Genomic DNA, 144179 nt, shown 5'->3' on the forward strand with positions numbered 1-144179 from the left:
ATACAAAGAGCTGCAGAACAGGTGACTGTATATGCAACAAAATAAAACAAACACTGGAGCAGTCATGATGACAAATCAAAAACTGTTTTTATTTAAGAAGATAATCATGTCTGCCTTCTCAGGCTGAGGAGGTCTGTACACTAGTGACGCGCGGTGCGGGTCGAGAAATGTTTACTTTATTTGCGGTGCGGGGCGCGGTGGGGCGGGTCATTAAAAACACTGATGATGAAGTCCAGAGTGTGTTATCAGGAGCGCGCTGATGTTGACGGGAAAGCCGGCGGAGGTGTGAAGGAACCGGTGAGACGGCGGCTGGGCGCATCAGCAGAGCGGGTTGGTTTCACTGAGAGCAGAGAGCAGAGCGGGGGGTCTGCTCTCTGCTCTCTCCCTCTCGCAGACCGGGGAGAGAGAGATGCGGCGGCCGCCGCGGCTGCTGCACTCGCTGCTCTGTGACTCTCCTCCTCACGAGCTCCACACTGTCAAGCTACCGGCAGCACAGCGCCTGTCTGCCCTTTCAAAGTAAAAAGCCGCTGTCTGACGTTTAATAGCGGCGGGGATGGTTGTGAAAATAGATGCGGTGGTGCGGGGCGGGTCAAATTACTTCAAACTAGTGGGAGCGGAGTAAAACAAACAAACTAGTTGTGGACATTTAGGAACCGATAAAAAGGATCGAAATGCAAACGGCTTCTTAACGATTCCGGAACCGGACGTTAGGAACCGGTTCCTATTTGGAACCGTTTTTCGGTGCCCAACCCTAGTTGCAGTAGACCGTTTTTTTTTTTTTTTATACATACAGTACATGTAAATAAGAGAGGCTTAAAATTTAAATAAAAGTAACAGCAAAAAACAAAGCATTGACACATAAGCTTGAGGCTACAGACAGGGTTTACTCTAAAGAAGTTTAGTTTTACTTTTGTTCAGAAAATTTTAATCAGTGACCATTCACCATCTTTTTAAAGCTAAAGTAACAGATGGGCTCATCAATAAGAAAAAAAACAATCAATAAATTGCAGCAGCCATAGCACAGTTATCCTTCTGTCTATGAAAAACTTCCCCTATCCTCCCCCCTCCCTCTTATTCTGGTTGATTAGAGCTGAAGCTGGGAGGAGTCAGACAGGGAAATAACGACGTGGTCCCGCCCTAACAGGTGCAGCAGAGCGAACAGGGAGTGAGCAGAATGAGAGCGAGAGGCCTAATCAGGCAGAACAAGTGTAAACACTCGAGTAGGTGTATACCGAGCAGCACGCGGGGCTTTTAATTACGCTGGAAATGGGATCATTGAAATGTTGTGACGGTGACATTAAAAAAACCTTTGCTGAGTGATTGTTATCTGAAAGTGCTTGCCAGTTAATTTATTCCTGGGACATCTTTTCCAACTGCAAGTCGTCCAAATAATGTTTCCTGGGGGAACCGGCGTCGCCCTCTAACACCGTCGACGGAGCCGTGGTGTAGTGTCACTGCAGTGGATCCTGCCATTACCCTTATCACGGCTGCCTTAAGTCAACTGCCGTTTGTCATTGCCGTGACAAATCTTTTGGTCGTAATGTAGCGTAGCACGTGACTCCCCCCACCCTCCTTCCTCCTTCCTCCTTCCTCCTGCTGCTGCTGCTGCTGCTGCTGATTTGACAACTCTGAGAAGAAAGACAGGAGGGAAGAGGCTGATGGAGACGGAGAGGTCTGCAGTCCCCTGAGACGTCGCTGTGCTTCACACGAGCTTTCAGAGAGCAGACGGAGATAAAGAGGAAGAGGGGAAAGATCGAGATGGGGACTGATAGAGGGAGAGTTCGGGGGTACGAGAGGAGGAGAGGTTGATTAAAAGAGGAGAAAAGGAAGCAGCGTGGAAGAGATTAATTTGAAGAAGAAGGAGAAGAAGAAGAAGAAGAAAGCAAAGTGCCCTCAAAACATTTGAGGGCACTCCTCTTTCTTCTTCTTTAATTTACCAGCAGCTCTCTCTGTCACTGACCTAGGGGTGTAAAATAATGGTGCTTTGTCTCTTTCATTCTCTCTCTCTCTCCCTTCTTCTTTGCTCCTCTAATAGACCCCTGAACAGACCTGAAAACAGTGTGTTTCAGATGACCAGGAGCAGGGACAGAAATAAATCCTTAACAAAAGAAAAACCCCTATAACCTCTTCTCCACCTCCACCTCCACCTCCTGCTCCTGCTCCTGCTCCTGCTCCAGCGCCTGCACATGGCTCTCATCATTGCATCACATGCAGTGCGATTATGGTGAAATCTGAACATCGGTGTGCGTCAGTGATGGAGCGTGAACACTTTCGTGTGATGTTTTACAGATGAAGCCGCGGTTCTGTAAATGTTTAACTGTTTGCAGCCAGCGACACAATAGAAACACAGTTGGGAGCTATGAGAAATAGTCTCAGAAGGTGAAATCTGAATTTAAACACCAAAACAAACCAATAAACAATGTGATTATCATCAGTTATGACCCCTGGTGGGTTTAAGACTGATCTGGTTCCAGACCTCTAAATAACCATCTCCAGTTTGTAGGAGTAGAAAGAAGAAGAAAACGGGAAATGTCAATTTCCTGTTGCAGAGCCAGGAAAAACAGCAACAGAAAAAAATGCTGCAAAAATGGTGATAAGCTCAGACACATGTACAAGATGTATATTCACAGAAATAAGAGCTCGTAAATCGACCCATTTCTTTAACTATAATGTAGAATATTAACAACCTAATGGCTACTACTACTACTACTACATCTACCTGACTGACAAAATATGGCATTGCAAGCATTGGAAGAATATAATTTAAAATAACTTCACACTATCAAGCATTAGTCAATACTTCTAATTCATCATTGATGAAGCATTCTTCCTGCTCTGATACATGTGGTTCATAACACAGAAATGATTAATTATCCATTAATAAGATAACCTATAATACAATCTATCATCATACTCACTATTTAGCCACATAATTATTTATTTACTTTAAAAAGGACATAATGAACCACTGACATCTTCTAAATAACATACTAATATATATACACACTACACTTATATATACACCGTTGCATATGCTTAATACATACTTTATAAATTATGAAAATATGATCAAACACATGATAGATTGGCTAATTAATCAAAACTTAAACATTTGTAGCTATGTTTGTAAATTGTATACTGATTAGTATCAATGACTGCTTTATAAATGATGAATTATGACTAATGCTTAATAGTGTGTAGTTATTACACTGTTACAAATAACCAGTACACAGTCCATGATGATAACCTACTAATGGTTTATTCACTCCACAGTGTAGCACACTAACCTGGACCTTTACAGCCAATAAATCAAAGCTCAGTATTTCGACGTTTACATTTAAACCTATATGGCAGAGGTATCAGGTTTTATAGGCAGACGTAAAGTAAGCACATGAATAATGGGGGAGCGCCAGGGACAGTCTGTCTGTGAACTCTGCACCAGCGTTCACACCTGTGTGCACACAGGGAGGCATCCACGCTGGAGCAGAGCAATTTGTTTTTTTGTGATGCGTGACCTGTCACAACATGACACAAGCATTAAAAGCCTTGGGCTAAAGTTGCAATGCAGCCATTTTTATCCCATTCTCACAGTGGCCTCGGGTCTCTAATTTCAACAAAAATTATTCCATGGTGCTTATAAATCTTATATGCACTGGCTTTGTGGTGCGGCGGCGGTGGCAGCGGTGTGTTTTCTGTTGCTGGCTGGAGGCACAGAGGGGAGCCTGGGCTCCCTCTGTGGCCCTCCAGCTTCTGTTATTTACACCCTGCTGTGGCTTTTTTCACTGGCTCGGTTCACGTGATGTGTTTACCAGTGACTGATGATCAACCTGAATACCAACACCACCAAAATACAGTGCGATGCTGCGGCCCATCCCGAATATACACGTATGTGAGCACAGTGACCTTTAGCACACTGGTCTTTTACTTTGAGAAGCTCTGTAAAATGATGCAAAAGATGCTTTAAAAAAAGCCATCTAAGGTTCAACGAACGCTCTCAGTCCTTTAGGTGTACTTCTGAAGTCGTCAAATGTGAACTCTGAATGAAGTTTAGTCTGAATATTGACTCAATTATACTCGTAACTTATATTACAGCCTACTTCTGTGTATGTATTCAAGCAGTTCCTGACATTTCCAAAAACTTTGCTACACATGACTTAAACTTTTACTATCAATATGCAGTGTATAATTGAGTATATGCATCGTAAAATATTAAGAATCATAGTTTCTGATTTAATTCATTATATTGGGTTCCTTGCTATATTCCCTGCATACACTCTTATCTTGTTTTTCTGTGGCGTTTTCTGAGTTCAATGCAAATATTTATAGTGCATATGTATGTTGTCATATGGTTGATGTTTTCTGAATTTATCTGTGTTTTGTGTTGAGTTTTAGGTGGTTTCTTAAAGAGATAGTTCAACATTTTGGCAAATTGGCCTATTGCCATAATAGCAGTAGGTTCGTTACCTTTACTTGTCAGTGCAAGCTATTTTTAGAAAGGCGGAGCAGAGACATGAGCTGTTCAGAGCTACACCTCTAAAACACATAGCGTGGTGAATGTGCAGGTCACAACTTGTCCACAAGAGCGTTTTGGAGTTGTTGGATTGTGTATTTGATGAGTTTGATGAGGGAAACCAAATCCCATTAGCTTCCGTAGCGTAGCTCTGGGCAGCTCATGGCTCTGCTCCGCCGTTCTAAAAATAGCTTGCACCAACAATTAAAGGTAACAAACCTACTGCTAAAACTATAGGGATTATGGCAATGGGCCAATTTGCCAAAATGTTAAACTATCCCTTTAAGTTGTGGTCAAAGTGGGTGAAGGTGTGTGAATGAGAAATGGGGCTGGGCCTTCGTCACTGACAAACATTCACCTGTGAGTTAGGGTTTAGGGTTATAGTTAGGAGCAATAGTAGCCTCTGTTTGTAAAACTGGGTGGACACAGATCTGCAGCTGTGAGACAGAGCTTAAAAATTCAGGTGTGATTCATGTCCTTCAATGCCATGACTAACAAGAACCTTTATTTCCATTGTGTCTCTGCCTCTGTCTCCCCAGAAGAGAGAGCTTTTTTCCCCATTCAGTAAAAAAAAAAAAGTATTAACAAAATGACAATGTCTCGGGCAGTTCAATGCCATGAATGCAAATGCTAGCACTTTGTATTCTGTTCTACCTTTTCTTATCTCTCCTCCCAACATTTCTATTTTTCAGTCGCCTCTCCCCCTCTCTCTCCCTCTCTCACACCATCTTTCTCTCTTTTCTCTTGGTCTGTGCAAACTTGGCAATGGGTCGGCAAATCTTATAGAGGAGAGGGAAACTATTCCTCTGAGCCTCTCCCTCCCTGTCTCTTTGTTTTAGTAAAGGCTAATTGGCTCTCTCATTAACAGTATAGCAACCTCCATCCTTCCTAATGATGTGGAACTTTTTGATTTGGCCACAGGCTGCACAGAGAAGCTGGAAAAGTTTGTCTACGACGTCAGTATCAAATTAGGGAGATATGGACACAGTACTGGGGTGGAGGGGTGGGAGGGGGGGAGACACTTCCCTCCTCATTTGTTGTGTTTGCTGTTTGTTGCCATTAAACTGTCCCCAAAGGAATTGCACTGGGATGCATTATGCAGGTTGCCCTTTAACGGAGACACTTTTCAATTCCTCCACACTGGTCAAACGAAGGTTAAATTTGTTCAAACAGAACTGAGCTCTGGCTTTTAGTGTCAGTGACGGTTTCAAACTATGTGACCAACTTATACAATTTATACCAGTTTACCAAAAACTTGGGTTTTAACATCTGCATAGATATCTTTTATTCTCTCAGAGTGACTTTGGACCCTCCTTGAAATGTCCATGAAAACAGTTCTGTCAGGAATACAATGAGCCACTTAAGGACACGTTGACACCCATCAATTTTTGATTCAAGATGCTTCTCTTTTCCTATGTTGACTTATGGCTCCAAAAACGTAGAAATAAAAAGACATTTGGAAACACTGACTGTGTTTTAGTTTGAAAGCTCTGGGGTTGTATTGTAGTCTGGACAGGAAAACTGGAAACCTGTGGTAACAATGGTCCAGACATGGCCGCCCAGTGGTAAATGGGCACTTAAATTTGGCATTTTTACACCACAGCTGTCTTTGCTGTTCTTCATTCGTAGTATTTTCTGCAAAAAATCAACTGTAGCATGCTTGGTTATGGTATGGAGCGATAACAGTTGTCTGGACAAAGACATTTTTTTTTGAAAATGCTGCTTTAAATTAAAATTCTGCTTGTTTACTGTCTACAGATCTCCAAGACATCCTCCTGCAGCATGATTTATTTTTGATTACATCTTCTTCGTATGAAGTATTAGTATATGACACAGTAAGTGCTCTTGCCTAATAATTTGGACTTGTTTGTTATGATCTACAGGGAGAAACACGGGTTTGTTTTAATCCAACTCAGGAAATAAAAAGAACAACAAGACAGTTTTACTGTACTTTCTTATCACAGGCTTTTAGATTTATCCTTTAATCTCTTCCTCTGTCGTGCTAAAAAAACAGATCCTGCTCAAATCCAACCAGAGAAGAAGAACAAAAAGAAAAAAAAACTCTCAACATCTTTCTACTGTATTTGGTCATATTGATGCTGAACGGCTCTTGAACTCTCCGCAGCCGCCTCGGGTCCAGCTGCCCCGCATCATCATCGTCATCATCATCATCATTACCCTGATCAGTCCCAGCTGCAGGGCGAAGGCCTTTTTCACAGATGACATTTTGACCCGGCTTTTTGCCCTTGTTGGTGCTACTGCACAGTCGTGTTTTGGTCCGTGCCACAGTTAATCTTCACACAGCCTTGACAAACTCCACTTTGTTGGAAAGTTCCAAGTTTCTTGATTTTATCTGTGCAAAAGCATTTCAGGATCCTCACAGCACAGCAACAGCTGTCGACACCGAATAGATTCAAACTTGTGACTGTGGCTCCGAAGCCTTTTCCACACAAAAGGTGCCAGGAACCTTCGATTTTTACTGTTTGTGTCTTTGAAACTTTGCTTCAGTGTCTCTTACTCTATGCACTCTGACCTTTGTGGTTATAAAAATTAAAGTGCTGCCTTTCGAAGGAGACCCGGGTTATGACTGTAATCAAAAGACATGAAGAACAGTGACCTTTTCAATTTGGGCAAATTATTTTCGGGCGTGCGTCTCTTACAGGTTTAGGGCAGTACTTCATGGTCAGTTTGTTCTTCTTGTTCTTGTTCTTGTTCTTGTTCTTGTTCTTGTTCTTGTTCACTCCCAGTGTGTTATTCTGTGCTGGCCCTCACCACTGACCTGCTTCCCCATTCAATCACATTTAAGGTCATTCTGCCTCAGCGTTGTGCCTCTGGATTTGGGTCTGTTCCTTAATTGACGTACAGAATTTGATCACCGAGGAGCTTCTTAATGTTGCAGCTGTAAAGACGTAAGTCTAACTATGTCTGTGCAGGTTGACAGCGAAACATTAGCATTCCTGAGAGAGCTGTCCGTTTGAATTAGCAGACGCACAATGTCCACAGACCTCAAAGCAAAAGAGACTGTCCTCCTGTACGAAAAGACAGTTACATTTTGTTCTTAGGCGACATCTAGTGGCCTTAGAGATGAACGAACAGCAGAATCAGGTCCTGATCGATTCAGATTCAATGCCGTAGTGGAAACCGTGGCCGTTGACTGGGAGTGTTTGCAGGTAGCATTCTTTGAAAACTTTAAAATTGGTGCTGCTGCTATAGCGCCAACTTTTTTTTTATCCTACTCAGGTCAAACATAAAAGTCTCCTTGTTTGAACAGTATTTAGATTTGTGTAGATATATATTTTTTTACTGCTCTGATATTACAGTAACGACATACACTGCTCTCAGTAAAGTAGCATGTTTATTATAGTATACAACATAATCCAGGTGCAGTACATGTGCTGTTGTGGTTGAGCTATTTCAATACACGTTCCAAATGTTTTTAGAGGACTGAAATAACGTAAATGTTTTAGGTTTTGAGGACTTGATGGTGTGGATTCAATACTATTCATAGTCCTCAATCCAAAACAACTCTGTTCCCTCTCGTGAAAACCTCCAGCAGAGTCTGTTGTGTTACCCCGACATCCATCTGTTTGTACAGCACGGCCGACGGTAGGAAGTCTGTTAACAGCCATCATACACTTGAGTGTGAGCACCCTTCAGTAAATGACTGGCTGACCTTCTGCACACTCAGACTCTCAGCTGTAATGACATTTAACCATCCAGCTGAATGGAGCAATGTGTGACTGTCTCCATGCAGGTGTGTGTGTGTGTGTGTGTGTATTAGTGTGTGTGTGTTGCAATACAGTGACTGTGTTTTCAAATATTAATACATGTAAGTTATTCTGACATCCAGGAACATACATTAAGTGGTTCTTGACCTTTCAGGTCGGTAGAAAAGAAACCAGCCGCCCATTCATGTCCATTTTTATTGTGTGGGGCATATTGTATCCTCCTCCTTTTATTGTTACTTGACATTTGGCTGATTCACTCAGAGGAGGTCAGGTCATGAGTGGCCTCAGTGTTCGCTGTGAATGTCTGAGCCGCTGAAAAGATTTTTTTATTCTTATCGTCCCCTATTCAACTCTTTTCAAAATTGTGTTCAGTTACGCTACCAAATACACCCAGAGATGCTGAGGCTGCTTTTAATTTCAATGTTAACGTATCTATTGTAGTCTCTAAAGAGACAGTGGTTCGTCTGCTCTGCTAAAATCTGAAAAGACGCTACTGCAGGATGTTACATGTATATTGGACATGTATATTTAATAATGTTAAATATTCACAGCTTCACATCAATATTTACTACAACCTGGTACATTTTGATTTGTCGATAACATACTGAAGAGAAATGTTATAAACTTTACTGTAAAACTGTGCAATGTCCTAGTGATGAACTTGGAAACATTTGGCTATGGCCACAGTATATAGTGATTTGCAAAAACAGCTAAACAAATATTTTGTATTTTGTATAAACAATATACTGATGACTTTATCGCACAACTGTCAATCCACTGAGTCCGACTTGAGTCCAACTTGAAGCTGCTCAGAGCTACACTACAGAGGCTAATGGGATTTCTTGGTTTCTCTCATCAAACTCATCAAATACACAATCCAACAACTCCAAAACGCTCTGGTGGACAAGTTGTGACCTGCACATTCACCACGCTATGAGATAATAACGGAACGTAATGAGACAGAGTTGTTTTCGAGATAAATTTGTGCAAAACCGCTGATGCGCGTTCCCATTGGGGGCAGTTTTTCAGCAAGCAGTCTCTGTATTTGCCTCTAAAACAACTCCGTCTTGTAACGTTCTGTTATTATCTCATAGTGTGGTGAATGTGCAGGTCACAACTTGTCCACCAGAGCGTTTTGGAGTTGTTGGATTGTCTATTTGATGAGTTTGATGAGGGAAACCAAGAAATCCCATTAGCCTCCGTAGCGTAGCTCTGAGCAGCTCACCGCTCTGCTCCGCCGTTCTAAAAATAGCTTGCACCGACAATTAAAGGTAATGAACTTACTCCTAAAACTATAGGGATTATGGCAATGGGCCGATTTGCCAAAATGTTGAACTGTCCCTTTAAAAGTGTTAAAGATCCTTGTATAGAAAGCTGGTAACCTTCAGGATAAGGTCAATGACTTTCCAGCAATCACCTCTAGTGAATGCACTTGATGAAGTCTAAGTTCAAGGAGTCGCACTCATGATGATGAAGGTTGTTGAAGTTGCTGTGGATGACACCTGCAGCGCTGTGTATTCTTTTATGACAACATTAGCATAATGCTAGTCATTAATATGCGAGACTCTAAGATGCATGTAACAAGCAATAAATCAAGAGGCAACCTTGCCGGTTGAGCCGTTAAGACTGTTTCCTTCGATGCACTTCAATAACACTTCACACAGTCTGAGCTGGCTACCTGCAGCTTCTCTACCTTTTATGTTTCGTCTTAATAAACACGGTTCCTCTGAGGCTGTGATTATTTGGTTTGCTGTTTAGCGGCCTGTAAAGGAGCTACTTAAATTCGAACTAAAAGTACAACAAATTACTTCATTAAACCCTGTGCAGTTCACTGAAACTCCTAAAACTTCAAATGTGAAGCTGAGCCACAACAGCCAGCCAGCTGGAAATCAGCTGTGTGACTTGAAATATAAATCCTCTGACATTAAATATTTCTGACACATGGACAAACACTTAGAGCCCCCGTTGATATTTGTTTTCCATTGATCTAAACACATAAATGCTGCTTTACATGGCAACATTCCTCTACATGAGGCCTGATAGTTGGCTCTCTCTTTCTCTTTTTAACTTTGTGACTTTATAAAAACTTTTTTGTGCGTCAGATTATCCAGTTCATGCTTTTGATAAAGTAATGAGAGCTTGGAAAATAGTTGAAAACGCCACAAAACCAACATCAACAGTTTAACAGAAGAAGTTAGAGCTTTACAAACACTTTTTTCCCCCAAAACCACTATCATTGCCGTTTCTCATTCCCTTTAGATTTCTAACATTTTCCCTTGACCTTTACAGAATGACCAGCAAATGGGAGGTGTATTCATTTCCCTTCTCCTCATTGTTGCTTCTTCCTCCAAATTATCATTTGACCTTCACTGCTGTCCGACTTCCTCTCACAGGTTTAGAGAAGGATGCAGTCAACACTCGTAAAAAGAAAGACTGGACTCCTGCCGTTTACTGCAGAAATATGAACACCTAGCATGAGCATGATAGGCTATGACAAAATGCTCAGATATGATGTCATTATTTCAGTATGCATATTTCAACTCCTGATATTCCACAGCTCAGCTCATATGACAACTATTTTTATGTAAATAAAGCTAATTTGTCTTGTTTCTCTGATAATCTTTGATAATACCATTGGGATTATGTATTTCAACAACATGTTCATTCAACATCACATACACCACCTTGCCTGTTGGTGTGAAAAGGAAATCAACGGATCTTTGTTTGCACCTTTGGTGTGGTCAGGTGTGGTCTTTTGTTTAAGTAACGGCCTTCGGTTATGATGTAGCCAATGAAATAGCAGGGCGAGCATTGGTCACCTGCCTGAGTGTGGTTACAGTTTAAATCCAAATCGAATCCCTAAACAAACACAAATAATGACAACGTCCACTATGGAAATGTACAGTGCTGGTGGTGTTGTATTACAGTAGGCTACATCCCCAATGAAGATAAAACACCTGAGTCATCACTGACGGTTGTGAATAAAAACAACACACGCACATGACCGAGTACACAGGGCACGTTCACGTAGATGTCCGCTTAAGAAATCAGATCAAATCACATTTATCTTCCATTTGCCGTCACTACTTTGCAAACGCTGCATAACGGCTGCACTTCATCAATTACAGCAGCACGGACGTCATACACAGATAGAATTTCAAGTTGATTTACTTTAAACATGACTCAGACGCCAATAAAATTGAATAACACCTCATTGACATCAAAGGTAAACAGATCCTGTTCAATGCATCCTGTGCAAAGGAGGGGAACGACTGATATCCTACCTTAGTGTCTTTGATTTTAACTGCACAGGCATTGAGATGTAAAATCAGCCGTGTTGGCTGGTTGTTTAATATTTTTTATTGAAAATACCTTATTTTTTGTTCAACTGAAGGCACTTGCTATGGCAATTTTATAATAACAAAGTTTGCTAAGGGTGGGGGGAAGAATTGATACATCAATGTTTTGTGATATTTTGTGTGGCAATACTATTCATGGAAGCCAAGTATCTAAGTACCAACCAAATACCAGCCAAGTAGCAATCTATTAGTATTAATTGCAAATATGAATTGAATTTTCTGGCATTGGAATACTAGATTACTTCTTCAATGACTGTGTTGTCCAGTGTGTTTGCTTGACAATACCATTTTAATAAATACAAATGAACAGACTAAGCTTTGTCTTGTTAGATAAAACTGATGTTGATAAAGTTTTCCCTTCGAGACAATTTGCAGTAACAAAAGGTGCAATGCATCACAATACGTTATTGCAATACTCAAGTGATTAAAATCGCAATAATATTGTACAGTGACAGCGTGATTCCCTGTTACCCATTAATGTTGGGTTGATTGTTGTTTTTGTGAAATTGGATGTAGGGTTATTGGGTTTTCTTTGCACCCTAATTGGGTAATAGTTCCTGTTTAGACGGAGCTGCCATGTAGACTTGTTTTATTTGGTGTATTTTTTTCTTTCTCCACAACATGTCCAGTGCACAAGGTCACGGCCGGCTGCTGTTCTGAGTTGTGATCTGAATTTATCTCCGTGGATGTTTTGATGCCCTCTGCGACCAACCCCCCCCCTTACATACATGATCATCAGTATGACCCAGGCAGCACGGCTCATATTCAGGTGAGCGGTAAAGAAACACCACAGGCATTATTACGCTCCCCTGTGGATATATACACACAAACACCCATCAGCAGCAGCACCCACAAACGCACGCATGCAGGCAGCGTGCACATCCACATGCACACATCTCCCCGGCAACTGTCTAGGGCCACTCTCCTCTTCTCTTGTTCTGCCTCCTCTAATATCTTTTCAGGCTGTTGTCTCTGCACCCACAGGAATCATGTAATAACAGCTTGTCAAGGCTTTTTGTGCCGGGAAACATTTGCATATTCAAATGTGTTGAGGAGTGAGGCTTCCAATGGCTGCTGCTCTAATGCGCGTATTCACATGGAGGGTTTGTGTGCATGTTCTGCACGGCTAATGGACACATCAAGCTCATTGTTTTCAGCTTTTTTTTCCCTCCCCCTTGATTCGCACAAATAAAATTGAGAGCTGTGCTGCACTGTGCTCATGGTTCTCACCTGCATATTTAGATTTCTGTTTGTGGATGCCTGGATTCCTTTATGCCCATGCACAAACATTTCTGATTTGCAACCCGTTTGTTTGCTGCCAAGAGACACTATCAGACTACAAATAAAAGATAATGGAGGCCAAGTAAACACTGAGTGGACTGAGACTATTCCAAGTCGGCAGCTTTATCACATCCACACACAAACACACGGGCAGATGTAGAGATTTCCTTTAAGGGCTTTTCGAATCACACCAAGAACATATTTTTCCACTTAGCCTTTGTGGCATCCAGCGCTGCAGATACTTTCACTTCTAAGTCAAACAAACGTCTCTGAGATTTCTTCCAAAAACAACAGACCTAAATGGGAAATCATATTTGCAGCAAAAAAATGACATTTGAAAAGTCGAGAGCAACGTCTCTTTTCAGAGGAAGTGTTATTCAGAAAGATCCACACACCTCACAAAGGACTTTATCAGAATAAACTCACATTATTTGCTGAAATCACATGCTGCCGTTGAGTTTTTCAGATTGAACCACACGCTGGGCTCCACTCACTCCACTCTGCTCAGATGGAAGCAGAAATAACAGCAACAGATACTTTGGCAAATAAATCCAAGACATCTACTGTACGTGGCAATAAATGGATAATTTGGAACATTGTGTTAGCTGATCTACATTATATCCATCCAACAAGTGCTTAACTTAAGCTAAACAACGAGTAGGTTGTTTACCGCATCTTTATAAACCAATGCAACCAGACCACCCTGCAGTGATAACTGATCCCTTTGGCCAAGCCAAACAAATGTGTTAAATTTAGGTTGAGAAAGGAGAAACCAGTGCTTTCAGACTATATATTGGAAAACAATCATCTAATTTTCAGGGTTATCATAAGAGTTTTGATTAAGTTGAGACATTTTAAATTTCATGAGCGAATCTGTCTGTTTCCTCTGGTCGCCGCTAAAACTCCCTTCACTTTTAACACAAACAAACCTTTACTGGTTGTGCACCCGTTTCACAAAAATCACATTCATTCTGCCTGACTGCTGCCTACCTGGTCGGTATTAACACAAATGCAGCAAGTCACCTAACAGAGAAGATATGAGCCTGAACAAATAGGTAACGCAAATTTTCTTCTGCTGTCGAGTCGACATACATATTGTTTTTCATGGTATGTGTCAATTAACCACATTGAAGAAATATTTTTAATTCTATATCATAAAGTCACATTTTGCACAATAATACGAGTAAAGAGCACAAGTCAAAATTGTCAGCTCTAACAGGCGTGTGGTCATGGCAATGTACACTAACAAACAAAATCCCACCCATCACAGATCGATTATCTACGAAAACAGCAGATACAACAACTTACACAAACAGGTGAGGTCTAGACATCTGTGAAACGTGTTTGTTTTTGTTCCACTAATCGTGTTTCCATGTTGTTGCAACAGTTCAGTAAAGGCTGTTTTCTTTTTCATCACTACCTGCACAAAGCACAGGTACATCAAGAAATGGCTTAGCTGGCCTTATCGCCCCGAGATCAGCGGTCAACCTTCCTCCTGCTCGTGCGGCTAAATGGGATCACATCCCTGCAGCCCGGCTCTAAAGTCCCCTGGAAGAGTCTGAAACCGGAGAGTCGGTGGAGGCTTTCATAGCAACAGCTTGTTCGCAAAACCTTTGGCCTTGTATGTGTATCAAGGATAGATGATGTACTGTATCTATTCTAGACAAAAGGAAACTATTGGACCATTATATGAGGAGCCCAGAGTGTCACTGTAACCCTGGTGGGCCGGCGGCTTCAGAGAATTAGTTATGGCCTGTCAGGTCCCTGGAAGCTGCTTTAAATGGACTTGTCAATGGGAAAACACATAAACATTTATATTGCTTAGGGCTGAAATATGGAAAGCAATGAGCCTTTCATAAACCCAATTGCTCTCCTAGTGTTGAGTCATCACACACATTAATGACAATTTCAATACCTTCATTAGCACACACACACACACACACACACACACACACACACACACACACACACACACACACACACACACTGACAGTGAGTGCAATAGCAGCAGCTCTTATATTTCCAACCCTAATTGTAATGGGTGATGTGACTCGTGGCTGTTTAGCGTTATTGACCACAGCTAAAGACACACTGTTTGTTTAAGTCATCATTAACAAAGCCTTCAATAAGGGCCAGTGGCGGCAAGTGTAACAGTGATTAGTGTGTGTGTGTGTGAGTGTGTGTGTGCCTGAATAACAGCATGAAAGAGAGTGTGTTTCTGCATGCGAGTCAGTACTTAAAGCACACACACACACACACACACACACACACACACACACAGGTCTGTCTCTATGGCTGTTTAAAGGAGCGTCTGGTTGTCTGAGCGAAGAAGAAGAGGAGACATGTCAATCATCTGCGATACAGACAATTAGTGTTAAGGTAGGAACTTAACATGCACGGGACATATTCTGTATTAGAAATGGATAACGTCAAGTTGGATATGACAGATGGGACCCAGTGTATTGGATTACATACACGGGCCTCAGTAAAAACTGATCAATACCTGAGTGGTTTTATATGGAGGATCTTGAGCTGAATTGATCCAGTGACATTGGACACGCGATGCATTAAAGTTTTAGCATTATTATTATTATGGAAAATATGGAGACAACGCTAGTGGCCACATTGTCAGGATTTTATGGTGTAAAAAATGTTTATGGCAAAAAGATCAGACATGCTTTTTAAATCAAAAATAATCATACACAGTACACAAATACAGCCAATGTGTCAACAAAAACTACTTCCCTCCTTTAAACCAGGCTCTATAACACACAGCCGACACTGTTGCCAGGTTTGGCACTTCTCCACTAACTTGTATTTAGCTCTGCAGGGCTGTGATCATGTGTGCTACGGTCTCTATCATTTGCATGGTTTACAACAACAAAAAGGTTTGGGCTCTATTCCAACACGTCCGTCCGACATCCGTCCGTCCTGTCAGGCGAGGGGTATGATTGAGTTTGGCGCAGGGCTCAGAGTTCAGTAGCTCAGTTTGACACGCATTGACTCAGAAGTGATGACTCAAAACCTAAATGTCCTTTCACCTCATTACAACCACGTTGTTCAGACTTATTTTTCTAATTCCAATTATCATTCTGTCATGGCTCTGTAATAAAAAGACATCTGTCCACAGTGAAACCTTTTAACTTTTAATTTAAGGTTATTTAAAATACTTTAATTTATTTAATAACGATTATCAAATTTTCATCATTATAACTGCGGTTTTGAGTTTGACCAATTCAACTGATAAAAGAAATGACGGGGGTGAATAATTTTCCTGGCACTCTGATTGGACAGAATTTAGTCATTTCAACCGATAATATATGTACATGGCAGATATGTACATATAAAATACTTATACTCAAAGTTTGTCAGTCTGTGTTGATATCATATACCTATCAGTCAAACACCAGGGTGTAAAGACAGCTCAAAATTAATGAGTTATTAAAATGATATAAAGTATAAGCATATAGATTTTTTTTTACATCTTGTTTTAATTAACTTGCATAATATATATCTAATCTAACACATTATATACTTTTTTTTATATATACCTATGTACAGTACATGCTATAAACTCATGTCTTCAATTATCCACAGGATGATGATAATAATATAATTGATGTATATGGAAGACAACATCACTCTTGATATAGACACAGTATGTCATATATTACAGCTACAAAAACAGTCCAATCAGAGTTCTATTGTCAAGATTAACATCATGGACATGATTGTTTCACAGCTGCTCGGCTACATCCATGACAAACAGAAACAGAATCGGGAACAGTGAGATCTATGCAGATGTACAGGTGGCTGTATGTTGCCCAATATCAACATTTTATTCAATGGTTCTTGCACTTAGCAACCACATTCACTGCTATCATAGGTTAAAAAGGGGGGGTAGGGTTTCAGCAGCTGTTTGCACTTAGTATGGCAACCATTAACCCTGACATTGTTATGCAGATGACACCACTGTTTGACTGAGTGAGCTGCTTCGTCATTCGGTAAATAGGAACAAAAGAGACAGAATATATAAAGTAAACTACTATGACATTAGCGGTTCACACAGAGAAAACACTGAGCTCTTCTGATCGACTGTTTCCCACCAACACCCTCAGGTTCAGGTGTTCGATTTGTCTTCGTACCTTTGACTTTTTATTATTTTCTAACTCAGCCGTTCATCTCTCGGTTGTGATGATTCAGCAGCAGAGGATCGGGTTCACCTGAGCCCTGGAAGTGCTCCAACTCTCCGCCAAGTAGTGTTGTCTTAACGGAAAACGAACAGGACTTCAACTTCGAGATCAATGGATGCCTGAAATAGCTCCTCCTCCCTTCCCCCTTCCTCCTCCTCCTCCTCCTCCTCTGCCACCACACAGTTAAGTTACATCATAAAAAAAACTCCCCATCTCTGCTGTGTCCTCACTCACACCGTGTTTTTTTTTGCCCCATGAACTCCTCCACCCTGATCATTCTTTCAGCCTCTTCGCTTCCTCCATCATTATTCTTCTTCTCCCTCTCCATGTCCCAGTTCTCTCTCCATTGCTGCGCTCTCCTTTCCCTCCCTCCTTCCTTCCCTCCCTCCCTCTCTCCGTCTCCCTCCTTCCCTCTGTCGCCTCAGGAAGAATTCAGCACCAACTGACAGTCTGATTTAGTTCCAATACCAACCTCCCATCTCTCTTTCTCTCCCTCTGTCTCTCCCCCCTCCACTTCTCTCTAGAGAGAGGGTGTCACACATAAATCTCTGCTGTAGCCATCTATTACCTTCTACATTCGAGCCCTGACCTAATTCCTCCCCGTCTCCAATGTGTCAGTAGGTGCAGGATATAGTGGCCCCGATGTAGTCCATCTCCCTCTCTCTAATCCCAACTAAGTCTCTTCAGTGTTTTATGGTTAATAATTTTACTAACACTATCTCATATTACCTCACACCACTAATGTAATAAGATAAATTGCCCATATATAGTTCACTTTATTTCCCCAATCACCTTTTTTTCCCCCCCCTCCCTCTCTCCCTCCCCCTCTGGAGGTATTCAGAAGCAAGTGTCTGAGTATGTGTGTGTGTGTGTGTGTGTGAGATGATGACTATTTCAAGTATCTCCTTCACTCTTATTGAAATTTATTGCATAAGTACTTTAGTTTAGCAGCGTGATAGAAGGGACAACTTCACCCATTTTTCACAGGTCTTTATCAGTTCCTCAGGAGATCCAGATTTATTCAACTTTTCCCGCCCTCCATTGGGCCTGAAGCCAAATTTACCTCTGGTATTAGTCACTGATAAGAATCTATTTCCACCGCAGGATTGCCAGCGCAGTCATAGTCACCGATGTGCTGACACGGGGGCGTTGTTAGCGCCCCTGGTTTCCCTGAGAAAACGGCTCATTTGGGGCCCCTCAAGCACAAAACAAATATTGTCAGGTCTGGAAACCCTGAGCGGGATATTTTGGCCCCATGCTGCTCAGAGAGGTGCCTGATGAAGCTGAGCTGATAACAGCTGTGTTCTCTAGTGCTGACTTTTATTGTACTTCAGAGACTGGATATACACAGACTACTACAATTCTAGTTAATTAGGCAATTCATTTTAATTAACAACTAATCATCCGTTAATCAGAGGAGTGTGGTGGCTCAGCGGTTCACACTGTCCCGTCACAGAGTAAAGACCGCTATCTTAGTGTTTTTATTATTATTGTTAAAGGGATAGTTCAACATTGTGGCAAATCGGCCCATTGCCATAATCCCTAGTCATGGCAGTTTGTTACCTTTAATTGTCGCTACAAGCTATTTTTAGAATGGCGGAACAGAGCCGCGAGCTGCTCAGAGCTACTGTATGCTACGGAGGATCATGGGATTTCTTGGTTTCTCTCATCAAACTCATCAAATACACAATCCAACAACTCCAAAACGCTCTCGTGGACAAGTTGTGACCTGCACATTCACCACGCTATGAGATAATAACAGAACGTAATGAGACCGAGTTGTTTTAGAGGTAAATTCATGCAAAACAGCTGATGCGCGTTGCCTTCAGGTGCAGTTTTCCGACAAGGAGTCTCTGCATTTGCCTCGAAACAACTCGGTCTCATTACGTTCTGTTATTATCTCATAGCGTGGTGAATGTGCAGGTCACAACTTGTCCACGAGAGCGTTTTGGAGTTGTTGGATTGTGTATTTGATGAGTTTGATGAGAGAAACCAAGAAATCCCATGAGCCTCCGTAGCGTAGCTCTGAGAAGCTTGCCGCTCTTGCACCGACAATTAAAGGTAACAAACCTACTGCTGTGACTATAGGGATAGAGGCATTGGGCCAATTTGCCAAAATGTTGAACTATCCCTTTAATGTTTGTTTTTTTTGTTTGTTTGTTTGTTTTTTTAGGGATTTTGTTTTTGCGTTTGTTCTGGAGAGACACACTAAAGTCAGAGAGAGAGAGTTGTGTTATGTTTACCACAGTGCATTACAATGTGTCCCCACATTAATGCCACTAACTCATCATTGTGTTCTCCGCTCCAGAGTTGTGGGGTCATCTCTGTCCAGATTTCCATCATATCTCACCAAACTTGTCTCACTGCTGCTCATCTTTAGTCATTATCTCACATCACAATATCCTCTGCAGGGCAGAGTTGAAAAACAAAGCCTCCATGTTTTGTTTTGTTTTTCTGCTCCAGCCCTATGGAAGTCTGCAGACTGAATGACTCCTTTGTCAACTGTCTCTTTGTATTATTTATGTTCATAATTTCCTCTGCTCTTTCCTTATTATAGCCTTCATAATACTTGTTTTTTCTCATTCCAGTAATCTTTTTTTGTGAGCCTGAAGTCGTATTGGTTGTGTGGCCCTGAGAGCTTCCATGCAAACAGACAAACACAAGCAATTCAAGAAAACATCTTTATCAATGTGCTCACAATGCGCAGCCTTGAGAACAAAAAGCTAAAAACTGAGAGTACACAACCAAATATTTATGTACTAAATCTGCCTGTGTGTTAGCTATGAAATGGATGGATAGACAGACGGCTGGTTTTTCCCATTAATGTGATGATTTGGTGACAGTTGTTCGACATTTGCCTGTATTTTTTTGTTTGTTTGTTTGTTTGTGTGTGTGTGAGCTCTTGTCTACTGTACTCCAAGGGTTTAGTTTAATACACTCAATGATCCAACAAGGGGGTTGTTGCAGTCTGTCCATCACGATGTGGATAAAATGACACGTAACGTCAACAACAAACATATAAAAGCTTTAAAGCCAGGATTTGTTGCATGAATACTGCACTAAATTGAACTATTGCTGTGTCGATCTCATGTACAGTGTAAATGGTTTAGCTCACAAAAAACTGAGCTAGAGCCCAATGTGTGGATAGACATGTTTATATAGCTTGGTGGATCTTTAGGGGTGAGGAGGGCTGCATTTATCCTCTCCAAATTTCTCTTTTCAGATGGGCAATTATTTCTTAAGTGCCCTACAAAGGGATCCCATCAGAGGCAGGAGCCAGAGGGGACCACGCTGAAATGAAATGATCAGTCTCCGTCTACAGTCTCTGCACCGTGTTGGTTTTTGGTAGATGGCAAACTGGACTCACAGTGTCCTCAGCAATAAAAAAAAAAAAGTTGACCTGAAGGTGATTTGAAACATGTGGGCCAATAAACGGGACTGAAGGGATTCAGTTACTGTCCTGAATCGTTTTTCTTGTTGTCGTTAACTTCTGCTTTTTCTTTCCTTTATCCACACAGCAGTAGCCTAGCTATTCACTGTTTGCACTCAGAGAGCAACAAGCATTGAAAACTGCAGGGATGGGCTGCCTGCTGTGCCCTAAAATGCAACAGTGAATGAAGTTTTACCAACCATCATCTGAAAATGCATTTATTTTCCTTTTTTTCCTCCCATTTTTCCCCGACTGAATATTTAATGCCTTTCAGTGTTCCTTTTCCATGTTAAACAGCCAACTATATATTGTCATTTTATTTATTTGAGTTTTCTGCTGGGGTCAATTACAATAATGGATTATTAACTCTTGACTTTGAATTAATGGATATGCAACATGTTAGATGTTTGTATGTTTTGTATTTGAAACTGTGGAGTATGAAGCATGAAACACAAACCACTATACTCACAAGTAGCTAATAGTTTACATTGAGTAGGCCCATTGTGTTTACATGAAGTTACACTTCTCTGGGTATTGTTCTAATGTTTTTTCTGCCACATAATGCATCTCCTCAAGATTATTTTTTGCTGAGAGTGTTGTTGTTTTCCTTTTACAAGTTGTTATGAAACATCCTCTGAGCAGTTTGGAAGCTGCAGTGAGCTGCTAATGGAAACTGATGGGCTGCAGTTAACTTGTAAGCATGCTAACTTCTTATTACATCTGGAGAATATATGTGATAGAAACCAGAGTTAACATTGGTGTGGGTTTCCACTGCCACAGCTCTCCACAGGAATAAAATCTGATGCATAACAGAGTCTACCATGTTAGCTGAGCAGAAATAGCAAAACCTTGAATAACCACGAACCGCTTGCTGGTTCACTGAAGGTGCCTAAAGTGTGAAATATTATGTTCATTTTTCCCAAATCAAAGAAGACTTACTGAAAAACATGAAGTAGGCTACCAGCAGAACCAGAACAACCATGGTGATCCATACCTGTCAGAAGATCTCAGTGTTGATCCTCTCTTGAGTCATCCATTTTTCATATTCCTTTAGTCCAAATGGGTCCATGGAAGCAAAAATCAAAAGGATATTTCCCCCCCAAAAAAGTAATCCAACGAGTGTCATGAGTCCACCATCAACTTCTGAGCCAGCTCTCCCTCACTTTCCAATCACTTTTCTCTTCCCTGCTGCACCTGTATCAGGTGTAGCTTCAAAATGGCGGGTCCCTCGTAAACATCCAATTAGATTTCCCTCTCGGAGCGTCGGGGGATGACGGCGAGCGTCACGACGTCATAACACGGTCTCTTCTCTTTTTTTCCGCGTTTCTGCGAAAATTCGATTCTGTGATTGACGTCTCTGCTGACCAATCAGAGCGACGTAAAGGGGGCGGGCACTTCAGAACAACAGCCAATCACTGTTTTTCCACCTCTCAGCCTGAGCTGAGGGACACAAACAAGACTCAGCTCTGTTTTAAATGGTCTCATAAGGTTTTTGTTATAAGGCATCAAAATCAAAATCCTCCAGTAGGCTATGTGTTCTGTTGTTTCATATTTAACACAGCACATTTCTCAAAATGTTCCTTTTAGAGAGGTTTATAAACATCTGTCAACAATGAACTATAAAGGACTGTTATACTAGGCTACACTACTAAGCCAAGAGGCCTTGAAGCTGCACAGAGGAGGTTTTGACAACATGTAGAAGTGTTTTTGAGCTTTTTACTGTGCTTGTATAACCTTGAATATTTTATTCATAGTTACAGGCAACTGAATACCAAACAACCACCACAAAAAAGTTTATGCTGTGGTCACATGTGGCCTAAAAACAAGCCCATTTTCAGAAACCATATATGCATTTTGACCTTAGACATCATCTGTTGTAAACATTATGCAAATTATTGCAAATTAACAACTGATTCTAAGTGGGTAAAACATATTTTTGCAATTATTGCAGAATTAGCGTACAGTATGTTCATCAAATGAATTCAACAGGATTACATGCAACACAGGCAACTGTTGCGTTGTACTGCTCACCACCTGCTATGATGAAATACATGATTTCTCTTTCTTCTTCTTTTTCAGATGAATGAAGGTGTCTCTTGTGTTTATCAGTTGCTATTCAGCTCAAAATGGGGATGTACACTACTATACTACTGACACTTGTTCTTTTTAGTTTTCATTCTCTGGCTTTCAGGTTGGTGAGCGTGGAGACATCTCACTGTCACTGGCAGCCTGACATGAATACTTTATCTACAGTAAGAAGAAGAAGCAGAGGCAGATACCTCGAGGGAAGAATCGTTATCACGTCTTTTCTGATCTTAGCCAACACAAAAAAAAATCATTTTTCCAGCATTTTCTCAAACGTCTGGTATTTCTCATCAAGTTTTTTCATTCTTGAAATAAGAATATGCACAAAACATGTGAACAACAACACTGACTTACATGACTTTTCTGGCATGGATTGCAGGTATGGGTAATACCGGTGGTGACAGGTGATATTTCAGTGGGTGGAGGAGAACAGAGGGTATTTCTGCACTTTCTGGTAGAGGTGGTTTGAAGGTTGGAGGATTAGAGGAGAAGGAAATAGGTTGACAGGGGCAGTGGGATAGGTGGATAGGAAAAAGGAGGGAGGGGGGAGATTTAGTTTAGGTGAAAGACGAAGAGAAGAGGATTTGAGGTGAAATGGGGAGGAGGAATCAACTCAGTAAGGAGCGTAATGACGAGGAGGAGGGTTAAAAAAAAACATGATCTATAACTTTAGTCACTTTATTCATTCCTCTACATATTTTCTTTTGATTGGGAGCAACAGTCTTTTCACATCCTCTCCTTGTTCCTTCTCTCCCTTTCATGTTATCTCTTCCCTCTTTATTTTTCTCACATTTCTTTTAATTTTCCCTGCATGTTTCTCTCTTTCTCACCTGTTTTAATGAACATTTTGAGGACAAAAACAGAAGCATGTGACCTTAAAGTTCAGTGGAAAAGATTTTAAAATACAGATAAGAACAGCCGATCTGCATGGAGCAACATTTTGTTCTTGTACTCTCCACTTCTGCAACGATTTAATGGCTTCAATTTGTGCCTCCACCTGTTTGTCTCCACAAACTCTTACTGAACACCCAGAGGATAGAAACACCAATTACTTGTGTTTTCTTCTGCAGAGTTTCTCTAAATATTTCTTAAATTTAATGCTGCATTTGTATAGAAACACACTTTTCCTTCATCTCATCTATTTTATCCTCAGTCTTTATCTCATTGCTTCCGCTCTTCTCTGAGTCTCTTCTGTTTTCTCCTCAGCCTTGTTTTGGATTTTCTCTCCATTTTGTGCCCTCTTCTCTCCATTTCCCTCTCCTCTCCTCTCCTCGCCTCTCCTCTCCTCTCACCTCCTCTCCTCTCACCTCGGTTATTGATGGCCTCCTATTCTCTGTGGCCGGGTGGATGGGAAACACAGACCCCTGCAAAGAGTGAAGAGCATCACAACCCCTGGGGCAAATGACCAGGTGAGTGACTCTATGTGTGTGTGTGTGTGTGTGTTTGTGTGTGATTTGTGTTCAGGTTGGAGTTATGGTTGCGCTGACAGAGGCAAAAAGGTAAAAGGGGGGAAAAAGAGGAAAAGGAGCAAAAGAATTCATTTTCTCCAGTAGGATGAGAGGTTTTGTGTGTGTGCGCGCGTGTGTGTGTGTGTGTGTGTGCGTGTGTGTGTGTGTGTGTGTAGAGTAACAGTGGACTCCTGCTACTTCCAGTCCCGCAGGCCTCTCAGAATAAATGGATTTTCTTTTTCTATTCTAGGACGCACTGGACCTTATTTCCTTCTCATTCTCCTCTCTCTTTCAATCTCTGTCTCCATCTCTGTTCTCCCCGAGCTACAAGAACATGCTCGCAGATGTTTGAACCCCTCACTCTCAGCCCCATTATCTCGCAGAGCGCCATTAATAGTCTTTAATTGAATCTAATACTGCTTGGTTACTGTAGACAGTAAAAAAAAAAAAAGAGAGAGAGAGAGAGAGAGACTGTAACAAAAGCATTAGTATCCCACTAACCCTATAACCCTAAAGATAAGGGACGTACACAAAATAATAGCACTTGCACAATCATAGAAAAATCCATCATCAATGAATTCATTATCATATATTCTAGCTCACATCAGAGAGTCTCTACCTGATACCGTGGCCACTTCAGGAAAGAAAGGAAGCTGCGTTCATAACTCTCTTCCACCACGTTCTGTAACTTTTACCAGTCAGTTAACTGGTAATACTGTGATGATAAGCATCAATACTGTTGCTATGGTTACCAGCAGATTATTCTATCTTCACTCAGCACTGCGTGAAAGTGAAGTCTGAGGCTTTTTCTTTTTTTGTTTCAGATTTTAATGTGATTCGTGTGTCATTGTTTGATGTGTCAGTGACCAAAGTGACCAAACTAAAGACGTGTTAAGAGCAGTTAAGTGGACATCGCTTCACTGACATTGTCTTCCCAAGAAGAGACAAGAGCAATCAGTCATTTCAGAAAATCCTCCAAAACAACCTGTGTGGACAAAGCCCCTTTACCAGCTGTTTGAACTGTCAGACTGGACAAATGGATGTCTGACTCTTCCTCCCTTCCTCTAACAAGAGTCAGCATCAGTTTCTTGTAACAGTGACCGTTGTCTTGCCCCTAACTTCAACCACACATTTATATTAACCCTAATGTCCTCTAAACTCAATGAAGTCTGCTTAAAGGGAAACTATGGAAGTCTGGTCACTTTTTCTCCATTGAGCTCCTCCTATCAGAGTGGCTATATTTTCATACTGTCGTAAAAGCATCACAATTACTCCAAAGCTGTTTAATTAAGGTAAATACCTGGCATAGTTTCTCTTTAACCTTAGCAGTGATGCTTGTAATTGTGCCTAAACTTTACTAAAGCATTGTCGAAAAATAACAGTTTGGAAGAAGTGGAAATACAGTCCTGTCTATCAGGACTCAACATTAAAGGGTAATTACAATATTTTGTTATTTAAACTGGAAAACTTGGACTTGGATCCAAGCTTCTCAGTTTACTCCAGTTTTTTCCCCATAGCACCTGAATGGTACGTCCTCTGACAGCACAGAAACCACATCCTGACACCGCTCTGAGATAGAAAGAGCAATTTAAGTGTGTGTGATTTTTGAAGCTGTGTCTTTAAATTTGGGTGTGTGCACAGGAAAATCTTTGTTCACCTTCATTATTCATTCATTCATATTAAAGAGCAACAGACCAGTGTTCTTTTGTGTGTTGTAGCGAGCTAACCACTTAGTTATCATCAGTAACCAGCTAATACGCACACCTGCTACAAACAGTGCAGATATAACAATACAAGCAAGCTGCTGAACTTCTTAAAAGTGAGCACTCAGCACTCTGTGGTGTTAGGACAGTTTGTTGTTAGTCCACAGGTTTCCCTCTCAGATCTTATTATCAGCTAATGAACCGCTGAGTCCCTTAAGCTAATTAAAATATGATGGCACAGTCCATCGAAGCCGGCAGGATTCAAACAAATGCAATTTTTTGCTGAAGCTGCATCAATAGATTTATAGAGAAACATCCCAAAGCTTCAATTCATGTGTCTGTTCTTACACCACCATCTCTTCATACATATAAAGCACTTCTTTAGTAGCTATATCAACGTTCACAGTGTTTCTTACGCAGTGTTATCGAGCTTGCATTAACAAAACAGGAATAGCTTTACTGTGTTGTTCCTCTTTGGTTTGTGCCTTTATGCGTACACTGAGTGGATGTGTCCACGTTGATAAGCTGTAGCTTTTCTGTTTAATTAATTTGAAAAGGCTGAATGTTGCAGCTTTATTGTGCACGCTGCTCTTTGTGGGTTTTAAATACTGCTGCTCTATCAAAGGTCTTATTGGTAACACAAAAGCTGCTGAGCTTGAATTTGCGTTTAAAAAAAAAGAAAAAAGCTCTGTCGTTTAACATTCACACATTTCTTCTAAGGCATACTGTTGAAAATCTTGCCCCTGGATTTGACTTCTGAAATTCTAGTGTAGGCGTTTTAGGAGTCGTCCATCTGCTCTGGCTCTCAGCAAGCTCTCAAGCCTGGAATCAAATCTACAGCCAGAGAGAGGAGAGAGAGAGGGCGGCTGAGAGTCTTGACATTGTCCAGAGAGAGTCCATCTCCGAGAGATCTCCATGGTGATAACTGCATCATGTTACATCTTACAGCAGCGAAGAAAGCTGTGAAAGGAAAGAGGACGAGGTGGAGGGAAGAGGAGGAAGAGATTCAGTTTCATGATAACATGCACATTAAGACACAAGACCCAAAAAACCATCTACACTCCTACTACATACCTGTATGTAAAGTATGCACTTTCACAGCTGTTAGAGTGAGATTTTATAAAATTGCCAATCTTGCAGTGTTGTCTTTTGAAAACTGGAGCTAATTAAAAAACAAACAAACCTAGAGCTTCTTTTTCTAACACTAACCAAGTACCGTTACTGCCCTAAACTAACAAAGTACTTTTAATGCCTCAACCTATAGAAAGCAACAACCACTCTTTTAGTGACTGTTGCAACAATTGGTAGTTTTGTACAGTTACTATAGTGTAAATGACAACCCAGGTCCAGTAAGTGCAGTATTTCAGGAAATTGGAGGGTAACAAAACTTTAGCTGGTTGTCCATTCAGGGGCTGCATCCTTCAGAGGACGCATTTGAAGGTTGATTACGCGACAAGGCCTGTCCCAATGCGAAGGCTCTGACAAATGCGGCTGTCTCTTGTCTGTTCAAGGAGGACACACTGCACCTCTCCCTTCGTATTCTTTGCACACCGTATTATTAGCCATACGTGCTCCACACTGTAGCCATGGTAGCTGTGTCCTCCGAACGATCCAGCTCCCGAACTGGGACAAAGCTAACCTACACACATCTCTTTGGTTGTTTAGGTTGGAGGACTTGATGGATGGGAAACAGACCATGTGTCCAATAGTTATCTCCAGAACCAGGCAAACTGAAGAAAACAATTTAAATCCCATTTTGTAACAATAGAACTTAGTCTTCATTTATATTTGATCAGTAACACAAAAAATGACTGTAATTATCATAGGAGACTGTAGAGTTTCAGTTTGGGAATTGGTGACAGCATACAGGAAGAGAGTCGTGATTTTGGATGGAAAATTAATCACTTTTCTGAGCTTATGAGAGAAAAAAGGAAAACATTAAACCGGCATCCAGACTCTCTTTTCATGATCCTGTGTGGATGATCAGTAATACTGATTAAACCCTTGTATTGACACAGTTTGTCAGGATTGAAGCTCTGCCTGTTTACACTGTGGAGTGACTGAGTTTTGTATTTGTCAATTTGTATCTGTGATTGTGTTTTGTATTCATGTGACACACATGGTTTATAGCCAGTGTCTGATAACTGTGAGAGCAGGACTTTCTTCCTAATATTACAAGTATAGTAGGCTAATGGACACATGTTACAAAACGGTGTGCTAACTATGCTAAGCTAAAGTGCGTGAGGGTACTTGTACTTGTGGAGCTAACTTTTATATTAACATTATCATTGCTTGCATGTGTAACATATGTCATGTTGATAAATGAATATGTCTAGTATGTGCAATTCATTGATGTGTGTTGAGTATAAATTCATATCAAAACAGTCGTTTCGCAGCAGCTACTTTATCCGATATGTACGTTTCCTCCATCTTGTAGCCTGTTAGCTTAGCGATGCAGAGATCACTTTGGAGTTGCAATTTTGATAAAGTTAAAACAACAAAAAAAAGATAAAAACAGGTTGGACAGTGGGTCTTGGTGGGCATTGGCTGTATAGTTATGACATCACAAAGGTATGGATGTCCGGATGGCTTGTTTTAACGCTCAGTCCCTCAATCTACAAGATGTGTGCACTTCCTTATGAATTGAGCATTTTGATACATTTACTGTATTTACAGAAAACTTAGGTGTAATTTATAATGATGTATAATTTATAATCAATTACTAAGATGTGGGGCCTTTAAAGTTACCCTTAGGTTACATTCACATTGAACACTGATTCCTGTTTGACATGTTTTGGGTGAATTTGACAGCTGCTGCATACAGACAATATCCAATAATTGTTTGACATTAGCTGTAGCTGTTAGATAGCCATGTACACATTAAATGTCTCTCTGTGTGACAGCTTCTTTCTATTAGTTTCCTGCAGTTTTTCCCTCTCGTCTATGTTCGTTTATGAGGCAGATTAATATAATGTGTCTAGAAAAGCTTCAACTTTCACTTGAGATTAAAAATAAGAGCGAATACATGTCTGCCCTTGAATCTTAACACAGACTTCATGTGCTTCTAAAATTTGCTTTGCATCCAGTCTGAACACACATTTCCTTCTGCTCAGGCCATCATTTAATATTTGTCTCTCACTGTACCTGACTGTCTGTCTGTGCTGCCATCTGGGAGCTGTTTCTCTCCCTGGTTTGTCAAAGAGCAAACGGATTAAACCGGAGAAACTAAATTAAAATACAAGTATGACGAGTGGTGGGGGATTCAACTCACAGGCTCAGACAGGAGTGTAGGAGTATTTGAATCTCAGTCAAGGTGAGACATCTGATTTATTCAGCTCTCTCTGGCTGAAGCGCCGCCGTTCTCCTGAAATCATCCAGGCCTCCGTGGCTCGTGGTTTCACAGGTTTCACAAACAATCGTGTTCAGTTTGATTGTTTGCTTTAAATCTGCCAAGAGCAGCAGATGGATAGGGATAACCCATGTCAGGGTAGAGCGCTTTACTTTCATGTTGCCTTGGGAAAATTCAGACAATCCAAGAAAAGGAACCGAGAAAATGTTATCTACACGCTGTGCATGTGGATAAAGTGAGTGTCTCGACGGGGTCGGAGTCCCGGCAGCACAGTCAGTGAAGTTAAATCATCAGTCTACACTCAACACGAGTGCAGGGTGACTGGGATATAATCCACAGTGAAGGGTTATATTCTCTCATCCTGTGTCGGAGGATGGAAAGTGATGGTTTCTTTGTTTAACAAAGCAAGGACTGACTTTTACTTTAAAGAAAAGAAACAGTTGACAAAAAAGCATGTAGGCTAAATGTGGATACATTCATTCCTTATTGTGTCCCTGCCAATCACACAGCAGCTTGTCTTTGTTTGCCACACATTAACGCTAATTATAGATACAGGTTCAAATGAGGGTTATGGCAATACATTGACTCTGGGTGGTCTAAGTGCTATTTTGACTGTTTTTCTTATTATACCACAATTAAAACTGTTTACTCCGATAATGTTTGGCATCTCTTTTTTTCAACACATTATCACTTACATGAACAAACATTTCATTTTTTCTTATGATTTTGACATGCTTTATCAACATTGGACTAAGAAATATACACATAATTTATATCAGCATCGATCTGTTTAGACTTAAACCATCAACATCAAACAAAAAGTGACAGAAAGTCTGAAGTCAGCACAAAGTCAACAGCAATGCTGCCATGTCTGCAATCAGTCATGGGATATGATAGCTACACCCGATCAGATCTGTAATGACATTCAAGTCTCTGCACTAATGATAATTTAATTTCAACAATGAATCAAACGACGACATGCGATGTAAAACATGTTTCTTTATAAAGCATTTTGCAGTAAATTTGGGCAATTTAGTCCAAAGATCATGTTGTGACATGATCTAAATCACAATCTGTTCCTGTTTCTGAGGTGCTTTTATTGTGAAAGTCCTGACTGGGACTTGCAATATCACAAAAAATAATTGAATGCAGCTCTGAATATGAGTATTTACTTAATGATTGGATGGAGGTCGATCAGTTACCACATTAGATATGTAGCCTTGTAAGTGAGAGGAGCTTTGACGGCATGAGAAAGCAACTATGATGATGAAATTATTAAATGACCATAAATGATGATGATGATGATGATGATGATGATGATGATGATGATGATGATGATGATGATGATGATGATGATGATGATGATGATGATGATGATGATGAGGGAAATTTATGAATGAACATTGATAACAGAGCGAGAAGAAAAAAGACCACAGAAACTCAGCAGGATGAACGAGGAAGCAAATGATCCTTAAAGCCAAATTAGTGCATATCATTAGTCTCCTGCCAGGCTGGTGTATGAAGCTATTTCATGAATTTTAATGAGATTGTTTTTAATTATAGAAGTAACTAAGTTTTAAGTAGATTTCAGAGGTGTATAGGTGAATAGTTAGGTATACAGGTTAAATGTTAGGTACAGTATTATACAAGGTGCATTACAGGTTGCATATAGTATCACACCCACTCCTTGTAATCATTTGACTTCAAGTGTTCGGCAACCAATCAGATCTCACCATGATCACAACCAGCCAATCACATTGTCCCTGTCATATTATTATTATTCTCCAGTCTTTACATCCAGTCAGGCCAAAGACTCTCATATCTCTTTACTGCTCTCTTGTTCACACAGACAAGTCCCTTCTGATTGAAATGATACTTACTCATGGTGTATTAAGTCATCAGTATTCATATCATAAATACATTAAGGGTAAAAAGCAGCTTTAATATTTGCAATGCTGTGGCTCATAAATTGTCAAATTTTGGGGATATTTGCAATGTCATTTGAATGCTTAATCACAATTAATGGCATGAATGTCCATAGTTAATCATGATTAATCACAAAGTTATATGCAAATTTAACTTTATATACATTCAACAAAACAATGACAATTATCTCTTTCAGAGTCTGTTTGAATGCTTCACTGCATTTTCCATGAGAACATGTGCTAAAATAATAATATGGCGGCTTCATTCGAGAGGTAACTGTTCGTAGACATGATTTACCTGGTGACTGCAGCTGATTTCTACCAACTCATTCAAACTATGGGTTGAGCCAAAGGACGATACAACCTGTGTTAATCATGTGTCAAAAACTAATTGTGGCATTACAATAAATTGGGTTTAACTTGTGATAATCGCATTAACTTTGACGGAAAAAGAAATACTTTTCCTGTAATTTATGATTCAGTGTGGTTACTCTGTTTATGATCATGTGAAACTATAAACTATTAGTCTGTAGCTACTGAAACAAAGTAGCTTCTTCTTTCTTCTACTTGTTGTTTTCAGCTCTGTCAGTACAAAACCTGTTCATCTGCACAGAATCAGATTCATTTCATGTTGCTATCACACATACGGCTGCATCTGACAACGTGCTGGAGAAAAAAAAGAACATCATATATACATCGACGATGGCATTTTCTCCACAGGAGTGCCTGTTGTTGTTGTGTGTGAGGGGGAAGAAGAACTAAAGGTCACCATCAGAACAAAGCAGGGCTGGGTTGTTGTTTGTTGTTTTCTCTGGCTAATTGGTTGCATTTTTATGACACGTAAATTGGGTGGAAAATTTTTCTAATTGCTGACAAAAGACTGGAAGGTCACTGAGCTCCGGTCTCTCTCTGTGTGTGGGAGCGGATTTCAGAAGCAGTCATTTTGTATTTGTGTATAATATACTATATGTGTGTATATATAATATACGCCTGGACAGACCTCCTGCATATATGTGGTGTCTGTATGGCAGCTTTGTCAATATTCCCCTGAGAAATAAAAGGGTAAGAAAAAAAAGAAAACATTGCTCTCCTCGGGGGAGCAGACAGGTGATCATCGCCTGCTGCCATTTTTCACTGACCTGCAAACCAGACGCACCTCGGGCCTTATGACAGAGAGTTTTTTTTTTCTGTAGAGTCAATTTTCTTTTTCTGAGGAGAAATTAATCACTTCTTGACCCAGTGTGTGTGTGTGTGTGTGTGTGTGTGTGTTTGTGTGAGAGAGAGTGTGTGTGTGAGTGTGTGCATTGGATGAGTTAATATTCAGGTTGTGGAACAAATGCTAATTTAATCAATATGCTGTAAATCTGACTGGTTGCTGGACTGAGAATCCCAGAGGGGGAAAAAAGTGAGGCAGTGAGTTCACCATAGCACATACACATCTACGCACACACAAAGTTCATCCACTATCAGATCTATATATAGGTCTTCCCATCTTCGATATCTGTTGTCTCTCTGGCCCAGGTTGGTGCTGCTGTGTGTGTAGATCTGAGAGGCTTTCCTGGCAGCAACTCACCTCAGACTCAGACAGACTAAAGCCTCGTTCAGACGGGATTTAATTCCTCCGGGGGAGTTTGTGATTTTTAATATTTCCATGTGCTGATCACAGTGATTTCAGTCCTGTTCAGAGTCACACATGGGGTGTGATTTTTACTTTCTCGCCTTGTTCCGGTAGCGATTAGAGTCAGAAAACATTTGAAATAAAAATTTGTCTCCACAGATTTAAAGAGCCAGACAAGTTTGTTGTTTTTCCCCCCACTGATCGGAAACTGCAGCTACATTACTGTGTGTTACTTCACTAAAGAAAAAAACAGTTCTTGGTAATTATGGCACCTTAACCTGCAGAGGGTCATTGGCCACGAGACGTTGATGTGTCTTAATATCTGACACTGACGTCCGACGCTCATTAAAATCATATCTGTGTAAAAAATGAATGTGAATGCCTTGAACTGTCCCGGTGTGACACGGTGAGGTTTTAATTAAAAACTCCAACTACCACAGCCCCTCCCACTGTGAGCGCTCACATGCACACACACCTGGACACACACACAGATGCAGGCTGAAGGGGTCAGGGGTAATGGTGTCACCTCTGTCCGCTGTGTGTGTGTGTGTGTGTCTATGTGTGTGTGTTGAGGCGCGGTGTTAAAATGTGTGTTGGTGGAACCTGCTGTCACCTCATTACAGGACACCGCCGGCCACAACTCACGCTGACATCCAGGGGCCGTATTCACAGAGTATTTTATTTTACCACCAGGAGTTCTTCTAAATGGCACTGAAAAAGTTTGGAGCCGAGAGTTTTTCCTCTTAAGACTCATTCACAAAGCTGCTGGGGGCAACTTTTACTGAGGAATGGAGAAAACTATTAAAGATAGTGCAATAAAAAAAAAAAATCTCTTTCTTATCCTGTGATCCCGTTCAACTGTGTTGGTGCAACAAATACACAACATGTCACACTCATTACACTCAGGAGAATATACACTGACCACCCACAGTATATTAAATTACCAGATATAATGTTGTCAGTCCTTTATAGTATATGCACACACACACACACACACACACACACACACACACACACACACACACACACACACACACACACACACACACACACACACACACACACACACACACACACACACACACACACACACACACACACACACACACACACACACACACACACACACACAACCCATAACAGTGGATACCCATTGGGAAAGTGTTGCTCAACTTCTGGACACCACTGCACATGTTGGATTTATACACATGACACAGGGCCATTGCATTAAAGGGATAGTTCAACATTTTGGCAAATTGGCCCATTGCCATAACCCCTAGAGTTTTAGCAGTAGGTTCGTTACCTTTAATTGTCGATGCAAGCTATTTTTAGAACAGTGGAGCAGAGCCGCAAGCTGCTCAGAGCTACGCTACGGAGGCTAATGGGATTTCTTGGTTTCCCTCATCAAACTCATCAAATACACAATCCAACAACTCCAAAAGGCTCTGGTGGACAAGTTGTGACCTGCACATTCACCACGCTTTGAGATAATAACAGAACGTTACTAATAACGTGTTGTAACCAACACAGATTTAATCTGATCTGATCTGATCAGCATACATTTATTTATTATACATTCAAATGTGATTTTGGATAAGTCATAATAACTCTTCTTCACTGTTAGCATGAATCCACCATAAATGTATAAACTACTTTCCAATGAGGTGACTCCATGACATTAATGCATATTGTACTAATATACCTATCCAACAATGATGGAGATGTGGTTGGAAACTGTTTTGAGAAATCACTGATCCTGAACCAGTTTGATCAAAACCTGCTCACAACAACATCCTGCTGCCTGTGTTTTCCATTTTCCTCGGAGATCAGAGGTCACACTGCAGAAAATAAACACGCTGCGACTAAAAGACTAAAACAAAAAGAAAGAAAAAACAACGCTTTCAAACCTGTGACTTCCCACACAAAGCCATCAATATCACTACCACTGTAAACTTATACTGCTGCACTTCAACAAATCTATTACCTTGAAGCTCGAAGCACATTTTGGGCAGGAAAAATTATCGGACACTAATGTATCTTTGTGACTCAATCAGGAAGACTGTGTCCATGTGCATGTGCCTCGTAGGTATCTGAACTCCACCAGCTCGTTTCCTGTCTTTCATCCAATCATTACCTGACGCACCGACCTTTAAAGGTTTCTCTCTTTTTATTGTCATTCAGTAATAACTGTGAAGATTTTGTAACCCACCTCCACCCTCCATCCCTTCACCACCTCAGCCACCTACAATCAGAAGTCCCCCCATGAAGATGCCCCATGCGCCATCAGTGTCTTGGCTCTGGGGGAAGTTTCCTTTAATTGGAAGGACCTTAAACCTATGAACTGCTTCCCATGGTGATCCATTTCCTGTCTCTAAGTGCCAAAGTCTTCACAATAAAGTCAATTTTATCTATTATTTCCCACCCTGTTCTTCCTCTTCCTAATCTCAAATGATTGAATTATCCCCTAAAGTTATCGTGTTAACAGTCTAACAGAGAAACATAATTCTTTATTTGATCTGCTTTATCTATTTTAAGTCGTAAGCTCTTTTTCCACTGTTTTCTAAAAATAAATAAATAAATAAAACCTGCCAACATCCAGCTTTAATCATAACATGGTACAATTGGATTTCACACAAGGATCAATTGACTCTGCAGTAGACGTCGGTATCTATCGGCTCTGGTGGCGATCCGCATTGATGTAAACACAAGATCGAGGTGAACGCGCTAATTGTCCACCCCCTCCATCGCGCTGTGATGTCTTTCAGAGCGAAGACACTACAAACACACCTGTCCAGTATGGCGCTACTTAAATAGAGTGGGTAATACTGCACTTAGGGATAAAAGAGTGAGCTTCAGCCCCGAAATAAGTTTTAAGAACACTCGATCATTGATCGCATGGAGGCTTCAAGGCTGATGGGAGCACGGACCTGAGGATGAAATGTGATGCCTGCATCTGCATCTGTGTAGTAGTGTATAAAGAGAAATCAGGTGGCAGTGTAAAACAAGTCAATCGCCTCTTTTTTTAATCAGCATTATTATCCACATCTAAAAAAAACACAAAAAAAAACCCTTATACCAGCTATTTCTAGTAATTTCTAATCAGCTCCCTGAGATTTGCAGCAAATAAACGTGACCTAAAATCAAAACTTTGAGTTAAAAGAGGCTAAAATGCTCTGTAGACCTGCAGAGTTGGGAATAATTTTTCTCATTAGTTGATTAAACAGTGAAAAACTGCATTTGTGGGGCTTTAAACATCATGAATCAACCCCCACCTCCCCCTCCTCTACCTGATCTTGTGGGGATTTTCATGGCACGGTGACAACATTATCTACTGTGTAACATCTGGTTGAGTGCTGCTGTTGACTGTACATTCATGCTCCGACATGCAAACATGTGTACGTGCGCGGCCCAAAGTGTAGGTTAGCATGTTAATGACGCACTGGCTTGTGTCACGAGGCACCAAACACAGTGATTCCATTACCATTGATTAGGTGACAGTGTGTGTGTGTGTGTGTGTGTGTGTGTGCGCGTGTGCCAAATGTGTGTCAGTGTGACACACACTGTAAAAGGATTAGGAACGCAGAAGCCAAGAAGTCTGTCTGCCTCTGTGAGTGTGTGTGTGAGTGTGTGTGCTGACAGAACATTAGTCAGAGCACTTGTCGTATCAGACGGTATATTATAGTCCTCACTGTGGAGGTCAATGGAACGATGAGTGTGTGTGTGTGTGTGTGTGTGTGTGTGCGTGTGTGCGTGTGTGTGTGTTTGAGCGAGAATGAGTGCTTCACTGTCATCTTTGCTGCTCCTCTGATCGTCTGCTCATATTAAAGCTGCTTACTGGAGGATGTGGTGACATCATAGTCGCAGCTGTAGGAGGCTGCAACACCTTTTACACAGCAAAATATTCTGTTATTGGCGTTTTGGGATTTGATCAATTCTAATGTTGCCACTCATTAGGTAACTAATGAATTATCTCAGCAATAACCACCTGAGACTCCATTTAATAACAGTTTTAAGTCTGTCTTCCCAGGAAAATAAGACATTAGTGCTTATTGTGAATATTGTTTGCTGTTTAAATCAGCAGTGTGTCTTCTCTCTCTTTTGTTTTTGGTGTATTTTCTGTGAGTTTTTAAATGTGACCAGACTATAGACTCACCGGCCACTTAGTACAGGTTGGCTGTGGTGTTTAAATCATGCTTAGTTGGTGCTAAGAGGCCTGAAGTATGATGCGATGATGGATCTATGGTTTTTTATTGCTGTTTATGCCAAATACAACATCCAAATATACTGTTTCAAATGTGCCCATTCTCCTTTGACCATAAGGCATCTCGGTCCAGATGCTCATTTTTTTTCTCTTTTTCTTTTTCAGACTGTTGTCTGTTAAATCCTAGAGATGGTTGTGTGCATCCAATCCAATCCACTTTTATTTATATAGCACGTTTTAAAAACAACAAGGTTATCAAAGTGCTGCACAACAGATACACAAACAGTAAAACAAATAAAGTTAAAGTTAATATATAGTAAATTAAAAGCATATAAAAACACTAAGAAGATCAGATAAAGTAAAAAATTAGTAGCTCATTCCATAGTTTAGGAGCTACCACTGAAAACGCACGGTCAAAAACCGGGGGGGGATGGGGGGGGGGGATTGTGTATGTGCATGTGTGTGTGTGTGTGTGTGTGTGTAAATCCCAGTGGATCTGCAGTTTCTGAAACACTCATACCAGCCCATCTGGCACCAACAACCAGACCATGTTCAAAGTCACTTAAATCACCTCTCTCTTCCCCGTTCTTCTGATAATCAATTCTAACTTCAGCAGCATCTCGGCTGTAGCCTACCATGTAATGCTGCTTCCATGTGATTGGCTCATTGGATGTTTGCATTAACAAGAGGGCTGAGAGATGTACCTAATAAAGTGGCCAGTGAGTGTATATTGAAATGTTAAAAGGTTATGTTTTGTTATGACTTGTTACTTTTACATCGAAGGCTCCATCTGTACTTTTAGTTTTTGCACAAATAAATGGATAAAGTGAATAAAGTGATAAAAGTGTTTCTACTTAGTCTGAATATTAAACAGGTTCAAATCCTGTTTTCATGCTTCATTAGAACCAATAATAGCTAGGTTCGACTGTGTTTTGAGTTTTTAACTAATAAAACAAAAACAAGTTCCTTTGAGCCTGACACACACACACAGACACACACACTCACACACTTAAATCCTCGCTAAGATTCACTGCTGATGGTCTCTGCAGTGGTCAGCTCAGCACCTACCCATTGCTAACCAGCTACCTCATGCTGAGAGTATTCACACACACACACACACACACACACACACACACACACACACACACACACACACACACACACACACACGAAACCAGTGGGCTCTGGACTTTGAGCTGAGGCCACAGTGCCCCCTGCTGGTTGCGATGAGAATAAGAAAGAACATTTCCTCAGATCCTTTTACTGAAAATAAAAGCAACTCAACTTCATCCTCTGTTCTGCCACATCCACCAGTCAAGAACAATTTTACAAGCATTTGAATATGAAAATGTATTTAAGACCTAGTGTCATTTTTTTTTTTTTTTTTTTACAATATTACAATATTCTTGCTCGGAGGTAATGTAAAAATAAAATCCTAGACACATGTAATTATTAATTAAAAAAACTGCATGTTGAGTAAATGTTTCTGTTCACTGTCATTTACAGGTTGTTTTTTTTCATATTAAATGCCATGTTATACTTCAACCTCGTTATTTTGCTCTTATTAAAAAAATAAAACACATCCTGTTCAGAGGGATGAATCACTATAGTTAGTTTCTGTCTGTCACTTTCTCCATCAAGCTGTGCAGGGATGGACTCTACATGTAGAGGGTTGTTCTTCTAATGTTATTATGATTTTTATATATAAGAGTTTGTGTTCATGATCACATGAAAGGTCCAACATTCAGCAACAAATGCAAACAACAATAGAAGGTTTGAATTTTGACCTCACACAATGAATGTTTTTTAGGCTAATAAAAGCCAAAGTAATTGCCCGAAAGATTAAGAATCAGACCCAGAAACATGTAGTCAAACACTCACACTGAATGATAAAGGCTTGAAGTCAAGGTCGGTCAGTTTCAAGCTGTTTTCTCAAAGATACAACTGTACGCGTTAGCATTAACTGGACAAGGAGAGAGGGACTGGAGACAGAAAGACAGCGAGAAGGGCGGGGGGGAGGAAGCCACATGATGTGAGGATGGCTGAGTCATTCCGGCTCTAAAGGCCTCATCTGAACTGGTATTGATTATTCATTTCTCATTGACTGCGCTCATTTGGGAGGAGAGGGAGAGACAAAGCCAAGCTATTATCTGCTGTGTCAGATATCATCTGCTCTGTGGTCGTGGCACCGGTCAGTGAACCGCAGAAACAGCAGAAATTCAACAGAAACTCTGCAAATGTGAATGTAATTAGTGCCACGGGGCCAACGCTCCTCCAAAGCACTGACCTCTTTATCCATGAAGTTGTTGAATTGTTATCCTGCGTGGTTTCTTCTTTTTATTATTCGTCTTCTGTGTCAAATTTCGGTTCACTACTCCTGTTGACCCTTACAACATACTACAACATATGTGGACATGACTGGGATTCAAACCTCAGCCTCCCCATCTAAAGTCAAAGGCATTATCAACTGACCTATACAGTTGGATGTGCTGAGCCCTCCGCCGGTGTGCCTCCTTCAGTAACGGGAGGTGGTGGCAGGTTCCCCGTCTACCAGCTTGGCTGCTGTCTCTTTATCCAGGTCCTTAACATGTAGAGCAGTGTTTTTCAACCTTGGGGTCGGGACCCCACATGGGGTCGCCTGGAATTCAAATGGGGTCGCCTGAAATATCTAGTAGGCCTAATAGATAAAAAAAACTAATCGTTATTTTATCTTTTTAAATTATGATTAAAAACACCACACACAATCTTAAACAACTATGCAATACTTACACTTTCTCAAATATAAATCGAGTTCAAACAAAATGCAGCATATAAAAATATCTGAGCTTGTGCATCTTGATTGACGGCTGTCGGGGTCGCCAGAAATTTGTGATGTCAAAATGGGGTCATGAACCAAAAAAGGGTTGGGAACCACTGATGTAGAGCCATGTTGCAACAGAGAAGAGACTTTACACATTCCTGTTGTGTCTATTTGCCTGTATTTGCCTGTGCCATGTGTTTCTTTCATAATTGAGACCAAACCAAAGGAAACCAGAGCGACAGCTGCCGAGCCAGACATTAGGCTAAGATACGACAGCCACCGGTCTCCCATCTACAAAGACAGACAGAGGCCAGGCCCAATAATAAACTCTTTTTGACCCAGGCAACATAATAACCAAACGGCCATACAGCCTCCCAATCCTAAATCCGTGCCAATGGCCCACGCCTCCCTCAGTCGGCTGTTGTGTTTTTAATTTACAGTGTTGCTACTTTGCACCACTAGGGGGCACTGTTTGAGTCAGAGAATCGAGATAAGTAGTCTACATGCCACAAAGTTATAGAAACAGTAGGTACTGTTATCGTATATTTTCCGATCAAGTAAATGGCTCTTTAAAGGCTCCGGTGTTCGTCCATTCTTCCGCCTACACTACAGCGGCGTTTAACTGGGCTCCTGCATGGCCATTAAGAGTGAGAAAATTGGAGCTAATTAAAAAATGCAAACAAGCCTTGAGCCTGTTTGCAGCTAATCAACATGCAGGACACCATCTCAATATGTGTGATGTGGGACGAGGGATGAAAATGTTGGGGCACCTGGTCAATGGGAAATTGTTAGTGTTCGCATTTAATTTAAAGTCCCCCTCCCGCGACCCTTTTTGGTCATTTCAAAACCAGCTCATTAGCAATGCACCTCTGGAGGGTGGGCGGAGACTGCGCTGCTCTGCACCTGCCCAGCCACCCCCTCGCACCCCACGCGTCTGCCATTGGTTCACAGCAACTTGAAGGCAGAAAAACTCAGAAATGGAATTTTGCACTTCCTTTTCTGCTGATATGTGCTCTAACACAAGAAAAATGCCACAGGAACATGTGAAAAGCACGAAAAACACGATTTTCATGGGAGGGGGTCTTTAAATTGAACATTTGAGGAAAATCTTAAAGGGATAGTTAAGCATTTTGGCAAATTGGCCCATTGCCATAATCCCTATAGTCATAGCAGTAGGTTTGTTACCTTTAATTGTTGGTGCAAGCTATTTTTACAACAGCGGAGCAGAGCCGTGCTGCTCAGAGCTACGCTATGGAGGCTAACGGGATTTCTTGGTTTCCCTCATCAAACTCATCAAATACACAATCCAACAACTCCAAAACGCTCTGGTGGACAAGTTGTGGCCTGCACATTCACCACGCTATGAGATAATAACAGAACATTACGAGATGGAGTTGTTTAGAGGTAAATTCATGCAAAACCGCTGATGCGCGTTCTCGTCGGGGGCAGTTTTTCAGCAAGCAGTCTCTGCATTTGCCTTGAAAACAACTCTGTGGTGGTGAATGGTGTTTTACGAAGTTTTATGAATGCTGTATGAGAAGAACATCCCATAATGATCTCACCACCTGGGAAATAAAGACACAGATTTGTGGGAACCTTTAAAATAAAAAAAAAACTTGCTGCGACATGTTTTTCCATTCAACATTACCTTGGACCCACAGGGGAACGTTCAGTGAGCCAAAAAACAAACCAAACTCTGCTCGCTGCCGGGTCTCTCCCTCTCTGTGTCTTCACACCCCAAAACTCCCTCGCTAATTACTACAACCTGTCAGCCTCCTCCTGGTTGCTGTGGCGACCAGCCGTCGCCACGGCAACCCCAGTGGTCTGGTCTGGCTCGGAGAGGAAGAGGGAGAGGGAGAGGGAGGGGGAGAGGCATGTTGGGGGGTGGGAGTGTTATCATGCAGGAAGGTGAGATAAGAGAGTTCATTTCTTATGAAGCAGATAAAAGAGGAGCTGGTCTCTGTCAGAGAAACATTTAAATCACAGGGAAACTGAGGTGAAGCTGAAAGAGACTCAACTTTGTTCTAGTCAAGGTTTCCGTTTTACTGAAGCCAAGGTTTGTTTTAACCTTTATATAAATATCCACAAATGAAGAAAATAGAGCAGCAAATTGTGTGCTGCTCTGTTGTAAAGACAATATATTGTTATTTTAAATAAGCATCTACAATGTGAGTTTTGCCTTCAGGCTGCAATAAAGAATTGAAGAGCTGATTAATTAATGAGTCATCTGACAGAAAATTAGTCATTTATTGAAGCTGAACACTCTCCGCCTTTAGCTTCCCAGATGGGACGATTCATTGATTTTTATTAGGCTACAAATTTTTATATCTTTGTGTTTTTGACTCTTTTATAACACAGAGAATTAAATGACTAATAAAAACAAAATGATAAAGACTAATTATTTATGATGATTACGACTTCTGAGTAAAACAATGTAGCTATCCTCAGTATTGCGATGCACTGGGGCTAGCCAGCACCTCTGGATATGACAAAGGGGAAAATGAATTAACTCTAAAAGTAAACAGCTATAGATGCCAACATTATCTATGTAGCAATAGCAAAACCTCAATGGGCAAACGACTGACAGCTGCTGAAAAATACACCAACCCTCCAGTGTGTTTTGTCATTTTTATTAACAAAAATCTATCAAAACTTCCCTGAGAACAAACTCATTAATCTTAGATTCTTTAAAACCACGGACGACAAAGACTTGACTTGACATTGAAAACATAATGTAACTTATTCTTCAAACTGCAGTGACAGTGAAGTGACAGAAAAACCACAACAAGTTAATGAGTTGATGAGAAAAGTCAAATTTCATCGACAGCCGCACTCGTCCACCACCATGTCCTGGTAATGTCGCAGCACCACGTTGTCGTTGTTGTCGTAGTAGAGCATGGAGATGGGCGAGAGGCGGATGGGGACGCAGCAGGGCTGGGGCGTCCCGTGCGGGTCCAGGGAGTGGACCAGGGTCTGCAGGATGGCGTGGTTGGTGCCGTTCAGGCTTTCGCTGAGGGGGAAGGGGCACTCGCCGTGGCAGTAGTTGGCCATGTAGCCCTGCGGGTAGGGACGTCACCATTATAGATTTTCTTTGTACGATTATTGTCAAGAGAAATAATCACTATATATAATGCATTAATTAATTTCACAACATAAGAAAGTGTAAAATCAAATACAGTCAAAATATAATTACATTAACCGTAATTATTTACACTAAATATTTGAAGTAGCTACTGTTACTGTTAATATATAACCAATTATTAATCCTCCAGGGGAAGTGTTTAAATATTCAATCATTAATTGTCATCTATACCAAATGTTTAAGTTTATTTTAATTGTTTGTTGATGTTTTTTTAATCACAAATGACACACTAACATTCAAATTCCTACCACTTGTATGTTACGTTGTAAATGGACCAGTATTTCTCAGGGCCGTTGCTAGGAATTCTGGGCCCCCTGAAAGAATACTAAAGTGGGCCCCTACCCCTTGACTTTTCCACTTATTTTTAATTTCTAATAATATTTAATATTCTTAGACTATACATATGTAATATCATTTTTTATTTAGCCTACTTTGTTTTTATGCTAATGCAGCATTACTGTGAGTATTAGTCAGGGTCTTATGCAGAAACAAAGATTAGACTACTGGGGTTTTTTGTGGGCCCTACTGGGTGCTGGGCCCCTAGAATTATCATCACCTTTCTCCCCTACACAATGGCCTCGGTATTTCTTACATTTACTTTGGTGCACATCTGCCTTCATGTTTCCAACATAATCTATTTTGGAAAGTGACGGTATTGAGGAATCTTTACGATTAATTAATTGTGGCGTTGAATACCGCGATTAATTGTGAAAATAAGTAATCGTGACATCCATACCTGCGGGGCGATGATCCAGTCCTGCCAGCCCACGTCTTTGAAGTCGATGTAGAGGCGCCGGGCCTTGCACACGTTGGAGGGCGTGACGGGGAGGTGGACGGCGCTCCTCCTCTGTCTGGAGCGACACTGGTGCGGGTTGAGGGACACGGCCACCAGCGAGGCCTGGATCAGCGGCAGGGCGAAGGCCGGCTCCAGCGGGAGCGAGTTCCCCGGGTGGAAGGGAAGAAGCTCCTCCGGTTCTGCGCTGAGAGGAAGCAGCTCCATCACCAAACCGTAGTTACGCCCCGGTTTGCGCCAGTTCTCCGCCAGCTGCGTGAGGTCCAGGGTGAGCAAGGCGGGCTCGGGCTGCATCTGCACCGACTGGGACAGCAGGAGCCGGCGGTTGGCCTCGGGGTCGGCTCCTCTCAGCGTGGCTCGGATCACTCTGTACAGAGACACGCTGAGGGCCCGGGGCCCCTGCAGCAGCTCCGAGGACCTGAACGGTTTCCAGTGGAGCTTGACTTCCAGCTGAGCCAGAGACAGCAGCTCCACAGGCTGCAGGACGGACATGTTGAAGAACAGCTGCTTCTCCAGACAGATGTGGCAGCTGCTGCTCCACCCAGACAGCAGCCGGCCTGCAGCACAGCGTCAGCAACACAGATCAGACTTTAGGAACAGGGATGGCAGTGTTTCGAGAGGTTTAGGTTTTATTCTAAACAAGTGGGAGACTGACCTGAACCTGAATGATGAAGAATTATAACCATTTAACTCTCTGTGGTTGCACTTGCATAAGAGTTTCATTGATTTCTTATCACTATTTGATATTTTCACTCTAAAAAACAAAACAAAACTGCACTGTTGCTGCATAATAGTGGACAGTCTCTCAGACGTACATAAAGATTTTTTCACAACTTTTTAAAAACAAATTATTCTCATAGTTAAACCTGCTTTTTTCCTAAACTTGTCTATATTGTACTATAGACAATGAGTCTATAGTACAAATCCACAACCAGGACAGGGCCGGTCACAGTTTCAGTTCATAATTGTTAAACCTAAAGTTATAGAAATTTGCTATTTGCACTGAAAATGCAATTGGAAATAAATATCAATGCAATACAAGTCAACTGTCTGAGGAGGTCAACTAAAAACGTATCCACTTACTTACACTACTTACTTACTTCTAAATTGTTAATGTAAAACATAATCTTACACAAATCATGTTATATTGTAGAAAATGAATGAAAATTATTATCAATCACTGTTTTCTTCAAGTTCAGTTCAGTAGCCTATTTCAGGTCCAAACACAACTTTTCAAAATAAAACACATCATTATATTTCACCTGAACATATCTAATTGCTGAGCTAAAGAGAACATTGGCTCTTTAAATCAATTACCATCATTATCACGAACTGACTGACTGGCAGGACCGTTGTATAGGGGAGAAAGGTGATGATAATTCTAGGTTCCCAGTGCCCAGTAGGGCCCACAAAGGACCCTGACTAATACTCATGCTGCTTTAGCATCAAAACAAAGTAGGCTAAATAAAAAATGATAATACATACATAGTCTAAGAAAAAAAGTGGAAAAGTCAGGGGGCAGGGGCCCACTTTAGTATAATTACAGGGGCCCCAGAATTCCTAGCAACGGCTCTGCTGACTGGTACCTTGGTCTTGCACATATCTGATGATGTTGCCGCGGACTCCGTACTCTGCCACCGTGCAGGGGTCGCTCTCCTTGGCCTGCATGTGCTCCGACCTGCGGAACATCCTCCAGAGCGCGGAGGGGACCTGGCGTCGCTGCTGCTGCTGCTGCGGGCGGCCGCTCCCCCCTGCGGGCCGCGGCGGCCCCGAGAGGCCGAGCGAGCCGAGGAAGAGCCGCTCCTGGGTCTTCATCTCCTCCACGTGTGAAGAGAGATCACACACACCCAGAAGACACAACAGCAGCAGCAGCAGCGGCAGCAGCGGCACCAGAGGAGTCGTGCTCGGCCTCATCATGTTCGCGCCTCACCCGGCTCTGCTGGTTCCTCACCTGAGCTCTCTGGCTCCCAGGAGGCGCGTCGTGTTTGTCTTCACCTCCCGGGGAGCAGCTGCATAATTATGTTAATGAGGAGCGGGGAGACAGGCCGGAGATAAGGGTGAGAGGGGGGCGGGGGGGCGGGGACACCTGGAGACTGATCACAGGTCAGGTCCTCAGGAGGTTCCTGGATCAAACAACTCACATGGATGTAACCCGAGTTAATGAGGCTGTATATAATGTCTGATGACGTCACCTGAGCGCTCCGTATAATAAACCAAATTCAACACTGTAAGGCACAAAAAAAACACATCCTGTGAGGACTACTGTCTCATTTTAAAAGTTGATTTTAAATCTGAAGAGTTCATTTGCAAAAGCAGATAAATGCCATTTTGAAAAAGATGAGCTGATGCTTTTGAATTATTCTTTGCATAGTGTTGTTTTCAATAAAGCTTTATTTTTTTGAGCTACGTCTGTTTTGTTACGTCTCATCTGCTTGGTCAAAGCCACTCAACTTTGGTTTGACTGATTTCACCTGGTGTAAATAATAATTAAAAATTGTTTTGAATTTTAATTTTAGTTATCTGCTTTTGCAAATGAACTCTTCAACCTGGAGATTTTACAACATTTTTTTCCTTTTTTCTTTTCTTATGTGTGTATTTGGATGGTTACTTTTCCTGGGGTCAGTTCAACATTACATCTCAGTTCAAAGCTAAAATATAAATTTAAAAATCCACAACAAAAGGTCACAAGAAAATAACAGTTTTAAAATATTTGCCACTGGTCCCAATCTACAGACACAATTAGATATTCTGTCTTTTATATTAAAACAGAAAAGTTAATTGAAAAATAATCATAATATATCAAACTGATATTGCAATCATAGCATATTATTCAGCCCCTATTTTACATGTTAAAAATAATAATAACTTGTCTGCTTGGACCAGGGGGACAGTGGTTTTCTGTGGCTCCGGGTTCGAACCCTGTGCAGTTTAAAAAAACAAACCTGAGTCAGTTCCAATGATTTTTTTTAATATAGTTGGCAATCAAAGATGATTTTGATTTGAATCATTATTTACAGATCAGTATGTACAGTGGTCAAACAGGAGCAGGAGGCCGTAGTTACACTGTGTGTGTGCGCCGAGGGGGAGGAGGTAGGGGGAGGGGAGGGGCATAAGTAGCTGACATTCATCCTTTGAAATAAACGAGCCAATAAATCCAATAACGACTTATTTCACTCATCTATTCAATTCAACACCTAACGGTGTGTGTGCATAGCTCGGACACGGATTTGGCGACACACACGCACACACACCCCACACACACCCAGAATAAATACACACACACACACACACACTGTATATGAACAATCCACTGGTAGGTAAAGACAATAGATAGACAATAATGTGCACTGGCTGATCCTTATTTAAAAGTCTCACCTGATCAAACACACACATACACCCATACACACACACCCGCACACTTTCACACATACACAGAACTACAGTTGAACAGATACACACGACACACCGCTAGATCGAGCCCGGCCTCTCCCGTCACCGCCGCCGTTACATCTGAGAGGATAGGTTAAGTGCTGATGTTTGCATTGGACTGAGAGAAAACGAGCTGCTGCTTCTGTTAAAGATCAATAGAAACAAAGTTATTCAATAAATCTCACTGTGCTCTTGAAAAAACATCCAGAACCAAAGACTCCTCAGTCATGCCAGAAAAAAAAAACATGTCTTCTTTGCTGTAAACTGGCAGTAAATATCATATAGTGAAATTTCAAATTCAATTTCACTATAATAAATAATTTTATTTCTGCCCTTAAATCAAGAAAAAAAAAACCTGTGGTGGTATTTTAACACGATTTATCAACTAACAACCACCACAGTCTGAAAAATTCACCAGATTTTCAATTTGTATCCATTTGTAACTGGTTTTACACAGTATAAGTGCTGGGATTGCTGTCGACTGTCATAGTGATAGTCACAGACATCCTACAGGAACCAAAGAGGTCACCTTTAGTGTAAACAAAAGTCAAATTTTGGGGTTTTTGTTGCGGTTTGCTTCTGTTTATGTCGCCAAAACATGACGACAGCACCCAAACATGAGAGCTGCTCACTGGTTTCGGAGAATTAAAATCTGATTCCAGGAGATTTTCAGTCACTGTGTCAGATTTAGGCCTCAACATGATGATCAGAGAATCAATAATCTACTCCAGCGTGGGAATGTTTTCTTAAATCGGCACGACGGAGGAGCCCCGTGGGGACACACGGACGCGTCTCCAAAGACACGCTGACGCCTGGTTTCGACTTGCATCGTGTTTTCAACAGCAACTGGAAAAGAGGGTGTCAGATATTGGAGGCAATGGCGGGCGGAGAGGCGCGGGACCAGCACTTACAGCAGGAACACTCAGTCAAAGTTACAGTACTTGAGTAGCTGATCGAGGGCATACACACATCTAGGGCTTTGGTGCATCATGGGACAATCAGGAGTGTTTTTTTTTCTTCAAAGTTCGAAGGAGCACGACAGGCGCCGATCGGATCGATCGGTCCATATATATATTTATATATTTATAACTATAAATCCATCCAATGAGCTATGTACAAAGTATGGCAAAGAATTTATTATTTCAATTTATCAGCAGATGTCATTGGCTCTTCACTGTCCAGTCCGTAATGTCTCCAGTGATGTGAACGTTTCATGCTTAAGGGGGGAGGAGGAAGAGGAGGAGGAGGAGGAGGAGGAGGAGGAGGAGGGGGAGGGGGAGGAGTCCACACCGGCAACCTGCAGCAGGCAGGGTGTTGGACATGGACTCATGGACCCAATCTGCCCCAGAGCAAAAGCTCAGCAGAGTCCATCCGGGGCGTGGGGTCAGTCCTGTGAGAGGAGGACGGGAGGCGCGGCCACCAGGGTCATGTGGCGTTGACCTCCATGATGTGGTCGTCGGTGGAGGGCAGCACCAGCACCTGCCGCGCGTGGCTGTGGTTGAACACCTGGCCGGGGCAGAAGGGCTCCAGACGGGGCATGGCCACGCCCTTCTGCTGCTGGTCGCCGCCGCTGCCCACCGAGTGGATGCTGCCCCGGCTGCGGATGCTCGCCGTGTCGGCCTGGTCGTCCAGCGCCTTGTCCAGCAGGGACAGACTGTCGTTCTCCACGCAGCTGTCTGAGGACGGCAAAGAAGCACAAAGTTACGCTCTGGAAATCTCTGGAAATCTATCGTATCGTTTTTACATCGTGGGTGGCCTCAAAGTTTACCAAGTCACGGTTTCAAAACCACTAAAATTTTCCGTCATACCGACATCCTGCGGTGTGAGCTGTTGTTTTTATGATTGTCAAAGTTGAATCTTCAAACATAATTGACTAAATGTTGAATGGCCTGGCCAAATATGCCGATCGATGCCGATTTAACAGATGTGTTTCAGGTGCAGTATCCAAGGGACCCGACAGGAGTCAGTCTTTGTTGTCATTACATTACGTCTAGCAGTGTGGCTCAGGTCAGAGAGGTGATGCTGTGACAACGCCGTTTAACAAAAGATCCTTTTTGGGGTGTCTGAACAAAAAACTCTGGGGAGGCGTTTTGAGATTTAGCCACTCTGGGACCCGTTTCCAAAAAACAGCCTCCAAGATTTTCTTTTCTTTTCTTTATTTTTTGTTTTCTATTGACTTATTGGCATTGACTTTTTATTTGTCACTTGTGTTTTCTGTCTTTAGTGCAAATCAATTTCCTCTGGGACATAATAAAAACTGAATTGAACTAAAGGACTGCATTTATTTTAATTAGAAGAATACAATTATTTATTTAAACTTAATACACATTTACTAATGATCCCAATATTCTATACGTTATTTAAAAATAAAAGACTTTGTTCAATGGAAAAGTTGTATTTTTCTTTTTTAACCCAGACATTTCAAAACAACATGTTTTAGAGCTGCAATCGCAATAAAGCCAAACTGTGAAACCATGATATTATAGGTTATCATACCGTCAGAATCTCATACCGGCCCATGGCTAATTGTGGGTCACTCCTTTGTGTTACAATAACAATTTGAGGATGATGTATGTATTGTATGAGCGAACCGATGACTGTCAGGTTGTTAAACTAAATGGACAACACATGTTTGACAGAGAAAATGAAAAATTCTAATCAAAATGTTCAATCATATTAAAATCTTAAACATCCAATACACTGCTGTGTGATTTTCCCTGTTAATTTAAACTTGTCTTGTGTTTGTTTGCAGCTTGTCTCAGTGCAGCTCCTCCTCAATAAGTAGCACAGCTCCCTCTGCCTCTCTCAGCTGCTGCTGCACCACCTGCTGCTGTTTGTCCGGCAGCTGCCACAGCATCAGCGTCGTACCTGCTGTTTTACCACGTGAGCGACTTTCACTGCTTTTCCTGACAGTAAATTGGAAAGAAGTGCCTCTGCTGCTTCACGGTGAGTTCAAGTCTCTTTTCTCTCAACAAACTTCTACAAAGCTGTGTGGGTTTGTTATTTTTTTGTTCTTACGTTCCGGGGTGCAGGTCTTACCGGGGTCGGGCTGGATGGCCACCGCTGCAGTGTGAGGAAGGTACTTGAGCACTTTGATTTTAGGGAAGGGCAGGTGTCCAGCGAACAGGGGCATCACCTCGATCTGGACCTTGTGGGTGGCGTTGGCCGTCATCGGCATCGACACCATCCCCGAACTCTTCCCACACACTGCCCAGTTACTGCTGCTGTCAGCCACTGTGGACAGACACACACACAAGTTGAAGTCACAAAGAACTGGTATAACATGTACATTTACACGCCAACATCAAAACTCACACTGACATAACCACTGAGATAATTTCACTTCCAATTTTTCCTGCAACTTAAATCTTAAAAATCAGTCAACTGATTATTTACTTCATTTATTTGCACCTTTTCAGTCCACTTTTACTCTTTCTTTTGTAATTTCATGGTCAATAGAGCTCATTTACACACAATATATACTTTTTGAGTCAGAAATCAATCAAGTTACTGTTCTGAAACTATTACAGTTGCGTGAATCTTTTCATCATTGGTCAGATTTTACCAATATAAAATAAGATTTTATTTTAATGAATAAAACACACAAAAATGAAATAAGAAATAGTGATCAGTGTTGTGAGGAATCGTCAATGTTATTATTATAAGGCCTGAAAAGAAACTATATATTTGATATGAAAACATGTGACAATGGGTCAAATTTGACCTAAAGCCAACAAGATGGTCAATTAAGTCATTACAATAAAGGTCTACATAATAATTTAAATAAATTAAATTAAGATACAATAACAACTGAAGTTAGAACAGAGGCTTTCGGACAAAGGCAAGCTACAACTAAACGCACAACCAAAGCTGAAACCTACGGCCTACGGCGGCGACGACGGCGACAACGACCGGAGGAGAACCGTAAGTTTCGCTTTTACCCACCACGTCTCTCCCTCGACGCAGAGGGGAGGGGGGGGGGCGGTGATTCGTATCCGTGCAGGGAAGTTACATAGTGCAGTTTCAGCCGACGCGACCCCGCTCAGGCTGCAGCGGCAGCACCATTCATCCTATTAACCATTTTTCTACCATTGCAATGAGTCTGGAAACATTATTTTAAGGCCGAAAAACTCCGCAATGTTGCTTTAAGTGTTGTTCTTGGTGTATTGGAGGATTTATTTCTGTAATATTTTTTTAGATAAGGTAGCTAAATATTTTACTGTAGTTGCAAATAGTGACTATTTCTTATGTATTAATAATCATATAATCATTTAGGGTCCATCTTAAATTATCTTATTTAAAATCATGTTTTGCAGATTAACAATGTTTCTGTTCCATTATAATCTGACTTTGTAACATTTATATTTACACAGAACTGCAGAGAAAACTCAGAGAAACCCCCCGGTGGTCTCACGTGGATCCTCCAGACGTACCTTCATACATGAGCTTGGTGGTTTTGAGACCATCAGTGTCAGTCTTGCTCTCCTCGGCCATCTCCCCCTCCGCAGGCTCAGTCAGTCGTGTTATACACACCTCCAGTCCGCAGAGGAAACCAGAGCGACAGTGCTTTTCACCAGCAGGAGGCAGGATCTCAGCTCTCACGCTGTACAACGTCTGACAGCATCAAACACACACACACACACAGAGTGGTTAATTCAGGTGGGAGAGGCAGAAAAGTCTGAACATGTTTGGTTTTTGTCTGTCCACATGTTGTAAAAGATCGTCAGCTCAGAGCTGAAGTGAAGCTGAAGGTGTTGAGGACTTACAGTGACTCTCTCCAGCTGGAACTGGTAGTGGAAGGGTTTGAAGGCAGAGACGTCTTGGTTGAGTGGAGAGAAGTTGGCAGAGAAGACACACTGGAGACAGGAAGGCAGGTCGTCCTTCCACCTCACCTCCCACAAGCAGAACACACTGTGCTTACTGCACAAAAGCTGCACATGAACACACAAAACACACATAAGATATGAAACGGATGAATGTTTGATGTTTGCTTTGACATTTCTTACAAATGAAACTGATGTGAGTGAAGAGACATGTATGTTGACTGTCAGGAAGTGTCTGCTCAGATGTCAAAACTGCTGTTTGTGCGACACGCTAACACTCAAATTTTAACAAGGACAACAAAAGCTAAACTCTAAAATCTGGCACATTAAAACTTTTCTTCTGTCAGATTCACACAGACACATCCCTCAGCTCAGATGTCTGAACCTCCTTTCCTCCACATATCTGAGCTCATCGTCGCCCTTCCCATCCTGCTCAGCCCCGCGGAGGAAACTCATTCTGGCTGCTTTGTAAACATAATCGTTTGTTTCTGTCACTGTGCAGAGTTCATGACCACGGATCTGGGGAGGGGGACACTGGGAACAAAGGTTGTCGGCAAAATTCAAAGCTTCACCCTCAGGCTCAGCTCCCTCTAGATGGAAGCTGAAACTACGGAGGAAAAATATGTCTTTTTATATCTATCCTCACCTGTGTGAACATGAGGTTAGAAACTGTTTTTCACATTCCTAATATTTCCTCATAAACACCACCTGTTACACCGTATTCGCCCAAATATAAGACGACTCTGGTTACAGGACGACCGCCACTTTTCACGACACATCTTTTTGGAAAAGACTTTGTAAACCAAATCTTGTATTAAAGGGGAACTACGCAAGTCCAGTCGCTTTTCCGCTGTTCTGCCAACCCTCCTCCCAGCCATGTGCATTTATTTTCAACGAAGCCGGCGAGGAAGCAATCCATGGGGCGGTGGATAACGTTACATATCATATACGATGTTACGACTTGTATATGTGTGTAGTCTTATCTGTCATAAACAAGAGGTTACCGGTTATGGAGTTTTCGACCAAGAGTTAAAGGGACAACGAGGAGTTTGTATTTGGTTATAAAAAAGACTCATATTAAGGTCATGGGAATAACGCTTTCGTCCGTCTTGCGCCGGTCCAAGAATTTCACTGTGCATGGAGGCTCATGGGAAAAGTAGTGTGAAAACACTTTGCTTTCCAAAACTCCTCGTTGTCCCTTTAAGGTGAAAATCTTGCATAGTTCCTCTTTGATAAAGAAAATAATTGTATTTGAAAATAATTCAAACTGTCCTCAACATCTTCACATGTTTCATCGTGTAACGCCGTATTTCTTTGCTGCTTGACAGTTGTTTGCTGACTCTGCAGAGTTTATCTTCATTATCTTAAAGTTAGCACCAAAACTTCTTCATAGTTTGTTAACTTGTTTTGAGATGCCTTGGTCACAGTCTTTCTGTGAGTCTTGAACGACAGCTCTGATCATGAGGGGAACACTCGTAGTTTTAGGTGCCACCTGCTGTTGTGGATGTATATTGTTGTTTTAAAGTGAGTATTGGACGACCTTTCTTTTTCAGATATATAATATTATGAGGTCAGTTTGGTAATAAAATCCATATATTTCACAAGCACTAAACTACTTTCCCTCCTGCTTGAACCTTTGCACTGATCCTTCCAGTTGTTGTTTTGCTTCCTGCTCACCTGCTGTGCTTTAGTGTTGAGAGACTGTAGCTCCAGTGCTGCATGCTGCTTCTCCGTCAGCTTCACTTCAGCCAGCGTGAAGCTCACATCCGACACGTTCTGCAGACACACCTGGATGTACTTCCTGTCGGGTCACGGATCGGTCACAGATCAGACATGCATGGTAGATGATGCTGTGTTCACTCTGTGTGTTAACGTGATTTCTCTTTGGGGGCGCACACAGGGGATCCTGTGAGACCGGAGACTCACCTGTTACCAGCAGAAAGCAGCGAGTGTTTGGTCTTGAAGGGGATGTAGAAGGTGAGAGCTAGCAGTGTGGAGTAGATCGACCACGGACAGTCGATAGACATCTGTGGACAGACACGGTCAAACTTTACTACCGAGTCTCTTTACTTATAAGGAAATATTACATTAATTATGTAATTTTAGGTCTGCAACTAATGTTTATTTAAATTACTGATTAATATGCTCATGATTTTGTTAATTAATCATTTTAAAAACATAAGAAAACTGAAAAATCTTTGTTTTAATCTCTTATCCCTCCACATATGTGTGTGCGCTGCTCACCCTCTGGTCGATGGCGGTCATGGGCGTATCAGGATGACTGTAGCTGCGTGGTCGATGGCGGACCTCGCCGTTGGTCAGCCTCTCGTTGGCGGGCCGCTCCGACCCGGACGGGATGATGCACAAAACCTCCAGCTGGAACACCAGAGTGTGGTAGGGAGGCGTCGGGGGCAGGCTGATGCTGGTCACCTTCTCAGACGACTGGATGGAGAGGACGCTTTCACCCACCAGCTCTGGACAACAGGAAGGAGGGAGGAGGAGGAAGAAATGAGAACTTTAAAGCTTCGTATGTTTAAGTTAGTGGGTTTGCAGACAGTTTTTTTTGTAGGAACTTAGTTTTCCAAACATAACTTATGCAGGAAACATGGCTACATTGGGGCGATTTAGAGAAACGGTAAATTGACATTGAGGAAAACCTGCATAATCAAACTTCAAACATGGCTCTGTCCTGTAATCATGTACACAAGACACAGGCTGGCAGCTGTGAGATAAGATCAAAACTTCACTTTATGTCAGTTTTGATTCTAGTTGAAAGACTACGTGAGCGTCTAATCAATTAGCCGATTCAGATAAAGCCTTTGGTGAGACGTGAACCAACCAGCAGCGGGGTTGCTGATGCAGGCGGTGCAGCTGGCGGAGGGCAGGATGGGCATGGTGTCGGTGTTGCTGAGCTGCAGAGCGTCTCCTTTCTTCACCGAGTAGTGACCCGTCAACAGAGTGAACTTCACTATCTGAGGCAGACCGGCTAACAGCGGCTCTGCAAACACAAACACGATCACAGTCAGCAAAGCCCAAACACACACTCATACACACACTCACACACTTCAAAGTGGTTTATATCCACAGTACATTCACAAACATGGTGGTAATCAGCGCAGCAGAAATGTCTGATGTAAGCTGCAGCTAGGATGAAACTAAACATTAATCAAGCTCAGAAACATCTAAAAGGGCAACTGAGTTTGTTATTAAAACAAAAAAGTATTTTAAAGTTATTTTTAAATTTAAAAGATGGAAATATTGAACTTGAACTTCCTCCATCAGCAACTTTAACGCACAGCTGATGAGAGAAGTAGGAACCCCAATCAAATGTTGATGCTCTCCTCAGTCACAAAACAAAATGATCATGCAGAGATGCAGATGATTTCAGAGATTTCAAAATGCACAAGCCATGTGTGGAAACTGCAAAAAATATATACTTCATTATTTCAGCGCCACCTATTGGACAAATGTTGACTTTTTTTTTTTGGTGCTTGAGTAGTGAGTGGAATTTGCAAGTTTTTCTCCAGTGCTTTTTACTTCATAAACATTTTAAGATAATAAATAAAATATATATATATTAAAAAATGATAAGAATAATTAGAGCAAACACAACAGAGACACATTAGCGTTCGCTGCTTGGACCCCTGAAAATGTAGGTCAGGAATCATTAACACTTGACATGACGAGTTTTTGTTTGCAAGCTGCATTTTTAGTTTGTTCAATGAGAGAGACCTGGGAGTGCAGTGCAGCCCCATTTTTAACACTGCAGGGGGGTATTAAAGGGGTAGTTGTCTAGAGGAATTCATGTCCACAGGTAAAAAAGTAAAAACAAACCCGAAAGCAGTGACCAAAACCCACAACATTAGATTTTAAGAATTCAACATCACATAAAAGATTCAGACCTGAGAGCGGCTCCACCGTGAGCTGAGGCTCCTGAGAATACACCTCATACTGGACCGACGGGTAGATATGAGGCAGCACAAACTGCACCTGACCCACTGTGGCACAGAGCTGACGCAGTGTGTAAGTACCTGGCTGCCCACTCTACGAAGAACAACGGAGAAAAGTAATGACAGTGAGAAAACAGGAGAGAAGGTTTTATGACACGGATCAAAGCAAATGTTGAGAAAGAGAGAAAGAGAAATCAACAGATACATTCAGTATCTGCTTATACAGTAAATGTCAAATGGTTGAACATCTTTTAAAAAGGTCACACTTTTATCTTGTCATGTAGGCGTCTCTTACTGGTGCTGTGAAGATGATGCTGTTATTCCCAGGCTCCAGTTTTACATCCTGCACCTTCAGCATCTGCGCTCCTTCCTTCATGGCAACGGTGGGCGGGCTGACGCAGTTGGGCGTGTCTGGCGGTGAGTTGCTGTCGTGCCGACGCATTACCAGGTGCGTGTTTTTACACACCACTCCCGTAGAGTTGAGAGAATTGTCCGACGGACTCCTGTCGTGAATCTCATCCAGCTCTAAAGGAGGACGCGAGGTCGACGAGGAGGAGGAGGAGGAGGAGGAAGAGGGCCCCGCTGACGAGCTCCCCTGGTTAAACTCTATTGTCCCTGGGTTAGTTTGTCTCTGAGCTCCTTTGGATCTCCCGTGAGTCCCTCCATGGTCCACGTCGAAGTGAATGCTAGCAGCTACTTGTTGTATGTGCACCGACACGGGCATCAGACATCTCAGAGTGAGCTCCACCTGCAGGACGGCTCCAGAGTGCACAGAGGCCGTCCCGGGGTGGAACTGTAGCCGTGTGAGCTGGGCGAACACACCCATGCTCAGAGTCACTTTGTGGGCTGTGGAGGAAGCAAATCAAATAGATAATTAATAGTTAAATAATAACACATTTTAGACAATTGTGAAACTGATGACACAGTGTTGAACCTGGTTGCTCACCGTGATCTCCAGACTTTCCAGCAAAGGTCAGAATTTCCTGACAAAAGTGCTTCCTCTCCTCCGTGGTCAGATTAACGTCACCGGCCAACAAGGCACTGGTCTGCAGGTAGCTGTGGTGGGTTGTAAAGGAAACCAAACACTATGGTGGCACAGGTACAAGAACTAAGAATAAGTCTCCAACATTGCCAGGTTTTGTTTCCACAGATATATAACAACAGGGGAAAGGACTAAGTCAGGGGTCATTTTTTTTCTTCAGTTATTTTCTGAAGTGCAATAAAAAAAAAAGATTATATAATTAATAACTTCATCTGGCACAAACTGTATTGTTAAAGGGATAGTTCAACATTTTGGCAAATTGGCCCATTGCCATAATCCCTATAGTCATAGCAGTAGGTTCGTTACCTTTAATTGTTGGTGCAAGCTATTTTTAGAACGGCGGAGCAGAGCCGGATTGTGTATTTGATGAGTCTGATGAGGGAAACCAAGAAATCCCATTAGCCGTAGCGTAGCTCTGAGCAGCTCGCGGCTGTGCTCCGCCGTTCTAAAAATAGCTTGCACCGACAATTAAAGGTAACGAACCTACCTACTCCTAAAACTATAGGGATTATGGCAATGGGCCAATTTGCCAAAATGTTGAACTATCCCTTTAAAATAAAAATTAATTGGTCTTAAATCAAGAGTAGGGATGTCACAATTACTTGTTTTCACAATTTATCGTGGTATTAAACGCCACAATTATTTGATCGTAAAGATTCCTAAATAACGTCACTTCCCAAATAAGATTATGTTGGAACCATATCGGCTGATGTGCGCAAAAATGAAGGTGAATTCTCAGATACTGGTCCATTTAACTAACCTAACATTGAATCGGTAGGAATTTAAATGTTAGCGTGTCATTTGTATTGAAAAAAACACAAAATAAAACAAAAAATGATTAAAATTAACGTAAACATTTGGTATAGATGACAATTTATGACCTGAATATTTCAAACATTTCCCCTGGGGATTAATACTTGGTCCTATATTAATAGATACTTGAAATATTTTGTGTAAACAATGAGTAATGTAATTATATTTTGACTACATTTGATTTTACACATTCATAGTGTTGTGAAATTAATTAATGCATAATAATTGTGATAATCGTAATACCGTGATTATAATTTATTTCTCTGACAATAATCGTACCAAGAAAATTTGTAATCGTGACATCCCTAATTAAGAGTAAAATGTTGAGGGTGTATGATCAAATTATTTAAAAGAAAACTACTGATACTGCACATGTGCAAGTGTTTATCAAAGAGCCCCTTAACCTTAATAAAAGCAAAATGCACACAGAATGATTCTGGCTCCTGGATGGTGGTCATTTCCTCTGTGCACCACAGGAAAGCTGACGTGTTTTGACTGTTCAGTAGCCACATGTGACACGGTGTGACACTGTGTGAAGGATACTCTTCAGTTCTGCCCAGCAGCTTCTGACACTCAGCGATCTGTTTCCTGGTGTGAGTGACAGGGAGGCTCCATCCCTCCGATACGTACGACTTCAGAGCTTCCTGTAAGAAGGTTTCTGCCCGCTCAGGGTCTCCCTTCCTCCTAATAAACACAAACACACAGAAATGTAATCAAAAATAAGGCAGGAAAGAACAATTATGTGCTTATAGACTTATTCTTAAAGCTTTTTAGAGTGAAATCAATTTAAAAGGCTAAAGTAAACACAAAAGATAGACTGACAGAGATTGGAGCCGGTGATAATAAGTGATGATAAATGTCCATGAGCTGCTGTGACTCAGCTTCAATGAATCTTAAGCAGTTTTTTCTCCCCCTCGTTAGTAAAGGTGTTGTTTTCAGACCGAAATACATGTCAGTGCTGACGAGCCGTCTGCTATTGGCTGGTGTTCGACATCAGGTGATGCTGTGATCTGTATTTAAAGATGATGACGCCATTTCCCATCAGGGATGAGCAGCAATAAAAGCAGAGGGACTGATGCATATAAAATGTATTCATTTCATCCTTTGTCTGTTTAATTAGTTTTATTTATGAGCATATTTATATTTATACATGTATGAACTTGTCGATATTCAGCTCTCTGCCATTGTTTTCTTGTTTCATTAGTTGACTCTGGCTTTGTTTGCATATTGTGTTAAATGAAGTTAATTTAAATAAATAGAAAATAAAAGCAGAGGGCCTGTTTAATTCTTTACACTCATATTCTGTCGCTGCTATAAGAAATTCACATCATGTCTTCACATTTATTGTACAGCGCTGTCACATCCCTCATACCACTTGAGTGCTTTCATTAATTCTGCCTAATTAGACCTCATTAGGACTGTATGGCTGTTTACAAGTAGTGATTGATTCACATGGCTCTTTAATGATTTCAGGAAGACACTGACAACCGAACCACTTACATGTAAAACTCAGCCAGGCTCTTCCCCACCAGTCTGGCGGACCTCAGCCGACCGATGGCCCTGTACATCTCCATAGCAGCATGAGAGAGTTCCTGTTGTGGCCGTCAAGGCGGTGGTGACGGAGGCAAGAGGGAGAGAAACATATTATCAGTTTTTCCAGGAGATGAGGTGTTAAAAAACATATTGATTTAAAAGAACTGGTACTGGGAGGAATTCAGAGAATGTGTCGACTTCCTGCTTTGAAATACAACACCAAACTGCGGCAGGGCTTCTGTTTTTTGTTTTTTTTTACTTACGAGATAGTGTCTTTCAAAAGCTTCCACAGACGACAACGCTTCTTTTAGCTTTTTGTAAGGGCTCTGCAAACTGTTGACTGTAGAGGAGGAGGAGGAGGACAACAGAGGAACACAGTTAATTATTGCCTTTCAATTATAACTTAGGATTCTTTCATTACACCTTCATCGGCACGCTCCACAGAACAAACTCACTGAATTCAAACCCTACAGGCCCTGAGGCATTAAACTGGATTTGTGCCGAAATAAACAGAATAAAAGCTGAATCTGAGCACACGGCAACATGTGGATATGTTGCTCGCCTGCATTACATGATAACCAGTAAATAAATCTTCTTTAGGGCTCTAAATCACCCGCCCACGTGTTCATGCCATCAGTGGGAGGGGTTGGCATGAGGTTGTAAATCACAACCCAGCAGGAAAGAAATCACACTGTGAGGAACACCGTAGGAGAGTCTGGACGACTCACCGGTCTCAGGCCGCTCATCTCCCAGTCCGGCCAGCAGGTCTACAGTCCGGTTCAGGTCCTCAGACGTGGGGCCCTTCTCTGACACCAGGCCACAGAGCTCTCCCAGGGACTTCAGCTGGAGAAATGTAATAGAAAAACACTGGTTATTTGGAGAAAATGATTCTATTTAAATGAAAAAGCCCATTTGTTTAAAGAGATTTACTCGAATACTTGGTGGAAAAAATATTGACAAGTAACATTAGTGGTTTAATATAATGATGTGATGATACCACTGATTTTTATTCCAATCCATTACGTAGTAAGTAAGTAAAACCAACGGTGGCACAGATACCGATACATTTTACTAAAGCTTCGTAACCCTGTCCAAATTTGCCAATTGAGAACAAAGTCTTCAGGACCAAATTGACCATTTGAATTCACATTTAAAGGAATAGTCTGCAACTTCTCTGAGATAGCAGCGAATATATTACAGATTATCTTTCTTATTCTTTGATTGGTAAAAACCACTTATTTTTCAAAAATAACATCCAAACTTTAATCCTCCTGCTCTCATTAGGTCTATGACTTCAGATGAGTGTGTGTGTGAAAGGAGTGCATTGATTTACACAAGCAGATGTACAGTAGTCTCTTCCAACTGGTGGGGAATATGTGCTGTGAAATAACTGTCTTACTGTCTTGTTCACCCTAAATTAGTGCAAACTGGTGATAGTATCTATACTTTATTATGAGTATTGATTCCAAAATGGACACATCTACTGTAGTATCAGAAGCATTGATACTTAAGTATCTATCTGTACATCACTAGTGCAACAGCACAGCAGCAAATAATAAATACATGACACCTTATTGATGGTAAAAATGCACAAAGGTATCATGACACATTGTGGAAGTTACATAGGGGATCAAAGTCAAAGCTACATCATCTCATCGGTCCGTTACCTTGTCAGTGGCGTACGCCCACAGCCCCACCGTGTGGGAGCAGTTTGCTGCTAACTGGGCAGCGTCGCAGCAACCCTCAATCCTGTGCAAAACCTCCAGGCAGCTGAGGAACACCCAGCAGTCCAACGCTCCCTCCAACACCGACACCTGCATTAAACACAGAAACATTTAACTCAGTCTGTTCTTAGGTTTGTTGTCTGTCGATTTAAGTATGGATAATGATGACTCCTAATTAGCTGGCTTGACCGTTAGTGTTGTATGGAAACAAGCCTTTTGGCTTTATTGTGTTTTAATCCTTTTGAACACTTGTTTAACGTTGTTCAATAAAGTTTTCAATTCAATTCAATTCAATTCAACATATGAATGAAATATGGTGATACAGCACCACTTCACCAACATCACTCGCTCAGACTGGAAACTCTTTAAACACTGTTGACATGACATTAACATGTAGATTGTGGGAATAAATTGGTATTTATGGGCTTAACATTTAGAAGTGACAGAAGTGATGTGTTTCCAGTATTTATCCATTTTTTACAGTTTCACCTGTTATCTGGTTTTCACACACTTAATTACAACACTTCACTTTATTTATGCTTCTAAATGTAATTTCCATTGACCACATTTGACTTAGCATGTGGAACAGTCCATTTTTTTTTTTTTTTTAAATGACCTAATTTCACTATTTTTCTGTTTGGCCACAGACAGAAACACTTGAAGATTTATTTTTTGAATACTCTGAATGAGACACACCACTTTGTATGGTATTTTTGTGCTTCCATTATTTTTATTTGAATATTTTTAATAGCTTCCAAGTCTTGTGACCTACTGAGCCCAAACCAATGCAGACTGGTCTTAATACTCTGAATGAATAAGACAGACCATTTTGTATGGTATTTTGGAGCTTATTCTATTTTCCATTAATATTTTTAGGAGAAAAAAGTTTAAAGTTTGGTTTCCCCCCCCCCAATAGTTTCCTAGTCATGTGACCTACTGACCCCAAACCAATGCAGAATGGTCTTACTACTTTAGATGAATAAGAAACATCACTTTGTATGGTAGTTTTGTGCTCTCTCTATTTTATATGAATATTTTTAGGGAAGAAAAATAGCCTTTTTATCCAATAGCTTTCAAGTCATGTGACCTACTGACCCCAAACCAATGCAGAATGGTTATAGTAAGGTTATGATGTCCAAAGCCAGAGTGACAGCAGCTGTAGTGTATATTGACTGAGTGGGTTTACCTCCAGCAGGCGCAGCTCCTGGACACAGTTGTGTAGCAGCTCCAGGGCTCTCTGCGTGACCTCCCAGGGCCTCTGGAGGAAGATAAGTAAGGTGCATTGGCGGGAGAAGAGGTAGCTCCTCAGATCCAACAGGCTGGCCTCTCCCCGCTGGATCCCGTCTCTCTTCTCCATGTCGATGGGCCGGCGAAGCAGCAGGCCGCTCCAGCTGCGCACCGGGGCGCGGAAGGAGCCGAGCCAGTTCGCTGTGTCTGCAGAGAGAAGGAGACGATCAGAAGCCAAAACTACTAAAAACTGAAAAACAGAAACTGCACGAATAAATAAATTACTCCACGTACCTCCAGCTCCAAAGTTAAGGACATATTGGGTAAAAAGGGCATCTAGTTCATCGTACTGGACCAAGGCATCCTCAAACTGCTGCAGCATCTCAAACACAAAGGCAAGCTCCTCCTGCACAATCACACAATCACACATACGTGAGAAAAAACAGCACCTTTCCTGCCATGGGAGTCAGTTTCGGTCACAGAACAACCTCTCCTTCTCCTTCTCTGCCTAAAACCAATTATATTATATTCCTTCTTTGTCCTGCATACCTGAACCATGAAGTATTCGCAGAAGCTCCAGCCGGGCTGGGTGCGTTTCTCTCTGAGCGTGCGCATGTCATCTTCAAAACGTCCGAGGTTCTTGGTGAAGGACATGAGGAGGAGGGTTCGCAGCTTCAGTAATAAGGAATTCCAGGATTCCTGAGAGCGAGACGAGTCCTTGAGAGGATCCGACAGCACCACACACCTGCAGGACGAAAAGGTTCATCAACACGGTTTCTTGCCTGACAACATACGTATAATAAACTGTTATTTTTGTCTTTATCTTGCTAACATTTTAAAGGTAGTTGTTTTGATATTTAGTCTGACCCACACTCTCAAAACCAAAGATTTAATCTGGTTCAATTCAGGAATGACAGATAAGAAGGAAACTATTACAACTGAGAAGCTGAATCCAAACAAGAAGAAAACAGTCACAGTCACCAAACTCATCAACTAATCGTTTCAACACCACATCACATTTCCTCTTCAACCAAATCAATCAAACTTTGTTTACAGAGCACTTTTCATACAGAAGGAAGCAGCCCGAGGTGCTTTACATAAACAACAGACACCAAACAATCCTTCAATGTTCACACGCACTCATGTAGAATTAAAAACACTGAGGAACTAAAAACACTGATGAAACGCTATTTTACACTCAACATTTTGAAACGAGAAAACATGAGAGAATAAATCAAAAGAAGATAAGAAATATAAAAGGTACGGAAAATAAAAAAATGGTATAAAACTGTTCAGGTCATAAAAAGATAGAAAAATGTCACTTCTGCCAGTTTCCTCACCTGTCGTTCTGTTTGTTGCAAAAATCGCTGCGGATCTTGTCGACGATGGACGACCGCGGCAGGATGTTGGTCTTGTTCTTCTTCTTGGTATCGTTGGTCTCCACGACGATGATGACCCAGTCTGGTGAGCTGTGGGTCCGCAAGCTGTTCTGCCAGCGCAACATGTCCTCCTTCACCACCGTCTTGTACATCTCTGTGTCCTGAAACAAAAACACAATCCATGTTTTAATGACACATTCAGAGACGTTTACACTTTTCTTATGCACATATGAAGGAATATAGCAAATAAAAACAATGCTGCCAATAACATTCATGTTAAAAGGAGGCAGGATCTCATTAGATTTCAAAAACATTCCTCACAGTGAACTTATTTGAGGATTTTTTGGAACTAAAAAACCATCACAGGTGTATTAAATATTAACAGGGTCATGTAAAAAATATTATGAAGGAAAAAGGAGGATATTCCTGTCCTTTACACGACCTGCACTCAGTCAGGATGTTTTCACACCAGTGGACAGAAGAATGCTGACCAGCGAGTTTACATGATAACTAAACCTACAGCTGCTGCTTGATTTACAGTGTTGTGTGCTGCTGTATATTTGCTGGAGCTGATTAGAAGTGGGATACTTTTACTTAATGGGCCAGTTATTATGCAACAGTCCGCTGGCAGGGAGAGGAACTGAAGCTCTAGTTGTTGTTTTTTTTACGCAACGTTCCTGAGGAGAACTTGTAGTTACAGGATCATTTTTGGATTATGATCAGATCACACAAGTTGCTTCGAAGCGTTCATCTAACTGTAGCATTTGAGGTTTATAGTGATTTTTTTTGGTGCAGCTTATCACGTGTTTGTTTAAGACTGTGCACACACCCATGGAAAAACTCACAGCTGCTTTTCAGTTGCACCGGCTGATAATTTCTGTCTGACTGTTCTCGATAAGAGTGTCACTGCCTCGCACAGTCGGCCGATTGTGGATGGATCCATCATCGTCTTTAACGCTCACTTCCTTGATCGCTGCAGTTGAGTTTACATTACGATGCTAAACAGGTCGGGGCAGAACTGTCTGTGGTTTTTACGATTTCAAAACAAATACAGTGCGACTGATAATAAGTGCTGTATGTTTTTACTGCCTGTGCCAGGTCACAGCTTTTTTTTTTTTTTTTTTGTCCTCCCGTCCTCCTCACCACCTGATAAACTGTAATGCTGCCATGCTGTGTGTAGAGGAGAGGCGAGGCTGCTGCAGCGCTGCCTGTCCGCCATGTTCAGTCTGCTGCCTCTCCAATTAGCTTTGTTAGCTAAACCTCTTCTGAGGTACTGAACTGTGTTTGTGCACAAATGAAGTGTAGCAGATTTGAAGTTTTAACTGGAGCACAGAAATCGTCCACCAAAACAAGAGAGACAGATGAGACTAAGGAATAAACTGAATATTATCCACCTTCAGTCATCCACTTGATTACTAAACAGCACTTTGCACAGACTGAACAGCCCAGGTATCACAGATCTACAGCATTAAAACAGTGCAGGTGTTAACGCTACTATGTCCACCCTGCACGGACACACGGGCCGACTGCTCCCCACACGAGAGCCAGGCGCGATCTTTAGGAAATGTCATGATTCACAGGCTGATGACAGCACTTCCTCCAGCTAAGCAGCTGCTCAGTCAGCAGCAGCAGGTTCCTGCTTCCCTTCTTGTTTTTCTGCCTCCTCTGCTTCCCCCCGAGCACAAAGTGGACAGACGTCAAGTTCACATTAACTGGCTGACTCCAGGCTCACAGAAGTACAATAATACTAGATATAATACTAGATACCTATACAAACATTTTCTCCTTCTTTCATTTAAACTGTAAATTGTAAAGTCAACCTTCAGATATAGAGTCATTACAATCATTATAGTCATAAATAACTTACTGAACTGTCATTTCTTATGTTTATCACACTTGCACATGGAGACGTCTGTGACCTATTTTTCACCCAGACAAGATAACTTCCAAGTGCCAATCTATTATTAGGGTGTAGACAAGAAGGTGTTTTTACTTATCTTGCTAATGAGTGGACTAAACAAACCAGGACTCTGTTCCTTCAACCTTCAACTCAGAGCATTTATTTTATTCACCTTTCAAAGTTTCATCTGGTGCAGAAACAAAGCACACAGAAGAACTTTCAGGTTCAGGATCATCGGTCTAATTAAGTTCCTCTGTTTTTTGAGTTTCATCTGGTGGCAGCAACATTAAGAAACTGTCTCTGAGTTGACTCAATTTCTCTGTGATCACTTATTGCATATGTGAACATCACTGATCTCACAATACGAGCTCCCAGTTAAGTAACAGTCAAACAGTGATCTACCTCAAAGTCTCAAAGCAGAAGCTACAGACCACACGCATCAATAAGAGGGAAATAACTCCAGAACCAAAACCAGAAATCACACCACTATTATCATATAAAATCATCACTGATATAAAACTAACACATAGAACGAGTTTGTGTCATTGTTTCTTTTTTATTAGGGTCCGGGCAGCTAAGCTGCCGGGAACCTATTGTATTCCTAGGAATTCTTCTTCTTCTTCTTCTTCTTCTTCTTCTTCTTCTTCTTCTTCTTCTTCTTCTTCTTCTTCTTCTTCTTCTTCTTCTTCTTCTTCTTCTTCTTCTTCTTCTTCTTCTTCTTCTTCTTCTTCTTCTTCTTCTTCTTCTTCTTCTTCTTCTTCTTCTTCTTCTTCTTCTTCTTCTTCTTCTTCTTCTTCTTCTTCTTCTTCTTCTTCTTCTTCTTCTTCTTCTTTCTTTCTTCTTCCAAGGAAGTCATACTTCCCATGGGCGAAAAGTCACCAAACTTTGCACAAAGGTTCAGTCCCATGCCAGATTCACTCAACTCCAAGGACATGTGCTTATTGTGCCCCCCCTCCTAGGGGGGGCACAATAAGCGTTTAAATTTAAAAACTTTAAAAATTCCTACCAAACCAACGGTAGATGCTACAGTGTTGAAACTTCACCACAATGTAGCCTCAATACTGCTGAAACTTTTGTCCACTTAAACTTATTACAAATTATGAAGTCCATCACTCTGTTTTTTTCAATAACTGTAAAACTTTAAAATGTATCTCCTCCCACAATTTTTGCTCAATTGTCACCAAACTTGCTACAGAGCATCTCCAGACCGTCCTCCACAAAACTTGTTTCTCGGATTTTTGATTAAGCAAAAATTGAGCCTACAGTGCATGAAAACGTTTGACTGTAAACACTACTGTAAACGTATACCATCAAATTCTTATACATTTTCAAACTTCCTGAAAAAAAATGACAATATTTTGGAGTCATGGTTGATGAAGTTTAGCAAATATCAGAATTTTATCTCAAAAACTGAATTTTTGAGAACATTTTGAATTCTGCTCTCATGGGAACAACTGCAGTCAATCTGAGAGTGGAATTTATAAACATCATATTTTCTCTTATGAAGCAAAACACGTATCCTTAAAAACAAATCACCAACATTTCCATGCTGTCAAGATGCAATTTATATATTATCAGATTTTTGTTTAGATGACTGAATTATTGACATTTTGACCATTTCATCACAACAGCTGCCCGGGCACTGACTCACCTGAGTGGATAAATGAAGCTACACAGCAGGTCTCACGACCAGCTGATTAGCTCAGCGAGTTAGGACCTGGTTCTTGGTGTCAGAGATTGTGAGTTCGAGACCCAGCAAGGGTGATGATGATGACAGATCAAAGCTGCCCAGACACTGACTCCCTGAGTCTATTTGAGAAGACACACACCATGTCTCACTTCCAGATAATTAGCTCACTGAGTTAAGCGCTGGTGCTTGGTGTCAGAGGTTGTGAGTTCGAGACCCAGCCAGGGTGATGATGATGATGATGACAGATCAAAATGTCAAATGTCCTCAACACCAAACACAAGACAATTGTCCTAATGGTGGCATCACAGCAAGCTTCTAAATTTAAAGATCCAAATAGCTTGGACTGGACCATGTGCAAAGGCTCCTAACATCTTAGACTCATAGTAGATGTTTGACAAATACATATCATTATTTTACCTCAAAAACTGATTTTTCTTTTTACTGTGGTTTCAAATCTGCCTACACGACAGTGAATGGCTTAGTCAATTTGTGAAGCCACTGTTGAATGCCACTTGTCAATTAGCTCAGTGCGATAGTCAACGGTCTTTGGTTCCCGAGGTTGTGGGTTCAATCCTCAACCTATGCAAATTGGACATTATAAGGACAACTGTCTTGTCTTCCTATTCTCCTGTTTGTTGCTCAGAATTGCCTAAATTTGCCCAAAAGTAGCCCGGACCCGACCCATTGCTGCGCAGCAGCTATAATTTTATTTTACCTTTTGACATTCTGCAACAAATGTAACATGTGCACTCATTCAGAGTATCAGCATGAATGTCCTTTTGTGACTTAGTTTCAATCCAACTTCTAATCAAAGTTTGGCAAATATGGACAGTTATGTGATTGGAGGAAGCTGTGAGATTTGAAATCCTCAGTGTCTTAACTCAGTCTACTGTCGCATTATGCAATACTTCATTTCCACTGTGCTCTCAGTAAAAATGCTGAGTGCCTGAATGATTGAGGCTTTGGAGCAGTGTGTGTGTGTGTGCTGTAAAGATACTCACGCAGCAGTCAGTCCAGTAGATGTGGAGGAAGGGGAAGGTGAGCAGAGCCTTGTTGCCCTCCTTGGGGAGGAGCTCCTCTTTAAACTGGACAAAATTAGCTTCAAGGTGGATCATTTTTGGTGCACGGCCGTAAGTCCTGAACAGAAAACACAACAGCGTTCGATGAGATCGATCCAGGACATAAATACGAATGCTTAACACCTCTAGCTTTCACAGGAGCTTTGTTTTACATGTGTTTATAATCATAACTGTGACATCAATGGATTAAAGAAAGACCAGGGCCTTTTCTTGAGTCAAGCCAAGAGACACACCACTGCAATATTTCTAATTTCCATTTTAGAATTACAGTATATTTCTTATTTGACAGAAACTCAACAAGCTGCTCAGTTAACCTGCAAAACGGCACCAACAAGAGCAATGATTTAGATCCAGATTTCTCCTTGCAACGATTAAACGGACTATTCAAAGACAGAGCACAGGTGACAAAGAGTATGCTGATACAATATCCTTCATGGACTCACTCAATCTAGAAATTTCAACCTTGAAAGGAAAATTAATAGTAGACAGCTCGTATTAAAAAGCCCAACAAGACTTTACTTCCAGCAGGACATGTTGTCTCTGACTCTGCACACAGAGATGATTTCTTCCCCGTGACCACCATGATTAAATCTCTTAATTCTCCCAGTTAATCAAGTTTTATATCTAATTACATCCTCCACTCACTGCTGCCCTCAACGATGCCCCCTATTTACTGTAAATGTTTCAGGCATTTAATGTCTTGTGGTTATGTAAGAAATTAAGAAGCATAGTAAAAGTGATGTGTAACACTGATCCACCTGTACCTGCTCACATTTACAAACCTCTATCAGCGGCCCATTAACTCTGGACCTCTCTGACACAGTGTAAACAACATCTGAGCTTCATAATGATAAATTAATACCACTTGTTTTTGTTTTTACCCATAATGCATTAGTGTTCAACTCACCTCCTCCATTCCATTGGCTCCCTGGGAAGCTGTTGGGCCAATGATGTGTAAAGAGACGTAAACAAGCCCTGGTCTCCAGCGCCTGGGGTGAGAAGGAGAGAGCACAAAGACGGATTAAAAAATCGAGTATGACAAGACATGGAGAAATTACAGAGCTCATAGGAAAATTGAAATATTTAATACGCACTAATTCTTATTCCCTGGTTAAGATTAACAAAGATGTGGGAGGTTGTTACAGTCAAACAACAACAACATGTCTCTTCTTGAGTATTCAACACCAAGATAGACATGAATAATACTCCAGGCTAAATCAAGTCTGTGTGTCAAAGAGTTTGTGCATCTGTAACAATGATAATTTAAATACAAAGAAAAGCAAAAAATCAGACAAACTTGAAAAATTTAAGAAAATTTACGATAAATTTCCCTTAAAATCAAGTTTTCTCTTAAGGATCATCCTCAAGATCAAACAGAAGTGACCAGTAAAGCACTAGATAGAAGATAAAAACACTGATTAACACATCCAGTGATCAAGGTGAGGCCGAGATGTGATTTTCATTCTTGACAGGCCGTAGTAAAGATGTCAAGGTTTTGTCAGGACACTTTGATTTGCGGTGCCAAGCGTCCATCAGACCTGGGTCAATGTCCTGCAGCGCTCTGCCTCTTTATCTGCTCTGTCATGTTTATCAGCCTGGCAGATGAACATGATGTGGACACTTGTTTTAACTCTGAGCGAGGTGGTGAAGACTGCAGCATGAACTTTCTCCTCTCTCTCTCTATTTGCAGAAAACCAGACACACTCTTCCTCAGAGTCTTTGCTGAGTTTCCTCCCCCACCCCCCCCACTCTCTCTAGTTTGTGTTGGGAACTGTGTTGTCGGCAATTTTGTAAAACGACATCACATCACGTGACTTTTTGATTTACTTGTGTTGTCATTTACAACAGAATAAAGGCTCCAAGCTAATCAACCGCTGAGAGCACAGAGCCATATTTATTTAGTGGAGCCATTTCCTCAGAAACACAGAACAACATTTTTATTTTTCATCTTAATCATGTTATAGATTATTTACTTCTCATTTCTGTATTCTCTGCAGTGCTCACTAACTAGTAATGCCTGCTTTCAAAAAATGTTTGTATGAAGACAGTATTGGGTCTTTATTGCAATTGATTAACATCATCTTTTAAATATTTCCTCTGCTGTGCAGCTACTTATTATATCCTCAGCAGTCATCACCAAACCTGTAGACCAGGCTCTCGCCTCACCCGACTTTCTATGACTCAACGTTCCTGATCCAGCAACGATCAGGTGACTTGAATTTCACAGGGGGTTCCTCATGTCAGAAACATTCAAGCTGTCCTGTCACTCGTGTGTAGCTGTGTGCACTTTGATAGAAGACAGAGCCTTACAGGACTGAGGCTCTTATTCAAGCTGCACTGGAACTAGGCCACCCATTCAACGAACCATGTAAAAAGGTCTTTTTTATAAGCGCTCCCCCAAGGATAAACAGGAACACTGGTCTTATACTGTTCACCCCGTGCAGATGTAAATACCCTCAAACGTTCTGCCAGACAGAAGTCGGCACTTAAATGTGATATTCATTCAGTTCTTTGTGCTGGAGCTGGGCCCGGACACTTCCCTTTGCTGCTGACAGGCTGACTGCACTGTAAATCAATTAGCCTTGCTGCTGCTGCTGACAGTGTTACACCTGCACACATACAAAAGATTAGTGAATGTGCTTTGCTGTGTGACATGTGATCTAACTGCATCATGCACTAAACCACTCATGCATGCTGCTGCTGCTGCTGCTGCTTTAGTTTATGGCAACGCAATATTTCCCGTGTGCTCTCTGGCCTAAACTGAACTTTGAATGTTCACAAAGGCCATTGAAAGTTGTTATCAATGTGGCCCCGGCAAAACAAACACCAGTAAAATCCCTGTGACTATGTGGAGCCAATCATACACACAGGGTCGAATAAAAAAAGTATGATATTGCTCATCTTGCTGGGAGACCTGTAAAAGCAGGTGCAGCAGGATGTTCACACACTCGTAACTTCTGATACAAGTGTTGATTTATCAATCTATAAATCAGTGTTATATTCAGCCATTTATGAAGTTTCTTTAAACAACACTTTGTCTACTACGAGGCACATGTGGCCTTGTGGGTAATTGACAGAGTGTAGACAATAGACAGACAGTAGAGAATGGGGTTATTCATAGAGGCACATAACATCTGAAACTGTGTCCTCAAATAACTCTGCATCCAACTTTAGGCAACTAGTGAAACCAATAATAAACACTGTCAAAGTTTAACTGTCAAGACAGTTTAAGATGATGCACCTTGTTGCAGGTGCACTTTTCTACCTCAGATAAAGTTTGAGTCTCTCCTGAAATTATAAGATGGATGGTTGAAAACCGCCATCATGTTCAAAAACACATTCCCTCCACACAACTTTTATCCATCTTTGCTCAGATCAGGGAACTGAGACTTTGGAGAAATTCTGCATCATTCAACTTCATCATTACTAAGGCTGCAACTGAGGATCAATGTCATCATTTTCTTAACAGCAAAACAGTAAAACCAAAATTGACACTCCCAAATAGTAGAGCCCAAGTTGTTTCATTTACTGTGGTGTAAAACTGAACAAAGCAGCAAATCCTGCCATTAGAACATATATATTTTTGCTTGAAAAAATATCAAATGGATCCATCAATAAGAAAAGTAGAAAACAAACGCTTTGCTGCTGAACAACTGATCAATTCTTTAGCTCTCATGGATCCAGAATTTGAGTAAACAGCTGCTAGTGTTTGTCACACGACCTGCAGGACTTCCTTGAAATTATCTCTAACTGTCCGACTTGTTTATTTATGTCTCCAATCATCAAAGGTAAAAAATGCACCAGCGATGACTTCAGTGAGATACACCTGATATCACCCCTGAGACACAGGTGTTTGCTAGATCCCACTCTCTTGGCAACGTGTGATTTAAAGATGTTCAATCCATCCATCAACACTGGTGAACTAACATGCCTGATACTTTTACTCTCACTATCCCGTTGTAAAGGTCCCACTCCTGAGCGGGGACACCTTAGGACCACTCTGTCCTAAAAATGGAGCAGCCTGCGGTGTGAGGTGAAGCCGGCTGGCTCCTAAAATAACCCAAATGACTCCAAGGGATTTATGAATGGCAACCCGACCCTACCGGCCAACAGACAACACGTATGGACCCGCTATCTGTCTGTATGTGCTGCTAACTAGGGGGTTAAAACGGTGGCTGTCCGGTCGGGAAACAAGGTGAAATCCTTCCCCCCAAAAAAACTGCAGCAACTGACCGTGACGTTTTATCGTTACCTCGGCCCTGAGAGTCAGTGGTGTAGCCGCTAAGCTAGCTTGACAGCGACACCGCTTCACAAATGAACACTTCACTTACAGCACAGACAGTGGCATGTTATATAAGCATGACAATATCAAAGCGTTAGCAAGTTAAAAAACAAAGCCACCCATTTGCTAAACACACTCACACACATACAGCGTTACCTAGCTGGTTAAATTAGTCTTTAGCCTAAGCGAGCTAATGACTGAAGCTAGCATGCTAACTGTCAAGAGCAGAGAAAATAATCCTTTTTTCAGAAACACTCACATGTCACAATCGGCTTGTTTTCCATAGTATAGATGATTGGCTTTTCCTCTTGACTCTCCATATGTGTTAGCGTTACGACTCCATGAAAATGTCATGCATACAAACAGAGCTTTATTATTAGTAAGTGCTTATGTGTGCAGTTGTGTGTTGAATCGATGGGGCCTGTGTCCCCCCACTGCACTTCCGGGAAGTGCGTAACAGTGCGTCATTAAAGGGCCGCGCTGTGCTTTTTTTTTTATTACAGGTAAGAAATATAGAAAGATCAACTGATTATAAAAACAAAACAAAAACAAATCATGCACTAAAAAATAATCCGCATTCATGATGCTGTCTACTTGCATTAACATTATCAGAAAAAATGAAGACTACTCAAAGTATTCTGTATTTTAGCTGTCTGTTTTTAATTGTAATGGTATAAAACATTGCTTTATTTATAAGTTATATTTCTGTATAGGCTATGCTATTTGTTTTGTTTTTTTCATCTGTGTATTTTGGCTGCGAAGCACATTGAGTTGCCTCGAGCAAGAAATGTGCTATATAAATAAAATGTCTTCTTCTTCTTCTTCTTTTGAAACTTAGATGCCCCCCTCAATGCAGAAAAAAACTCCCAAACTACTTTTTAGTTTTCATGCCATATTATGTAGCCTACAGCATTGGTTTTTACCTTCAAAATGTACAGTCATACCTGGCAACAATATCTTTGACACATGTCAAATGTCTGAGGGAATATGGCTGGAATTACTGGGAAATATAGATTCTATAATCTTTCATCCATGATTTTCTAAATTACTCCTCAGGAAGAATGCTATCTGTACATCTGCAGTTTCATCCCTGGTTGTGTTTTGAACTGCTCATCTTCATCTACAGTGAATGTTACAATGCTGCCATCTAGGGGAAAAAAGTTGTATTGCAACGACTTAGACGTTTATATTTTATTGATATAAAACAGACAAACACCCATAGGCAAAAATACACATTCATTTTTTTTAAAGCTTGATTGTAACTTATTTTGCATGTCTCATTTTTTCTCTCCTTCATCTTTCTGCTCCTTCTCTTCTTCCTTTGAGTCTTCCTCGACCTTTTCTCTCCTCTCTTCAGGTTGTCTCTCTCCACTTTTCTCCTCTTTCTTGTCTTCTGGTTCAATCTCTGCTCCGTCTCCTTTCCCAGGTCTGTCATCTCCTTTTTCTCCGTTTTTCTCTCCATCATCTTCTTTTTTCTTTTCCAGGTCACCAGTGTCCTTGAGGCCCTTTTTATCTCCCTCGGCCGTCCTTTCTACATCATCCTTTGTGCTCTTAGTGCTCTCTCCATCCCCCTCTTTGGTAACATCATTACTATCTTCTCTCTGCCCTGTTTTTTTCCCCTTTGCATCTGAACCCTCCTCCTCCTCCTCTCCTTCTGCCTCTTCCCGCTCATATACAACCTCCCCTCCCACCCCTTCGCCTCTCCCCTCAGCTGTGGCTCCTTCTTCTCCATCTTCTGGCAGCTGAGTCTCCAGCGCCGCCACCTCCCACTCCAGCTGTTCCACCCTGGCCTGCATCTTGCGGTTGCTCGACTCCAGCTCCACCATAAGTCGAGCTAGTTTTGTCTGCAGCACCTCCAAGGTACTCTCTAGCCTTTTTATCTTGGTTTCCACTTTCTCTGCCTCCTTCTCCTCTCCATCCCCGCTCTCCTCCAACATGCCCATCTTGGTGAGGATCTGTCTGCCTTTCTCCTCCAGGTGGTGTTTGGCTGCAGGGAACTCTGACAACACGTCTGTCAGATCTTCTTTGGACAAGCTAAACAGGTCAGAGTAGCCAATGCTTTTGATGTTGGCAGTGCGGCGATTGCCTGACTTGTTGCCTAAAAGAAAACATGTTGTGGTTTAATTTAAAATCTTGGTGGGATTTTTTAAAGAACAGATGTCAGGTCATAAGACTCTTCCAGAGATAAAGGAAAGGTTCTCGAAAATTGTAGCTTACCTAAGTCACAAAAACTCTACTGACTGTAATTGACACTTACCCTTAATGTTGAGGATGCTAATTTCCCCAAAGAAATTTCCTCCACTTAGCACAGCAAACTCTGTGACTCCATCGTCTGCTACAACAGCAAGTTTTCCCTCTTTGATGATGTACATTTCATGGCCTACATCTCCTTTCCTGCAGACATACTCTCCTGGACTGAACACCTGCAAGAAAGACATGATCTTCATGCAATTCTCTTCTTAAACCATCTCTTGAAATTTTACACTGCAAAGAAACAGGGATTAGATTTAAAATGAGCATACACAATTGAGTCATTGGGAGTAGGAGGTTCAATACAAGTTGCCAGTGCACTGTAAGAAGAGGTCAAACCAGGTTCTTAATTGTGTGGGAACTTAATCTGAAGAGCCTCCTTTTTCCCTGACCTGAGGTGTAAGTTTAAGCACCAGCTCTTCCAGCAAACTTTTCTCACAGCTCTGGAAGATGGTGACTTTGGAGAGCGTGGGAAGGTGAACGCTGACAGCGATCTCTGTCCTCAGGTGTAATGGCAGCTGCTCCAGGATTTCATTCTCTCGCATGATCTTCTTGTTGATGTGAAGATGCTGGTACCAGTTGTCGATTCGCTGCCTAAGCTCCTTGCTAATGTGATGGCTACGTAGGTAAGCCTTCACCTGGAAATGGAAAAGAAGAACTTTGTTGTAAGAAAGATTAAATTCGGAATCAAACTGTTTCATTTTTGACAGTTTTCCAACTTACCAGCTCATGGTTAGGGAAGAAGACATTATCACGGTCCCTCAGGCTCGAGATGACATTACCAACATTGCCAACAATTGATGCAAACACCAGCACAGCAATGAGCAGGTCTGCAATCATAAACAAGTACTCCTCTTCCCGTTTTGGCAGAGGGGTGTCACCTACTGTGGTGAAAATCTGGGCAGAGAACCAGAAGCAGTAAAAGTACTGACGCCGCATGGAGGCAAACTCTAAGTGGGTGATGTTGGGATAGACCCAGTTATCACTTCCAAAGCCAATGTAGTTGGACAGTGCAAAGTAGAGACAGGCGTTCCAGTGGATCAACACAAAGATGTAGATCATGAGCTTGGAGATGCGGAAGGTGTTGGGATAGGAGGTTCTCGTCTCCATCCGATCCAGGGCCTCGTTGAGTCGGGGCAAACGGAGGAGGCGGTTGATCCTCACCATCGGCGTCAGAATGCCGAAGGCAAAGTAGAGGAAGTCAGTGGGCATCAGGGAAGCCAAGTCCCTCAAGAAACGTTTTGAATGCAAGTAGTGCTTCTTCAGCTGTTCAAGGTCTTTAATCAGGATGCCCTGATCCAAGTAACCTGAAGGGGGAAGAACAAGGCTTAACGAAGCTCAGAGTATGCTTCATACACTGGCACAATTATGACATAAAAGATTCGATAGGCTTTAATTTTCAGAGAATATCACATCTGACTCGAGTTAATTCTGCTTTCACACCATGATTGGAAGGTAGAAACAGGAAACCTGTGTAAATGACTTGCAAGATTGATCATAATCTGATTGCTTCTAGGGGTTAAGATATACTGTGCAAGATACTTCCATAATTATTTAGCACTGAATCAGATGGGAGCATTGGCCTATGACAGACCAAACCAAAGTGATATTTCAGTTCATCAAAACTAGACCAAACTTTATGTAAAAGTCTGTATCTGTTCATTATTTATATATCTGTAAAGTTAACTTGTACAATCCAATCCAATACTTTTTTACAGATAGATGCTGTGTCATTTTGCTTAGTGTTTAGCCACAAATAGACTCAAGGGAGGAAAATTAACTAGTGTTTCAAAGACTCAAGACAAATATTTACCTGTGTGCACAGTGACAATCATGTCTAGTATATACATGAGGTCTGCCAGATAGTCTAGTGTAAGCCAAACAGGCAGGTAGCTCAATGCGATTGTAGTGAAGCATGTCCTGAAAAAACAAAACAATTTAAAGGGAATTAAATGCATACAGGTTACATTATAGATGGTATTCCTTATATCCCATGCGTGTACCTTAAAATGATGATCACCCAGTTGTAGACAATAGGAAAGATCATGACCTGTATCCAAACATAATAAAACTGATCTGCCGGATCGATCACCAACTCTTTCCAACTGAAAAGAAAGAGAAGAGAATTTAGTCAAGAGAAATTGTCATGTAGATATACTGTGTATACATTTGGTTAAACTCTCAAATAAATAAAGATAATTAATGAAAAAGTAAAATTACAAATATGCAATATGCAAACATTCAGAAATGCTCTGAACGCTCATATGGTCTTGGTACTGTGGTAATTATTTGAAGATTAATTTGCCTATATTTCAGAGTTATATCCTTGTAAAAAAAATTAATGTAACATGGCTGTCATGTAAATCAAGAGTCTTTACTTTATATTAGCATATGATTTGGCAGACCACCTAATGCAGGAGGAATGATGCTGGAGTATACAGCTGGACAAATGCCTCGGTTATGGATCAAGAAAGCTTTCAAACTAATTTGATCAGCTGTGCTCCAAACATCCAATCCCCAATGTTAGTTCTTCAGCAGCACAGAAAGGATGCAACATCTTGATCCCATTTACTGCTGGATTGAGGCTATTCTGATCAAAAATGTTTTTGTTTTGGATCAATTTACAGTAGTCATCAATACTCACTTTACTTTCAACTTCAGTCCCAGAATGGTGTTGTGTTTCCCTTCATCCTTGGCTCCATCTTCTCCTTCTTCATTCACTTTCTCACCCCGATGCCACCTTAGGAGTCTCTGCCATTGGTTTCCTCTAACACTGTTTCCATCACCTGTTTTATCCATTCTCCAAAATTAATCAGCAGACTAACACATTTTTCTAAAAGAGGTTCCTTTCTGCATGAGCATCACACTTTCTTCGACAATAATAACAAAGAAACTTGATGACGTGCGTCGGGCAGCACTGTGTGGTTCACCTAACAACAAAACTAAGAGTACCTGCATGAGCACTGCCTGGTGATGCTGGTCTCTAAGGTAGGAAAGCACAACAGATGTCATGTGTCCTCATGGGAATTCTTCCATCCCCTAGAAAACCAGAGAGGTCTTCTGCACATCCAGGAAACAAACATGATTAAAGTAGCTACAGATCCCATATGTCACTGTCAATAAAAATATACGAGTTTACTGCATCTTAAGAAAATTGAAAATTAAGAGGCAAATATCTTATTTAATTGAAATGCATAATGAGAAATTTGATTCATTCTGTTTTTTTTTGATAGTTTAGATTAATGAGCTTCTAAATGTAATTATGACAATGTTTCTTGTTGTTATCTTTTTAATCTTATTTAGGCTACTTTATTATAAACATAATAGAACTATTCTGTTTCTGTTCCTTCTCCCCTTTTACGGCTGTGTTTCTTTAAATTTCCTCTATGGGGATCAGAAAAGATGAAACTTAATCACAGTCTTATTCGGTGGCCCTGAGAGCTAATCCCTACCGCATCTTTAAGAGAACACATGCACAAACACAAACATGCAACAAATCAAAAGAACAACTTCATGAATTTCACATGCATGTTCTGCAAAAACTTGCAACATCTGCAAGTACACAAATGTGCTGCAAAAGCATACCTAGTCAAACACAATATATGCATTCTCACAACATAATGGAAGTGTTTCCAGAGACATAAAAAAGTGACAGACCCAGACCCCTCTGCATCATGTAGCCTACTATTGATAATAAACCAAAACAAACCACTAACAGGTTGCCATCCTCATAACTTCTCAAGTCAAAAACCATTGATGCTCTCATGTGTGTGCCCCACAGTCTGTTACTTTTTTGTGTCACTGAAAACACTTGTGTTAGTTTGTATAATTGCATCTCACTTGTATTTGCATTTGTTAGTTTTTGCAGCATAGGCCTATGTGCATTGTCAAATTGAAATTGTTCTCCACTGGATATTGTAGCTTTATTATGTGACAAGTGGACTTTGGGTTGGGATTGTTTTACTGCCATGCTCAGTCATCATCATCCTTTTGTAACAATATTGTAGGCTATATCAACAGTTTCGTTTCGTGCATACTGCCCCTACACTCAGCAGTGTTGGTATAAACTAGGTGACGGTGTTTAGGATACAGCTTAATTTTTTGGCACTTTAAACCCTTCATAGGGGAGAGTGGAGCAGCAGCAGCAGCAGCGGTGTGTGGTGTGGAGGTGTGAGTCAGAGCAGCAGCCGTGTAGGAGGAGGAGGAGTTAAAGTAAGATGGCTGCTGCGGGAGAGAGAGAAGAGTGTTTGAGAAATCATCTATCTAATGGGATGTTTATCTGTCGCTAACAGGATGCACGGCAGCAGCCCGAGCGGCGCAGGAGTGGTTCATTCGTTAGCCTCCCTCCGCCTCACTGAACTCGACCTCCCGGGTCGTTGTTGCCCCGGGTTACTGCTCCTCCGCTCTCTGCTCTGACATTGTGGAATTCTTTAGCTTAGCGGCTAAGTCGTTAGCAACCGAGCGGCAGCAGCGCTAACGCACTATAGCAACGCATACAGCTAGCGGGACAGCTCCTCAAAACAACAACTGTTGAGACAAATACAAACGACTAAAGTAAGTGACTTCAGATTTGCATTGCTTTTAAATGGCATCTGTACAGTAACTAATATATGGTTGACGCGTTTTAAGCTAACTATCCAACTAGCCTGCTACATCATCTCGCTGCTGTATTGAGATGCATTGATTGTTGTTTTTCGGTGGCAGCCAACCTTTAAGCCGCTTCACCCCGCCGGGCTAATAATAATATAAGGATCTGGTGCAGGGCTAGGGCTGATGATGCCAGATCAGATGCACACAGCCCAAATGCTAATGGGATAACGTGAAGTAACTAACTATAACCGGACCAATTTAAAGGCAAGGTCGTGCTATTTGATGGTTGCTCTTAAAGGAGCTAACTATAGGTACAGGAGGGCTAACGGGACACTTGACCCAAAACACTGCAGAGATTGATGCCCGATCTGGCATCATACTGTCTGTGTGATCGGTGGTTTTACTAAATTAATGAAGTGTCTTTTTTTTTCCTGAGGTGCATTGAAAGTTTGCTGTTAACTCCTTGAAATGCTCCAAAGCACTCACCATTACATTGCACCGTTTATACATTATGCACAGTTTCTTCTAATTTTAGTAACGTTATTTTATCTCATAACATATTGATGTATGTAGTGTGTATATTTGTTGTTACTTTTCTTATCTCTGTTATAACATATCTCTAAGTCTAACTCTAATCTGTTATCTGACTACACCAAAAATAGATTAGATGAGTTATCTAGGATTAGTTGCAAACGACTGAAGTTGCATTCATTGCAATTAGATGTAGGCCTACACAGTACTGAAATAGATCATGTTATCATGGATGTATAAATCAACGCATTATAAGAACCGCTTGAGCATCCACCTAATTTTTGTCTTTGTAGCACAGAACATCCAAAACTTTCAAGTTTAGAAAATCAACAAGTGCCTGGTGGTCACACTCATTTCTGATCATTTTGTAGTTTAAATGTCTTAATCCAATGTCAATTTACTACTGGCTTCAGCTGTATCAGCCTTACAGCACTGTTACCAAGCTTGAGCATATATTTTGGTGCTCATAAAATGTTGCTTTTTTTTCATAAATGTTTATGTGGTTATCTGATTGAATGTAATCAGTTTTTTTTAACAAACGAAATTCTTAAAGATGTACTTGTTCCTGCTTGTCGATTGTGATTATTTGCTGGTTTCTTTCTCTCAGTTATGAGATATTTGGCTTTTGTTGTGTTGTTCAGACAAATATGCAGTTTATTACCAGTTTGATTTTTATTCGACTGATTGGGAAAATGAGCTGTTGATGAATTGAAAATGATCATTGGTTGCAGTCCCGTACTGTAATAAATGTAGGCACAGTTCTTGCACAGCCACTCCTAAGACAAATGTAAACATAGATCCATTTTGCAAGTTGACTCTAAATATAAACAAGAAGAAAGTTTTGAGATTAGACCTGAAACTCACAGATAACCCACAAGCTGAGCACTGTGTCCTGTTCTTGTGTTTGTTATATCCTGTTTTTGCCACTTAAAAGCGGTTGTAAAGCAACAACTACCTTTCTGAAGGTGGGTTGAGAGGCTGGCTGTCATGGTGAGGAATAGTGGTTACAGAGAGGAAGTATTTGTTGGTACACTAGATGAGTACGGTGTGTATAAGACCTGCTTTACCGCAGCGATTTTGAAAAGATACGACGCGGGTGTCTGTTTCAGCTCGCGTCTGTCGGAGCCGAACAGATTTCAGTCCCACTGGTCCTACATCATGTCTCTGCTCTGAAAGCTCACTGTGCCTCTGTCCCTGCAAACACAGATGTGAACAGTCAGTGTGGTTCAGCATTGAAAACACATAATGACAGATGTGTAAATGTGAGGAATGTGACCCAAAGCGCTTCTTCACAACACACATGGACAATTGCTGCTACAAAGCAGGTGTGGTTGTCAGTTGTGAACGTTGAACTAGGGGAATCGCAGAAAACTTTGGAAAGGAGCTTTTCTCCACCTTCCAGTCTTCCAGTCTGCCTCTGAACATCTGAGAGAGTGGATCTCGGCCTGTAGACTTTGCGCTCTGAGATTATAGCAGTCAAGACGAGCTGTGTTATGCTGTGTTTGATCAGTAATCTTTGACAAACTCGCAGGCAGCCTCCCTTTAGAGGAATCTGTTGCTGAACTTTGAACTCATTTTATGGGTGTTTTTTTATGATTCAGTGTGAGTGTGTGACCTGAAAATAAAACACATTTTGAATGTTGAAATGTGGCGTGGCGGCTCACATGAGCTGGAAATGCTGAGGCAGAGCGGCTGACGTGCGTTTTAAGGTAATTTCATTTCTGGTGAATCATAACAGCAGGCTGTATTTTCAGCGAGCTTATTTACAGGGTCATTTTGCTGTAGATGTCTCAGTCTTGACTCTGTGGATCCAGTTTCTCTCTGCTTTCATGTCTTGCTATAGATGTGTTTCATGTTTCAAAGCAAAAAGACAGAATTTTTCCAGAATAACTAATGATAATCATTACCTTTGACCCAACCCGGCCACTTGTAAATCACCATAAATGTGGAAGTTAGATTTGACTCGTGCTATTTGTGATACTGATACAGCCGCTGTGTGAGAAATTGAAAGAACAAAAGCATGTTGTTGTCTTATTGATTTAGGGAAGTTGTGTATAATTTGACGCATCACAAAACGTTTGTAAACTACTCTGACATTTACTTATCTAGGCTACACGTCCATTTTAACACCTAGACACTGACCTGACAAACCTTTTGAACCTGGCTGGACTCACCAGAGGGAGACCTGTGACTGATCTTTTATTAAAACACCCAGGAGATGAAAGTCAACAGTTTCACAGAGAGATAGATGTCGAGCTCCATTTTAAGCTGTGCCTTTTGACATTAACTTTAAAGTTTCAACTCATTTCACTGAAACACGTTTTTTCTCCTGCAGGAAAAATAACAGTGATAATGTGGTAATGTGGTTTCTCTTACAAATACACCACTGAAAATCAATGTTTTTCGAGTATGAAATAGGCTTGAAAATGTGGTTCTGAAGAGTTTACAGCCCTCTTTTTCATGGAGGACGACAACAAACCCAGAGTCACAGCAGAAAAAGTCATAAAAAAGAGAAAAACTCCTGCAGAATAATCCACCTCTTCGCTGTTGATCCATCTGTTCAGTTGTTTTTTGAATTATCCCAACAATAACTCAGTAAATACACGACTTGTGTGTCAGATATTTCTGTAGCTGTGAGGATGTGATTGTCGAGTGTTTGTCTGATAAGAAAATGTTCTTATCCCACTTTTTAAATTGTGTATTATTAACAGGTTAAGCGCGTCTCTTTGTTAAATGAATTATGAGAGCAGTAAAATAAGGACGGAGGGACTTTAATTATGAGAAGTTGAATGTAGAGGATCGGTGCATCATCATGATTGTTTGGGTCTGTACAGGTGTCTCTTCGACAGTTATAGACGTGCACGTTGAATTTGCATCTCTTCTCTGTGGAAATGTTTCATGCTGAAGTTGTCTCAGATAAAAAGAATGACACATGCCCGCACTTCCATATCAGTTTACCTTACTTTGGCTGCTCCTTCTTTTATCTTAACTTTACTGCAATATTATGCAAAACCTACAGAGAACAAACTTTACATACAACTTTGCTATGACTAGAGTAGATTTGCACATATTCTCAAATGAAAACTATGTGTTGAATGGGGAGATCAGGCTGTGTTTTTATTTGATGTTAGTGTTTGTTTGCTTAAAGTTTCCTGCACATAAAGTCTCCTAATTCTTGCCCCAACTTTGCTTATTTCTAGGCCAGTTCAGTAAAAATAGACTTATGTTCAAATTCTCATTCAAATATTGGATTTTCTTGTGGTGGGACAGCTCAAGCAGTTGACATGATTAAAGCAGATATCAGTGGAATGTTTTTGTTAATATAAGTCCTAAATAGTCCTATTTTCCGTCAGCAATCACTTACATGAAGTATTTCAGCCTAAACACGAGTCTCTCCGTCACTCTGCTCTGCTGTAACCCGAGGAGAAAATTTTCCTTGTGGGATACAAGTGTTATCCAATGAGGAGAGAGAACGGCATGAAGGGCTGTGTGTGCAGCCAAGGGATGCGCGTGAATGTGGTGACGTAGCACGAGGACCAATTGATGCCTGACAAGGGCGGGGGCTGCTAACTCATGGTGCGTTCAAAGAAACTCGTACTTTGTGTTTTTCCTTCCTGTGAAGTCATACCAGTTCGATCTGGTACGAGTTCACGGGTCGGAAGTTACGAGTGGCCGTTATAGGGAACTTTCACAGACAACAGGATGGTAAAAACACGAGCTACGGGTTACCTGGAACGCTACCAAGTCGTAGTTGTGACTTGAAGCTGTAACTTACGGTTTCAAAAGCCTGCCTTGAACGCAGCATTAGCCGAAACGGCCGTGAAGCTGATATCTGCTTTAACATGATGACTCTTCACACATTTCATGTTTTTTATGATAAGCCTTTAATGATGAATCTGTCATTAATGTAATGAATAAAGCAACAACAGTGCATCCCTAATAGACAGTGACTTCCATGCTAAGCAGGAGGTGGACTGGCTGTAGGTGGACTGAATGGTTTCCTTGGAAACAACATACTGTAGAGGATGACTTATGTTTGTACATGGAAAACTCTTCTGCACAAATGAATGGGTGTTTTTAGTGGAGTATGAGGCCAAGACGGTATAAACAGCATAATAAGCAACTATCACTTTAATGTATCCGGGCCGGCTGTACAGTGTATGAGGCGGCATGCTCACTGGAAATAATGGATTTCAGTTTATTCAATGTGATGACTTTTTTTTTTTAAGATATTTATTGCACTGGACTACTCTGGATGTTTCCAACTGGTTATTTTTATTTTGAATTTTTAACCAAACTTCAAACTAAAACACACATTCACAATTTATAATGATGTTTGTAAAGTTGCATACCGGTACTCGAGATTCTGATTCTGGTTTAGTATTAAAACGTCATGTGATGATGATAATGGCCACTTTAATTAACTTCAGTTTCTCTGGTCCAGCCACTGGGATCAATTAGGGCTCAGTGTCTTGCTGAGTCACAGCCCATTCCCTCTACATGGAGCAGACTTGACATACACAGTGTAACCACCCTGGTTATAGTGGCTGCTCATTACATTGTCAGAGCCCAGGCAAAAAGGAACGGCAGCGATGTAGACAACAAAAAACACAGTTATTTTGAAGTTCACATGTTGATGTGTGTGTTTTTGTTTGTTTACCCAGCACAGCGCCCGTCCCGACTGGCTATGGAGTGGTGTTGGCTTCAGACTGGATGACAGGGTCTACAGGGAGGACAGGGTCACACAGTCTCTGAAGCAGCAACTGGGCTTTCCCTAGATGTACACTGACTGGCAGTGACAGCCCATTCGGCCGACCTCCTTCACCTCCTCCTGTCTGTTTGGATACACTTCCCCTCCCCTCCACCCCCCCCCTCCCTCTCCTCTCCTCTCCTCTCCCCGTCTCATTCTCCTTCCCACATCATCCTTTAATTTTCTTTCCCTCGTCCCTCCTTCTCTTTTTCTTTCTGTTTTTACTCTGACCTTTTTTTTTTTTTTTTACTGGAGCTCCCTCTACCCCACATTTTGGGCTCCTTGTGACTTTTGACCACCTGCCTCCCACTGGGTCCAGTATGAGCTGGCTGAGCAGGTTGAACCCTCGGGGCCCCGGGAGTCGGTCGGGCCGGAGCACTGCCCCCTCCAGCCCCTGCACCGCTGACCCGGAAACCTGCCTCATGGTGTTTGAGAACCACTGGAGACAGGTGAGCTCGATACATGCGTGACGATTTTAATTTACAATCTGGATATTAGTTTGGCTGAATAACATTTTGTTGTTTGAGTCAAGGCATATATCTGATACCTTTTCTTATCATAAAGTGATGAGGCCACCAGAAAGGTTTTTTTTTTTTACAACCCCCAAGTTGAATAATATCATCCTAAGCATTTATCTTAAAGTGCTCACTGCAGTAGAAAATGAGTGAAGTGAAAGAAGTGCTGTGGATTATCATATCATGAATCACATGAAGCCAATTCAGATACTTTTAAATCCTTTGTGCCCAAATGCAGCAGTTTGAGTCAAAATTGCACTATTTTCTTTCAGAACTCAGTCACCCACCTACATTATATATACTTAAAGAGTCAGCACTGTCACACTCTGAGGATACTAATATAGATATCCACTGTGAATAGACACTGAAATCCTACAACATTATAACTCCAGACCAAGAAATTGGCAGAAATCCTCACATTTTCAAAGCTTTTTTTCCCCTTTATTATCAAACTGATAATCAATTTTATTATATTTCAAATGAATCAACTTTTACTGTATGTGGTTTCAGCATTAAATATGTTCATACGCCTACGCTGTCAAAGATATTTACTTTAGATGAGAAGATATTTGCATTGTTTGTTCTCTTTGTCTTGTATGTTGATGAGCGCAAAAATAAAAATTAGATGATCACTTTTTGTTAATCATGAAGTGGAGGGATCAGTGAGAAGTTTAAGGCTCTATTAGATCCTGTTCAAACCTGGCTTTAACATGCATGTTGGTGACGTATTTGAGATGTGATTACTCGGAGCACATTTGGAGGTGGTCCTGTCTACGCTGAAGGACCACTTACTCAGACTGATGTCTTCTGTCGCGGTCTAATTTGTCCTGCCACTGTTTCACATTGAACCGAAAATATTTTTTACACTTCTCACAGTGTTTCCCGGACATTGATTTACGAGTGGCGGTCAGCCAAAATATCAACAGAGACGGCCTCATATTGATTCTCGATTGTTTTTGTTTTTTTGTTTTTACTCTTTCAAATGGCTTAAACTGTATTTTATTGCACAGCTGAGCACTGAGCATTGATTCACTCAGCTCCACCTTGGCCCACTCCCACTCTTAACTACCATTAAAAGTCAGTCAGAGTCAGACTGGCTAAAAACAACACTGAATCTGGTCTGCGAACGGAAACTCATGTATCGTGTTTATGTGCACGCAGAAGGGAAACAAGATGTGATCACAGGTGGTCACTCACGAGAGAGACGCACATGGAGGAGGGATTGTGATGCCAGGTGTGAGCTGACGTAGTCTGAGCCGTCCGCTTGTGATCGGATCACCTGAGCTGCATATTAATGCCACGTCTGAACAGGGCTTAGTGAATGATTATCTGTGCAGACACCAAGTGTGAAAGTGCACACATTCAGCTGGCTGTGTCAGTGCTGATGAGAGTAGTTAGTTGGTCGACTGAATGTTTATAGGTTGCAGAGCATAGCCACTGCCAGACTGCTGAATACCAGAGTGTCTTGACGTATGGAAACTTTGAATTGTTTCAAGTCTACGTAGTTAAAACCTGTTCAAGAGGAAGTTTTGTCACATCAGACAAGATGATAGCCTGCTCCTATATGTAGGTGCAGGATTCCTGGTGCTGTATGTAGCATACATTTCTTATGTGGAGAACAACAGGAGCATGTTTTTTATTCTTGTTAAGAAAAAGGGTAGAGGTGTTGAGGTGCATGTCTTGTAAATGTAAATGCGTTTGAGAAAAGATAATGTTTGTTTTGTGGGAAAGCGTGTGAGCACAAACATGTATGCATCAGGCCCACATACACCCAAACGCTCCTAATGTCACACACAAGCTGCTGAAGCACAAACACGTACGTCTGTTCAGAGATCTGCAGATTCATTGTGGCTCTGTAATCAGGCTGACTTGTTAACCTCATTATAACACTGTGGCATGTCAGTTTGTTCCTTCTTTTTCACACCACTGTTACACAACTCTGTTACTTTCTATCTTAAATTGCAGTAATGACCTTGCACTGCATGTGTTGTATCTGCCAGTCCACCTCAGAGTTTAGCAAATTACATGAAAGTATTTTGTAAAAATCTTGAGTTCAAGTATATAATGTATTTTATATGATAAGAAAATACAGCAAACAAAAAGGGGGTGAATATTTTCAGATCTGACAACTGGCCTTTTTCATGTAAAACATTTTGACTTGTAATGGCAGGACAAGTACACGTGTTCCTCCTCATGATGCTACTGGAGCTCTTTAAGTGTCTGTGTTGTTTCCACGTTGGCTCTGCCCCAAATCATTTCCTTGTTCCCTCGCTCACTCACTCACCCACCACTCCCTGTATTGATTTCTGAGCACAGCCGCTGTGGCAGCGAGCTACAGACAAACACCAGGACCTTGACTAAGGAAGCTGAATGTCATTCAGCCGTCATTAATTTTATTATTAACACCTGTGATTTTCCTACTGTGAGGTGTCTGCTGTGAAGGAGACCTGTAGGACAAATGAAACAACGCCCTTGAAAGACCAGATTGATGACATCATAAAGGCTTAAAGCCTGTTTAAACTCAGTTGAAATACAAAGAAACGACTGTTCCAGGCCGCTCGTCTGTTAGTTTTTAAGCCCTGATCAAAGGACAGGAGTTAAAGAGTTAAATATTACACTGACTCACTGCTCTTCTACTCAGGTCTCTTGGGTGTTGGAGCAGCACGAGCCCTCGTCCTCCAGCGATGACCTAACAGCAGTGAGGAACCACACAGACCAGATGTTGTGTCTGCTGGCGGAGGAGAGGCCCGCCGACAGCTCGGACGGCGGCGCCCCCGTGCCGCCCATGGGCCCCATACTGGAGATGGTGGTCACCGAGAATATCCTGGAGCGCCTGGTGCAGTGGCACCTCCGCCGCGGCCTGGACCCGGACAGCCAGGGGGCGCTGCTCAAGCTGTTCGAGATGCTCATCGGCCAATCCCAGCAGCCCCTGCTGCAGCACACGGCCGTTCTCCACCCGCTGCTGAGGCTGCTGGGAGCCTGCGCTGACCCAGAACTGGGTTGTCCTTCAGCTCTGGAGAACAGCCTGGTGCTGCTGCTCAACCAGGTACACTCACCTCAAATTCATACACCTCTCCTGTCTGTGTGTCTATAATCCCTTGCACTCTTTATTCACACTACACAACATTACAGTTTTTTTTAATAGGCAAGGTAAAGTTATTTGTATAGCACAATTCATACACCAGCCAATTCAACGTGCTTTACAGAGGCATAGAAATACATTAAAATCAAAAACAGAGAAAAACATTTAAAGAGGAACTAAGCAGGATTTTTTACCTCAACTATGCTACATTTTTACCTTAATTAAACAGCTTTAGAGTAATTGTGATGGTTAAATGACTTGTTACAGGGAGAATGGAGGCTCTCTGCCTTCCACGTAGCATCTCTTGGATCTCGTCTCTGCAGCACCACGGCATAAATGCGGCCTGTAACCCATAATCTCTTGTTGACAGATAAGACTACACAAATATGATGTCGTAACATCGTATAACGTTATCCAACGGTCCATGCACATTGCTGGGAGGGGGATTAGCAAAGACTTGCATAGTTCCCCTTTAAAAGAAAAAGAAAGAAATAAGACAAAGGCAAAAATAGCAATTAGAAAGATTCAAATGATTCAAATGATATATTGAATTCAGGTAAAAAGCTGTAGCAAATAATACTGAACGCTGCTTCGCTTTGTTTCATACTGGGACTCTTCACTACCCCACCAGGTGTGTGTGACCATGGCCCGGCAGCCGGTGGTCCTAGAGATGTTGTTCCGGGCAGCGCCGGCCCAGCAGGGCTCCACCAACCTCCTCATCTTCTCCCTCCTCGTGCCGTTCATCCACCGGGACGGAGCCATTGGACAGCAGGCGCGAGACGCCCTGCTGCTGGTCATGGCGGCCTCGGCCAGCCACGAGGCCGTGGCCCGCTACATCGCCGAGAACTCCTACTTCTGCCCGGTGAGTGATGCTGCTGTTGTTAATAACTCACAACTCCAACGAAAAGCAAAAAAAGGTCAGATCACTTGGGTTTGGAGGTTTATTAACATCACTCATCATCGCTCACTGTACGGTTACAGCAGGTAAATCATCCTGAGCTTCTGTCAAAAGTTGGAAATATCCAACCTTGTTCTTTTCTTTGATGCTGTGATGGTTTTATTCCACACTTTCCGTTACCCGACTTGACTCGTAATTCACTTATTCCTCTTCCTATGCAATACTTAGCATGTATTATCCAACTGAAATCTATTATTTATCGTCAAATTTGGCTGTCACTGAAAACGGCCATTAGTTTGATATACACATGAAAACTACCAAGTCTTAACTGATGTGATATTCGAGGACAGCTCATAATGTGGACCCTGGCTCCTTTTCAACACTGCTTTTAAGAAAGCGTGTGTGTGTGTGTGCGTGTGTGCGTGTGTGCTGTCTCACTCTGATGCATCAGTGATGGTGTGTGATTATGGAAGAGGAAGGAGATGACTATGCACTCTGACAGACCGTTCATCCCTATCTACATCCTATCAGCCCCGTCTCAACTTAAGAGGCTTCCTGTAAACATAACCGCCAAGAAATAACCACCTCAGCCGACATCACGACAACATTTATAACGTTAAAGACAAACACATTTAAAAATCTTCTATTTCATATAGACCCCCAGTCTAAAATCTTTAACCGTGATCATTTAAACATCAATTAAAAGCTGAACTTGAGCTTTTTCTTTAAGCTGAAATCTTTTTTATTTCATATTTTCACAAAGTTTGTAGACTGAACCAGGCTCGGTATAATAAACCCAGTGTATAGCTTGGTCTACACCTTGGTCCTTTCCTCATTAACAGACCAGAATATAATCCCTCCATCAGTACCTAGCTCTGACACAAAACAAAACTGTAAACCAATATTACGTCAAAATGTAATAGCACAACATGCTGTCTGCAGAAAAATCAACCCCTGAAAGTCAACTTCTGGTTTTACAGCTGTTTACACAGCAGAATGTGACTTTTGTCAGACTGACCATCAGGAACAATGGAAGATGTCTTGGTGGGCCGCCCCGCCCGCCACATCAGTGGGCCTGTCTGAAAATCAGAAATACCAGCAACTGAAAATGAGATAATATGTTTACTGCATCATGTCAGCACAACAATAAAAGCCCTGTTTGAAAAAAAGGAAAAAAAAGAAAAGCATTTCTCTACTGAAACGTCAGATTTCCTCTAATTTGAAACAGATACAGGAAGTGTTGGGTTTGTATTAATGTGTACTGTAGGTCAATACTTATAACAGGACACAGCATATCAAAATGAGGCTTTGTACTAATATACCAGCATGAACACTAATGCATATCAAACAGAGGGAGTTAATGTTGTCTCATGCAGTTGAGGTAAAGGTATTCATATGAGGAAATACAGGGGTAACTGTTGTGAATCAGCTGCAAACGCCCCCAGTGACAAACTGTTTGCTCCACATCATCGGTGAAAGAGCTGTGGGAACAGTTCATCACTGGGTCGACTGATCAATGGTGTCACTTCATCGCTCGCTCAACTCAGTCATGGATATTTGCAGATGTAGGCGTCGGCTGTGCCAAAAAAGCACGGGGGCATTTGGAAACTGGGAGCAGTGAGCTGTTTGTCTGTGTTGGTGTAGTTCCCTGCAGCCGCCACTAGATGTAAATAAAGATCCATGTTTACTTATAACTTTTAAACGCTTTTTATTTACCAAATAGGGTTGCACCTACCTACTCGCTGGACTTCATTGATCTTGACCGGTGATAACTGCCTGAATCTGGTCACAAAGGACAGACGCTACATTATGCGAGTGGACAGCGTTGCGTGACGTAACTGTGGTTTAATGCAGTGGTCAGGACTCTTCCTCCTCGGCATGTTCACTGTAGTGCTAAAGAGCCAGCTCGGCTATTTTCTGCTCGTCCTACTTCCAGCAGCTTCAGTCTGACCCACTTACTGTCTGGAAGGACCAGTGGAGGTGGCGTCAAGGACCAAGTACACATTCTCGCAGATTCTCATCAGCCTGTTTGGCAATTTTTCCATGTAGTGATAAAATCCTAAGACGGCTGCAACAACCTCTCTGACTGTGTGGTCATGTAAGCAGAGATCATCCCAATCATGCTCTCATTTCTCCCACCCTGCAATTACTAATGTTTTAAATGTTTAAAAAAATAATAATTTTAGAGCTGAAGTGGTTACTGGAGTAATTTGAATAATTCAATTACAAAAAATGATCAAGGCATTTTTTCCTGAACCGTAGCTTCGTTTAATTAATTACACTCGCAATATACAGCATACACCACTTGTGTTTAACGTGGACTTTTATTACTGACACACGCCGACGTCAGAGTTCGGTGGAGCGATCTGAGAAAAGACAGAAAATAACGTATCACATTCTTGACATTTGCCCAAGAAAACGATATAAAACGCTGCTGCGTTCGGTTTTATTTTTTTTATTTATTAGTTTATTTGAGATGGGACTCCACATATTCATGAACATACAAAAACAATTATTTGATGTAAATATGCCTTAGCTAGAAAGCTAGTTTCCATCCGTGGTCCCATGGTACACAAACAAATAAAATTACATTCAGACATTTAAAACGATAGATAATAACCTACATAGGGTGTTACCGGTTAATTATGGTAGTCTTTTTTGTTGGAGTAATTTGGCCTAACACACACAAGAACATACACTCTCTTTTTATACAGGCACACCCCCCCTTCTCACATGCACACTTACTCACTCTCTCACACACACACCATTGATGGCACCAAAATACTGTAGATATCAAAATGTCAGGTGGTTAATAAGAGTAGAGATTGGAGTTTAAGATGCACAAATATTACACAGTTATTATATTTAGTAAGCATATCAGTACATCACAATTATTGATTTTTCATTTGCAAATGATTCTATTAATCAATAAAATAATAGATAGAATAATCGATTACAAAAATGATGGATAGCTGCAGCCCTTATTTACATGTTTTCAGAGAAGGCAGCAGGACTGGTCTGGGTTTTATAGACGGTACCAGTCAAAAGTTTGGACACGTTTCCCATTCAATTTTTACTGCTATTGTTGGAACCAGTTGCAGTTGATTGGGCAAACAAAAATGTAAAGAAACAAACAAATACAGTCTTATATAAAGAAAAGAAATATTTGACAGAAAGTTCCTTTAACAGAAGTAAAGAGCTGGAAGTTGCTGTCACCTTCGATATCTAACGAGTTGTGTCAGAAAAACACACAAAACAAACAGTGATAATGATGATCAGTCATAACCTCTTCAAGGCCAGGACAGCATTGTTAGACCAACAGTCCCTCTACTGGATGAGTTCATTAAACAGAGGACTGCCAGTGGCCCAGGCAGCGGGGCCACCACTAGAGGGGACTGTGATGTAGTGTTATAGCTGCAGCACACTGGCTCAAACTGTGCAGCGACCACAGGGAAGTAAATATTGGATCAGCTCGCCACTTGAAAAAAGGGAGTGTGTCCTACATATCCCACTGTCAAGACACAGGTCAAACAAAATCAGACCAGATCACTTCACTGTTTACTTCTCACTCGACATGTATAATGTGTCATGTCTTTCCTACATTTGTCTTTGTATATGGATCATTGTTATTTGCCATGGAACTACAGCATGTTTACCTCTACTTATTCATTCTGATGTTCATTTTTATGATCAAATAAACAAAGAAAATAAAGAAAAACTTAGTCTATTATTTCAATTGATGCTGGTTCATTTTCTGTCTATCTACTAAATTGATTCATCATGTGACAATTTCAGATCTGTTTGTTATTTAGTTGGTTTTTTTCCCAGCTTAAAAAACATCAAGAATTTTAATAAACATTTTCCTCTGTCTCTCCTCAGGTGTTGGCGACGGGCCTCAGCGCTCTCTACTCGTCTCTGCCGAGGAAGATCGAGGTCCGGGGAGACGACTGGCACGCCCTGCGGAGGGAGGACTGGATGAGCGTGTCCTCACTCGTGTTGTTCATGAACTCGCTGGAGTTCTGCAACGCCGTGGTGCAAGTGGCCCACCCGCTGGTCCGCTCCCAGCTCCTGGACTACCTCCACAACGGCTTCCTCGTACCCGTCATGGGCCCCGCTCTGCACAAGGTAGGAAGGAGGGAGGGAGCGGTCCGGAGAAGCACAAACCTCTTTACGACCCTCTAACTAAAACAGAACGAGGTGGATCAACAAACTCTGTCCCAGATGACCTCACATCCACATGATGAGTTAGTTTGAGGGAGTTGTCTCACTGCCTCGATTTAATCATAGACTTGATATTATTCATACGACAGCTGCCCTTGGCTTTGATACATATTTCTGTGTGTGTGTATGTGTTGTAGTCATCGGTGGATGAGATGATCGCCAGCACCGCCTACCTGGACCTGTTCCTGCGTAGTGTGACAGAGACTTCCCTCCTCAAAACCTTCCTGCGCTTCATCCTGCTGCATCGCCACGACAACGACACCATCCTGGACACGCTGCTCACGCGCATCAGCAGCAATTCAAGGGTTGGTGTACACTAACATGCATAGTGTGTGTCTATGTCTCCTCACATGAACCCAGTGGTGTGGGGGTGGTGAGTGGGCCGCGAGCAGGAATTGATTGAGAACGACTGCAGCAAAAAAAACAGACTGATTTGTTTTTCCAGAACAAACACGCAGAGTAAACGTCATCAAACGTGCTGCATCTATTGACAGTTGCACAGTTTGTGGCTGGTAAAGCAAATATGTCTGAAACGTGTTTACATAATCTTCACTTTCATACACTCTGATCCCCCTCAAAATAAACACATTCTGGTCTCTAGGACACCACCGAGATGTTTAACAGAAACAGGAACTTCATCGTGTCATGTTGCTCGTTTCTATCTTAGAGAAGGGGGAGTTTAAAAAATCTCCCGACAGTCACTGCTTTTCACAAATGATCATCCTTCTTTCAAAGCACAACAATAGACAACAATAGAAACAAAGCTTCAGGCCTTTTTTTGTAGTATTGGCCATTATTTTGCTGAAAACACAGGGGCCTCACATGTCCTCGAATGTTGTTTTTTGACAACTTGAGAATGTGTCACATTTTTAGAAATGTGTTTAACTGAGAACAATTGGTCTGTCAGAAATCCAACATTTTGCTTATGTGTTAAAATGTTCTGAACGCACCACAAACTTGTGAACTAGCTTTTGGATTAACAGCAGTTTGACAGAGATGAAAATGCTTCATGACAAGCACGACTACACTGAAACCAAGAAATATCATGAGATATAAGTTACCGTAATTCATCGTTTGTATGTAGTTTAGATATATAAAAAAAAAAAACACTGATGTGATTGGACGACATGTGTCTTCATCTCCAGGACTGATTCTCAGTTGGCTTTTAATCATACACACTGTATGTGAATAACAATGTTTGCGTTGCAGCTCTGCATGGTGTCGTTGAGCCTCTTCAGGACTCTGCTCTCCCTGCACTGTGAAGACATCATGCTGCAGCTCATTCTCAGGTAAAACTGAGAATCTATTTCCCACTCATGTATTTTCAATTTTCATTTTATTTAATTGGTACAACACAGGATGGGTCATCTGTTTTTTAGTTTTACAATCTGGTTTATTTAAATTGAAAAATCTGTGAAAGACATTTTTAAAGGAATTTAGTGAACATCCATGGACGACTTTGCCTTTGTGAGTTTGTATTCAGGACAAAAACAGCTCATCCAGCTGAGTGTCACTTTGAGTTTCTTAATATTTCAGTATTTTATTTTTGCAATATTTCACCATCAGGATAATTTACAGTCTTAACACCATGGTTTGTAACTGCAGTGTGTCTGTGTGGCCTGTCATCAAATACATATCATTGGAAATATGGCGTTGCAAATGATTGATCACACAAGCATCACTATGTTTAGGTTTTACAGCCTCAGTTGAGACTGACGGTGTAATTGTAAGTTAAGTGGTTTATGTGTGTGTTTGCTCTCAGGTATCTACTGCCCTGTACCCATGTAATGCTGAGTCAGCGTCGTGCCATCAGGGAGACGGACATATATGGAAAGTCAGCAGACAAGTTCCTGTCTCTGATCCCTGAGTGCTGCAGGCTGAGCGCAGCGCCCTCTGCTGACCGCGACGAGGACAATGCATTCTGGGGCAAAGGTGAGCAGCCAACCCAATGATTGTAAACATGAAGTGAACAGTTTCAGCACTCATAAGATGAGCTTTTATTTTTTTAATTCACTGTGTGGAAATATGTTTTTTTTAAGTAATTAAAGCAGAAGTGAGTGATATATTTGTGTTAATATAAGTCTTAAATAGTTATATCTTCCGACAGCAATCACTTACATAGAGTGTTTGGACTGAAACACGGGTCTCTCAGTCCCTCTGCTCTGCTCTGAGCCGAAGAGAAAACATTTATCGTATCCTACAGTTTTTATCCAATGAGGAGAGAGAACGGCATGCAGGGCTGTGTGTGCAGCCAAGGAACGCCGTGAATGTGGTGACGTAGCGACGAGGACTGTTATGGTGCGTTCAAGGAAACTCGTATTTTTCCGACCGTGAAGTGGTACCAGTTCGATCTGGTACGAGTTCACCGGTCGGAAGTTACGAGTGGCCGTTATAGTGACTTTCACCGGTAAAACAGGTCGGAAAAACACGAGTGGGTTGCCTGGAACGCTACAAAGTCGTAAGTTGTGACTTGAAGCTGTAATTTACGATTTCAAAAGCCTGCCTGGAACGCAGCATTAGCGAAAACGACCGGATCACTCACTTCTGCTTTAACTCTTTGTTCATCTTTTGGTTAACTTGTCGGGTTTTTGGGTTTTTTTTTCTGTGTTGTGCTGTTAACGCAGGAAGTGCAATTAAAGGTTGCTATTGCTGTTGTTTTACAGTACACTACAGTCACCCTTGGGGTGTTGAGAGGAAGCCAGCAGCTGTGTTTGAGCTTTACATTGACAGTGTTTTGTGTTTTGTGCTACTATATCAGACGCTGTTTCTGTATACACACTGTATGTGTAATTGTGTAGCTGAGGACAGTGAATGATCTGATGTAAATGAGCTGCTTTATCATCTTGCAGCTCATGTAGATGAGGCGGCTGCCTGTTAAACAACAATGTGTTATTTTGTTTTTTACAGCGCATTTGGTGTCATTATTATGTTATGTGAATTTCTGCGCCCACTTGAGATATTTCAAGAATTTAATGAATTGATAGTTTTATTACTGTCATTCCACTGTCACTGTGCTCTGTAGAAAGGTAGAAACATTTCTGCTCATAATTATGAAGGCAAACTTTAATAAAAGTCAAAGGAAGGTACACTGAAGAAGACTGTCATAACATTTGCACCTCGCCACCTGTTATATTAAAGCTACCTAAAAGACACTTTGCGCATGCTGGCCCTTTAACTTCTTTCAAACTTTAATAAAAGGTCAGTTTTTTTGCCTTGTTAAGTCAGTGAATGTAACATGGTGTTAACTTACTAAGGAGAAGTTAACAGCCTTTGTTACTTTCACAGCAAAGGCTACACTACACATCCACATCCGGTCAGCAGGGTTAATAGAGTCTTTTAAATCCTCCCTAAAAACGCACATTTTCTCCCTGGCATTCGGTTGAGTTGACTCTTTTTACTTTTATTTGTTTACTTATAGTTTGTATTCTAACTTTATGTGTATCTTATGGTATTTTAATAATGGTTTTTAAAGTGCTCTATAAATAAAGTTGAGTGTTTGAAAGTTAAAGCCTGTTTTTTTTTAAATCTGTTTTATGTTCCTGCAGTGCTGAACAGTCCCAGCACGGAGTCTCCGGCCCCGCCCAGACCCAGCACTCCCTCCCGCTTAGCCTTCTTCATGCGCCAGCAGAGCGGCGGAGGGGGATCAGGAGGAGGCGGCCCCCCCACCCCCACCAGCATGGAGCCCCAGCAGTCGGGCCCCGCCAGCCCTCACCCCATGTCCCCCGACAGCCCGATGCACCAGCAGCAGACGCACGGCGAGTGTCTGGAGTGGGACTCGGGCTACCTGGAGTACCTCAAGGACGCTCGGCGGGGCGTCGAGCTCTGCTCCTGGGCCTGCCGCGACTGGTCGGCGCCCTACGACGGCGAAAACCCCTCCCCAAACACGGCCCCACCTCCCCCGCCTCCCCCTACCTCCAACCCCTCCATGACTATGTTCCCCGAGCACTTCTCCTTGCAGCAGGGAGGAGGAGGAGGAGGAGGAGGAGGCACTAACACTCCTCCCAGCCAGCAGCGGGCGGCCATCGTCGCTGCCGCGCGGTCCGAGTGGAGCAGCTCGGAGCGGGACAGCGGCGAGTGGGACATCACCATCGGCAAGAACAGCTGCATCAGCCTCACGCCGCGCTCCAAGAAACGCAGCCTGCAGAGAGAGGAGCTGCTACCCAAACCCGTACCCCCTCTGGTCCCGTCCTCCTCGTCCTCGGCCGCCCCTCTGTCGACGTCCCACGCTGCCTTGTCCACAGCGCCGCACATTCCCACCTCCGCCATCACTGTTAGCTACCAGGCCATGTACAACGGGACAATGGGACAGGGGGACGGCTGCTCGGACAGTCGGGACAGGGGGATGGAGGTAAAGAAAGTCAAGAGAGACTTGGGGGAGCAGCAGTATTTGGATGAAAACGCAAATCAGAACGGATCGCTCGTCACGCGCCCCTCCCAAAGCTGCACCGCGCTGCCACAGTCCATTTTTAGCAACAGCGACATCAGTGATGCAAAATCTCTCTGCACGAACCAGAGCTCCATCCCCCAGCCGATGTCCGACACCAAACTGCTGACCAGCGACACCTCAAACCCGCACACGGCATCCTCAGAGCTTCCAGAAGCCGGCCCGGCGCAGCAGCAGCAGCAGTCCGTGGAGAGTCTGATCGAGGAGCTGCTGGAGCAGGCGCCGGGAGACCCCCAGCTCTCCGGAGACTCCAACGGTCAGGGCATCAGCATCGAGGCCTTCACGCAGGAGCTGAGGGAGCTGGAGGACCGCGTGAAGGAGCGGACCAGAGCGGCCTGTCAGCTGGAGGAGACGTCCAGAGAGTCGCTGAGCGCTGAGCGGCAGCGGGAGGAGGAGCAGCAGCAGCTGGAGGCCAAGCTGACAGGAGACACTAAAGCAGCAGAGGGGTCGGTGGTGGGCGTCTGTAGTCCCGCCAGACCGCTGAACCAGCCCGCCTCTCAGCCATACACAGGTAAGAGAGACTCCCACTGGTTAATTCATGTCTAGACTTTTCATTTGCCAAGCTACACTTTTATTTCACTGGCAGTAGCTTTGCTGTTAGTGCCAGCTTGTCCAGATGGAGGTCATCATGATCTGTGCTGTTTTACCAATTTTCTTAGGTGTGTGTGTGTGCGCTCATGTCTCTCTTTGCCTGGTACTCTGCATTTTGAAGGATAATTCATTCATACCGGTAATTATTAGAATGTGATAGTGGTGGCTAGAATAAATCTCTTTTTTAAAAACTGAATCAAAAATGCTCCAAAAACTGAAATCTTCTCCCACACAAACACTAGACTTTAATCCTCACCTAAGAAGATTTTTGTTTTTTGTTATTAAACTTTCAATTTGAAGAAGAAGAAAAAAAAAAACAGGTTAATCATGTTACTCTTAATTTTGTATAAATCATCATGTTCAAACAGGATAAGGAGACTAAAATAAGAAAGAAAGAAAGAAAGAAAGAAAGAAAAATTCATCTTCATCATTACAAAAGCACCTACATTCTCTATCGCAGTACTCCTATACAGGTATACTTATATCTGAACTGGTAGGCAATTTAAGGATTCGAAAAATTACAAATAATAATGATAACTAAAAAATGAATAAATAAAAATGATAAATATATAGCAGTAGATCAAAATGAACAATAGCAGCTGTAATATATGTAAATTTGCCTGCCCCATATGCACCTTCCCCTATCCATGAGTTTTCCTGCAAACAGTATCTTATAATCAAACATCAACACGATAAATAGTAAAGGAAATTTGAGCATACATGTATTACTTATTAATAATAGTGTAATTGCTGAAACAAAGAAAGAAAACAGAACCCAATGAGTGGAATCAAGGGGTAGGAATATTTTGTCACATCAGCAGGTGACGACCTGTTAAATCTCCGGATCTGTTTGAGTTGCGGTTTATCTGGTTTTCCTGTTTGTATCATTTCATCCTCACGCCCACACTATTGTCGTGGGAAAATCTGTGTTTTCTGTTTATGAAGCACATTTGTTATTGTACTGAAATACTGTAAACTTTTTTTTGTCAGCACCGTAATAGGATTATATATAATCCACCGCACTGATCATCAGACATAAGGGCCGATCTCTCCCCACCGCTGACATAACACATCATTTATTCGTGACTAATCCCGAGTCTGACAGCATGCAAACCTGATTCAGAAACCTTTTTTTTCTCTCCAGTTTCCATTTGTGAAATTACTTTAAGCATCAGTTCAAAATGGTCTTTTCCATTTATAAAGTTTCATCATGTCAAATCACTGAAGCGGCGAGGAGCGCTGACTTAATGCAGACATTTTTCTTGCAGCAATATTCAACTCAAGGCGAAACCATTCTTCTCCTTTGTAATAACTGTCTCTGCAGGTACAGTTTCCCATTAATTCCACTGTTCATAGGGGATGGATAATTTTTTCTTTTTATGTCACTCAGCGTGGCAGCAGTGTGGAAGAATGGCGGCTGATCAAACTGTCCTGCTGTAACCTCTACGAGCCGTTAAAACACCTCTCTGTGTATTATTCACAGTTTGTCAGCCTCCACGCCACCGCAGTTATTAAAGAAAATCTGTCAAAGACGCCTCTGATTTCACCCCGACTTTTTTTTCCTTTTTTTTTTCCCACGTGCACCTCAGCTCAAAGATGCATGCTGTATCTTTCCATCCGCTGATATACTCATCTCCCTTTCTTTCTTTTTTTTTTTTTTACACAGGTCCGTTCATGGTGGTTCTGTTTGCCAAGCTGGAGAACATGCTCCAGAACTCCCTGTACGTCAACATCCTGCTCACGGGCATCGTGGCTCAGTTGGCCTGCTATCCTCAGCCCCTCCTACGCTCCTTCCTGCTCAACACCAACATGGTCTTCCAGCCAAGTGTCAAGTCACTGATCCAGGTACAGTACAGCCTGTAACACCTGGTGTGTGTGCGATGAAGCCTGATATGCCCTCCCTCTTGTCTGGGCCTTCTTCCCTTTTTGAACATCATTTCACAACCAGGTACAAATCTTGTATAGAGCACGGTGTCTGTATTTGCTCTCGTGATGACAGTGTTCAGTTTCCTGCTTTTAATGCTTTGTCCATTTCCAGCCCACCTCACTTCTGTGCTCGATGCTGTTCCAAAAACCATCAGGCCCACAGCGCAATTTGCATATAGAGTTTTTTTTATTTCTTTTCCCTCCATATTCTTTTTCTGCCCATATTCGAAGATACTGTGAATGGATACCTAATGCTGGAATGCAAAGTAAAACATTAAGCACCTCAGCTTTGACATGGGTGACTCATTCACATAGTGAAAACACTCTTCACAGAGGTAAATGCTTTCAATTCAAACGCCCTCGTGGCCTTTTCTCTCACGATCCCTCCTTACAACACGCCGTAGAGTGGAATGAATACTGCACCTTCTGTCAGTCTTTGCTCTTTATGCCAGAATCTGTCAGGTCAGAAAATACATTTGAAATAGTTTACAAAATTAAAGAGGAACTAAGCAGGATTTCTCCCATGGCTATGCTACTGTTTTTACCTTTATTAAAAAGCTCCGGAGTAATTGTGATTGTTAACTACGAGACTTGTGACTTGTTATGAGTGACAACGTGACAACGGAGGCTCTCTGTCTTCACCTGGTGTCTCACGGTTGAAAACCAACCTTGCATCAGTACAGTACCTGGCCGCCGCCCCGGTGTCCCAGCTCTCGTCTCTGCACACCGCAACACAAACGCGCCGTAATCTTTTGTTCATGACGGTTAATACTACACAAACACACGCGCCGTAACATCGTTTATGTTATGTAACGTTTTCCACCGCTCTATTTGTTGATTTTTCGCCGGCTTCGTTGTAAACAGATGCACATGGGCGAGAGGAGCGTAACCAAAACAGCGGAAAAGCGAGCGGACTTGCATAGTTCCCCTTTAAAAACGTCTCTCTGCTTCTCCCCAGGTTCTAGGTTCTGTGAAGAACCGCATCGAGGCGTTTGCAGCCTCCCATGAGGACTTCCCTGCCATGCTGAAGAAAGCCCAGCAGTACCTGGTGGCCCGGGGCAAAGTGGACTGGAGCGACTCGCCTGCAGCTGTACCCACCCTGCGACGCTCCGATTCACTGGGTGAGTTGAACCCGGAGGAGTTGCACTCTCCTCTCTCTCTCTCACATGGTTGTATGTGGATGTGTGGGCGTCGTCGTCTGCTGCTGATGAAGATGAGGACGGGTCACGGCTCAGATCAGTTTTCCTCAAGTGTCTGAACAAAACAAAAAACAAACCTCTTAACATTTTCAATAGGGATTCAGTTAATTAGCCAAATCTGAAACTGTGAGTTCGTAAGTCAGTGTTTGTATTTACGCTGCAAAAAAGTCAACTCTTCTGCTAATTAGTCTGAAATATTTCCCTTCAACTAATGAAGGCACATTTATTTTTTACATCTTTACACAACCCAGATGTAGGAGTAGTTTCAAAGTGCTTCACACACAATTTAACTTTAAAGAGGACTAAAAGCAGAACAATTGATGACAAATACCTTTTAAAATCCACCATGGGACGCTTTGACTGAGCTGACTTTGCTCCAGGTGTTTTAGACTAAATTATACATGATTTGAAAGCTCTGAGTCTGAGCGATTCTATCTGTGCAGAGCATTTCAGGATCCTCATATCACTGCAACAGCTGCTGGTGCAGAACTGGATCAGACTATGTGGTTCTGCCTTTTAAGTGTTCTCGCACAAACTGTCCCGCTGCAGGGCTTTTCTTTGCTTTTTATAACCCCAGAAGATGGACACAAACTTAGATCTTCTACCATGTTTGTGCTTCTGTTACTTTGGTTCAGTGTCTCTGAGTTGAAGAACTGCAACTTTTTTTTATTTTGGAGAATTATCTTTAGGCTTTTTTTTAGACACAAAATGGGTTTTTTAAATGGAAGATTTTAAATGCAGAAAGTCAAAAGTGCTTTGTATTAATTTGGATTTACTGTAAATGTGTACAATTTCAGAGGTCAGGCTGATAACAAAATATGTAACAAAAATAAGTAAAAGTAATAAATCAGAAAAGCCGTCTGCAAGCACAGTTATATTTTCAACACAGAAACTTTAAGGAATTTGTACAGTCAATACTTTTGTGAAATCAATTTCCTTATTTTGTTGTTGATGGTGAAATTCCTCTGTTATTTTTAAAGGTTTACTCCGAGACCAAGAAAATAACCCCTAAACCCGATGTTTTGTTCCTCCAGTGAAGAGTCGTAAGCCGTCTCTGGGAGACCTGATCCTCCGTCACACCAACAGTCCCACCCGGGCTCGTCACGCCGCTCAGCTGGCCCTCGCACACGTACGGGACGGCGGCCAATCACTGCACAGCGCTCTGTTCCGGGGCAGCGCGGGCGGAGGGCTGGAGAAACAAGCCGAGGCGCTGCGGGTGAAGAACGCCGTCTACTGTGCCGTCATCTTCTGCGAGTTCCTCAAGGAGCTGGCCGCCCTGGCCCAAGAGCACGCCGTCAGTCTGCCCTTCCCTCAGAGCCAGGAGGCGGAGGAATAGACGGTAACACACCAGACTCCTCAGATCTAGCTCTTTAGCCTCCATTTGTTTTTTTGTTTAGGCTGTAAAAAAAGAGTCGTGTAGGATTCTTCCATCGCCAGAAGACAGACTGGAGCACTGAGACTTTTCTGTCACTGAAGTGGGTCGAGAGGAAAACAGTGGCATTTTTTTTTTTTAAATCAAAAATCATTATAGGATACCTATAGGACTGGAAGAATTTCCCTCATCTGTAAAACTTATATGATATTGTGCATATCATGTATTATATTTACATTCTATACACAGAATCTCATCAGATGCTTGAGATTTGGGAGCTTGTATATACATGTACCATGTCATGGTATAATGTGACACAGTAAAGCCACAGATTTAAGAAATAGGTGCACACATCGGTGCTAGTCGTTACTCTTTTACGTTGGGAGGGTGCGTTCCGGCGTCACAGAGAAGGAGTACGAGAAAGTTTTATCCTCAACAAAATGATACACACCAAAAAAAATGTTGGCAGGAAAATGAAATAGAAAATGATCCAATCAGATTTCTGTTTGACAACCTCATCTTTGTCCAGTAGAGGGGAAAAAAACCTCTCAGAAAACCAACTCCCAGTAACATTCAAGCACCTCAACGGGCGATTTAGTTTCTTCAAAAGGCTCCACAAAGAAAAGTCATCAACGACCGACAGATAACTGGAAGAGGTGAGGTGATGCCACTTTGTCTCCTGTGAATCACCACGACCTCCGCTAATGTACTGGAAATCTTTGGGAAATTAATGCCATTTCCTTATTTTTTTTTAAGTATTGTTTTTGTTGTTTTGTTTTTTGCATTTGCACCACTTTCTAGACATATCAGCAACACATGGGAGCAGGTGTGTCAGTGGTTGTGTATCTGTGTGTGTGTGTGTGTGAGTGAGTGAGTATGTTGTAAAAAGAAACGACTCCTTTCTAAAAGGCAACGTCAGCTCTTCAGGCCGGTGTCTGTGAAGCCAGTCATTCGCCTGTTGCCATTAAAGAGAAAAAACAAAAAAAAGAGGCTGCGGGATTGAAAAGGCAGCGCTGTTTTACAATTCATGACTTTTAGTTTGTCATTTTAGTCTTTTTCAAAAGACCTGAGAGTCTGTGAGGGGGAAAAAAAGGTGAGAAGGGAAGGAATTGTTTTTTCTTTCTTTTTTTTTCTTTTTCTAAGGGAGCGTTGTCATGATTTCCATTTTACTTTGAACTGACAGCTGAAGAGAAAAAAAAAGTCCTTGTGAGGCATTTACTGACTTTTCTTTAAACTGATCTTCGTGTGAGTGTGTGAGCTGAGATGAAGCTTGTAAGAAGAGATTTGTATTTCAGTTTTTACATGGGTTTTGTTAGCTTCAAAACAAAAAAACAAAACAACGTAGTGTCTTCTGGGTGGGACAGGCCAAACTGAACATCCAAACCGTTCATCTTCGAACTTAACATGCTGCTATTTCTTCTTCTTTTTTTTTTAAACACCCATTTCTATTAGTGTAATAGCTACTATCTCTTCATTATTATCAGTAGGTACCAAGTATTAAATGTGTATGTGAGGATGCAGCGAAAGTCAGTGCCAGTGTTGTGATCGGCGATTAATTTATTATTATTTTTTTAAATTTTGACCGAGGTTGAATGAGATTGCAGTCACAGTGTTAAAAAAAAGCTTTTGCCAAGACATAAAAAAAAGTATCTTCTTTGATTGTTGAGTGACCTTGTGAGGTTTGGGTTTGTTGCGTGTTGGTTGATATTTTTTTATAAGATGGTGATGCTTTATTTTACACTTTTTTTTTTTTTTTAAAAAGAAAGGTTTTCCAGCTGTTTTCCAGCAAAACAACTAGAAAACGATGAAAAGAAGCTGTAAAGTGAAGCGTCACCGGTATGAGTGCAGTGTGAGCTCCATCGATGACCCAGCTTTTTGCACATACTAGCCATTCTCTCTCAACTGCCATCCTGCAAAGTCTTAACCTCTCATTTCATCTTTCACCACAAGTTGAAGCCTCTTCGACTTGTCAAAGCCATATCTGCCGCCGCCGCCGCTGTCGTCGTCCTGTTTGTAAATGCACTTCACCACTGCTCTAACTCACTTTTCTACCGAAATTTCTAGACACCTTTTGTAACACCCCACGGTTTGTTTTTTAAGAGTAACCATAAGTACGAGTATCTGCATGCTAGTTAAGGTCAGGTTTCTAATTAAACGATAATTAAATAGCGTAGGTTTGGTTTGTGCTTTCGATTAGCCTCCATGCTGTAGGTTTCAGTGGGTTTTCTTTCAGTGAGTCATCCCCCGGTGCCTGCAGAGATCAGCAGCGACAACACGGACATGTTTCACGCTGAATGTTTGCTCTCGGCTAATTAAATTGGTAGAGAAATCACTTCTGTAATTTACCCACCGCCTTCCGTCCGTCCATCTGTTCATCAAGTCTGTTGTTCATCCACGTGTTCAGAGTAGAGACTAATGTTTCCCCCCTGTACGGAAACAAGAGACCACAGAGGGTCTCTCTCTCTGTCTCTGTCTCTGTCTCCGCACTCAAGATTGTGTTTTATAACGAACCTGTTTTTTAAGGATCTGAGCCTGAAGGTAAATGTTCAGCAGTTACCTCAGCGGGATCTCGTTACCCGGTCAAGTTTTGTCCGAACAGGGAAAGTTAGTCAGTTTTATGCATCGCTGTGATACATTCATGGACACCAAAGACAATCCCTCTGATGAAGAAGTGAAACTCCCAGTGTCTGTGTTTATGCAGTCAATGACAACCTATTGATACACAGTCGTTGCACCTATTTATGCAGCACTTTTTACAGATTTAAAGTGCTTTCAGATACAAACCCCACACTAACAGTTAAACGGCCAAATGAACTACGATGATAAAGTTGTAAACACCTTGTTTTACTGGTGCTGCAACAATGACGGATGAGTCGGTATCTAACCTGATAATGAGACAGGACGAGGTTTGTTTTCGAAAATCGCTCCGTATTAGACAGAAGGGAACAGCTTAATAACCCCCGAGCTGCACGACTTGTATTTCCGGCATTGATCGTCTTTGACTCGAAATTAGATTTAAGTTTGTGTACACGTCTAGACTTCCCACAGTCATTTCACACTGCGTACGGTTTGTATTTATTTTTTTATATATATTGTCATTCTTAAGAAAACAAAAGACCTACATGTTTGAAAGTTTTTAATGGGGTGTTTTTTTTCTAAAGGGGATTATTTCCTACCAGGGACTTTGACTTCTTCCCAGAGTAGTCAGACGACAGATTGATACGATATGGAAAAACTAAACCACCATAGTTTGACAAAACTATTTATCTCGCTGTTGCTCAAATTGCCTCATAGAGGAGTAAGTCTTACCTGTGGTGTGGTATGGATCGTGGACAGTGGGACAGTCCTGTTCAAAACAAACAAACACCGACACTCATTTAAAAATAAAATGTTTGGGAAAAGGGATTTAGATTTTTGACAAAGCAGCAGCCACCACAGCTGGAGGCTGAATAGAGACATTTAACTGCTGAAAGTGTCACCAAACAAATCTGACTGTCATGAAGTGACAGAGAAAACCAAATTAATGAAACTCTCTTTGAGACAGTTAAATGTGAAAACTGTGGGATTAAAGCGTTTGGCCATTAAAATGTATTGTATCTTATGTTTGGCGTCTCAGCTGTGGTGGCTGCTGAGTAACATTAAAATGTTTTTTTGTTTTTTTACTCTGTAAACTGACAAAGACGGTGCTGAGAAGAAAGAAAACCCAAAGTTAAGCTTCAAAAGATTTGTAATGTCACAGATTTTTCTTTTTCTTTGAAATTCAAATGTACTTGAACACTACATTTACTTCCTGAGATTAAAAATAGGATCTTCTAAAATGAATATATTTCGTGTATTAGTTTGGCTACATTTCAGAGCATGTTATGTCTTGAGTTTTTTTGTTCTGTTTATTGGAGGGTGCATGAAAACAACAAGCCAAAGTCTTCAAATGTCACTGATTTTCATTTGAATTGGTAATCCAGCCCTTTGTTTGTTTCCACAACACCAAAATAGGTAAAAAAGAAATTGCAGTGTGACAGATGAAGCTTCCACTTTATGTTGAATAAATGCACATTTGTTCAGACGGTTTATTTTCTGCAAACGGTTTTGAATATTTCAACCTCACTGTTTCTCACACTTTTTATCTGAAGCTACAGTTTGCTTCTTCCACGGCCAATTTCACACATCATTTACACTTTGTGCCATGTTTTTTTTTTCATATGTTGATTTGTGTTGCCTATCATGGGATGTACAGTGTGTGCTGTATCATTTAACTTTTATTCTTTTTTTTTTTTGGAAAAGCTTTTGTCACTAACATTTCTCCCCTGTGATCTATGCAACACGCTCTAATTGTCCCCTGTGTTGAAGCTGAGAAGGTGATGTGGACTCATGTTAATGTGTAAATACTGTAAAAAAGAAAAAAAGAAAAAAAAGAGCAATGGGTCGGAAATGCAGAGGTATGTGAAATAATCAACAGGACAGAATGGAAATCATGCTAAAATAATGTAATGATGAATGTTGTCAGAAATATTTTTCTATATTTTGAAATCATTAGAAAAAAATGGACAAAAATACAAAGTGGGAAAAGCTGTCAGAAGAACACTACAAAGGGAATGTTTTTATTAATTTATAAATTCTTTGCCTAGCAATATCGCTGTTGTCCTCGTCTCCTTTCTTTATTGTTTTGTCACTATATGAACTTAACACTGAGGGATGAAGAGCATTAAACAGATCTACTGTGAGGTTCAGGTCACAGCTCAGTTTCTTCTTGAACTGTCTCACTTTCAGAAATTTTAGATGACTGAAAATATAATATTAGACATAAATCATTTATAGAGCACTAACTTTTCAAGTTCAAGTCTTTTACACAATACAATGGCAGTGGTGCACTAAAAGACCAAAAAGAGGGAGACAGTAAAGATAAAATATGTAAATGAGAATAAAAAACAGAAACCAGAATTCATTAAAAGCCAAACTGAATAAATGGGCTCTCAGCTGTCATTTTAACACGTTTGAACTGACGTTTACATCTGAGCTGAAATAATTAGGCAATTAATTCATCAATCAACAGAAGATTAACCGAACAATTTTGATAAGTTAACAGTTTAAATATGTTTTTTGATGATAAGTTTTTTTTTTCATCTTATCAAATCTGAAAATTGCCAATTTTCTCAGTCTTTTTGACTATTTTCAGTGAAATTGATCAATTGAAAAAAAAAAACCCAGTGGATTAAAGGAATAGTTCACCAAAAAATGAAATTAAGTCATTAGTGACTCACCCTCATGCTGATGAATACTCCAGAGTTTACCCGAAACGATGTCATTGAGGCAAGTCCGGTCACATCTGTGTGCATCGCATGAATGCAAGAGCGCGCCCCAGGCAAATTCAATACAGGACTGTTTAGGCTGTAAAAATGTCCTAAATGACGTTGTTTTGGGTAAACTCTGGACTATATCCCTTCAGGACACTTGGATTGCAGCGGACGAGCAGTGTGGAGGAATATTAAATGGTTTTTGTGTAGTTTTATGGACATTTTTGTGCCGGGCCCTATTGACTCTCATATAAAGTTTTCGTTGGACTACGAACCCCCCTCCCGGGTCTCCAGATGCACTTTGAGGAATAAAAAACTACTCCAGAGTATTCATCAGCATGAGGGTGAGTCACTTTCATTTTTTGGTGAATTATTCCTTTAATTGATCATGAAAATAAATCGCCAGTCCATAATAGACACATGACGGAGAGCACAGAGTGTGACCCGGCCACTATGACAACATACTAACCAGCACTGGACATCAGTGTTTGATGCTGATGCTGACAAACTGAACCCCTAAAACGAACCATGACAGGAACATTTCCATTAAATCTATTCTCACAGGTGAATTCTGCAGCGTGAAAATACATTTCCTGTCACTCTCTCTCGTCGACTCTTAAAATGAAATACACAGCAGGAAATAAGTCAAGTCTAAAATACACAGCTTGAAAATTGAGGAAAATGTCCAGTACAGTGTGGATGCGCACACACAAACACACAAACACACAGTTTGCATACACAGGAAACTGGAGTCAGCTTGGCGGTCTCCTAGCAACAGCCAACGAGAGGGGAAGCAGCACAGAGTGAGTAAAAGTGACAGAGAGAGGTGAGATGTTGTGAAGAGGAGTGGAGCATGGGGTCATAGCAGCGCTGGTACCTGACGACAGGTAAGACACTGAGAGATTTGTGTTGTTTTTTAATCAATGTACAACTCTTGTTTTCAAGGTTTCACCACATAAATTACAATTTAATTTAGATTTCCGCTTGATTTCATGTAATTATTATGACAATGCAAATATAGAGTATCATAATTTACAACAAATTTAAATCTTTTCTCTGTTTTTTTCATAATATTTTAAGTTTAATCATTGGAGACGGACATGTAGTAGTTCGTAGTAACACTATGATGCTCATTGGCTGCTGTCAAGTTATCATGAGCTCTCACAAGATAAGCAACCGGACCCTCTCATCTATAATGTAGTCTGGTAATCTGACCTGAGATCTGCTCCGTGATGCACAGATGAGAAGAGTGCTGCCATTTATCTTCGACATAAACAAGTTCGCAGTGAAGTTACATTACTTTATCACAGGCAGCTGCATAACAACGAGGAAAAGAAACAGTCCCAGAGTGTTCAAGAGTTCAAGTGCAAGTCAACACAAATGTTCCCAAAGTATCAAAAGTACAAGTTTGAATAAGAAAACCTTCACAACACTTAATTATTAATGCGTTAGGTAACTTATACTGCAGGAAGTAGACGGAAATCCTTTAACTATTTATAGCTCTGACACAAATGGCAGACCAATTCAAATGTATTAAATACACTCATAATATGTGAACTGCTACTTTGACAGTCTTATTTGAATATGCCACAGCCCCTTTAATTCAATCACGGCTGGTATCAATGGGCTAGTGGGGCTAAGCCCTCCCTGCATTACACAACAAAAGATGAGGAAAAAATATTATATAAAGCCTATATTATATTCTCTATAACATACAAAAGATTGTTCTATAAGTCTTAGTAAAATCGGAACTGGCAACAATATTAAATAGTTTCAAGAAAAACACAGGATATCTCTAAATGGGCTAATTTTAATCAGCCCCAGCTCACCGAGTCTGCTCTCATTCATTTTCCGACTGTGGATGATTGACAGGTCTCATGTCCCGCCCTCGCCATTGACCGACTGTTGGGGCTAATTTCATTCAGCCCACAGGCCGATCGGTTCTGACCAATCAGCAGGGGGCTGACGCAGGGTCAGTGATTGACAGGCGTCATGTCCCGCCCCCTTGGTTAATTTCATTTAGACCAACACCGCTGTTTTCAGACCAATGACAGGAACCGGAGGAGAAGTTGTGTTGTTGTGGGAGGGAGAAGACAGAAACAGCGGCGCTAGGCGCTAGCATCACAGGTAGCATTACTTTACTGCTCTAAACTGTCTTTGCTAACATGAACGAAGTGGAGAATCTAGTTTCTAAACTCACCGGGAACACCATGACATGGCGATAACAGACCAGAAAGGCCGTCGATATGAGCTGCGCATATATCGTCTTTTTTTTTTAATTGAGCAATATCGTCGGGTGTGTGTGTGTGCGTGCGTACGTGTGTGTGTGTGTGTGTGTGTGTGTGTGTGTGTGCGTGTGCGTGCGTACATGTGCGTGTGTGTGCGTGCGTGCGTGAGAGAGAGAGAGAGAGACTGTGTGTGTGTGTGTGTGTGTGTGAGATAACCAGGTGAAGTTTTTTTTTTTTTTTTTTTTGGACTAGACCCTTACTTAATGCAGTGTGTAGGCCTAGTTAGTTGCTATACTTTTGTGAGATGGGATAACCCTAACTTTTAGCTGTGTTAACCATTTAATGGGTATAATTTATTTATTTATTAGCCCACCCAACTAATTTGACCACCAGCCGCCACTGATCAGCATACAACTATCACAACAAGCCAAGGCCAATATGAGTCAAGTGATTAAATGTCAGTAATAGAAAGTGCTAAATTTGCATCAGGCTGAAATTATATTGTATAATAGGCAGTGAGAAGGTGAGACTCAAGTAACATTAAACGAGTGCAATGATGAGAGCTTCAAACTTTTTCCCCCTCCTTTGTTTACATTCATAGCTAAGTTTGGCTATGAGCTAACGCTAAGGTAACATGACAGTGTCAGTGATGGTAACAACTCACAGTAAAGTTGATTCCTCTTAATTAAAGGTCTGTCGACTCAACACTAAACTAAAACTACAAAAAAGACAGTTCAACAACAAGTTTAACAGGATACAGACACTAAAATGTTTCACAATTTAGACTCTGACATTGGGAGTCTTCACATTCAGAACAACTGGACACTTCCCGAGATAGTGCAGTCAGTTAACAGCAATGATCTGAAGAGGGAATATCCAAAAATATAGAATCTGACAAGAAAGCGCTGACTATCATTGTAAGCCGAGCATACAACGAGATTTGAAGCACTGCTATTAAATTAGGTCATAGAAAGAAAAAAAGGCATAATATGAAGGATTATTATATAGGCTACCCATGGTGCCACTCACAGTTAGTTCAGGGTCTGTGTTAAAACACTTTATCGGGCATGCAACGACATTCAGTAACTCACTTCTGACGAATAATAGAAGTCATTTAAGTTTAAGCTAAGTAGCCTACTTAAATTGAAATAAGTATTTTTTCCACGCATTGATTTGCCCCCAAAAATGGAAGAGAAATTGAGAGAAAAAAAACTATTAAAATGTCGATGAATGAATTTTCAATTATTTAAATGAGTGCCCTTTAAAGGCTATAAATACATGATTGAGGTGAGGATTTAGATTATATCTACCACTTAGGTTTCGGTTAAATCCTGGTTTTGTAGGTTGAGTTTAGGATTAAAAGCTACTAAGGGTGTTTAGGGGGAGTTTCAGTTTGGCATTTTTAAAATATATATACACACTACAGTATATATATATAAAAAAAAAACGATGACAGCTTCATCTCCCTTTAACAAAATGTGACACATGACTTTATTGAGCTGTGGCCCTGACAGTGAAGTTCACTAAGGCACTTCCCTGTTGGCCAACAGGGTGCACCATAACACTGAAAAATTAATTTCCCTTCAACTGAACGTGCCAAAGCCTAGACAGCCTGACAAACATGTTAACCTTCATGTTACCTTCACGATTATTCCACTTGGTACACTTCATGTTCAGTCACTGAAAGAGACATAGACTTCAATAAAATGTTTGTATTCACAGCCACTCAAAGGAGGAGAAGTACTATTGAATTCTAGACAAACAGTGTATTTCTTCGAAACACTCACATTGTACAGATTTTCATTTTGTCAGAGGTTTAAATGACACATTTACACCTATTATTTTCCACCACTTTCATTTAACTGCGTAGGCCTATAATATTTTGCCACTTCTGTAATTTCCATCACATGCCCCAAATTGTCATTATGATACACTATTTATGTTTCTTTATCTTCACAACTACAGCAATTACCCTTAATTTAGCCTGCAGTCACTGTTATGTCTGTGTTTCTTATTTACCTTGATTAAACTCAGACAAAACACAGTGTTAAAGGTCCAACAAACTGATAAAAACACATCAGCCTTCAGTACTGTTGAATGAGCTATGATTTTAACAGACATTGTGAAAAACAAAAAATTGACACCAGAAACGTGCTAATTATTATTGCTCTCAATTTGAATATGATTGCTGTTTTGTAAATACATCTTTTTTTTTTTGAGATTTTAATTTAGAGATACTTGTTATAATAAAAGTAATATACACTGTTCCAGTGTGTGAAAAAAAAGACTGTCTGGGGCCATAAATTTCCTGATGTATTCCCAGTAAGAGTGTGCCTCTCTGTTTATTATATGATGGCTCCCCGTGGTTCCAGTGTTATCACAATACATCACACCGAGGACAGTCATCTCTCACTGGCGTTTCTCCACATCACTTTGTACTGCTCATGCATAAAATATCAAAGCGGAGTCTGTTTGCAGAACTGGGGAGTTGAGAACTATTGTTGCGCTGACACTCCAGCTGTCTCTTTACCTCCCACTCTTGCCCTCACTCTGGATGCTTCTGGCTGTCCGCCGCCATTTGAAATGCTAATGGATTTTTCTCGGTGCGAAACTCAAAACTTTGTTCCTTCTCTACGCTGGTTCATTCTGCCCACATTCTTGTTTCTCTCGTGGCCTTCCGTCATACATGGATCACCTTTCCATAAGCAGCTGCTCACTTGGCAGCATAACAATAGCTCTAATAATAAAAGACCTATATAGTATCTGGTTAAAGGAGTTGTAACTCAGTCGTCTCAGTCAGTAGAGCGTGCTGAATTTGTCACACATTCCCCTATGAAGGAAACCCTGTCTGAAGATGGTCATTTTCATTGTAGTGAAATGTTTCATATTTGTCACAGACACAGTTGTTGGCACAGACAGGATACTGCATATAATACTGCTCCAGTACAACAACACCACAGGTCACAAACTCAAGACCAATTCAAACATTTTAACTCTATTCAAATGGGATATAAAAATGTAACATCTCTTAGGGACATAATTTACGTGACTGGGGTCACTCAACACAATTGTTATTACTAATAATACTTAGCTGACTACCAATGCAACTTTGTAGAACACAAACATGCTGGCTTTTTAATGGCTCCTCAATCAACCAACGTCAATGTAGGACATTCAAATGAACAGTATTTGTTGGGAATGTGTCATATTTGCAGTATTACAGTTTTAGAGGAACATCTTTCTAATGGCCATCTTGCAAAACATGAGAAACATTTGGTATTACACTGACAGTCTTTTGGATTGTGAGTCAAAATGCTACAAGAAAAGTTCTGAGATTTGGTCAAACAATGTGGAATAGTCAATCAAATTGTTGGGGGATAAATTCCTGCAGTCTTTAGTTGACTTTGTATGATGTTCATGACTTTGTTAAGTCTATTTATTTCCCTTTACTTTGTTTTTTCTGCAGGGACTCTGATTGATTGCTTGAAAGGAAGTGAACATCCATCCATCTGTAATCATGTTTGTGGGAAGTCATTTGAGTAGCAGTCCCACCTCCTCTAACCAAGCCCCCTGCCCCAGCCCTGATTGCCAGTCAGATGGTTCTTTTTTGCCTCAGTCCCCTCCATGTTGGGTAACACAAGCTCGGTGCGACCTTGCCCAGGCGGAGGAAGAGCTGCGTCAACTACAAGGGCGTCACACAACTGAGACTGAATCTGTGAAGCGAGGTGTAGAGCGGGCCATCCTGGGAGCGAGGAGAGAGGAGCGGCGCCTGCTGGAAAGAGTGGAGCAAGACCATCGAGACACCCAGCAGCGTCTGGAGCAAGTCCGCAGGGAGAACATGGCAGCAGCGCGAGTCAGCCAGTCGCTGTTGGACCAAAGGCTCCGCAAACTGGCCCAACTTCAGCAGCAGATCCAGGAAGTGGGTCAGCAGTCAGGTCTGGATCTAAGTGGGTCAAATCAGAATCTGCTGCTGAAGGAGGTGACAGAGTTCTTACAACCCTGGGAAATATCTGTCTCCCTGAGGAAAGTGAACTTTAAACCCAGCTCACAACCAAATGCTGTTACCTTTGGTGATATCCGTGTGCAAGAGCAAAGCCTCTGCCTTAATGTTGGAGGTTGTGGGCCACAGGGACAGATGTGTGCTTTACACTCGCAGGAGATGAAATGTGGAGACTCAAACCATCAAGATGCTGCGGGAGAGAAAAGCACCCAAGGACAGGGGTGGATATCACCAACAGGCAGGGTTGTCAGAAAGATCAGCCTCTCGACCCGGAGTGATGTGGAATCAGAGGAAGAACAAAAGCTCTCCTCAACCAAGATAGGTCGCTGGCTTCCTAAGTGTGAACAGTCTGACTGGGAGTCATCCCATGATGATGAGATAGAGTCAGCCTCCTTTCAGCCACAAGGAGAGGATGTATTCCTGGCCGTCCCTTCCGTACTTAAAAACATGGATAATGAAGGAAAGGAGCAAGTGTACAAGGTCAATAGTAATAGAAAACACTATTCTCCCAGGAACCAGAGGAGGTCACTTTCTGCAGTCTCAGCCAGGAGGCCCTCCCCTTCACCAGAACGAAGACGGGAGCATCCTAAGCTGAGTAACTGCTTGAGTTTAGACAGCCAGAAAGGTGGCAAAGGAAAAGTTGGTCCAGATTCCAATAGCAGGCTTTCAAGGTATGGCCACAATGCTCTAACATCTCCAAAGATGACCCCAAGAGAGCCTCTGACCAGCCAAAGCTGCTTGGACCTCACCTCCAGGGGTCGGCCTCACTCTCGCCTCAGCCAGTCCTCAGATGAACACTCTCTTGGGACGCTGGGTGACTCCGGCCGAGCACCATCGCCAACTGACAGCCTTGACTCCAACTATACTTTCATTGTTAGTCCATCTCATGAGTACAGCATGAACAGAGGCTCTTTGAGCTACAATTGTCGTCTATCAAAGTCCGCAGTGGACTTGACACACAAGACCCGCCCTCTGATCAGTGGTGGGTCAAATGAGCAGGTAGGGGTGTGGAGGGTGAAGTGTGGCAACTTTAACTCAACCTCAGCCTCACCAGCTTTCAGTAGGGGGCATGGTGTCTCTGAGATGGGACAGACCCTTTCATACTCTTCATATAAAGGTCATAACAGTCCGCACCAGCCACAGAAAAAAATCGCAGCATCCCACTCAAAACAGCCCCTTGTGGCCAGGTCTTTATCCATGTCTGTAATTGATGGTTCATCTCAAGAGTCAAAGAGAAGCAGAGGAGACAGAGGAGAACCAACACTGGTGGAGTTGGAAGAGGAGGGAGACCCATCCTTTACAGTATTCAACCCCACAGGAGTTCATCTGATCAGGCAGTTTGGGAAGCAGGGTTCGGGCCGGGCTGACCTTACCCTGCCAAGTGGTATCCACGCCACACCACAGGGCCAGCTCTTTATAGTTGACTGTGGAAATGCACGTGTTCAGGTTTGTGTTATCAATAATACCACATACAGTATTGCTACCGTAAGTTCCCAATTATGTTGAAACTAAATCTAATCTTTGACACAGGTGACCGACCCTCGGGGCAATGTCATCCAGCAAGTGACCTCCCCGACGTCAGATGGATCTGCAAGACGATGTCGGAACTACTTTGACATTGCTGTTAACGCGAAAGGTTTGATTGCACTAAGCTGTGCAGCAGAGCGAGCCCTGCTTGTGTTCAGCCGGCATGGTCGCCTGCTTCAGACCTTTGGAGGGTCTGGGTGGACCACTGCAAAAGATGATCTAGAAGCTCCAAGGGGCGTGACAGTAACAAGACTGGATGAGTTCTTGGTAGCCGACATCCGGAAAGGTACCCTCATTGCCCTGAAGCTTGACCCTAAGACAGGCTCTCGTCGTGAGCGCACAGTGGTGACTGGATTCCATAGGCCCTACCTAGTGGCAGCTTGTTTGAGCTCAGGCATGATCGCTGTGTCCGAAAGAGGTAATGAAACGGGTCGTGTACCTTGTATCAAAGTCCTAGAGCCAGGCTGGAACACCGTGAGAGTTTTGGGTGTATGTGCCGGTTTGGGACCGGTCCTGGTTTGCCCCTGGGGCATCTGTATTGATAAAGATGGTAATGTGCTAGTAGCAGACTGGGGGGAGGAGCATAGAGTCTTGTTATACCCTGCAGAGGGAGTGGGGTGGCCCATAGTAACCCAGGGCTTGAGTAGCCCACGTGGCCTGACCCTACTACCCGAGGGACAACTGGCTGTGTCCGACAGCATGCACCACTGCGTTAAGATATACCAGTACAAAGCGGTGCAGGGCTAGAGTGAGTTTATGTTTTAAGTTCATATGATCCAAGACAAATATGAATGCTCGCGCATGAACTACCGCAATTTATCACAGTCGAAAAGACCGTTTCAAGTGGAACAGCAGAGATTACTTTCTTATTCAGTGTGGCATTTGTATTTTGATGTGTTGAAATGAGAATGGTTTGACCGTTTCTGTGGCGTCTTGTCATGATTGGCTTCAGTAATTCTTGCAAATTCTACAATTTTTCACGCTGTCACTGCTCTTTCCTGATGAGTGGAGCACGCTGGCATTTTTTCAGTCCTCCCACTCCTTTCTTTCACCATCAGTGTCTGTCATGTATATCCACCGCTCTTTGATGGATTCTGCATTTAACACGAGGATTCACTGATGCCAGAAAATACATGGTGTTTGAATCATCAGCAGTGAAACCAGACTGCCATCCAAATTCTCCTCTCTCAAATGTGTCTGTTAATAGCAGATGTTTCATACAGGAGACCATGGCTTATTTAGGACCAGGCAAGGGTGCAAGGAAATGTATACCTTTTACTCCACAACATTTATCTGACAGCTGTGGTTCCTCATTACTTTTCAGATTATGATTTAACATTCAGAATTAGATAAAGTCACAGTCTCTCTGTCAGCTAAAGAACAGACTGTGTCTACCTTGTTTTTGATTCAGTAATGCATTTCTGAAATTATCCAATTTGTTAATTAGTGTAAGAAATGGGAAAAGGTTAGACAGTTTTAAACCTCTGTAAGAACATGTATTCCCTCAACAAATCTTGGAGCATAACAAACCCTCAAAAGATTTCCTCTGGACACAAAAACATATTGGTGTAGTTTAAACTCCTATCGGGATTCAACAGAATAGTTAAAAATACAAAAAAAAAGAGAAAAATACTGTTGTGAAGTCCACACATCAATAATTTAACAGACAGAGTCCTGTCTTTTGATTTTCACTACTTTTTACTGCTTTTTATTCTTCATCCTTTTTACTTTCCTCAAGAACCACTTTCAATTTGAGACTTGAAAATTGATTTTTGCTATTCCTCCACTTGCTGCTTTTACTTTTGGAGTGCTTTCCTACCACTTGGATTACATCCAAAATGTTTCAGTGCTCTCGTGCTCTCTCAGATTAAGCCATGACATGTTACAGGCCTGATGTCTTAGCAGGGTGCATAGTCGTGGGTGTGAGCACTTATTGGTAAAGACGAGCTGCTTTAATCTCTTATCATTTTTGTGTTCACGACTGCAGTATAGAGTAAAGACAGATAATTATGTTATAAATATATGTTGTGATGACTGTTCATTTGTTAACAATAAATTTAAAATGTTGAGTGAGTGATGTTTTTATTTATCGCAATATTTCAGTTTTGTTTTATCTTACTTGACAAAAAGTTTTGTAAATCCTGCCATTATAAGTCTTCTCATCCGGAGAGTCAACAAAATTACAAATCTTCCCCTGAAATACAATAGTGGACACACAACAACCTAAAAACTATCTTAGGCATATTAGTTTCTATTGTAGCAATAAATGATCTAACATTACACAATATATTTTAGGGGCATTTGAAAGATATTAATGTTTAATTTTGATATGTCATCAGAGTATTTCAAATGAATATTGCATCTAAAACTGTATTCATGAATAGAGAAAACTGATTACAATTGACAGCATAAGAATAATTTAACATTAATAACAGTTGTTTATTTGATGCAATATGCCAGCAATGTCTTGGTTGGAAACAAGAGTTGACTTGTGCAGTAGGCTACATCAAACACAATTAGAATTTAACACGGGTGAAAATTAATAACCACAAAATGAACTCGCACACAGAAAGAACTGAAGGAGGAATCTCTTGGGATCAACACCTACTTATCTCCTATCTGTTGCCAAGTGAAGAATAACATGAGAGCTTTGTTTGCATTGCAAGTCATTTTCCTGCACATCTGAGAAGAGTCATACCAGCCTCTTCACTTCACAGATCGAACCATCAGCTAATCAGCAGTTCAGCAACCCCCTCTCAGTGCAAACGGCACAGCTTGAAAATGTGCTGTGATTGCTTAGCAGAACATGACAATTACTGTCTGCTGAAATATACAGTATAGTTTGAGAAAAATGATTTGGAGCTGAATCACACAACCGGTGTTTTAATGTGGTTGTGATGTCCATGGATATCTGCAAATAGCACAGCAGCAAAATTAAGGGGCACATCTTTGATCTATAGGGCTACGTCATGTTGGAAGCTTGTTGTCAATGCTCATCAAATGTGTCAAGTATGTTTTGACTTTTTATTAGGCTCTAATATAAGAACTGTGTACCAGCTTGTACTGTCACCTCCTAACAAACAAACACCATTTTTTATCCCTGATGTAACAAACTTACTGCCTCCACTCCACCTTGAGCATATTTCCGTGCAACCTGTAAGCTTTATACAGCTCCTCTACTCCCAGACACTGCAACAAACCTTTCCACATCTTATTCATAATACTGTCCTCACCGAATCAAATATCAGATATTCATAATTCCTGGACTTTGCAACTCAAGTGGCACAAGGTGAGTCCATGAACCACTCAAGGAAGCAGCAGGTGGGGTATGGGAAATCAAATACATAATAAAAAATTGTCTTTAAAATTTCTTTATGAAAGTGATGGTGATTTGACCCAAACTACATGAACACCTGAATTGCAGCTCCTCGTCTGAATGCCATGAAGTCCGACCTGCTGTGTGGACTGGTAACTCACCTGGGCATGTCTACTTCCTTGGAACGCTCTACACTTCAGCTGTGACCAACTAAAAAAAACACAATAATACAGCTTTTTTTTTTTTTTTTTGCTCATTTGAACTGTCAAAACCAGTTTAAACATAACGTATGTTCAGTATTAGATTTATAGTCGCCTACCCTGAACAGACTTCCCTTCCTGGACCTACAGTTGACCCCATAGTCTTCATTCTTGTCTCTTCATTGCATCTCCTTCTCTGCAGAGAAAACCTTCCTGTTTCCATCTCAGCAGGCCCACCTGCTTCCCATCAGCTGTTGCCTATCCTGTCTCTCCATTGTCCTCCAGTCTGCGAGCCGCCTCGTTTCCTAGGCAGCTGCTCAATCTGTCATTCACTTTTCCTGTTCCTTCTCTCAGCCCCTTTTTCCATTTCACCATGCAGACATCTCGTCCCCTTTCACTTGACCAGCTCTATGCACAGTGAACAGACACTTCCAGACAATCTGTCCATTCTTTTTTAATCAGCTGATTAAAACATTATAGCCACTGTTGAAGCACTCCTGAAGAACAAGTTGAAAAGCCTTTCACAAGCTGCCTGATGTTCAAATCCAAGTAAACACACTTACCATATAAACTCTATATTGGTCTATAAGATAAAAAGTTTTTTAAAGTTTTTTAATTAAAATGTGACATAAATGCTTTTATGTTGTGCTCACTGTATTCATTGATGCTGCTTTAATTCACACTTGCGCTGTGGAGGAAGAATTATGGAAATGACTGGGCTCCTACGCACAACACACCAACATAAATACCAGATTATGCAGAGTAAAGTGCATTTTCACAGTATAACAAGCTCATAGTCTGATTCTGATAATGTCAAGCAAATAAAGAATATGACTGTATATTTAACTGTATCTGCTGCACCTGGTGTTTACCTTTGGATGCTGTCTACAAAGCACAGCACGTGACCCTTTTCACAAACACAACACATTTCCAGAACAAGTTTGCTTTTGTTCTTGTCTTACCCCATGTTAAAAACATGGTGTGTGCCTTTCAATGACAGCAAGAGCATGACTTGCCTGTGCATACAAACATACACTAATCTACTGCTTTATTAGGAACACGTATTCTGTGTAATCAGTTGGTTGTGCCCGTAACAATGCATGACATCCTGCAGATACACACTCAATAACTGGAAAAAACAAAGTTGCCAGGCTCAATTAGTCTAGATTTCCATGGTCCAGATGGTTGGGGTTCGGATTTGGCATCAAGAGCATGAATCAAATGACCCGACCGGCCTTGTGTCAACAGCGGAGGTCTGTGCTGTCGGTGTGCTGCTGTAGGGAAGGTTTTCTTGGCTCAGTTTGGTCCATTAATGCCGATCAATCACAGTGTGAATTCCACAGCATGTCTGAGGACTGTTGCCGACCATGTGCATCACTTAATGGCCACAATTTACCATTTTCTAATGGCTACTTCCTGCAGGGTAATGCATAATCCATGCCACAAAGCAGAAGTTGTCAAACTTGTTTCATGAACAATTCAACAGAGCAGCTTTGGGACATGGTGGAAGCATGCAAACCTGCAGATGTTATATGATACAAAGGGAAGTTTCCAACATTTTGTGGAATCCATACCATGAGGAACTGAGGTATAGTGTTACTACATGTTCAGTGATTTAAGGTTGGAGTGATCTCTTTGCTAGAGACGGTGCTAACTATGGCACTAAATAAAGTACACGCTTCTGGATGCAGAGAACAACTCACTGACATCTTCACTAATGTGTATGATTTGAAAGAACATCTTGCACATCCTGCCACATAGCTGACATTTTCCACTGAAAAAAAAACAAAAAAACAAGCTTTTCAAACTGTACTTCAAATGATTGGAGAGGGAAAAGCTGCTTTTTTGTCTGCCAATCTTCACAGACATGGTCAAGAATTCAGTTTAACACACAGCAACATTCAGTCTCAGTCTCTGCGAATGCTTATTAGAGGATTTTGTCTGACAACGCAAACAGAAATGTATGTCAGTGGCAAAACATCATTGTGTGCTTCGGTATTGAAAGCCAGAGTCCCACACATCTGTCTTATCTTTGTTCCAGTACATTTAGCTTTCTCATAGAATTGTTGTTTTGCCAGTCCTCCCCAAAAAATTGGATATTCTTGTGTGCGGAGGTTTGTACTGTATCCATATTCTTAGCTTAATGGGCTTGTAGTGCAACACTGGATAGAGAAAAAATTGGCACTTGACAACAGCTAACATGAACCAATTGCTTAGTACTGATGGAGAATATTAACAAAATAAATGTAAGTCAGGGTGACGAGCTATTCAAATTTTACTGCCCATTTATTTAGTAGCTGCTTCGCATTTAGCTTTGAATAAGGAGCCCAGAAACATGGCTCCAAAAAAACAGATGAAAGAAACTCTATGAGTAAATGCATTGAATTACAAGTGGTACGGAGCATAGCTAGAGGCTATAAATAGAGAAGGCTTAGCTCTTTGTACTTAAACACTAAACAACTCATCACAGAGAGTAGGAGGTGACAGGAGAGGTCTAACCTGCTTTGACCCAGCTGAGTTATTAGGTTATGTGCTATGTGCATCTGACTGTATAAACTCTTGTACATCATCAATTTTGCAGTAGATTCATATTAGGTACGTCTCTAAGGTACAAGAAGGTCAAAAACATCAAATATGGAGGAATAATAGCTCTGCTGCCTTAGGTCCATTGAATAATGGAACCAAACTCTCATTCCTTTATTCATCTAAGCAGATGTTTAGCATTGGCAATCTATAATGTGCCTCTGTTTGTTTTTATCCAAATGCACAGGGTAAATGCAGTTTAGAAATGTAATTCCCAAGGCCCGAATACCTAAAGGCTTTTACGGATACAACACATCACAAAAATGGAGAAAAAATCACAATCGGATCTCTGTGCAGTCTTCCTTTCTTCTCTTTCAAAACAGACTAAAGTGCCTGGTTCTCTAGTCCCAGGTGGCCACAATCAGAGGTTTTGCTTGACTTTCATCTCTGCATGATGCTTCCACATCAGAAGATATCCCTGACATTTAGTTGTAGTGCATCGGTGCATTGAATCTAACCACATAAATAAACAGACAAGAGCAGTGTTGGACAATTTTATGGCAAAAGTTTTGCCAATTTAATCAATGAATGTACTTAAATATGAATCAGATGAAAAATAAAATGATAAAGAACTAGACATTTCTTTAGGCCACATACAAGTTTGGAATAACACGCGTCCCTCCCACATCCACCCTCAGTTTTTTAAATGATCCAATTCTGATGTTCCTTGCTGCTTTTCCGCAGACGCACACAGAACGAGCCAAGCTGGTTCAGTAAACTTGGCCGTCCTTTATAGTTTGTATCATAAACCTCATACTGGGTCAGGCTTTGGTAGGCTTGCTTTTATGCAAACAGTTGGTTTGGTTGTCAGCAATAGACCTATGGGGGGGCGCTGTAAATATAAAAGGCTTCAATAAACATCAAGGCCACAGGCTTAAAGCTCTTAAACAATGTTGTTTACTGTTTCAAAAAAGGGGTCTTTATGAGCAAAAAATAATTTAAGACATATCCCAACCTAAACACTTGTGCTCCATAATACTGAGTGTTATTCACTGTGGAGCTGCTGACACAGTCTTGTTAACCTACTTATGAGTCAAGTCTCAGTCCTATAGGTCCAAATACTTAAAGTAAATAATAAAAACCTTTTTTGTGGAGCTAAGAACAGAGAACAATGGAAAACTGTTCCAAGTTGAAAATGAACAATTATTAAATGAATTTGTATGATCTTGTCTGTGAGAGCCCAGCTCAACACACAAGACAGGCATCAGAAAGGTGGGAAGCTTTGATGTCATTCAGTTTGTCCTTCCTCTGGCTTTCTAAAGTAGGGGTGGGGGGCGGTGAATGACATAACTTCCTCTCACATCTGAACCCAGAAAGTCTTTGTACATGGTGAAAAGCTCCTTCTCCTTGAACTGCAAAAATGTCCGACTCCACCTAAAACAAAGAAGCTGTCATTAAAATAGAGATTTCAGGGAACCGGTGAATCTGTCAATTGTCTTTTTTCCTCTAAAAACTGAAGCCCAGTACATTAATTAAAATGATATAAAACAAAGAGCTAAGAACAAAGAGCAGATGTCACATTTAATTTGAGATGCTGGAACCAGTCAGTATTTGGCATTTTCAATTTACTCTTCATGACTACAATGACTACTCAATGAGCTGATCATTTCAGAAGAGAAAAGCGTTTCTAAAAAAGAGCGGAGCAAGGTTTTACTTCAGTGTCTTACTTGAGCACCGGTCACAGGGGTGTCTCTCTCTTATATAAGGCTGCACTGGTGGGACCCTCAAACTGCAGTTTGATGGCCTGTTTCAAATTAAGCTGCGGGTCTGTGGTTGTCATTGCAACCGTAACGTCCTCTGGCAAGGCACTGCAGTGTGGGACTGGGGTGAAACTGTAGCAAGCAGGTGACAAAAAGTTTTTCTGGGGTGGAGAATCCCAAGCTTCTCCTTGAAGTGGACTCTGCAGTCTGTATGGGTAACCCAGAGGAGGGCTCTCTCTGTTTTTAGCACCAACCGTAGGACCGTCTTGCCCCGGCATTATCCCGAGGGAAGCCATGACTGAGTGCCATTTACCACCAGCGTAATTAGTCCTGTCTGCTTTTATTAAGTGTGAATTTTGTTGGCTCATTTTCTCGTGACATTGGAGTCCAGGTGAAAAGCCTTTCTGAGGCAGTTCACCGTTGTGCACCATCGCGGTGACTGTGCAAACAGTGGGAGGGGGGCTGCCTTTGGGATGGCGCTGGACGCTTCCATGGAGGCTGCTCCCCGGCGGAGGGAGGGTGGAGGGACGGCTACGGCTGCGGGGCAGCGAGTGTTGCTGGATCTGCTGGATGAAGCTGAGACTGTCGGCCGGCACCGTCTGCACCGTGGCCAGTGAGTGGCAGGTGGATGAGGTTTGGGAGCTCTGCATGGAGTGGAAGCGTTCTGCGGTGGAGCCGGGAGAAGATATCGAAGAGGAGGAGGTGGCAGCGGCGACTTCACCTCCGTTAATGTCTGAGATATCCGAGGGCCGCATCCTGTTGACTTTTACAGGGGAGACGACGCTGGAGTTAGGCAGCGAGCCGAGGTATGGCTTGGCTCCGTAACTCTCCAGGAGCCTGACGATGTTGAAGTGCCTGTGTTTCCCGGCCACTTTGACCGGGCTGCGGCCGTATTTATCCATGTGATCAGGGTTTGCGCGTCTTTCCAGAAGCATCGCTACGATGTTGGCGTGTCCCACCTGGGCAGCGATGCTCAGAGCCGTCGCCCCCTGGTGGCAAGCGAGGTCTATTTTGACCCCGCTGGCCTCTAGGAGACGATGTCCTACTTCCGCATGTCCTGTCCACGCCACTGAGTGCATTGGTGGTCTCCCCTCTGAGTCCTGTGCATTGGGGTTCGCCCCGTGCTTCAAGAGCAGGTCGACCATCCCCACGCATCCCTGCCAGGAGGCCACGTGCAGCGCCGTACGGCCCTCAGAGTCCCGGGACTCTAACGGGACACCTCCTTTCTCTATTAGCAAGGTAGCCATCTCAAGGCGGGCCTCCAACACCAGCAGGTAGAGCAGAGGTCTTCCCTCTGCGTCCCGGACATCAGTATCAGCACCTCGCCTCATGAGCAGCTCTGCCACCTCGGCGTGTCCCTCCAGGAGGCTGGCGCTCAGCGCGGAGTGTCCGTCGTAGGCCCGGTGGTCAATGGGAGAACGTCTGTCCAACAACAGCCTGACAGTGCTCCAGTGACCTTCCTGGGCGGCCAGTATGAGAGGGGTGCGTCCTTCAATGTCCATCTCGCCGACGCGTGCCATGCTCCCTCGTTCTGTCAGAGCAGCGCAAACCGCCCGGTGGCCTTCACAAGCAGCGGCGTGCAGCGGGGTCCAGCCGAGGTCGTCCTTGTGGTTCTCGTCCAGTCCTCGGTCCAGCAGGGCGCGGACGACCTCGGTGCTGCCTCTCGCCGCTGCCAGGCAGAGCGCTGTCCTGCCTTCGCAATCGATGGCGTCCACGGCCGCTCCCCAGAAGAGCAGGCGAGACACCGTCTTCATGTGGCCCATTGCTGCGGCCGCCAGCAGGGCAGTGACAGCCGCCGCAGCCGTGACGTTGCCATCTGGGCCGGCGGTCTCATCCACATCTGCACCGGCTTCCAGGAGAAGCTCAATCACTTCTTCATGACCTTCATAGGCTGCGAGAAGCAGCGGCGTCATGCCATCATGGTCCCTGTGTCCCGGATCGGCGCCACGGTCCAGTAACAGACTCGCTACCTCGCCGTAACCTTTGACCCCTGCTGCTGTCGGGACGCAGAGGGCGGTGACTGACAGAGCAGAGCGCCCGTCTCCATCAGCCAGGTTCACCTCTGCATCGTGGTCCAGCAGTATCTCCACCGCCTCGTGATGTCCCATATAGGCAGCGGCGATGAGCGGCGTGCGTCCCTTGCTGTCGGCTTTGTCCACCTGCGCCCCGTAGTCCAGCAGGGTCAGAACTATTTCGTCGTGACCACCCCACGCGGCCGCTCTGAGGGCAGTCCGGCCCTCGCCGTCGCACCCGTCGACATCCGCTCCCGCATCGAGCAAGAGCCGAACGGCCTCGCTGTGTCCTCCCCAGGCCGCAGAGCGCAGCGCCGTCCAGCCCTCGCTGTCGACGTGCTCCATCATCCGTGCTGCGGTTTCTGGCTCCTGGACCTTGGCCCAGTCCAGGAGCACAGACAGCACTTTGACGTGGCCCTGCCTGGAGGCCAGCGTCAGCGGCGTTTGACCCTGATGGTCGCTGATCAGCGGATCGGAGCCGTGCGTCAGGAGAAGTTGGACTACGTTTGCGGAGCCGTCGTGGGCTGCGGCAGCGAGCAAGGTCTGTCCATCTGCTGAACGCAGCTGGTTCACAGACACTCCGCTGTCTAGCAGCTTCTTCACAGACACCTCCCTCTCGAAAGACGGTCGTGAGACGTGAGTTCCCTCTTCACCTACACAATGCACTCCAACACTCGTCGGGTCTTCGTCTGAGAAACAGGCTGCAGAGACGAGCCCAGTCCTCGTTAACAGCTGGAGGACTTCCTGACTGACCAGGACAGGAGGTTGACTCAAGGATGTGGTGAGGGCACGGCCGCCACTGGGGGCAACAGCAGGCACATCTGCCCACAGCATCCACAGCGCCAGTAATGAAAGGTTGTCTCTATGGTGGCCGGAGCAAACTAAATGTGTGGCTAGCTGGCAAGTGTCCTCAATGTCCAGGTTTGGCCCTTGCAGAGTCAAAGCCATGGCGAGCATGCTGTGACCCTCCGTCCTGCTACACAGGTACTTCTGGGTGCAGTATTTAACGTCCGTCAGCCACTCTGCAAAGCTGGCATGAAAGAGTAGCCTGGTGCCTCCGGGGCCGTCGATGAGGAGCGGAGAGAGGGTTCGCAGCTTGTTCTGAAAGTCCTGGAGGCTCAGCGAGGTGTCGTGAGTCCAGACTGCTGTGAACAGCTGCTGAGGCGTGAGGGGCCTCGGAGCGGCTAACAGCACGTTGAGCAACGGCCTGATGTACGTGAAGAGCCCGCGGGGGAACAGTCTTTGGCACAGCCACAGGTAGAGGCCGTTCAGGGTCCCGGGGATGTCCCGGATCTCCCGCAGACCCACCAGCGCGGCCGCCACGCCGTCCAGCACGCGCTCCAGGAAGAGAAAGCAGCCACCGCTCTTGATGTGCAGCAGATTCAGCATGTCGGCCGTGTCGGGGGTGAGCTGCCGGCGAAGCGACGGGTCTTCATCCAGCCGGCAGAGGATGTACTGCTGCACGTCGTGGACCGGCGAGGGCTTCCGCAGATCATCCAGACAGAGCTTACGAAAACCTACGACACAGAAACAGGCAGAGCAGGTTTGTTTTTACTGGCAGCTGACGGCTTTCTCAGTTCACAATATGTTACTTTGGTTTTCTAATCACAGTGTGAATAACTACAACACAAAGTAAGATCAACGGATGTAGATGAACCACCCAGCCGTCACCTCCCGTACCTTTACTGACCTGTGCCACCGAGCATTTTTTCTTTCTATAGAAAGATATAAACATAGATGTACTGTATGCTACTGCCTACAGGTCTACTGTAGATATGTATAGATTAGATGACATGTTTTGTCTGTCTGTCACAGGTGTGTGCCTGCTGGTTATTTTTGGTCATATACAGTTACACTGCATGCATGCACCTGTATGTACGGTTTATATGTTTAGTATTACAAATAATAAGTTACCACATTTATGGGAAAACAAGTCAAATAACGTCTTGATGTTTGCATTATCTATCAGCACAATCTTCCTATATATCTCCAGAGTATACTATAGAGCTAAAACAATATCTTGGTCAATTGAGTATTCAAGATGTTGGTTATTTATCAACTCTAATAATAGTTTTGGTCATTTTCTAAGCAACAGTTACAAACATTTGTGAGTTCTCTGACTTCTCTGAGAGATTTAATGGGTTGTGGTTTGGACAGTTGAAGAATTAGAACCTTTTTCATCAATTTCTGACATTTCATTGTCAAATCAAGAGATGTATTGCTTATGAAACCAATCATTACCATTGCAGTGTATAAGTTGATGATCAGGTTCCACCGTTATAAAACAACACCTCCCTCCTTCAGTTGTAATTTGTTAGTAAAATGAAGCTGGAGCATACAACCAGAGCAAGTCAGTGCCAAACTTAAAACAAGAGCTATAGTCAAAAAAGATCCCTTCTGTTATAGTTACATAAAAAAAATCATGGCTGAGGTTCCCTGCCTTATTAGGGCCACTTCAAATTCAGACTCAGTGACTCTGCACACAAGATCAAAACTGAAGCCAAGACACAGCAGATTCTTTTATTTCTTATTCAGCACTTGCTCAGCCACTGGATGCATTGTTAATGGTATAATGCTACGGTCGCTGGCAATAATGACTTTATCATTACAGAAAGAGAATCAAAACTCGGAGGTATATTGAGGGGAGGACAACCTGGCGCTACATGCTTGATTAATAAAAAGGATGTCAGGGGTTGCTAAGTGACTTCTACTGGGTTGCAAATTAACAAAGAAGCTAAAAATATAGAAATATTAAGACTTTAAGATGAGGATTTTTTATAAACATGTCAGTAAGTATTCAGCAAATGAATCTCCTTCACTAACCCCTCATGTCTGCATTTTCCAATTTCCAGCCTCATAAAAGCTTTAAATTCATGATCTCATTTAGAAACACATTGACAGAGTGACTCTCTTTCTTTTTTCATCTGTTACCTGAGAACATCTTGCACACAGTCTTGTTGCTGCGGCGGACGGAGCAGACCAGCAGCAGCCAGCCAGGCAGCAGGTGCTGGTTGGCAGCCAGGAGCTCTGCGATGGAGCCTCTCTTCCCGCCCCCTGCCCCCAGCCCCGGCCCGTGCCCCACGTCCAGGGAGTCCACCAGCAGCATCAGAGTCTGGGCAGGAGGAGGAAGGTCTAACAGGGGTCCCAACACTGCTCTGAGAGAGACAGACACACAAAGAGGAGAGACAGAAGTGTGAAAAGCTGCAGAAGTCGTGGGCGGACGAGGGAGTTGGAAGTTAACAGAATGAGCGTTTTTCTTTCATATTATGCACTGCAGTGTAATTACATCACAGATAAACACAGTAGGTCAAACCTTCCTCTGCATATTAAAGCAGTGACACTCAGTGAAATCACTCGCATCGATATGCAGGCAGCTATTTTGATCTGACAATGACTTGAGGCAATTCTAGATTCATCACAAGAATTCACTTTGGAGTTATTTTTTTCCTTCTTTTGTTTTTTCCATTTCACACATTTCAGAAACAAACAATCTCACCTCAGCTCTCCGTTTTTTTAGATTCACAGTCAGTTCAAAAACAAAAACAAAAACAACTTGATGTGTTTGCTCAAAAGGAATTTCATCAAGATCGAGATAAAACAAATTCCTTAAAACTGTCAGAACACGAAAATTAGACAAAACTTTAATGGTGAAGCAAAATCCTTCTGTCTGCTTCAGTTTAAACGCTTTAACTCAGAACAACTCAGGCAGCATTTACATTCAACCTCTAACTCTGAGAAACAGCTACTGTAGGATTAGTCTGCAAGTTACTTTAAACCCTGCAACACATTGTAAAACAGTAAAACAATTGGGCAAACTACAGTGTAAGAGTCTTTAAAAGAGCACATTCAGCAGCACCCACACCCTGCCGCTGTGATCTGAAGGTGACTCAGGTAAAAGGAACCTTTGATATTTCCTGCTCCGCCCTGAGCACGCACACACACACACACAGGCTGATATTTAAACACACACACATTCCTCGTCTCTGCTAAGGTTCATCCACAGACTAAATTCACTTCCTGACCCATAAAAAACCTCCTCACTCGAACATTAAAGCTTTAGAGCTTAAAGTTTTCATGTAATGCACCATTAAATATTCTGCCGTTGTTGTTGTTTCAGCAACAATTCACAGACCTTAAAGCATTTTAAAATAATATACAATACAGACAGCGACAGCAATGATGTCTTATTCCAGCATCTAGACTTAAGACCTGAGGCAGGTTTATGTGAGGAGAAGGAAGCTGTGCAGTCAACACGAGGAGGCACAGAGCTGCTGCTGCTGCAGGAGGATGAAAACTTAATCATGAAAGTGAAAGTTGTATGAGAGAAACCAGGGGCATTTAAGAACAAAGTTCATGCTCCAGATGGCTACTGTGCCTGCAGTAAAAAAAATAAGCCTGAGACAAAGACAAAAAAACAACAACTCAGGATGTTACATTAGCTGCATAGTGGTCCTAGTAACTATAGAAACCTGTGCTTCATCTCTTTATTGTAAAAAATAAATTAATAAAATAAATCACATCAAATAGGAGAGTTGAGGTTAATGAATATATTTATAAGTCTGGTTTAATTCTGTGCTGCAGATGCCTAAAGGCTCTTATTTTGAAGGTGACAAACAGTGATTAACCTGTGACAGCAGTCTGTTATATATGGAGAAAACAGAGGCTTAACGCAAGTGTGTGTGTGTGTGTGTGTGTGTGTGTGCGTGTGTGTGTGTGTGTGTGTGCGTGCGCTGTTATTAGTGTTAATGTCTGTGTTTAAGAATGACCAGAAGGTCCAGTCACCTTTTGTCAAACAGCTTTTCTCTAAGACAGATTTAAACGGCTAAAAAAAACAAAAAAAAGAGAAAGAAAATCTGCATCTTCTCAGCTTCAAAATGATCAACAGTGGCAGCAAACAGCGAGTGTTTCCAACGCTGTGAAAGTAGAACAGGCTTCCACCAGGAAGGAAACAGGAAACTGTTTATAAAACACTGGTGAGAGGTCATCCAAGCTGCAAACAGAGGCGTTACGGCAGAAATGCGTGAAATTTTCACCACACTCACTGGCTGATGATGCAGGAGCTTGGCAAATCAAGCAAACATGGGCCTGTGGGGCTAAATAAGCAGCAGACTCATTAACTGAATGTGTTGAGGTCAAGAGCAAAAATATCAGCCTCAGGACCAGCAAACGCGCAAGGGAGCAGGAATTAGTCATTCACAGTGATTAGACTTTGGTAATGATGCATCGAACTAATCTGCATTGTGCTGCTCATTACTACATCCACCATGTTCAGCACCTCGTCCATGAAGGAATAAACTCGCTCTACAGACATTTTCACCATTAGTGTCAGTTGATGCTGCATCAGTTATTACTGTAGTTACAACATCTGCATTAGTTCAGGGTTCAGAAAACTATTCAGCAGAGGTGATAAACCGCCCACATCTGTATATATCTCAATTCATGACACATCCGTTAGCAGATAACAACCTAAATATTGCTGACTCACTAAATATGATGCATTTTTACTGTGAACTAGAACATCTTCTTAGAGTTAGTCTTGTATAATGTAACTTTTTTGAGAAAGGTATTAAAAAGAAGAAAAAAAAACTTCCAGTAAGCACCTTTAAAAAAAAGAAATCTAATTAAGGGCTGCAGTGAACACTTATTTTCATGGTCAAATTCTGCATTTCTTTTTCAATTAATCATTCATTTAAAAAAAAGTTAGTCAGATCACACATTCCCAGAACCCAAGAAGACATAACCAGCTGTGTAAAACCCCAAAATATTACATTAACAGAGAGAAAGATTGCTTGAAAATGTTGCTGAACCGTAACTTTGTGTATAAGACAGACAAAACAACACAGATAAGGAGAAGTACTGATCACACCTACAGAGTGTCTGAAGTCAAGGTTTCACATCACATCTTTATCTTTTATTTACAGACCAAGCCTTAATGTAGAAGTGAATCATCATCATTCTCTCTTTACCTAAACTACACAGAAGCCTTGACTTATATCCATCATCATTGAGCGTATCCGGCAATTAAAAGGTACTAAGTGACAGCTGGGTTTAAACAAGCTTATCATACCTCTGTGTGATTAAGTCATCTGATTACAGCAGAAGCCAAAAGAGGAAGTGTAACGAACCTTTTATCGCTGCTTCATTTATCTCACACAAGGCTGAGTGCGCGTGTGTGTGTGTGTGATCTTTGACCCTCAGCTTTAACTGGACTGGGCAATCATTGGGAGGCTGCCTCTCTACGGTCAAATTACTTGGATCGCTTCACTGGCTCTCAAGGCCTCAGGTGATGCTCTCTAACTGACCCCAGACCGAGCTCCAGATCTGGAGTGGGCAGGAAGGAGAGCGTGGTGTAACTCTGGTCCTGTTGTCTGTCTCGCTCCAAAGCAAACTGGACCAAAGGAGGTCAACTGTTAGCATTAATCCAAACACAGCCGACCATTACACACTACCGTTTCCTCCATCTGCTCACTGTGAGCCATCAATCAAACCATCTGTTTAAACAGTGCAAGTATAAATACACTGCATGATATGAGCATATGAATAAAGTGGATTGTTTGACTGACTTAACCTGATGTGTCATCTAAAAAGCAGCATGTTTTATGTCTTCCTCCTAGTGTTTCAACTAAATGACTCAATCACATTACTGTACAAAATACTTGTGTTTGTTCTGTTAGCACTTGTTGTTTATGCCATTATTATGCTTCGGTGTCTAGTTAGCCAGCATGAGCATGAGATGTTGACTTCTCTCTGTGTTTTTATAACAAGCAGAAACCACAGGAGCTTGAGAATAAATACAACTGTGCTGGGGGTGAATTTTCATGAGTCATCTATTTACATTTTATTACAGATTAAAGTCATGCAGGTGGAGCCATCACAGTCTGCTAGGTGTGACCTCAGGTAATGTGAGTCACTACACATGATCTCTCCACAACAATTAATGCAAATACAGGAAGATTAATAATGTTAATTGACTAGCAGAACATGAGGAAGTCTATGCTTCTGGGTTTTTTTTTTAATTGGGGTGAAATTAGCATTACTATGTTGTGTAAATATAAACTAGCATCAAGGTATCAGGGTACTAGGGTAGGCTTAGTGTAGTTAATGAGCTCGCAAATGAATTATCTTTCAAGAAAGACATCCAACTGTGCTAATGTGAGCGATGCACCAGTTTACCACCAGTTTGATTCAACAGTTTGTTTTCCATTTTTTCGGATAAATTGGGAGTTAAAGGGGAACTATGCAAATCCGGTCACTTTTCCACTGTTTTGCTAACCCTCCTCCTGGCCATGTGCATTTGTTTACAACGAAGCCGGCGAGAAATCAATCAATAGCGCGATACATAATGTTATATATCATTAACTATGTTACTGTATGACGTGTACATTTGTGTAGTTTAATCTGTCAAGAAATACGGGTTACGGGGCGCGTTTGTGTCGTGGTGCCGCAGAGACGAGAGCTGGGACACCGGGGCAGCGGCACTGATCTTGGTTGGAAGGTTGGTTTTCAGCCATGAGATGCAATAAGTGACACACATGGAAGGCAGAGAGCCTCTATTTGCGTAACTAGTTAAGCCATTTATTAAACCATCCCAATTACTCCAAATCTGTTTAATTAAGGTAAAAATTTAGCATTGTTAACCTTCGTCTTGTGTTAGCTTTCTGCTACCATCCCTTGTGTTAGGGTCAGTTTTGACCCATTTTTTTTTCATCCAATTTGTTTTTCTTCTCTTGGTTACATCGTTAGGCTTCCTGATCCATGAAAAGGTTGGTTTTGCACGTATGATTTCAGTTTTAACTCTCATTATTATTCTTATCGTGTTAACCAGGCCGAAACTGTCCCTAACACCACAAATAAATCATAATTTTAACCAGACCGTTTTAGAAATTTGTGAAAAGAAAAGGTTTTATTTTGTTTAAATAGAGGTTCCTGGCAAAGTCAAAAAGCCTTGATGCAATACACAAATATGTGGTACTTCTATGCATTTAAAACCTAAAAACAGGTCAGTGGTGACCCTAACACAAGAGGAAGGTTAAAGGGATAGTTCACCCTACTGTAGAATGATATTTCGCTCATCATCTACTCACCCTCATGTTGACTAAGGGCTGGAAGAATTATCAGAGTCCACCGTCCCTTCTCTGAGTTACAGGGGGTCTCGGCGTAGCAGTGAATTTCAATGCAACGGTTGCAAAGGGACACCGGAGCTCTTTGTAAAAAAAACACACACAAAAAACATCCAAATACCTCCATGATGCTCGTATGTAATATCCGTCTTGTGCTGAAGCCCCAAATTGCGTAATTGTCCCGAAAAAAATTAAATAAGTCTATATTTTAAGCTTGTTTGTAGCGGAAGCTTCTCGTCTTCTTCTTCTTCTCCTCTTCCTGGTCCGTCCAAATATCGCGTGATTTGCGCCGGCGTCAGTGCGGTTACTGCGAATCACGCGAGATTTGGACGGACCAGGAAGAGGAGAAGAAGAAGAAGACGAGAAGCTTCCGCTACAAACAAGCTTAAAATATAGACTTATTTAATTTTTTTCGGGACAATTACGCAATTTGGGGCTTCAGCACAAGACGGACATTACATACGAGCATCATGGAGGTATTTGGATGTTTTTTTGTGTGTGTTTTTTTACGAAGAGCTCCGGTGTCCCTTTGCAACCGTTGCATTGAAATTCACTGCTACGCCAAGACCCCCTGTAACTAAGAGAAGGGACGGTGGACTCTGATAATTCTTCCAGCCCTTAGTCAACATGAGGGTGAGTAGATAATGAGCGAAATATCATTCTAGGGTGAACTATCCCTTTAAGCTACAGATCCTGCATACAGTAGTTAATCTTTAAGTGATGTCAGGGTCAGGCGCTGCCAAGATGGTGGCAGGGAAGCAGCCCGCTCTGAGCTTCAGAAACCTAAGAGTGACATCACACAGGCGACGTCGATCTTTATTTACAGTCAGTGGTTTGAGCACAATAGAGCAAACAGGAACAATGGGATTTTTTGTTTCCCTAAACGTAAAACTAAGATGTGTGACACTGACCTACAAGTGTCAAACAGTAACGTATCTGACTCATCAGTTCTCACACAGAAATGTTTTCTTGAGCTTTCAGTCAAACTGCAGGAGTTTCCAGGTGGAGCGAACAGCAGCACATCAAAGTTCAACTGACGAGTGACTGCTCCGAGCCACCAGCTGCTTCTGCACATACATCCAGAGCAGCTGCTTCTCTCTCTCTCTCTCTCTCTCTCTCCGCGGCCGACTCGAGCTCCCCGTGTTTCATCAGCTTGTCGACGGCCGTTCTCACATGGCAGCGTTTTCGCCCCGCGGCCACTTTCTCTCACAAGGGCTCCAAACACAAACAGCCGCTGGCCGCGAGCCAGTCTGAGGGGAGTGTGGAATCCAGTTCGGTACTTCACACCAGAGGAGAGCAAACACAGGGGGAGTGTAAAAGGGCTCAGACTCATCGCTGAGTAAACACAGCAGGGCCGAGTGAAAAAAAGAAAAAGGAAAAAAAAAAAAAAAAAAAAAAACTCCCGGAGAGGAGAGTGACCTCGCTGACTGGTGCCGAGATGGTCACCGGGGTACTGGAGGCAGTTTTTGCCTCTTTGTTCCTTTTTACCCTCTCTCTGAAAGGATGTTGTGTCGTAAATAACACTGTTGCATTCATTCACACTGGAGGCCCATTGTGTGCGCCGTGAATGGGCCGCATTATGAGAAGAGAAATAAATATAAGACGAGGAAGAATGGCTGCTGCCATCTTTTTCCTGTGACTGCCCCGGCCTCTCTCTCCCTCTCGCTTTGCTTTACCGCATGTTTTTTTTTTACATTTACAGTGTCTGAGCTGCTTTTTGTCTGTTGACAGTCTAAACACCTGCAAAGAATCACCTCTGTTTAGAAAAAGTAAGAGGAGCAGCTTTAAAGCCTTCACACCTCTTTTTTTCCCCCACTGTGGTTGTCATTCTTTCTTTTCACGGTGGGAAAGTTTTTTTATCTTGTACACAGATGTTTGATGTTGAGGCAGATCTTCAGTCTTTATCACCACTTATTCACCTAAGGTGGAATTGTGTAAGATTTTATCTAATCACTTAACATGACAATGTTTTCCTGCTTAGTAAGCTATAATTACTTGAGATGAAAGAAAACCAATAATGGTCCCTGAAGACTGTCAGACCGATATTAAAGCAGAAGTGAGTGATCCGGTCGTTTTCGCTAATGCTGCGTTCCAGGCAGGCTTTTGAAATCGTAAATTACAGCTTCAAGTCACAACTTACGACTTTGTAGCGTTCCAGGCAACCCACTCGTGTTTTTCCGACCTGTTTTACCGGTGAAAGTCACTATAACGGCCACTCGTAACTTCCGACCGGTGAACTCGTACCAGATCGAACTGGTACCACTTCACGGTCGGAAAAATACGAGTTTCCTTGAACGCACCATAACAGTCCTCGTCGCTACGTCACCACATTCACGCCGTTCCTTGGCTGCACACACAGCCCTGCATGCCGTTCTCTCTCCTCATTGGATAAAAACTGTAGGATACGATAAATGTTTTCTCTTCGGCTCAGAGCAGAGCAGAGGGACTGACAGACCCGTGTTTCAGTCCAAACACTCTATGTAAGTGATTGCTGTCGGAAGATATAACTATTTAAGACTTATATTAACACAAATATATCACTCACTTCTGCTTTAATATCTTTGCTTTTATTTGATGTATTATGGTTTTAATTAGGACCGTCAATCAATTAAAATTTTTAATTCCAAGGAATTGCGTAGTAAAGTAAGTGTCCGTAGTAAATCGCAATTCATCGCATTTGTTCAATGTCATTCAACGTAATGAGTTGTGTTCATCGTGTGTCAAAAAACAGTGGCTTTAAAAGGAATTAGCATTAACAGTTTATTTTTAGCGTTAACTTTGACAGCCCTATATGTAATTCTTCCATCAGTTCATTTGATTGCAAAGTACTTTATATCTGTGTGGAAAGTGCTACATATTATAACTTTTCTTGTTCTTACACATTTGATGGGTTTTGCATGACATTTCAATCAAGCATGTTGATATACAGAGAGAGAAATTTTAATAGGATTCATCTTCAGATCATCAGGTTAAAACACATCTGTCTTATATTAACTAAAGAAACTATCTACAGTGATGTAATCTGATGTATTGTCAACCACATGTCAGAGACGTGTTGATGATGCATTTTGTGTTTTAACCTGATGATTTGTTCATGAATCCTTTTTAAATTTGCTTTCTACTGTATGTTTCATCATGCTTGTGGGAAATGTCACATAAAACCCTTCACGTGTGTGTAACAGCCACATGTTGAAACTTACCTTTAACAAAACTTGTGTTGCAGGTTTTCACCAAGTTGCTTTCGTTCATGTTTGAATCTGATAAACCACTTTTTTTTTTATTTTGCCTGCTGACACATGTAATTTTGTTCAACTGCTCCTGCTTTTCATCAGTCGCCTCAACCTTTACAGTGTGACACACACACACACACACGCACACACACACACACACACACACTGTGAATGTTGCTGGGTTGAGCTGGGAATGAGCCACGCTCTCCAACATGCACACACATGCCAACAAGCGTCTGGATGGGCTCCATTGCTCGTTACCTTGCGGCAACTTTCCGCCCCCTCTCATTTGACAACCTTGAAACTTCTCTACAGTCTGGCTCAATAAAAATAAAAAAAGTTCCCCCTCTTTAGATCAAACCCATGACACACACACATAAAAAAAAGTGCAATAATTTCCTCACACTGAGAATTCAATTTTCAAAGGGAAATTTTGAAATAATATGATACAAACCTCTTGAAGGTGTCGTCAGGGTTTCTCTGACAGGTGTGAGGCTCCAGAGCGGAGGACACAGACGGGCTGTTGAGGACGTCTCTGTACCCGGGGGAGAGGAGCGGCGAGGCCCTCAGCTGCTCCACCAGGCCCAGCACGAACCTCCAGGCCACCGTGCTCCTCTGGTCCTCCCTGTGGCAGAAGTGGGAGGCCAGGCAGCGTGGCGCCAGTGCCGCCGCCACACCTGCCTTGGAGGTGGGCCACACCGCCTCCGTGCACAGCGCCGTCTTCCCAGCGCCCGAGCCCCCCGTCACCAGCAGCCCCGGCGGCTGTCCCGGCACGGATCGGGCGTCCAGGCAGCGCCGCAGCTTGTCCAGGGCCCATTCCCGGCAGTAGAAACGCCGGCCCCGGAGCAAGCTGGAGCTGCTGCTGCTGCCAAATCCGCTGCTGCTGCTCATTTGCTCCTGGTGTTTTTTTTTTGACATCCAGGAGACAACCGGCTGCTCCGAACCCCACGTCCCACCATGCTCCTGCGAGGTAACTTTGAGGGCTGAGCTGCAGCTGCTGGCGACGGCGACAGCAACTCTGGTTTCGTGACAGCTCTGGGCAGCCAGCGCCTGGGTATTCTATCACACCGGCAGTTCCTGTAAGTATTGCATCAGGTGATTAGTATCAGTTGCTGTCTCCGTTCCCCTGCAGATCTCCAGGTGGAACGCCGCGAGGAAGAGGAAGTCGGAGGAAGGTCAAGTCAGCTAATGGTTCGCCTCATCGTCATCTCCTCCGTTGGTCTTGATCTTGAGCTTGTTGCCGGGTTTGACACCCAGAAGCGAGGAAGAGGATCCATGGTTACCACCTTTCATCAACATCATCATCACCATCATCATCACCACCATCATCACTATGCCTCTCCTGGGTATCGTGGAGCTGCTCTGTCAAAGAAAAAAAGAAATGCAAAAAAGGAGAGAGAGAGAGAAGGAATGAATCAAGAGGGTTAGGTGACAGCATGTTTCTCAGATATAATGACACTGTCTCTCACCCCCTCCCCTGCCTGAGCCGTCCTCCGTCTCCCAATTACAGCTCCAGTCTTCCCCTCCTCTCAGTCTCTGTCCACTCTTACGACTTTTCCAGCATCGGTACCATCGAACTGCAGCTCCACAATGAAATCCTCCCTTCTCCTTTCTCACGCTCCTGAGCTCCTGTCCCAACCCTCTGTTAATACCTCACACCTCCTTCTACCACACTGTCTGTCTGTCTGTCGCTCTCTCTCTCTCTCTCTCATGCGCTCCGGTTTTTCTTGTTTTCTTTTTTTTTTGTTTTTGTCTTTGTCTCCTCCCTCCCGTGGTGTAACTCGGCATGTAAAGACATGCCCAGGAGAACAGAGGGAGAGAGAGAGAGAGACGGAGAGAGGGAGAGAGGGAGGGCTCATGTGGCTGTGAGCTATTTCACAGCTGACAGGTGGGAGGGGTTACCTGGGGTCAAGGTTCAGTCACAGGGCAATACTACACCTCCAGCTTTGGCTTCAGGTGAATTATCCAGGTAAGGCTCGGTGCACACTGCTGCAGGGTTTTTAAAATCTGAGCAGCTGGGGGAGCAGAGACATGACGACAGATTTAACCGATTCTGAATATTTTAATCCTAAATCGACACAAAGCCAGGCGATTCAGACGAGAGCAGGGGAGTTCGTCAACCCTGTGTGTGACTTTATGGGGAAAACAAACATGGAGGCGGACTCTAAAGTCATGCACCAAAAAACAAAAATGAAACCAACGGAGACTGACGTGGAGAGTTGTGGGGAGTCGTATAATACGCAACCCCCCCGTCACTGCGCTCTCATGGGATCAATGTTCATGAACCATTGCTGCTCCGTTCACACCAAAGGATTTGATTACGGGAAGTCCCAGATCCATAAACATTAAGATCTGCACAATAAACTCCCAGTTGTGTGTGGCCAGTAAAAAGCTGCTTCATGTCGTTTAAGTTTAGTTCAATGAAAATGACTTTACAATCTTTTGTATAATCTTGAACCCGTGTGAACTCTAGAGCTTCAGCAACGAGTTAATTTATCAATCAATCAATCAATCAATCAATCAATCAATCAATCAATCAATCAATCAATCAAGAAAGACGTATTTGAAACAGGTATTTATTTGATCAGTAACTTGATCATTTATCATGAAAATGGGTCAAATGACCTGTGGTTCTAGATTCTCAAGATTAAAGGGATCGTCCAACATTTTGGCAAATTCACCTATGTCATGATCCCTATTATATATATATATAGTCATAGGGGTAGGTTCATTACCTTTAGTTGTTTTGACATCCGCGGGGCAGAGATGCGAGCTGTTCAGCTAATGCAACATCAAACTCATCAAATACACAATCCAACAACTCCCAAATGCTCTTGTGGACAAGTTGGGACTTGTATATTCACCACGCTATGAAATAATAATGTAACATTACGAGACGGAATTGTTTTCGAGGCAAATGCGTAGCCGGAACTACATTTCAGACACGGCTGCTGGGCGGAGTGATTTTAAAAGCGCAAGTAGTTCCCAGAATTTGCTTCATGTGACGTAATGTTACATAATTACATGATTATTTTATAGCGTGGTGAATGTGCAGGTCACAACTCGTCCACAAGAGCGTTTTGGAGTTGTTGGATTGTGTATTTGATGCGTTTGATGAGGGAAAGGCGAAAGTACCGTTCGCAGCTCGCGTCTCTGCCCTGTCGGTCTAAAAACAGCTTGCATCGACAATTGAAGATAATGAACCTAAGTGAATTTGCCAAAATGTTGAACTATCCCTTTAAGATTTTCACATACAAGATTATCTTTGAACTTTGATCAGTGAGAATAAGAAATTGACAAATGAATTATCTTCAACTTTTTTTTTAGACATGAAATGTTGTATATAATCATAATTTCATGCTTTGTTAAGACATACTGTGAGTTAAATTGCTTTCGAGCATTTTCCATTTCCCATCTACTTTGTTTAAAGCCAATTATCAGTGCTTTAATGAGATGTTTACATGCACTATGTGCTCCTCACAATTCTCTCGTACTACTCAATGAAAAGTTAATCACACTGTAACTGTCACTGAAGATAAATAGCACAAGTCAACTAAGGTAAATATAACTCTAACTTGAAAGCTGCTGCCAACAGTGAATCTAAAAAAAAACCTTCACGGGTAGTGAAGCAAAGATTCCTTATGAAGACATGCACTAATCATGTCATTTATTGGTTAGACAAGTCGTTACACCACCAAACACATTTTCCCCTCCTGAGCTGTGTAATGTATGTGCTGCATGTTAAGGCAACGCACATTTCACACCATGCACAAAAGTCTATCACCTTTTAGTCCACATGATCCCACTATACATATGCATATATTATGTAAAAGTGTATTTTCTCTATTACCCAGTGCACACGACATCACATGACACATCTATAGGTACATGTGCTGACTGTACTGTGTTAATCACATGGGTAAAAATGTGCTTGAAGTCTGACACTTTTATAATAAGTATAGATATCTGATAAAAGCCTTAAAGGAATCCAAATGAGAAGTTTCTGAGACGAAGCTGACACGATGATGAGGGTGCACACTGCTCCGCTTTTATTTGAAGTCAATGACTAATCAACCACCAGCCGCACTAAAACGAATTGGTCAGATTATAACTGAGATTGTGATTTAACACTCCCGAACAGAGCAGATACGCCGTGCACATCATCTACACGACACGGCACGGCAGCCCGATGGATACAGAGTCAGAACAGCCGGCTGATTTCCTGATGAGATCATTTTTGACATGTGCATCATTTTACTGTCTGTGGTTTTTTTGCTGCTCAGACTCAGACCGTCTTTGAGAGGGATGACACACGTTGTATACACTTACACCGTTGTCAGCTGACAAGTGCCGAATTCTGAAAATGAACAGGGAATGAAGAGATGTGTGTTTTGGCAAGTCACTGATGACAGTAATGAGGAGAAGTGGCACCAAGCACTGAAGTTGTCTACATTCTTGTCATTGCTTGTGGTATTTACAAAGCCCTCCAAACCTGGCGTTTAGCCTGTACAGACAATGGTGCAGCAGCAACCAAAGCCAGCAGCAGCAGCAGCAGCAGCGTCTATACGGTGCCTCACTGACAATGCAGTCACATATGCAGTTAAGTTATGCAGTAAGTTAAATCAAATATATCTAATTTATTTAATTGACACAACACCCGCACCCCTGAGGTCTATTCATCAGGGTGTGTGTTTACATGCGCAAAAAGAAACCAGGTAAAAAACAAGGAAAAATTAGGTGAAGCAAATAAGACAACAGAGGTCTTTAGTTTATGTAGCTACTGTCTATACAGTCACTGTTTGACAAGGAAGCAGTCAGATTTCTTCCCTGCCCCGCGGTTACAGCACAAATGTGTCTGAACTTGACAAACAATCAAACACTCGGTGTTGGAAAATAACTTATTTCTGCTTCTAGAGGCTGCGTTGTGTCAGTTGACAATGAAGCACAACTTCAGATTGAATTAATCTTGAGTAGCTACACACATAATCTGTGCTTCCATTCATTACACCGCCTTGTAGTGACAGTAACACTGCCTCAGTCAGGCAAACAGTGAATATAACTGTCTAAAACAAACCTGGCAACGTGGAAAGATGGCCAAGAAATGGCCTACACTGGAGACACATTGATGGATTGATTTGATTGACTAGTTGTGGAAGGCACAAGAGGGTTTGCCGTCCACATCATGTTTGAGAAATTGACTTACTGACTGTAACCTGGCTGTAAATGCACTAAATGATGCTGCTAGGCAACCAGCAGACACACTGCAATTAAGGCACTGAATGAACTGATAAACTGTTATTCATCAAGGAGTTAAACCATCTAACTCCCTCTAACACCAATCGCCACATTTAGCTTTACAGTATGTGTTAGTCTGTGACTTGAAGAAATTGTTTAAAGCAACTACAAAAAACTTTCATTTTGAGTTGATTTTGGCGACACCTGTGGACAAAAGCGGTGGGTTTCTCTTTGCGGTTCCTGCCCCGCTGTCAGCCGTGACAAAAATATAGTGATGAAACTGAGCCTGGTTTTTTACTGGCTAGTGTAGCAACAACTCAATGCTCATTTATAGCCTTGTCAGGTGTGTCTTCTCCTCCGGTCTGAGTGTCGTAAATTGTTTTGTCCGGTGGGACCAACCCAACCACTGCCTCCCGAAGAGTTACACTATTTAGAAATAGCTCTTCCCGCAAGAGACTTTTGCATCCTGTTACAAGTTTTTTGTAGGGGCTTTGACATTTCAAGAAAATCGGTTTAAACAAGGAGACCGCACTCTCAGTGTGAGCCCTTAGCTTATCTTAGAATAAAAACTGAAAGCACGAAGAAACGTTATGCCGCACAGCACAGCTCACTGGCATGTCATATCTTTTTTTATTATTATTTGTTTGTTTTATAGCTATACTAAAACAGAGATAAAAGCGACAATTCACTGTTGTAAAGGCAATTATGTGCCAGATTATTTCAGCTGTTCGTCCTCTTTTCAGTAGCCTATTTAGGTTAAACTATATGCTAATCACTTCCTGCCTCTATTCTATATTGAAAAGAAATGGCCAAAAAAACAAATAATCACCAGCGAAATTCATTAGCAAATTCGTTGATGATCAAATACGCGTTTTAGTCCATTTTTTGAGCAAAACAGTTTACACAATGGATTTTAGGGTTTTCGCCAGTAGCCTAATGATGGTAATCTAAATATCTGCAGGTCTCTGCCACCTTGAGCTACTGGAAATCATATCAAACATCTCTTTTATATTTTTGCCAAATTTAGAAGCCAAAAATGATAAACAACCAAATAGTATTCTGCATCACTGAAAAGCACACAAAAAACAAACTCTCTATAAAGGGTCAAGGGCAGCTCATTAAAATAATGTGGTCCTGGAGATGTGACACAAAATGCAGTAATTGCATCAGGTACCTACTTTGCTTTTAAAAAGACAGAATAACAACACCACCAACCACTACCTACAAACTCAACAACCATGCAGCAGCGCCTCCTGTGGTCACACCCCAGACAGCAACTAGTTTAGCTTAGCATGAAGGCTTTAAAAAATGGGGAAACGTCTCTAAATGTCAATAATCAACCAGAGAAAATGCAAAATGTTACTCAGAGTAAACAACTAGGCCTACACTATTTCTTTGAAGAATTCACTTTGTCTGTGTCACTACAGAACATGCAGCCAGTAAAGACAATGCACAGGATGAAGGCTAGTTGTCTAGATTAGTAAAACTGCAGAAAACTCTCCATAAACAAAAAGCCATTTGTGCAAAGAGAACAAAAAAAAATATGAATAAAAGCTATTACTTGATAAATTTGTTTGTCTATATTCCATGTTTAGGTTTAAACCCATTTAAAATCAAGATAGAGTGAAGAGCAGATCATCCTTTGTCCTTTTTTTCTGCTTCCACATGACACTTGAACGCATCACTGCAGCCAATCAGCTGTTTCTCTCCGGTCTCATTTGTGTGTCGCTGCAGGAATCTACAGGTGATCGTCTCTCCACCTGTCTGCTGCTGCTCCACCATCAATGTGAGCATGTTCCCCTCGTCAACCCACAGCCACTGCTGCTGCTGCTGCTGCGTTGTGAGTGGCTAGAGTCGTTAATGAGGCGCGGTAGTCGACGCCATTGTAAACAAAAACACAAAGCGCCGCTCAAACACTTTGCCAGTTTGTTT

At 42.0% G+C, this 144179-nt stretch overlaps 5 protein-coding genes across 7 annotated transcripts; 1 reads left to right on the plus strand and 4 right to left on the minus strand.

Annotated features, from left to right (window-relative positions):
* Positions 1–42447: 42447 nt before the first annotated feature.
* gdf3 (growth differentiation factor 3) lies at positions 42448–45482 on the minus strand (the record flags this gene model as incomplete). The annotated part of the gene is made up of 3 exons (XM_083996000.1): positions 42448–42687; positions 43509–44122; positions 45152–45482. 3 exons carry the CDS (start codon positions 45480–45482, stop codon positions 42448–42450), a joined length of 1185 nt encoding a protein of 394 aa, XP_083852126.1.
* A 1902-nt stretch (positions 45483–47384) lies between these two features.
* trappc10 (trafficking protein particle complex subunit 10) lies at positions 47385–72864 on the minus strand. Of its 2 annotated transcripts, none has more exons than XM_083996244.1 (23): positions 72696–72864; positions 69062–69143; positions 68077–68212; positions 63447–63646; positions 62656–62851; positions 62401–62512; positions 62066–62313; positions 60823–60969; positions 59884–59998; positions 59419–59495; positions 59123–59214; positions 58166–58306; positions 56714–56823; positions 56063–56613; positions 55720–55861; positions 54657–54815; positions 54062–54291; positions 53744–53844; positions 53495–53618; positions 51761–51925; positions 51428–51608; positions 50034–50228; positions 47385–48670 (listed from the first exon to the last, which is right to left on the minus strand). In XM_083996244.1, exons 1-23 carry the CDS (start codon positions 72754–72756, stop codon positions 48420–48422), a joined length of 3816 nt encoding a protein of 1271 aa, XP_083852370.1. In that variant the 5' UTR covers positions 72757–72864; the 3' UTR covers positions 47385–48419. The 2 variants fall into 2 exon arrangements, with proteins under 2 accessions (XP_083852370.1, XP_083852369.1); XM_083996243.1 differs by having other exon boundaries at positions 50013–50228.
* Positions 72865–73713: 849 nt separating this feature from the next.
* Positions 73714–77485, minus strand: cnga4 (cyclic nucleotide gated channel subunit alpha 4; the record flags this gene model as incomplete). The annotated part of the gene is made up of 7 exons (XM_083996001.1): positions 73714–74534; positions 74694–74859; positions 75079–75324; positions 75410–75993; positions 76500–76606; positions 76690–76791; positions 77331–77485. The coding sequence occupies 7 exons, from the start codon at positions 77483–77485 to the stop codon at positions 73714–73716; spliced, it is 2181 nt and encodes a 726-aa protein (XP_083852127.1).
* Positions 77486–78898: 1413 nt separating this feature from the next.
* Positions 78899–104549, plus strand: fhip1b (FHF complex subunit HOOK interacting protein 1B). Of its 2 annotated transcripts, none has more exons than XM_083997416.1 (12): positions 78899–79240; positions 84472–85006; positions 87714–88118; positions 88786–89016; positions 92932–93177; positions 93411–93578; positions 94483–94562; positions 95036–95205; positions 96819–98228; positions 99975–100153; positions 101193–101355; positions 102468–104549. In XM_083997416.1, exons 2-12 carry the CDS (start codon positions 84878–84880, stop codon positions 102767–102769), a joined length of 3483 nt encoding a protein of 1160 aa, XP_083853542.1. In that variant the 5' UTR covers positions 78899–79240; positions 84472–84877; the 3' UTR covers positions 102770–104549. The 2 variants fall into 2 exon arrangements, with proteins under 2 accessions (XP_083853542.1, XP_083853543.1); XM_083997417.1 differs by having other exon boundaries at positions 84477–85006.
* An 18934-nt stretch (positions 104550–123483) lies between these two features.
* Positions 123484–138359, minus strand: ankrd50l (ankyrin repeat domain 50-like). The gene is made up of 3 exons (XM_083997511.1): positions 137467–138359; positions 128594–128817; positions 123484–127179 (listed from the first exon to the last, which is right to left on the minus strand). The coding sequence occupies exons 1-3, from the start codon at positions 137928–137930 to the stop codon at positions 123629–123631; spliced, it is 4239 nt and encodes a 1412-aa protein (XP_083853637.1). The 5' UTR covers positions 137931–138359; the 3' UTR covers positions 123484–123628.
* Between the last annotated feature and the right edge of the window lie 5820 nt (positions 138360–144179).

This window comes from Trachurus trachurus (assembly GCF_905171665.1).
Source record: "Trachurus trachurus genome assembly, chromosome: 21".
Taxonomy (NCBI): Eukaryota; Metazoa; Chordata; class Actinopteri; order Carangiformes; family Carangidae; genus Trachurus; species Trachurus trachurus.

Bases quoted from the DNA above. Each gene is read 5' to 3' on its own strand.
- trappc10 (XM_083996243.1), bottom strand. From the start codon at position 72,756: ATGGAGAGTCAAGAGGAAAAGCCAATCATCTATACTATGGAAAACAAG. The intron at 62,314-62,400 runs GTACGTGGAGTA...TTCTCTCTGCAG, and splicing joins CCTTAACTTTGGAGCTGGAG to ACACAGCGAACTGGCTCGGC. The intron at 59,999-60,822 runs GTAACGGACCGA...ACATTTCTCCAG, and splicing joins GGGCGTACGCCACTGACAAG to CTGAAGTCCCTGGGAGAGCT.
- fhip1b (XM_083997416.1), top strand. From the start codon at position 84,878: ATGAGCTGGCTGAGCAGGTTGAACCCTCGGGGCCCCGGGAGTCGGTCG. The intron at 93,178-93,410 runs GTAGGAAGGAGG...TATGTGTTGTAG, and splicing joins TGGGCCCCGCTCTGCACAAG to TCATCGGTGGATGAGATGAT. The intron at 94,563-95,035 runs GTAAAACTGAGA...GTTTGCTCTCAG, and splicing joins ATGCTGCAGCTCATTCTCAG to GTATCTACTGCCCTGTACCC.
- ankrd50l (XM_083997511.1), bottom strand. From the start codon at position 137,930: ATGTCAAAAAAAAAACACCAGGAGCAAATGAGCAGCAGCAGCGGATTT. The intron at 128,818-137,466 runs GTTTGTATCATA...TGTCTCTCTCAG, and splicing joins CCTGACGACACCTTCAAGAG to AGCAGTGTTGGGACCCCTGT. The intron at 127,180-128,593 runs GTAACAGATGAA...TCTGTGTCGTAG, and splicing joins TGTGTGCAAGATGTTCTCAG to GTTTTCGTAAGCTCTGTCTG.